Genomic DNA, 144,179 nt, shown 5'->3' on the forward strand with positions numbered 1-144,179 from the left:
CTTTGCAGATATTGCTTCTCATGATGTATCGTGTCTCCTTTAACACGGGTCCTGCGCAGTTAATGCTTCTAACCAAATGCTTCTTTGCAGTTATTGCTTCTCACGATGTATCGTGTCTCCTGTAACACTGCTCGCTCCTGTGCAGTTAATGCTTCTAACCAAATGCTTCTTTGCACATATTGCTTCTCATGATGTATTGTGTCTCCTGTAACACTGGTCCTGTGCAGTTAATGCTTCTAACCAAATGCTTCTTTGCAGATATTGCTTTTCACGATGTATCGTGTCTCCTGTAACACTGGTCCTGCGCATTTAATGCTTCTAACCAAATGCTTCTTTGCAGATATTGCTTCTCATGATGTATCGTGTCTCCTGTAACACGGGTCCTACGCAGTTAATGCTTCTAACCAAATGCTTCTTTGCAGATATTGCTTCTCATGATGTATCGTGTCTCCTGTAACACTTGTCCTGCGCAGTTATTGCTTCTAACCAAAGGCTTCTTTGTAGTTATTGCTTCTCATGATGTATCGTATCTCCTGTAACACGGCTCCTGCGCAGTTAATGCTTCTAACCAAATGCTTCTTTGCAGTTATTGCTTCTCATGATGTATCGTGTCTCCTGTAACACGGGTCCTGCGCAGTTAATGCTTCTAACCAAATGCTTCTTTGCAGATATTGCTTCTCGTAATGTATCGTGTCTCCTGTAACACGGGTCCTGCGCAGTTAATGCTTCTAACCAAATGCTTCTTTGCAGTTATTGCTTCATACGATGTATCGTGTCTCCTGTAACACTGCTCGCTCCTGTGCAGTTAATGCTTCTAACCAAATGCTTCTTTGCAGATATTGCTTCTCATGATGTATCGTGTCTCCTGTAACACGGGTCCTGCGCAGTTAATGCTTCTAACCAAATGCTTCTTTGCAGTTATTGCTTCTCATGCTGTATTGTGTCTCCTGTTACACGGGTCCTGAGCAGTTAATGCTTCTAACCAAATGCTTCTTTGCAGATATTGCTTCTCATGATGTATCGTGTCTCCTGTAACACGGGTCCTGAGCAGTTAATGCTTCTAACCATATGCTTCTTTGCAGTTATTGCTTCTCACGATGTATCGTGTCTCCTGTAACACTGCTCGCTCCTGTGCAGTTAATGCTTCTAACCAAATGCTTCTTTGCAGTTATTGCTTCTCATGATGTATTGTGTCTCCTGTAACACTGGTCCTGCGCAGTTAATGCTTCTAACCAAATGCTTCTTTGCAGATATTGCTTCTCATGGTGTATCGTGTCTCCTGTAACACTGGTCCTGTGCAGTTAATGCTTCTAACCAAATGCTTCTTTGCAGATATTGCTTTTCACGATGTATTATGTCTCCTGTAACACTGCTCGCTCCTGCGCAGTTAATTCTACTAACCAAATACTTCTCTACAGATATTGCTTCTCAGGGGATGTATTGTGTCTCCTGGAATACTGCACCTTCACAGTTAATGCTTCTAAAGTAATGCATTTTCACAGATGATTCATCTCCTAATATAGTGTCTCCAGGAATGCTGCTTTTCTGCTTCTGTGCAGCAACTGCCTCTCCTCAACAATGCTCGGCCTTAGGTAGCATCTTTCCTTAGCGTCTGGCTTTGGGTCCCAGAGCCGTCCTTCAGATTCGGATTTGGGTTTCAGAACCCGCCATAAGAACCAGAATTTGGGACCCAGAACTTCTCATTCATTTCTGGGGTGAGCCTTACAGTCGTTTGGCCCACAACGCCTTTGGGTTTCACAGCCCCTTATGTCTGGCTCCCAGAATCTTTCACCTTTCTGTCTATTTCTGGGTTACTGATTTTTTAGCACCCTCTGCCACTTCTCTCTAGATGTTTTCACCCCACTTTGGAAAAATGTTCTCCACAATCTGAATGGGGACTTCAGAACATTGTGCCACATTCTGGCTCCAGATTAGTTCATAGCACTAAGTCCCCTTATTCCTAATGTGTTTACCACATAACTAGGGTGACCAGATTTTGAGGAGCAAAAACCAGGACAGGTCAGACATCAAAGAAGGACTAAAGCTTTTAGTCTTACTTTTATATCTGGCCTGTCCTGTTTTTTGCGTAGCCTTGTAAATGTGTGCCTATAATTGTGTGTGAGTGTATACACACACACACACACACACACACTTACAAGACTACATATACATAGCATTAGTTATGGCTTGACCTCCACCCTGAGCCCCCGCCTGACCCCCACCACCTCCCTACTCTGTCCCTCTGCTGGGAGCAGACAGTGGGCAGAACAAAAAAAACAATTATTTCAGACTTTGTAGGTGCCTGTGAAAGGAGAGCACACCTTTCACTTAATATTGGCTAGAAGATCTGATTCTTGCCCTAAAAACTGAGACATCTATTTAAAATTAAGAAAAGCATTGAGATACCGGAATAGTCCTCTGAAACTTTCTGGGAAATCCGGGACATCTGGTCAACCTACACATAACCTATCACCTCGCTCTGGGTTGTGGCCTCAAACTCTGCAACCATCTCTGAAGCTGGGTCTAAAAACTTTTCTGTAAACTTTCCATACTTTGTCCAAGCTCCATCACCCATTGACCGTGCTCCTCCTCTGGGTCCTTCCACCACTCCTGGGTGGCAGAAGAGTTTTCTTACAGTTTGGCCGAGAATTAGAAAATCTTTTGCCACAACTTGTTAAGAGTGTTAGAATCTTTCACCTTGTATGCCCCAGAGGCCAGCAATCATCGCCTCTCTCTCTTGCACAGCCGATCATTGTGTCACTTCCCTTTCAATCGATGACTCCGTCATTCTGAGACTCAATCACTGTGTCACTCACAAACACAAGGGCGCTTTGTATTGCTCCCAGAGAACCTATTCATTCATTAGTCATAGAAGCAACATGAGTATATAACTTTCTATACAATCTCTGTACCTCCAGAAAACAATATGATAAAAGATGAAAAAAAACTTTAAAATGATACAAAATGTAATTATTATTATAAAAGAAATATATATATATATGTATATGTTGGACATCACCTTCTGAGGGGAAATTACCCAAAAACTTTTGCTTTTTCCTCCTAGTCTTTGCTGACTCTATCTGCATAACCTTAGGAATCTGGGCACTTTCCTCCTATTCTGCAGAGGGAAGTTGTGCATTGGGTATGTACCCCTGCATTGGGCTAGGGTTACCTACCCAGTGGGTTTAGGTGCTGTACCTCCGTGTGCCCTGTAAATAGGTACACCACCTACCTGGGGCAGATATGGCACTGGCTAATAGTAGAATGTAGCACTGAGTGTGCCACCCGCCAGATAGCTGTTAACCCTATATCGAGGCTGCCATGACAGGCCTGTGGGGTGCAGTGGCGCCCCTGCCTGAGTTGCCATCACATACTCCTCAGCCAATTTTGAGTGGGTCGTCCCATATCCTGAGGGCACCCCCCCCTTGGAATGCCCTGACGGACGCCAGGTGTGACGGGGTGGGTGTAGGCTGAGGGCCGGGCGGGTACATATGGATGTTCTCTGCCTAGGTAGTGAGGAACTGCCCAAAATGGGGCTTCCCGTGCCTTGGTGTTCGGCTTTTCACATGGATACTCCTGGGGGGTGCCGATTCCCTGGAGTGGCCTAATGGCCCTGCACACGTCCTCACTGTCAAAGCTGTGTGGAAGTACATGCGCCTTCATACCCGGATTAGGAATAGGCAGTGACACTCTGTTCTGGAACATGGACTGGTCTACCAACGCAGACTAGAGAGTGCGCACAGGCCCTGGGGCAGATTTGAATACATGTCCTGTCTGCCCTGGTAGGCTGGAGGATGCGCACTGGCAGCTATGGAACTTTGGATAGGTATATCTTGTTTTGAGAAAACGGAAACCACCAGTGGAGAAATGCATACGAACTGAGACCTTGTCAGGTTAATCGGCTTTATGCATGTGTAAGTACAAATGAAGACACTGTTCTTCATCAAAGAGAATAGGGGCCGTGGGCACATCCCCTAGGGGACCAATTTGAAGGTGAGCACCAGATCCAGCATCAAGAAAGGCTAGGATTTTGTCAGAACTGCTCCCAGATCTGCAGATAGGTAATCTCCAGTGTTTAATTTGAGCCAGTGGTTGCCGGTGCTAGGCACCAGCACTTAACTGTCAACACGGCACTTATCACAGCTGCTACATGGTGGCGCTGTTTGTGTAATTTAGAGATGAACAGCACAACAGTTGTTAAAGTACTAACAAGAACTAATACTTGGGTGTCTAATACTTGTCGTCTATGCCATTCTTATAGCTTTTGGGACCACAAACAGTCTGAATTGTCACGCCACAAACAGCCTGAGTTGTCACACTGATGGTTAGTAGTTGTGTAGGCACCATCATTGCTATGTTTTGTTATGTTAATATAACTTTATAAAGTGCAACGAATCATACCCAAAGGTATATCTCTGCGCTCAACCAACACATAACCCACATCAGAGACTAAAACAGCCATGTTTTCTTTTTTTTTTTTTTTTTATTTAGAAATTTTTATTGGTATACAAAAGAAGGTCGTACAAAAATATATATATACAGATATAGGTACACAGATGGCGGTCATATCTATTGTTCTCCCTCCACTGGAGAAGAAAAGAGAAAAGAAGAAAGAAGGGGGGGGGGTACGCACGTAGTTGTCCTTGATTGTCCTTTATTGGGTCGTCCTCAGGAGCTCATCGAGCGGGTCCCACATGTGCAGCTTGGCTTTGTGTTCTTTCGAGAAGGTGCCTGTAATGTTGTCGGCCCCCCTCAGAAAGGTAATCCAGTTGATCCATGTTTTAAAGCTTGCTTTGGCTGTGTTTTTCCAGTTCGTTAGGATCATTTTGAGGGCTGCTGTGAGAAGTAGGTCTAGGAGTTCTCTCTCTTCTTTACTTTTTAGGTTCGCTGTTAGGTGCTCAGTCGCCAGGCTGACGAAGCTGATCTCCAGATGTGTTTTGAGCATATCGTTCAGGAAAGTGTTGATTTGTGCCCAGAACTTCCTGACTTTCACGCAGGTGAAGATAAGGTGTTCGAGGGTCCCTTCCTCTTTCAGACAGTTCCAGCATTTGTCTGAGTCTGCTATGCCGACCTTGTGGAGTTTGGATGGCGTCCAGTATGCGTTGTGGAGCAGCCAGTATTTTGTTTGCGCTAGTTGTGGGGTGATTTTGTTTGTTGTCGCTGAGCTCCACATTATCGCTCGCTCCGTTTCATTTAGTTGCCTGCCCAGGCGCGTCTCCCATGTGTTGGTTGCTTTTTTGTTCTGCGCCATCTTGGATGGGCTGAGGAGTTTATAGATTTTTGCCGTTTGGTGACCTGCTGAGTTGATGAGCTGCAGATACTTGATGATCCCCGGCTCTCCTCCGCACAGGTTGGCCTTTGTTATTGCTGTCTTAATTTTTAGGAAGTTATAGAACTCTTGGTTCGGGAGGTCATGTAGCTGCTGTAGGTTCTGGAACGTCAGCGGTTTTTTCTTTGTTTCCATTTGACTGGGCGTACTGATGCCTTCTCCAATCCACGTGTCATTGTGCAGTGTCGCCCCTTGGTAGGTCACTTTAGTGTTGAACCAGATGGATTCCCAAGCCGTGCCTTTCAGTTTCTGCGCCATGTGCCTGTCCACTTTCAGCAGGGCGTCTCTCGTGTGTTTTAGTATGGCGCTCGCTTTCAGTGGGTGCCGGTTCGCTGTTAGGAGTGCTATTGGCTTGAGTCCTCCTAGGATGTCTTGTTCGACCTCCAGCCATACTGGCATGTACGTTTGTGTGGCATCTACCCAGGCGATACCCTGTCTCGCCAGACATGCCGTCTGGTATGTCTTGAAGTTCGCCAGGTTAAGGCCTCCGAGGTCTCTTGACAGTCTTAGTTTTTGTAGGCTTATCCTTGGCTTCTTGTTTTTCCACAGGAAGATGTTTATGAGCTGGTCCAATTTTTTGTGAAATGTCTCTGTCATTGGGAGTGGTAGCATTGATAGCGTGTAGTTTATTACCGGTGTTATCATCATTTTGATCGTTTCAATGCGTCCCCACCAGCTGATGAACTTTGGTGACCATAACTCCAGTCTCTCCTTTATCTTCTTCAGCGTGAGGTCCTCGTTGTGTTGCAGCGTTGACGTGAGGTCTCTCCCAAAGTGGAGCCCTAGGTATTTCAGAGGTTTCGTCTGCCATGCTAGGCCGGAATCGCCTAGGACTTCTCTTGTGGTGTGGACATTCATTGGCTTACACTCCGATTTCTCCTTATTGAGTTTGTAGCCTGAGGCTTCTGCGTATTCACCTATTGTGGCCATCAGAGCTTTTATCGACGTGGAGGGGTTCGCTGTTGTGATTAGGATGTCGTCGGCGTATGCTGCTAGTTTGACGGTCTTCCTCTTGAGCTTTACGCCTGTTATCTCAGTGTTGTCCCTGATCCTGGCTAGCAGGGGCTCTAGAGCGAGCAGGAATAGTCCGGGGGAGAGAGGGCATCCTTGTCTGGTGCCTCTGCCCAGCGTGAGCGTTTCGGATGCGCTCCCATTTACCACTATTTTCGCCTTCGGTTTGTTGTAGAGGGCCATGACCATCGCCGTGTACTTCCTGCCTAGGCCAAAGGCTCCCAGACAGTTACCCAGGAAGGGCCACGAGACTCTGTCGAAAGCCTTCTCCGCATCCAGCGCTATCATGACTGCCTGCTCGTTGCTGCTTGCTGTGTGGTTGATCAGGTGGCACAGTAACCTTGTGTTGTCCTGCGACAGTCTGTTCTTTATATATCCCACTTGTGAGGGGTGGATGATGTTCGGCAGGATCCTGTTTAGTCTGTTGGCTAAGACTTTTGCGTAGATCTTGCAGTCGACGTTTATTAGCGATATTGGTCTGTAGTTCTGGGGATATTGTGGGTCTTTCCCCTCCTTGGGAATTATGGTGATGTTGGCCTCGCACATGGACTCCGTCATCCTCCCTTTCTGGATGCATGTGGAGTATGTTTGTGCCATCAGTGTCTTGATGTGTTCGCTGAAGGTTTTATAGAATGTCGCCGAGTAGCCATCTGGTCCTGGCGCCTTGTTCCGTTTCAGTTGGCTTATGGCAGTTCCAATCTCTTCCTCCGAGATGTCAGCTTCGAGCGACTCCCTTTCCGCCTCGTCTAGCTTCGGCAGATTGGTTTTACTGAGTAGGTCACGTCCTGCATCTTTGCTCAGGTTTTGATCCTCAGTGTACAGTTCTTGGTAAAATTGTCTGAAAACATCTAGTATTCCTTTGTTCGTTGTTTGGGATTTGTTCGTGCGGTCAGTTATCGCTGCTATTGTGTGTTGCCTTTGTTTTGCCTTTAAGTAGGACGCCAGCTGTTTCCCTGCCTTGTTTGCTGCACATAGGTTGACTGACTTGAACTTCGTCAACCAGGAGCCCGCTCTTTCGCTTAGGATCCTATTCAGCTCGTATTTCTTTTTTGTGAGCAAAGTGAGCGTGTTTTTGTCCGTTATGTTAGCACAGTGACCTCTCTCCAGTGCTGTTATTTCCTCCTCGAGCTCACGGAGTTTCTTGTTCCGTCCTCTGTTCATCCTGGCCTTGATGTTTATCAAATTCCCCCTTATTGTCGCTTTGAGGGCATCCCATACGGTGTCTTTCCCTACCTCGCCATTGTCGTTGTGTTCGAGGTACTCTTTGATTGTAGCTTCAATTTCTTTGACGTTCTCTCTGTTCTGGAGGATGTCATCGTTCAGTCTCCACCTCCTCGTTGGGTTTTCATTGTGTTTCCCACTTAGAGTGAGTGTTATGTGAGCATGGTCTGAGACGGTGATTGTGGCTATCTCCGTGTCTTCTATGAGGTGCGTGTGTGTGTTGGACATCAGTATGTAGTTGATCCTGCTGTAGGAGTTATGTGGGTGTGAGTAGAAGGTGTATTCTCGCGCTGTCGGGTGTTGGAGCCTCCACGGGTCTGCCAGTTGATGTTTGGTGCATAAGTCTTTCAGGGTGTTGTTGTTGTTGTTGGAGTTGTGACTTGGTCTGTTTGGGTGTCTGTCTGTTGCCTGGTCCATCGTCTTTTTCATATCCCCGGCTGTGATCAGGAGGTCCTCTTGGGGGAGATCTGATAGCTTGCTGTCCACTCCCAGCCAGAATTGCTTGTCTTCCGAGTTCGGACCATAGATATTGACCATGTGGATTGTGTCGCCTCCTCTCTGGACGCTTGCTATGAGCATGCGGCCATCTTCATCAGTGTCCACTGCTAGTGTTGTCATGTTGGCCTTCTTGCTCAGGATGGTTATTACTCCTCTTTTTTTCCCTTTTGCCGGTGAGCAGAGTACCTCCCCTATCCATCTGGCTTTGAGTAGTTTCGCCTCCTCTTTGGAGAGCTTGGTCTCTTGGAGCATGTACACATCTCCCTTTAGTTTGGACAAGTAGTCCAGGATTTTCCTGCGTTTGACTGGGTGGTTCAGTCCTTTAACATTCATGGACACTACCTTCAAATCAGTGGACAGGCCCGCTCTTGTTGGGTTTGTCATGGTGGTTTCGCTTCGTCGCTTGTGCTTTGCGTTCTGCAGCCCCCCCCCGGGGTGCTGGATGGGAAAAAAGAAATAGGAAAAGTATAGGGTGCCTGTGGAGAAAGGCAAGATTCTAGGCCCTTTGTTCATGACGCAACCGGCGGCTCTGCCATGTACTGTCATATCCGCCGACTTCACTCCCCCCCCTGGCCCGACCCCCTCCCCCCCCCCCCCCTCCCCCCCGTCAGTAGTAAACCGGGTGTGCGACAGCAAGGGTCCTCACACTCCCCCCCCCCAAGTTCTTCCTGAGTCTTTTAGTCCTTAGCGTGTTAGCCAAAAAACCCCCCGCCCCTCATGGTCAATTTCAAGAGAAAAGGATATGGTCAGCGGTTGCCCGCCCGTTCTTCCCGTGGCCACCGTGGCCTTGCTGAGGTAGGTATGGTTGTTCTTGCTGTTTGGTGGCTCACGGCATGTTCTGTATCCCGGTGGCTGTGGCCAATCTTGTTCTGTGGCCATCTGAGGTAGTATGTTGTTGTTGTGTGAGGTAGATTCCCTTTTTTGAGGTAGGTTGTTGTTAATGTCAGAGTTTCCTTGCATGGTTGCGCATGCTTGTTACTCCAGGCTATTGTTCGTAGCAGTCAAGAGTCTCGGTGGTTGCTGTTGCTCCTGTACATGGGTGTCTGCGACATGCGTCTTCCTTAAAAGCACTCCTTCTTATTCACCTCCTTCGTGTGTTTCGTCAGAGGATGCCCTTCTCTTTGCCCCTGGGCTCGGCAGCTCCATCTCCTCTGGTTCCGGGTCTCGTAGGTATCGGTGCAGGTCGTTGGGGTCATCGAAGATTCTGCTTCCGTGTCTGTCTGTCACTCTCATCCTGGACGGGCCTGCAAATGTAAAAGCAATGTTCTTTTTCCGCAAATGTTCCCTTTGGGCTAGGAAGCCTTTCCTCACCTCGACTGTTAGTTTGGAGAAGTCCTGGGTGATGGTTACTTTGCTCCCGTTTATCATCATCGGGCGGCCCTTCCTGGCTACCGCAAATATCGCCTCTGTTTGATTTTCTCTTAGTGGTCTGCATATTATGGGTCTGGGGGCGTTGCTGTTCATTTGCTTCCTGGCTGGTATGCGGTACGCTTTGGTGATCTCCAGCGGTTTGTCGAAAGTAAGTCCCGTTATTTTAGGTATTAGGGCCTCCAGCATGAGGGCACATGCTCCTGGTGTGTCTTCTTCCTCCTCAGGTACTCCCAAGAGTCTTATGTTCCCCTTGCGACTCCTGTCCTCCTGCTCCGCTACGGCCTTCTGTAGTGCCGTTGTTCTCTTTATCACAAGCCCCATGTCCTTATGTGTTATATTTGCGTTGTCTTCTAGCGCACCTATTCGCTTCTCTGCCTCGTCAATTCTTCCATTGGCTCTGCTTTGCTCGGCTCTGATTGCTATTAGCTCCATCTGGATGCTGTCTACTGTTTTTTTCGTGGCTTTTGCCAGCTCGTTCCCCTCCGTTATTTTCTTCAGGAGCATGTCCAGCGTTATGGTGCCATCCCCCTGATTGTTTCGTTCTTTGCCCGGTGAGGGCGGTGTCTCATTCTTGCTTTTCTTCAAGTCGTTGGCCCCTTGTTTCCCGTCCCTGCCTGCCATGGCTTCTGTTCCTCTTTTGGCCTGGTTGAGACTGAGCCTCCCTTCTGTTAGTGGCTGTCTTTTTGCGGCTTTGTCTCCTCTTTCTCCCTCCTTGCCCCTCGAGGTGCAAATCGGCGTTATAGGGTCGTCTCTGAACCTGGGTGGCCACCTGACCACTCTGGTTTTAGTCCTAAGCTCCGCCAGCCTTCTGCGCTGTTCTCTGCTTTGGCCGTGTCCCCTCTACTATTATTATGCTCCAGCTCTCGTCGCCGTCTGCTCAGGCTTGTTTGTCACAGCGTCAGTGGCCTTATCGATGGCTCTCTGCCTCCTCCCCTGTTGTGTACGTGCCTGGTGCGTGACTGATTGCCCCTCAGTTCCCTGCTTCGTTGGAGAAGTGCGGGCTTACCGCTCTGACCTGCTTGCCCTGTGTTGTCGACTTGTGGCTGTAGCAAGATGGCCGCCCCTGCTCTTTCCCCCTCTACCAAGATGGCCGCCTTGTTGTTGTTGTTGTCTTCCCTGCTACCGAAACGGCTGTCGACCCCTCTGCCGCGGTGTGTTACTGCCGCCTCATCAGCATTCAGACTTGTGAGGGCGTGGGGGGGAGCTGCCAGTTCGTTCCTTGCGCTGACCTGCGCGCGCTGCTCCGTTGAGCCGGTGCTCACTTGCGTGACTGATTGCTCCTCAGTTCTCTGCTGCGTTGGAGAAACGCGGGTTTACCGCTCTGACCCGCTTGCACTGTGTTGTCGGGTCGTGTAATGCCAGGAGAATTTTCCGCCGTGAGGTGCTTTGGCTCTAGCAAGATGGCCGCCCCCGCTCACTCCCTCTCTACCAAGATGGCCGCCTTGTTTTTGTCTTTTCAGCTGCTGTTGCAGCTGCGGCCTGGCCCCCCGATAGGATTGTGTGGCTGAGACTGGTCGCCTCTTGGTTCTCCGCTGCGTCGGAGAGAGTGCAAGTTTGCCGCTCTGACCCACTCGCGCTGTGTTGTCGGGCCGTTTTTTCGCCGTTTGTCGCCGTAATGTACTTGTGGCTTTAGCAAGATGGCCGCCCCTGCTCCTTCCCCCTCTACCAAGATGGCCGCCTTGTCGTTGTTGTTGTTTTTCCCTGCTACCGAAGCGGCTGTCGGCCCCTCTGCCGCGGTATGTTAGTGCCGCCTCGTCAGGATTCAGAATTGTAAGGGCGTGGGGGGGCTGCCAGTTCGTTCCTTGCGCCGACCGGCGCACGCTGCTCCGCTGAGCCGGTACTCACTTGCTCGGTCCCCGCACGCCGTGACTGCCTCTCTCTCCCTTCTTCCTGAGGCAGGGGGGGGGGAGCGGGGGTGTTGGGCGGTCGGTGTTGCGCTCTAGGTGGATCGGCTCACCTGTCTTTGTGTGGCTCGCTGTCTTCCCGGTCTTCCGACTCAAGCCGCCATCTTGGGGTCGCTCCTCTTCCCCCCTGGTCGCTCACCTTCTCCCCCGCCGCCGCCTTATTCTTGGCTCTTTTTGGTCGCGGAGCCTCTCGTAGGGTGCCCGTTTGGTTCCCTCACACTTTTTCCGGGGTTTGGCTCAGTTTCTCTCCGTTGGGCTGTAGTGCGCGCCGCTCGTTTGAACTTGGGGTCGGGAGCTCCGGACTTAGGTCTCCTGCCTCCTTGCCATCCAAGCCACGCCCCCCAAAAAAACAGCCATGTTTTCAACATTTTCTTGAATTTACTGAAATCTGTCCTGCAGCAAAGATGGAACATTGGCAGCGCTGGCAGTGACAATTGTTGGTCCAAGCTGCGTTGGTCTCCTGCTACTATTATTATTTTTATTTATTTATTACAAATTAAGCACTCGTACTCTCACTGTACAACGAACATCGATCCAGAGAGCAGGAATTGACTTCATGGCGCCCACACTTGGTACTTTGAGGCAGCTGTATGCTCGTGCAGTATTACGTCATCCCGTACGCCGTTGTAGAACAACACTTCAAATGTGCGCAAAGAAGTATTACGTCATCACGTACGCTGGTGTAGAATAACACTTCAAATGTGCGCAAAGAAGTATTACATCATCACGCACGCTGTTGTAAGAACAACACTTCAAATGTGCGCAATGGGAGAAACGTGCGGAAAATGCTCTCAGAATCCGGCTTCTCCCAGGGTGCATTGCGCAGCTGGAGCCTGGCTGGCGCTGACGTCACCGTGTTTACTCTGACGCACTCGGTGTTGGTGCCATTAGCTTGTCAGAGAGATTGATAGATGGCGCGGGACTGTGAGCCGTTATAGCAATGACAACATAATAATGACAGTGTGTTTTCACGTCCCTCGTGCTCGCCGCCTCGAGGCGTTCCGGAGTCCCTGTGCGTCCTACGTGCTACTGTTCCCCAGCTCGGTGCACCTAATTACTGTGTCACTCCAAGAGACTGGGTGTCAAATCACTCCTTCCCGCCCACAGACAATACATCTCGGTGTCAGCCTCTGAGGCGGTGGACACGACGAGGGTACACCCGCGGAGCGGGCCCGGCCAGCCGGCCCAGTGCTAACAAGCTTTCCATGCCTCACAAGCCCTCGCAGGGCCTGCCCATGGGCCCGCAGCGCCTGGAGGGTTGAAACTCCCTGCACTCTGCCCATGTGTCACAAGCTTCTCACAGTGCCCATGTGCACCAAGCTTCTCTCATTGCCTGTTTGTGCACAACAAGAATCTCACAGACTTGGCGTAATTAAAGCTTGTTTTACAATACTACATGTGCACCAAGCTCCTCACACTGCCCATTGCACCAAGTTCCTCACACACTGCCCATGTGCACCAAGCTCCTCACACTGGCTTTGTGCACTAACCTCCTTGCACTGTCCTATGTGGACCAAGCTCCTCACACACTGCCCAGATTGCACCAAGCTCCGAGCACTGTCCTATGTGAACCAATCTCCTCGCACTGGCCACGTGCGCCAAGCTCCTCACACTGGTCGCGTGCACCAAGCTTCTCACACTGGCCACTTGCACCAAGCTCCTCACACCGGACCACGTGCTCCAAGTTCCTCACACATTATCCATTGGCACCAATCTTCTTGCACTGCCCATGTGCACCAAGCTCCTCACACTGGTCGCGTGCACCAAGCTTCTCACACTGGCCACTTGCACCAAGCTCCTCACACCTGACCATTTGCACCAAGCTCCTCACACATTATCCATATGCACCAAGCTTCTCACACTGTCCATGTGCACCATGCTACTCACATACTATCCATGTACACCAAGCTCCTCACACACTGCCCATGTGCACCAAGCTCCTCACACTGTCCTATGAGCACCAAGCTCCTTCCACACTGCTCATTTGCACCAAGCACCTCACACTGGCCATGTGCACCAAGCTCTCACACACTGCCCATTGCACCAAGCTCATCACACTGTCCTATGAGAACCAAGTTCCTCACACTGGCCACGTGCACCAAACTCATCACACTGTCCTATGAGAACCAAGCCCCTCACACTGGCCATGTGCACCAAACTCATCACACTGTCCTATGAGAACCAAGCTCCTCACACTGGCCATGTGCACCAAACTCATCACACTGTCCTATGAGAACCAAGCTCCTCACACTGGCCACGTGCACCAAACTCATCACACTGTCCTATGAGAACCAAGCCCCTCACACTGGCCATGTGCACCAAACTCATCACACTGTCCTATGAGAACCAAGCTCCTCACACTGGCCATGTGCACCAAACTCATCACACTGTCCTATGAGAACCAAGCTCCTCACACTGCTCATGCTCACCAAGCTCCTCAAACTTCCCATGTGCTCCAAGCTCCTCACACGCTGCCCATGTGCACCAAGCTTCTCACACGCTGCCCATGTGCACCAAGCTTCCACACGCTGCCCATGTGCACCAAGCTCCTCACACGCTGCCCATGTGCACCAAGCTCCTCACACGCTGCCCATGTGCACCCAGCTCCTCACACACTGTCCATGTGCACCAAGCTCCTCACACGCTGCCCATGTGCACCAAGCTTCTCACACGCTGCCCATGTGCACCAAGCTCCTCACACGCTGTCCATGTGCACCAAGCTTCCACACGCTGCCCATGAGCACCAAGTTCCTCACACGGCCCATGTGCACCAAGCTCCTCACACACTGTCCATGTGCATCAAGCTCCTCACCACACTGCCCATTTGCACCAAGTTCCTCACACTGCCCATGTGTACCAAACTTTTCATATGCTGCCCATGTGCACTAAGCTCCTCACACATTTCCCATGTGCACCAAGTTCCTCACACTGCCGATGTGCACCAAGCTTCTCACACTGGCTATGTGCACCTAGCTCGTGAAATGCCGCCCATTGCCCGATGCCCCTCACACACTGCCCATGTGCCCAAGCTCTAACACTCTGTCTATGTACCCTAGATCTCCCACTCTGTCCATCTGCCTCAGGTCCCACACTCTGTCCATGTGCAGCAAATATAACACTCTGTTCAGATGTCTTACAATCCAAACTCTCTCCATGTGCCTCAGATCTACTACCCTGTCCATGTGTCTCCAATCTCATACTCAGTCCATGTGATCAGGCTCGAACTCTTTGTCCATTGCCTCAGACTCCACACTCTCTGTCCATGTGCCTCAGACTCCACACTCTGTCCATGTGCCTCAGACTCCACACTCTGTCCATGTGCCTCAAACTCTACACGCTGTCCATGTGCCTCAGACTCCACACTCTGTCCATGTGCCTCAGACTCCACACTCTGTCCATGTGCTTCAGGCTCCACACTCTGTCCATGTGCCTCAGACTCCACACGCTGTCCATGTGCCTCAGGCTCCACACTCTGTCCATGTGCCTCAGGCTCCACACTCTGTCCATGTGCCTCAGGCTCCACACTCTGTCTATGTGCCTCAGACTCCACACGCTGTCCATGTGCCTCAGACTCCACACTCTGTCCATGTGCCCCATCCTCAAATCTACTACCCTGTCCATGTGTCTCCAATATCATACTGTCCATGTGCCTCAGACTCCACACTCTGTCCATGTGCCTCAGACTCCACACTCTGTCCATGTGCCCCGAGCCCCATCCTCAAATCTACTACCCTGTCCATGTGTCTCCAATCTCATACTCTGTCCATGTGATCAGGCTCAAACTCTTTGTCTATGTGCCTCAGTCCCACACTCTGTGGCTTCCGATCTAACACTCTGTCCATGTGCCTCCGACTCCACGGTCTGTCCATGTGCCCCAGGCGTACACCCAGGGCTTTAAGTGGGCCGGGTCTCAAGGGGTCTGAGCACCGGCAGTTTTTTTAAGAGGGGCTCGAAACGGGTCTCTATCGGGCTCTGTTTTGAGCCCTGGCACAGGTGGTCCGTTTTTTCCCCCGACTGCAGTGACAGCAGTTTGCGGTCACTGCAGTCCGGAAAAAAGCGCCATGGCACAAAACAGAGCCGATTGAGACCTGTTTCGAGACAGCAGGCACATCGATGTGCGCTGCTCACACTGCTCACTTCACACTAGAAGAAGTTACGGCATGACGTCATGGCAGCTGAGAGTTTTGGGAGAAGGGAAATCCTTTAAAGAGTCATTTTCTTTCTGGATTTCCCTTCTCTTTCTGAAACGCAAGAGCAGCAATATTGTGGTAGGGTCACCAGGGCTTTAATTGGAAGCTTTTTAAATATTATTTGTAACTAGGCAAGCTATAGTTGCAGCTTATTTATTTTATGCAACTAATAACCATTGACAAAGCCAATAGTCCTGCCTTGTTGTAGGTATGATGTTACTTGTTGTATCACATATCTGGATGCAATGACAAAACAGCAAAATACAAGTCGGGCGGCGCACTATGCTAAACACAGATTTTTACCGTAAGATTTGTAAAGCCACGCCCCTAATTACACTGGCCACGCCCCTTTGAGAGACCCCCCAGTTTTTTCATCCCACTTAAAGCCCTGCGTACACCTGTCCATGGCATCAGACCCCACACCTGTCCATGGCATCAGACCCCACACCTGTCCATGGCATCAGACCCCACACCTGTCCATGGCCTCAGATCTAAAACTCTGCCCAGGTGCCCCAGGTATAGCACTGTGTCCAGGTTCGCTAGTTCCCACGCGCTGTCCTTCTGCCCGGAGAGAAGAATGTACTTTGGAATAGTATCTTAGTGTTAAGATTTGAGGAACAATAGCAAGCAAAATGAGTGTACTGTAAGAATAATATGTATTAGAAGTAGAACGCAGACCCTATAACGTAGTATAAACTGCAAACTTGCAAGCCATGTGTGAAAGTCGGAGTGCGCCCCGCCTCCCAAGTCCTTTAAATGTTTTGTGGGCCTCCTTGCCGCGAAGCCTTTACATCATTAGGACCAATTACAGCGCTTCGAAGAAGCCCACCTATGCACTCAGCACTATTTTAGCACACGCCTGATTTGCGCGGGGGAAGGTCTGGTGCTTCTCGCTGCATCGTCTGCTCTGGGTAGTGCCATCTCCCCACACCAGCCTTACAGACTGTGAATATTTACTAGCAGGAGGCGGTGGTGTCGCCCACCCTCACCGTGCTCCCCTCCACCCACATCTCCCACCCTCAGCCGCCCACGCCGTTCCCGCTCAGTGCATAAAGAGCGGAAATGGGGCGAGGAGCCTTCAAAAGGCGGCAGAAGGGGAGCCAGGCAGCGGGAGCCCGTGCGCGCGCCCGTGCGCGGGTGCGCGCGCGCGCACCGCTCACCGGCCCCCTGCTCTCCCCCCATTGGCTGAGCTCAGCCTATGCTGAGCGGGCGCTGAATTACAAGAGGTGATAAAAAGAGGAGAGAGGACGGCTCTGCCAGAAAACCCCCAACTTGTGGCACCGCAGTGCCCCTGACAGGAGGAGAGACCGAGAGGAGGAGCAAAGTCCAGGGTGCTGACCCCTGCCTAGGAGAGCAAGCATCCCTGGGACCCCCAAGCCTAAGACACCCTACATCCTCGGTTACCCCTCTCTAGGGATATACATTCCTCTCTGTGCCCCCTGTGTAGGAGGAGAGCTCCCCTTGATGCAACCTGTGTAGCATAGCCTCCGCACTGAGTGCCCCAAAGTCAAGACCCCCTGGGGAACCCCAAGATTACTGGCACCCCTAGGTAGTAGCTCCGTGTAATAACCCCTGCGCCACCTACCACCCCTGTTTAGGACTACCCGCAGCTGTCTCTGTAGTGTGGACATCCAGCGCCCAGAGAACCATCAAGCGCTATCTGTGAGGCGAAGAACTTAGAAGAATCCCACACTGACCCGGAGCAGCGACTGGAGGTACGTTTTCGACACCTTATCCCGAATTTTGTAAACTTTTTGTTCTCCAAGTTCATACTTGTGCAGGCCAGAATCAAATTGTAGTTTAATGCAAAAGGCGTTTTTGCTATCTTTGCTTCTAGGCGCTTGAAGATCAGTATTTATTTGAAAAGCACAGTTTACCTCGGCCGTGTGCCTGCTGCAGAGATTTGTTTTCAATTTCCAAGTTATTAATTGTGTTTTCTGTAGGGTGGACTCGCCTTTGCGATGTCCAGGAGAATTAATGAGCTGGTTAAAGGCTGCGATGTAGGTGATAAAGCGTCTCTCTTAATACATAAATAAATATGAGATGAGATGAGATAGCCCCGGGAGTTCAGCGCCTGCAGCAGAGGCATAAACCTCAGAACTGGTCACACAGGTTGAAACAATGACAAAAGTAAACATCATCTTTCCGAGATAATTAAAGGATGAATATTGTGAAAAAGTATAATTTACAGCACTACAAAACAGCTCAGCAGTCTGAGTTTAGATGTAAGAACGTCCACCCCCCACCAAGCAGGCAACAGAAAATGGGACGTGAATGGACAAATGGGCTGAAAAAAACAGGGAGGCCTTAGAAGTAATGAATACTGGAGGACTTGCTCCCTCTAATACCCGGATTACATACATCTCACCTAAATTTTGCTCCTACATTTCCAAGTGGTATAGATTCCATTGGGACATCGTGCGATTTTGCGCCAACATTTTCGAGTCGCGTAGATTCTACGCACACGGGTTCAGTTTTGCACCTACATGTCCGAAGAAGATTGATTGCGTCCATATGTGCGATTCACACAGATTGCTCCTAAACCGAGCGAGTTTACATAATTTTCGGATTCCACAGATTCCACTCACGACGTTGCAATGTTGCATCAACATTTCTGTATTATGGATTTGCACCCATAGCGGTCCAAATTTGCACCAACGTTTTTGTTGTACATTGTACCCAGAGCAATTGCATTTTTCACGACAATCGGTGCATGATATATTCGTGCTTCCAAGTGCAAATATTCGTGCAACATTGCCAATGCAATCTATGTGATAGGCATTGTTCTGTCCATCTGTACCGCAATCATTCTGGCGTAGAGGCGATGCATCGGGATCGGACATTCCCAAATTCCTCAAGCACAGCCTGCGAAACTCAGGCACTGACAGTGTTCGACATCGAAGCTGGTAAACCGCGTTCCAGTCTCGCGCCTAACCAAATGAATGTGTCCTTCTGTAGCACTACTGGTGCTCATGTATAGCGCTCTGACACCTTCGGGTCTCGTTCGCGCTATATAAAACTTTTATTTTTTTTAAAAACAGTAATTTGTACTGCCTAGAAGAAATTTCAAAAGAAATGCCAAAGAGCGGTAAAAGTAACGGCCTTGATTGACAGCACTACATCAGACACCGCACTTCGTGACAGTTGCGTTTTCTCTCTCTAGCTGGGTGAGGAAATGGTTTTGATGAACTTTGTACGCCTCGCAATGCGGCACATATACACTATACAGCAGCCGGAAGAAGCGCTTCGTTTAAAATATGTGTCTTCCAGGCGCCTGTAGCAGTGCGGGGACGCGCGGAAGATCAAGAATCTTATGCAACCTGAACGGGGTTCTTGAGATGGTTCGGAATGGGGTCTGGAGCCTCTAGAAGTGGAACGCCGGAAAGGACATTTCCGGCTGAACCCACTGAGCTATCTTGGCATCGAGGGACTCGTGAAAACTGGCCGTGCGCACTGGTTTTCGCATGATCAAGTCACACAATGAGAGAGTGACAAAGGCACCTCGGCATCGTGGGTCAGCCCCCATACCGGTCCTAATAGTTCAGCATGTACTCTGGACTGGTGCTCAGTCAAGCGCCCTGAAGCTGCAGTGCACGGCGCTGTACAAAACCGTCTAAACGCAAAGCACAGGACCGCAGACAGTTACAGTTGTCGGTCACCATTACTGGTTTCCATTACTGGCTTCTCGATACCTCCAAGAGCGCTTAGAGAGGAGTTGAAACGCAGCACAAAGCGCTTGAAAAATACATGAAATATGTAACTGTATTAAACTCTGCTGAGCGACACCCACAGTGTGAGGCTTTAATATCAGAATTCCTTTGCTCTACAGTACTACACCATCCAATCCCGCCTCAGGGCTGTAGCCTTGAAATGCTGGAAACAACAGGGTCTTCTCACTCACAACAATACATCGATTTTATGAACGTGGAAATGACGAAAACCTCGCCTTCTTTGGCGCTAGAGTCCTAGACATCCAAGCGCTATTTGATAGCGTTGCTAAGGAATAGCAGTCATTGCGCTTGGTGGCAAGGGGTGTATATTTTATTTCTTTACACATGTAACAGCCCTGCCTGGATTTGTATCCAGTCTTCCCCAGGACACCCTGAGGAGTGAGCAGAGGAGCTATAACCCACCGAGCTATCCCCGATGTATTGCCCGCACCAAAACCGGATCAACGTCCGAGGACGCGGACGCCCAGAAGCGAATCGTTGAACCCCGTCTTCAAGGCGCTATAGCTTCTGACCTACTCTGTTTAGGAAAACCATCAGGTGCGGACTGGAAGCAGCAGGCGGCTCTGAGTGAGTGCCCCTGTCCTGGTATTTACCCGAATTCACTGGGATTCGATTCCGTCTCACAGCTGGTGAGACCCCAACCTCAGGGGGCGAGGGCGAGACCACAACTCCTGGGAGGAGAGACGATGTATCGTAGGGTGAGAGGGGGAGACCTCCGCCGGTGGAAATGTGTGGTAGCCGCTGCCCAACACTTGGAAGCAGGGTGACAGAAGTAGGGTGAGACCCCAATCTCTGGGGATGTGGGTACAATCATGGCCGCGGGGGTGAGAGCGAGACCTAAACTACTCGCAACGAGGTGAGCTCCATCCTCTGGGGAGGAGGGTGAGACCCTAACTACTGGGAATGAGGGTGAGATCCATCCTGGGGAGGAGGGTGAGACCCTAACTGCTGGGAATGAGGGTGAGATCCATCCTCTGGGGAGGAGGGCGAGACCCTAACTACTGGGAATGAGGGTGAGATCCATCCTGGGGAGGAGGGTGAGACCCTAACTACTGGGAATGAGGGTGAGATCCATCCTGGGGAGGAGGGTGAGACCCTAACTACTGGGAATGAGGGTGAGATCCATCCTGGGGAGGAGGGTGAGACCCTAACTGCTGGGAATGAGGGTGAGATCCATCCTCTGGGGAGGAAGGTGAGACCCTAACTACTGGGAATGAGGGTGAGATCCATCCTGGGGAGGAGGGTGAGACCCTAACTGCTGGGAATGAGGGTGAGATCCATCCTCTGGGGAGGAAGGTGAGACCCTAACTACTGGGAATGAGGGTGAGATCCATCCTCTGGGGAGGAGGGTGAGACCCTAACTGCTGGGAATGAGGGTGAGATCCATCATCTGGGGAGGAAGGTGAGACCCTAACTACTGGAATGAGGGTGATATGATATCCATCCTCTGGGGAGGAGGGTGAGACCCTAACTACTGGGAATGAGGGTGAGATCCATCCTGGGGAGGAGGGTGAGACCCTAACTACTGAGAATGAGGGTGAGATCCATCCTCTGGGGAGGAGGGTGAGACCCTAACTACTGGGAATGAGGGTGAGATCCATCCTCTGGGGAGGAAGGTGAGACCCTAACTACTGAGAATGAGGGCGATATCCATCCTCTGGGGAGGAGGGTGAGATCCATCCTGGGGAGGAGGGTGAGACCCTAACTGCTGGGAATGAGGGTGAGATCCATCCTCTGGGGAGGAGGGCGAGACCCTAACTACTGGGAATGAGGGTGAGATCCATCCTCTGGGGAGGAGGGTGAGACCCTAACTACTGGGAATGAGGGTGAGATCCATCCTCTGGGGAGGAGGGTGAGATCCTAACTGCTGGAATGAGGGTGATATGATATCCATCCTCTGGGGAGGAGGGTGAGACCCTAACTACTGGGAATGAGGGTGAGATCCATCCTGGGGAGGAGGGTGAGACCCTAACTACTGAGAATGAGGGCGATATCCATCCTCTGGGGAGGAGGGTGAGACCCTAACTACTGAGAATGAGGGCGATATCCATCCTCTGGGGAGGAGGGTGAGACCCTAACTACTGGGAATGAGGGTGATATGATATCCATCCTCTGGGGAGGGGGGTGAGACCCTAACTGCTTGGAATGAGGGTGAGATCCATCCTCTGGGGAGGAGGGTGAGATCCTAACTGCTGGAATGAGGGTGATATGATATCCATCCTCTGGGGAGGGGGGTGAGACCCTAACTGCTTGGAATGAGGGTGATATGATATCCATCCTCTGGGGAGGAGGGTGAGACCCTAACTGCTGGGAATGAGGGTGAGATCCATCCTCTGGGGAGGAGGGTGAGACCCTAACTGCTGGAATGAGGGTGATATGATATCCATCCTCTGGGGAGGAGGGTGAGACCCTAACTACTGGGAATGAGGGTGAGATCCATCCTGGGGAGGAGGGTGAGACCCTAACTACTGAGAATGAGGGCGATATCCATCCTCTGGGGAGGAGGGTGAGACCCTAACTACTGAGAATGAGGGCGATATCCATCCTCTGGGGAGGAGGGTGAGACCCTAACTACTGGGAATGAGGGTGATATGATATCCATCCTCTGGGGAGGGGGGTGAGACCCTAACTGCTTGGAATGAGGGTGAGATCCATCCTCTGGGGAGGAGGGTGAGATCCTAACTGCTGGAATGAGGGTGATATGATATCCATCCTCTGGGGAGGGGGGTGAGACCCTAACTGCTTGGAATGAGGGTGATATGATATCCATCCTCTGGGGAGGAGGGTGAGACCCTAACTGCTGGGAATGAGGGTGAGATCCATCCTCTGGGGGGGAGGGTGAGACCCTAAGTACTGGGAATGAGGGTGAGATCCATCCCCTGGAGAGGAGGGTGAGACCCTAACTACTGAGAATGAGGGCGATATCCATCCTCTGGGGAGGAGGGTGAGACCCTAACTACTGGGAATGAGGGTGAGATCCATCCTCTGGGGAGGATGGCGAGACCCTAACTACTGGGAATGAGGGTGAGATCCATCTTCTGCGGAGGATGGCGAGACCCTAACTACTGAGAATGAGGGTGAGATCCATCCTCTGGGGAGGATGGCGATACCCTAACTACTGGGAATGAGGGTGAGATCCATCCCCTGGAGAGGAGGATGAGACCTTAACTACCGGGAATGAGGGTGAGATCCATCCTCTGGGGATGAGGGTGAGACCTTAACTACCGGGAATGAGGGTGAGATCCATCCTCTGGAGAGAAGGGTGAGACCCTAACTACTGGGAATGAGGGTGAGATCCATCCTCTGGGGAGGAGGGTGAGATCCTAACTGCTGGAATGAGGGTGATATGATATCCATCCTCTGGGGAGGAGGGTGAGACCCTAACTGCTTGGAATGAGGGTGATATGATATCCATCCTCTGGGGAGGAGGGTGAGACCCTAACTGCTGGGAATGAGGGTGATCTGATATCCATCCTCTGGGGAGGGGGGTGAGACCCTAACTGCTGGGAATGAGGGTGATATGATATCCATCCTCTGGGGAGGAGGGTGAGACCCTAACTGCTGGGAATGAGGGTGATATGATATCCATCCTCTGGGGAGGAGGGTGAGACCCTAACTGCTGGGAATGAGGGTGATATGATATCCGTCTTCTGGGGAGGGGGGTGAGACCGTAACTGCTTGGAATGAGGGTGGTGATATCGATCCTGGGGAGGAGGGCGAGGTAATATCTGCTGACAATGAAGGTGATATGATATCCATCCTCTGGGGAGGAGGGTGAGACCCTAACTGCTTGGAATGAGGGTGATATGATATCCATCCTCTGGGGAGGAGGGTGAGACCCTAACTGCTTGGAATGAAGGTGATATGATATCCATCCTCTGGGGAGGAGGGTGAGACCCTAACTGCTTGGAATGAGGGTGATATGATATCCATCCTCTGGGGAGGAGGGTGAGACCCTAACTGCTGGGAATGAGGGTGATATGATATCCATCCTCTGGGGAGGAGGGCGAGACCCTAACTGCTGGGAATGAGGGTGATATGATATCCGTCTTCTGGGGAGGGGGGTGAGACCGTAACTGCTTGGAATGAGGGTGGTGATATCGATCCTGGGGAGGAGGGCGAGGTAATATCTGCTGACAATGAAGGTGATATGATATCCATCCTCTGGGGAGGAGGGTGAGACCCTAACTGCTTGGAATGAGGGTGATATGATATCCATCCTCTGGGGAGGAGGGTGAGACCCTAACTGCTTGGAATGAAGGTGATATGATATCCATCCTCTGGGGAGGAGGGTGAGACCCTAACTGCTGGAATGAGGGTGATATGATATCCATCCTCTGGGGAGGAGGGTGAGACCCTAACTGCTGGGAATGAGGGTGATATGATATCCGTCTTCTGGGGAGGGGGGTGAGACCGTAACTGCTTGGAATGAGGGTGGTGATATCGATCCTGGGGAGGAGGACGAGGTAATATCTGCTGACAATGAAGGTGATATGATATCCATCCTCTGGGGAGGAGGGTGAGACCCTAACTGCTTGGAATGAGGGTGATATGATATCCATCCTCTGGGGAGGAGGGTGAGACCCTAACTGCTTGGAATGAAGGTGATATGATATCCATCCTCTGGGGAGGAGGGTGAGACCCTAACTGCTTGGAATGAGGGTGATATGATATCCATCCTCTGGGGAGGAGGGTGAGACCCTAACTGCTTGGAATGAGGGTGATATGATATCCATCCTCTGGGGAGGAGGGCGAGACCCTAACTGCTGGGAATGAGGGTGGTGATATCGATCCTGGGGAGGAGGGCGAGGCTATAACTGCTGACAATGAGGGTGAGACCCCATGAGGGTGAGGCTCCTCTACTGGGGAGGAGGGCGAGACCATAACTACTGGTAACGAGGATGGGATTGGGGAGGAGGACGACACGTTAACTACGGGCAATGAGGGTGAGGCCCCTATCACTGGGGAGGATAGGGGTGGAGGGTGAGATACTAGGGAGAAGGATGACACTAGGGAGCAGGGGAGACCCCGTAACCTCTGGACATTGGGTGAGAACCCCCATCTCTGTGCTTAAGGCGAGGGCATTGTCCCTTCTACTGGAGGGGGCGATCCCTGACCTCTGAGGTGGGGGTGAGACCTCAATTCATAGGAATGTGAGACAATTCACCGACCCTAAGTGCGGGCTGCACTTCAACCACTTGGGTGGGGGGTGAGACCCCAGCCCTTAGAGATGTAGCAGAGATCCCACCCCCCGGGGGATGCGGTGAAGGGTGAAGTGGTTTATAAGGAAAAACCTTGGGGTACAAAAAAATAGGAAGGGCGAACTGGAGCCCAAAACACTGCAGGAAATAAACTCGTGCATAGCAGGGGTACTTATAAAAGCGGGGATTACATTAAAACTAAAGACAAGGGTGAACTTTGAGGGTAAGTAGGGTTTGGGCAACAGAAGGGAGGTGGGGCGTAGAAAAAATGAACAGTGGGTTTAATAATGTTGTGGGGGGGGGGGGGCAGATGGCGAGGCAAAGAGTCACAGTTTGCGAAATAGGTTGCCCTGTAGGAATAGCGCCAGGATCAGAGGTCTTCTGAAATATAGGGTTAGGTAAGGTATGTGGGGTACGGGTACGGATGTCTCCCCTCGGGAATAGAATACAAATCAAATCAAAAGTAACTTTATTCGGTTGAATTTACAACCATAAAAGTACAGGTGAAAATCATACAGTACATATACAATTATTTGCAACATTTTGTTTTTCATATAAAAATTAGTTGCTATGTGCAGTAATGCATCAGTTTAAGCATGTAATCAGTTTGCTCTGTATTGATACCTAAAATAACAGCAGTATAAGAATAGATATTTACTGCGCAGGGGCCGCAAGTTGAGAACGGATTTTTATACAAGCTTTTAAATAATAAGCAACTGTTTTTGCAACAAAAGGAGAATCTAGACATTGTAATGCCAGAAGGGCAGGTCTGCATCTTCTCAGTCTTAATAATCTAAGCAGAGGAACCAACCAACGTTTACGAGGATTTTCATAAAAGGTACAAAATAAAGTTACATGTAATGTTGACTGGGGAGTACAATCGTCACAGGGAATACAAAAAGGAATATCAAAGTTATCTGTTAGATTTATCCGAAAACAATGGTCATAGATTATTGAAAAAATCCATATATCAAACGGGAGATTCGTCACGCCAAGATGAATGGCCGGTGATTAATCTCAAACTGATTAAAACAGCCACAAAATGCAGGGATCCGCATCTGATGGCCCCCGGACCAGCCTTTCCGCATCGATTCCTGTGCCCAGCCCCCACCCGCTTCTCCTGGCATGCACGTCTCACTCTCACACACGTGGCGCGATGAGCGACATCCCAGGGAGATATGGGCCTCGCGCGCTCCCTCGGGTATGGGGTCTCACCCACATTACACCGGGCTCGGTGCCCGACATCCTCGGGTGCGATGTCACCTCGCGGCATTCCTGAGGGTTGGGGTCTCACATATTTAGGAGACGTGGATCTCACGCCACGCCCTCACGCCCTCCCCCTTGGAGTTGCAGTCTCACTCATCTACACAGGGCTGGGTGTCTGACATATGTAGGAGCTGTGGATCTCACGCCATCTCTGGGGGTAGGTGTCTCACTCACTTACCCAGGGCTGGATGTCTGGCATGTGTAGGAGCTGTGGATCTCACGCCATCTCTGGGGGTAGGTAAATGTAAATGTAGTATACTTGTAAAGCGCACAGCTGCCCCAGCAACGGGGCGTCCCGGCGCTGTATAACTCTGGGGAACCCGTCCTGGCTTTCCCTGTGGAATGGTCCCTGCTGGGAGTCCCCAAGGTGGAGCCAGGCATCCCCGGAATTGTTGGGGCCGTTTTGGAGATTAGGCAAGCTAATGCCCAGAGTTGCCGAGTGTGATCTCTGATTAGAGTAAGCACCGAAGCGAGAATTATCGAGTCCGCTGACCAAGGTCCACGACCCTGCCGCGTCGGGAATCGAACCCTGGTCCCGGGCCGACTTCTGCTCTCGGGTCTGCCGCCTCTAACCAGTGAGCCACACTACTCCACAGGTGTCTCACTCACTTACCCAGGGCTGGATGTCAGGCATGTGTAGGAGGTGTGGATCTCACGCCACCCCTGGAGTTGCAATCTCACCCACCTCACATACACAGGGTTCCATAGCTGACATGCTCAGGACCTACAGACCGTGCGTCATCACTGGGGGCTGGAGCTTCACATACCTGGGGCTGGATGTCTGACATACGTGGTAGACGTGTATCTCACGCCACCTCTGTGGGTAGAGGTCTCACTCACATACCCAGGGCCGGATGTCTGATATTTATCGATGTGGGTCTCGCACCATCCATGGGGAGTGCGAGGGTTCACTCACATACATAGAGTGGGCGGGCAGGTGGGAGGGGCTGCTCTGCTCTCGGAGCAGGGCAGGTGAGGAGTGGTTTGTCCACTCCTCGGTGTGCAATGGCTGTTTGGTCGGCCCTCTCGAGCCGCCCCACCCAGTTATGTGCACTTTCCCCGTCCTCCAAGCAGGTTGCATTACAGCCTGCGTGGAGAACAAGCCCAGGCCCCCATTCACTGGCTGAGTCTCAAACCAGGACGCTCAAAACCAATCACAACGCTGCATTGGTCAGGGGAGCCTAAACTATGCTTCCTGTGCCTCGGTCTGACGAGGATAGCAGGAGCAGAGGCGGGACCGGCGCACAAGGTAAGTTTTGCTTTTATTCATTTATTTATTTAGTTATTACCGTCCCCCCCTCGCGCCCTCCCACCCGGCATGCCCGCCTCATCACCTGTGAATAATACCGGCCGCCACTGTCTATACTACTCACAGGTTCCATTCGACTCAGATGTCCACCCCTCCCAGGTCGATAAAATGAGTACAGTTCGGTGTCAGTTACCTGGTTTAAAGGCCCAAGACACCATCCTGTATATTGTGTGTTTTATATTTGTGAGCCATGTTATGCCAGGATCCCTGCTGGGTCGTTCTTTTTAAGAAAAATTATAAATTTCTAATTTTCTTCTCAGCACCTACATTCAAAGTTACATTTCCTTTTACAACGGTTGCATGCATTGGGTTCCCACCCTGGTACAAAAATCATGCTATCGATGCGTTTATTTGTATAGTGGACACGTTGTCCAGACCACTGAAAACACACACGACATATGCCATATCTTTGGGTATCAACTTGCTTAAGGCAATAATTCCCACTAAGAAATACATCTACCCAGTGCTTAATTTGAGCCGGTGTTTGCTGTGTCTGTTACTGAGGTGAGCCCATTAACAGAGTGTTTAATGCCTCAATATACAATACACATTAATAATACCTGTTGCTCACGCCAGTCTTATAGCTATAGGTGGCTGTGAATAGTATGAATTCCCCTCCCCCTCCTCATTATCGGGTGTGATGGTTGGTGGTTGTATTGGCACTGGCAGGGCCAATGGGTGATACAAGCTTCAACGGGCTCCTGAGCAAGGCCCCGGTGCCTATTTTGTCACAAATTAAGCACTGCACTTAACACAATATTAGTGCACCTCAGAACATCCCTGACTGCACAGGAATGTCACAAAGATGTACATGACGCTGTTCATACAAACACATCCCCCAATACCATACTGCACATTTCAAACTAACAACAGAACATGTTAAACAACTGCCTACTTTCACCCAACACACCCCAGGTAAGCCAGACGAAGGACCACGGGGCCCCCCACCATCACAGCTAGCTAGTTAATATACCCACACGACAACGAGCTAACTAAACAAACAGCAACAAAATGTCTGGGCAAGACCCCCAGCAATGTACACCCACTACAGCCTCGTTGCCTGGACCACTGTACTTATGGGGCGATGGAGGAGGAGATGACGTGACTGGTTGCCTAAATTATGTGGCAAATAAAGGTCGCCTATGCAGCACGACGCCTCGTCAAGGGTAGTAAGAGCTATATAAATGCAATTACAATTACAAGAATAGAGAACATTCTGAGGCAGCGTTTCATTACTTTGTCATTTAGAGACACATTAATAGGATATTGACAACTGTTTCACCCCAGTGCTAGTTTACGCATGAATCCAGCAACGAGCAAATGAAAGGTAACCAGCTCACCTTTCTGATGGGTTGCCACCGCGTAGCACCAAAGTTGTGCTTTGATGTGTAACTTTTGTTCTCTTTGATCCAGCAACAACATATTTTGTTGAAATCTTTGGCACCTGCAATTTTTGCAGCAGATGGTGGGTTGTGTGGCACGTGTGGTGAAGCCATTATTATGCAGCAATCACGTCACCTGTCAACTGTTAAACACACCTAAGTCACTACGGATGCCGTTGATAAAACCAGCCAGACTGCAGTATATGTCAGAAGTCTCACAGTCTGATGATGCTGCCAGGGTATAGCAATGGCACTATGTGGGGGCTTTAAATACATCTCACATAACTTAGTGCCAGCATGCCACATTCAGGGGCGCGGCTGGTGTTAGACGGGGAAGAGGGGAGTGGGTAAAGAGGGCTCAGCAGAGAATGAAACAAGCCTGGCTGGGAGTGGAGGTCGGAGCCCTGTAGAAAGAGTCACCTAGGGTGGTGAGAGTAAAGATAATAATAATAATAATAATCCACATTTGTAAAGCGCACAATCACCCGTAAGGGTCTCTAGGCGCTGGGGGCCGTCGGGAAGATTAAGCAAGCTATTGCCCAGAGTCACATGGTGCTGGGCTACCCTGCCGCCGGAGCCGGGGATCGAACCGTGGTCCCCAGATTCCAGCGTCAGGCGCCCTGGCCGCGGCGCCACAAGATGGCGCACCTCTAAAGGGGCATGGAGGAGGAGGCAGGAGTAAAGAGGGCGGCAACTTACAAGGGGAGAAATAGTGCTCACTGCACAGCTCGGGGAAGAAGGAAGGGGAGGGATAGGCCTAAAGACCGGGAACACATAAGAGGGGGGCGACCTAATATTAGTGCTTGGAGGTCACAGGTTTGGAACTCTAGGCGCAGCCCTACGGAGGAGACATCTTTATGCGCATCCATAGCGAGGAGGTGTGAGAGCAAGCTGTGTGGTGGGGGGGGGGGGGGAGAGTTCAGGAGGGACAGTGAACGGAAACGTGAAGCACGAATGTATTTCTAACCCTAGAGCTATAGAAGAGTTATCTATGTACCATAATTGATATATAATGCGTTATGCATGTGCTCGGTGCTGTACCCACGCACTGCACCACCATACAGCGGTAAACTTGGCGCTACACCGAACGCCAGCATTACTGAAAGCTGCCTCTTTTTCCAATGTTCCCATCAGCTCATTCCGGTATTATCCAGCTCGAGAAAACGTCGTTGTGCTCCCCGGTGCTGTGGGAGAAAATTACAGACATATCCAAATTAAGTGCATAAATATTGTTTAAAGAAAACAGTAAACACTCGGCATTCGGCGGCAGAAATTTATTGGGCGCGTGAATTGCCGCAGCGCGGGAACCAGCGACGCCTCGTGATGAGGGAAGGATTTTCATAAAGGCGGCGCGTGGGGCTGCAGAACAACTGTTCGATTCCAACGGTTTTTAAACGAGTCTAAAATTCAAGGGTACATCATACGTCAGACGGGAGTAAGAGCTGTCAGTGCTTAATTTGTTACATAAAAATGATATGTTCCAGGACCCAAATATTTCTGAGGTGGCCGCTGCAGCTTCCAGCCCCCACTGGCCCACAGCAGCGCTGCCAAATGCGACTACAAACACTACCTACTAACACCACACTCCGAAACATGTGACAATTTGGACTATCCCAGACCGCACAAAGAAGTAAGAATGGCCTGGAATGTGCTAGTATTATTGTCTTTTGAAAGTTGGATTGAAGTTTTAAACAATCTTCATGTGTTCTCGGCTCAAAAATAGGCAGAAAGCATAAATAAATGCAGATGAAGAGTACCTTCACACGCCGGCACAAATTAAGCAGTATGCTCCCAACAGAAAAATCTTTAATATCCAGGATCAAGTTTTTTTTTTTTACCAAAGGGGTACTCATATGAGAGAAACTGGGTGGATAGATATTATGTATAAGATGTCATTGTCAGGGGCATTGTCTTTTATAAGCAAAAGTCCTAGAACCCGAGTCCCCGAAACCCCCCAGGACTATTGGATCTGTAAGGGTGCTTATAAGGGACCTTATTCTTACAGGCGAGCTATACCTCAATACTCAAGCCTGCCACGCCTGTCTCACAGAGGCACATCAAATGCTTCACTTGTTAAAAAAACAAATTAAAAAATCAACAACAAAAAAGGCACGGGTTTAAAGCAGACGCCTGCTGCCTGTGCTGGCATATGCTACAGTTACTGAAAACCAAAACTGCCTAGTAATAAATGCCTTTTTCTTCCAACACCCCACACTTCCAGTCTCTTTCTCTCACTCTTACATTTTCTTTCCTTGTGTTGCCTCTAATTTCCAATCTATATTTCTCTCTCTTTCCCGTCAGTCTTCTATTTTCCTCTCTCTTGCTCTGTGCCAAAGTCTGGTGATGATAAGTCATGGTCACACGCACGAGTCTCACTGCCAACCACTGCACCCAGTGGCACAAATTAAGCACTGGCACATTCCTTCTCCTGGATGACAGCAAATCTCTACAAACCTAAATCAAGCTTGACTAGTTAAATAAAAATAATTGCACAATATTACCCTAATCTCCTGTCTTGGAGTACCCTGAAGACTGGGATGTATTCCACTGGAAAGGAAACACAGCAACTTTGGAAATCATTTTTAATCAAGACAGCGTTATTGTAGAAAGGAATGACTTCCTGTTGGATGGACTGACTCCGGTTGCAGAAAGATGGCCTGATTCATGTGAACTGTGATGAATGGGTGAATGAGTGCCCTCCAGCCATCAACCTGTGGCTGAAAGACGACCTGATCCATGGAACTGTGATGGATGGGTGAGCAAGTGCCCACCGGCCACCCACCCATGGCCGAAAGATGGTGTGATCCGTGGAACCATGGTGGATAGGTGAACAAGTGCCCATGGATGGGTGAACAAGTTCCCATCGGCCACCCACTCATGGCCAAAATATGGCCTGATCCAAGTAACTGTGTTGGATGGGTGAACCAGTGCCCATGGATGTGTGAACGAGTGTCCACCAGCCACCCACCTGTGGCCAAAAGATGGCCTGATCCATGGAACTGTGATGGATGGGTGAACAAGTGCCCACTGGCCCCCCACCCATGGCTGAAAGATGATGTGATCCATGGAACCATGGTGGATAAGTGAACAAGTCCCCATGGATGGGTGAATGAGTTCCCATCGGCCACCCACTCATGGCCAAAATATGGCCTGATCCATGGAACTGTGATGGATGGGTGAACGAGTGCCCACCAGTCACCCACCCATGGCCGATAGATGGCCTGATCCAAGTATCTGTGATGGATGAGTGAACGAGTGCCCACAGACCACTCACCCGTGGCCGAAAGATGGCCTCATCCATGGAACTGTGATGGATGGGTGAACGAGTGCCATCCGGCCACCCACAGGCAGCGTTCTTGTAAAATGGAATGACTTCCTGTGGGTTGGACTGACTCCAATTGCAGAAAGATGGCCTGATCCATGGAACTGTGATGGATGGGTGAACAAATGCCCATCAATCACCCACCTGTGGCTGAAAGATTGCCTGATCCATGGAACTGTGCTGGATGGGTGAACGAGTGCCCACGACCACTCACACATGCCGGAAGATGGCCTGATCCATGCAACTGTGATGGATAGGTGAACGAGTGCCCAATGCGGAGTTGGCCAGCTTCCTTCCCCATGTTAAAGATATCGAATTAGTAGGCTTCAAACTGTTAAAATACTCCAGAATTATTGAAAAATGTAAGGATTCGAGGATGAATGACACCGAACAGCTACATTATTTAACTGACAACACCATGAGGAGTGCAGCAATCAGGCAACATTACTTAAACCAGCACACTGCCTAGTGCAGTGTCCCATCACACGACAACCGCAACACAATGATCTTCACACACGACATGAAGTCACCTCCCACATAGTGCTATCCATGTATGTTAGTGTTTTATCGCCCACAGAGAGGGAGCACGTACCATACAAATAATACAATTCAATAGAATACAATACCTGGATTCTTAAGAGTGGACAGGGCTTCATGAGCCCCAATGGCAGAGGGCAAGACATTTGCACAATTCAATCCCCACCAATTTACACATCATATAAAAGAGCATTGAGGGTGATGCTGTTTACTTCTGCAAAATGGCAGTTGGTGTCACCACCAAAACAAACTGGTTCTGTCTAACTTTTAGCACAGAAGTCTGATCTTAGGCCCACATGCATCAAAGCAAAAACCTGTCGCAAACGGGCAGATTCTCAGAATCTGCCCCTTTGCCACCGGTATTTTTGTATTTGGGATGCATCATCCCAAATGCAAAAATCACAATTTAAGTAATCTCTAAATTGTGATTACTTAAATTGCCATTGCATTTAAGGAATGAATGGGGAGGTATTCCTTAATAGCGACTCGCAATTTGCGCGTCGCAATTAAGGAATGTTTAGAAATCGCTATTTTTTAAGCGATTTCTACATGCATAACCTTTTGCTATTCCTTATTAGCGAATCCTTATTTTTCGCTAATAAGGAATCGCATATGGCATTGTTGATGCATGTGCCAGTTAGAGTACAACAGAGTGTTCTGCTCCCCAGTCTTAAAACATGCACCAACCCCGCATCACTTGGAAGTCAAAAATCCAATGAATTCAAATTGAATATCAGGGACTCATATGTATTTTTGAGTTGTACCCAAGTATTTCAGGGACAGGGGTCATTCATATCACTCTCAGTTTCAAAGTTCTCATAATATCATGCAAGGGTGAGAACGTTTTTGCACGGAGTGTTTGTAGATTATCACATAAAACATGTATTCTCATATTTTAAGAGCATCAAATTATACTAGCAAATGTCCTACCATCTGGAAATACCATAAATCTCCCAGGAGATGTAAGTAGACCTGTCGTGTGTGATGAAGGACCAAAGCTGCGACCATGTGAAGTATAATTAAGAAAATTCCCATGGTTGATGTCTGCAGTATTTGGGCTCTCGGTGATCCATCACCCAAGGAACCCTCCCAACCCCTCACATGTACGAAAACTCAACACTTGCAAAGATTTTTCTGACTTCCACGCTTTCTCCAGGTGTCCAGATGCCTTTTCATTTCATCTGCTAGCACATGGGGGCATATTTACAGTCCCATTCGCCACCGGAGCAGCATTGTTTTTTTACACTCCGGTGGCGTAGCGTCATTTTCCATATTTACAAGGTGGCACTAAGCCACTTAACATGGCTTAACGCCACCTTGTAAGAATGCCCCTTTCCACTGCAGTCCTCTGTGGCAAAGGAGCCTGTAATGGGTATTGCTGTGGACGTTCTACCGTAACACCCATTGCTTTTTGACACTGCCCCAGATTTCAAGACTGAGGCAACACCAAAAACAGCGTCATTCTAACGTCATGGATTACCAGGTGTTAGAATGGCGATACGAGGATAAATGATTAATTTTGTCTCGTTTTTGCATTCTGCAGCACACACAGAAAGAGTAAATTGCAATGTATGATTGTTTATGTGTAGGAAGGTTTCCTTCCTGCACATAAACAAACGCCCCTGCAGCGCAGGCAACCTTGCAACATGACGGCAGGGTGCCTGTGCGGCGCTAGGCAGTTTTTTTTTGCACCAGCGCTAGGGGAAACACAGGGGTGCACCGTATTCTTGTGAATATGGTGCATCCCTGCGCTTTAAAAATGTCAAAGTCTGGCGCTGCTGAATTTGACCTGGCTCCCACATTTTTTTGTAAATATGTCCCGAGGTATGCAGGGATGTGCAGTCTTCTTTGGATGGAAGGTGTGATCAAGGTGGAGTTCAAGAGCATAGATTTAGAACAGGGGGGTGAGGGAAGCCCCTACGGGCCCTGCAGTGTAGGGTGGGCCCACCACTTAGAGGCCCCATTAAGCCTAAGGTCAATGAATATGTATGAGAAATGGGAGACTAAATAGGCCCTCATTACACTTTGTAGGGCTGCCCCATCATTTGACGTTATGCCACTGATTTAGAAGGCTCCCAGTCGCAATGCAATTCCTGGAAGTTTTTCAAAGGATTGCTCTGATCTTGAAAGGTGGTCCTTTATACAGTCTACACAATACTAAATGCACTCCTCTTCCCACTAACTTTTGATAGACACCTCTTACATCACACTGCAGACTCCTGAGAATAGCCATTTATTCTACTCCTTCCCAGCTGCCACCCCTTTTAAGTCAAGTCTGCTCAGGGCTTCTAGCATACCACGACACAACGGTGGCGTGTGCAAAAATGTGGGACTTGGTGTCTACAAATATTCATAAAGTTTATTTTAATGTCATAGTTTATTATTTACAAGTTATTGTTATTCTAAGACTCCGAAAGCAGGCTGTGCTGGAGAAAAACGCCCCAAAACCTACTTATGGCAGTAGAATTCACCTACCTTAAAGTTCTTATGTGAAAGGTCTCTCACAATAACATGTTATAGGGGAAATGTCACAACTAGGTGTAAGCTCTGTGAAATTCATAAACTTCTCAAAGAGTAAAGGTTGTAAACCTCGCATACAGAACTTAATTTATAGACATCCCTATAGACAATATAAACCTGTGAGAGTAACACTGTTCCTAGGTTACACTGATCTTAGTATTTGGAAAGACGATTATTTAGGAACAAGGGTTTTAAATAGATATGGACTGACAGCAAATGTGACTGACAACAGGGGTTACTGACTGTGGATAGACAATGCAGAGGAACATATCATCGAAAAGATATTTTATTCAAAAATATATTTATTAGGACTCTGGTTTTAAACATTTATTGCTGATCAAGCATTGATTATCATGGTGTGCATTTAATGCTTATTATGCATCACAGTACATTTCAGTATAAATATACATTTTATAAATAAATTTAGGTGAAAACAAAAGATAATATATATACAAAGGTGAATGTTATAATCACAAAAACATGGCTAAAGATATTTTGACATTGCTACACTGATCTTAGTGGTCATAATCCTGGGCGAGTAGAGCTGAGTTACACTGAGCTTACACAGGCCATCTCTGCTCAGTCCCTGACTGGCAGAACTATCCTACAATATACACAGGTCTTATCAGCTCCAGGCCTAATCTACCTGGACCTCAGGTTACTCAGCTCATATCTGCTAATGCTTTAGAGCGAAGCATTTTGCAGACAATTCCAGAAACTTCATTGGCTTTGGCCCTAGATAGCAGAGCTGACCATCAAGTTACGCTGATCTTGTCAGCTTCAGCCTTAAAACCCAGCACAGTGCCACTGGCTAATAAAATCTTATCCACAAGGGTCCTAGGCAGCAGAGCTGTATTTCAGGTCACACAGAACATGTCAACACAGGTCTCAGACAGCAGGGATATCCCAGAGAGTACAAGAATCTGAACAGGCCTTGCCTGTTAACAAGTTGATGGATGGAATGCTTGATGTTAATCTTAGCCACTGGCAATTGATCTATGCCACATTCCAGTCCATAATTTTTTGCTCACCGTACCACTCTATTAGAAGGCCTGATTTATGCAAATCAGTACTGCCCCTGTCCCTTATGGGAACAGTCCATCCGGAACTGCCAGGCAAGATACGCCCTCCAGAAGGGTCCACAAGCCACCCTGTATTGGTTTCACCCTACCCTCCTCGTCAGTAGAAATTAGCTTGTTATATGGCACAGTCAGCCTAGGACCCATGTCTGCTCATACCTGTTGCACTAAGGATCTCAACTACAACAACAACAAGGTGATGGAGGGAATGCTTGAATTAATCTCAGCGCAATTGCTTGGGGCAACACTCCAGTCCATCGTTTTCCGCCCACCAGGCCACTCTAGACAAAGACCCGCCTTATCCAAAGCAGTGCTGGTGCTCAGTGGCGTAACGAACCTTGGGGGGGCCCCCCTGCAGGGTAAGTGAAGGGGCCCCCTCCGGACTCAAGCTAGAGCTCCCCAGCAGAAGTGTGGTGCTGTCGGGGCCCCCTGGAGGGTGAGGGCCCCCCGCACCGTGGGGGCTGCAGGGGCCTGTGTTACGCCCCTGCTGGTGCTGCACCTCATGAGAACAGTCCGTCCCAAACAGCCGGGCGAGACACCCTCCTGAAGGGACCACAAGCAACCCGAGACCAGTTTCACCCTACTTGAGGCTCATTAGTAGAGTGTACCTGCAGTCCTATGGTACTGTAAACTCAGAACCCACACCCGGGGATACCCGTTGCACTTAGGGCATCAATTGTAACAACAACAAGGTGATGGATGGAATAAATGAATCTCAGCAACTGGCAATCACTCAGGCCGCGTTCTAGTCCATTTATCACCCATTATACCACTCTAGACAACGGCCTCCTTCTGCCAATCAAAAGTGACCCTTCTCCTTATGTGAATAGTCTGTCCTGAACAGCCAGGCGAGACCTCCTCCAAAAGGGACTACAAGCAACCCCAGAATGGTTTACCGTGCTTGGGGGTCATGAGCAGCCGCGGCCTGTGCAGGAAAAAGCGGTGGGGCTGGGTAGAGGGGGATTTCGACCAACAGCAACGAGGGGAAATTAATTATTTATTTAATTTTCCCTCATCATCGTCCATCAAAATACCCCACCCCACCCGGCCCCACCACTCTTACCTGCACAGGCCGCGGCTGGTCATGAGTGAGGTGTAGTTTGAGCCCTGTGACACAGTGAACATGGGACCCTTTTCTTGCCATACCTTTTGCATGTATGGCTGGGTCGAGACTGAGGTGTCACGGTGAGCGAAATAACGATGGACTGGGATGCGGCCCAAGTAACTACTAGTGGCAGCAATTAACTCAAGCATTCCTACCATCATTTTTTTGCATACTTCAGTGTGATGGCCTAAGTGCGTCGCGTATGCCCAGACGTGGGTCCCGTGCTCACTGTGCCACCAGAACCAAGCTACATCCTATTGACAAGCCCTAATTAGGTCGAAATCTGTTTTTCGGTTCAGGAAGGGCCTGGTCTGGCAATTAGGACTGAACTGTTCTATTGTAGCTGTGGCAAGGCTAATTTGCATATGGCTGGGTCTAAACTAATGTGGCACGGTCTGCAAAATAACCATGGTCTGGGAGGCTAGGCTCCCCCAGTAGTTACCTTTGGATGAGGTTAATGCAAGCATTCCATCCATCACTTTTTTGTATACTTCAGAGGTATCTTTCGAGGCACACTGCTCTCACACAGTAAATACTGGACAGCAGAGGTGGCTACCTCTGAGCCTCGCTTAGCTGCTTATGCAGAGCCCTCTCTGCGGAAGTTCACCTCGCTGCAGAGGTCAGCGCGCGCTGATGATAATCAAGGAATCAATGCAGGGTGGCGCGCGGCACTGACCCGGGACATGAGCTGCAGCGCGAGCAGCTGATGCTTCCAATTAGCCTCGGACACGGTCCCGGGCCTCGGGTCTGTCACCTTTGGCGGGACGTGGCCTGCCACCGGACCCGTGACGTGCGCTCAAGGGGGGTGGGGGCCTAAAGAACAGGGGACGTTGAAATCCTCAGGAGTGTCAACATATGTCACGTTTGCAAACGTTCCCGACTTAAACAATAGTGATTATAAAACACTTTATTCGGGTGTTTCTGTAAATTACCAGTCTTCAAAAGCATTTAATTTGCATGAAATATAAATACACATTTGGATCTAATTTTCAACGTTTGAGGGGATTCACAAAGACTGCTGTTAGTAGTCATGGATATTTGGGCCAAGCATAGATTTTCAGGAATATGCGCTACCCATACACCCTCATGAAATATGGGGAAGGTCCATTCTCTTATCCCTTAGCATGGGATTTACTCCTGCTTTTAAAGGCAGTAGTTTTCCATGTGAGGCAGCTACCTTCGAAATTCCTCATAAATAAACCAAAACCTTGAGATCTATGTATGTATGTGGTATGTAAGTAACTCTCGCCTTGGTACCGGGCCTTAGCAGCTTTACAAGCAAAGATACAGTCGATGATTGGATCTGAGCAGTGCTTAATTTGTGCCGGTGGTTTCCGGTGCTCAGTACCAGCACCTAATTGTCAGCACCAGCTCTAGTACCAGTCCACCAAATGGTGGAACTGTATTTTTAATTTTCACATGAGCACAAGAACCGTGTTTATTAGGTCAATATATACTGAAAATGAATAATACCAGCCTCTGTTGCCCATTATTATAGATGTGTGTGGCTTAAAATCGTCTAACTTGACACTTGTAAGAGCTCGATGTTAGATGTTAGGTTGGTAATGTCAATGGCCGCGCTGGCAGAGTATGGGTGGTGCAGGCTGCAGTGGCCTTCCGAAAAGGGCACCGGCACTTAATTTTTTACAAATTAAGCACTGCCTTTAGGATTTTAAATGACATTACTATAGGCCAGAAGTCTTCGACTGAAGCCCTAGTCACCACAGCTGTAGGTCAGTCTTTACAAAAGGCACACCAATAGTACCCATTGACACCGATATACAATACCAGTTTGACGATATTGGGGACCCCTGAAGGGTTGCCCACGCTGCCTCGGCTGTGGCGGGTGTCCCTCTATGAAGTTGTTGTCTGTCCGCCTTTAAACTGACAAAAAAAACGACTCAGTTTGCATGGGTGTCAAGTTTCCTAGGTTCATGCCTGACTCGTTAGGCCAGTCCGTATTTTCCTTAGAATTCTGGGAGCCTTTCTCAGCCCAGTACTAAACAAGGACTACAAGTCCCAGAATTCTAAAAACAAAGCTGGTCTGACCTAACTAGTCGCTTTGGAAACTTGGCAACTATACGTTTGAATTGTATGGTATTTAGACGGCGAGATCCCGTGACATCACACGTGTTACCTGTCGACATGCACAATAAATGGCCCACGTCAACATTGTTCTTTTCACGGTACTTTCACTACGGTTTTGTTTTCTCAAAAACTATGTTCATAGTAAGGAGTCTTCACTTCCCTTGAAAAACTTGTGCTGCAGTAGCCACATCATTGTCAAACTATGTTCGTGTTGGGGTAGTAAGTGCCAAATATATACAATTTCAATTTTCAGTGAGTTTTTATTTTTCGCGCTTCTCGCCAGTTTGTGCATCGACATACCGGTGGGTGCGATGTCAGAGTTTCAAAGGCCATGTTTAAAAAATCGGATGAAGCAGGAGCGACACCTAGTGGTTCGCACTGGAAACAATCCTTGCCGAAACCTCGGGTCGACTTTAGGTGGGGTGCAACCAGTGCCACCACACCAGTCGCCGTGCACGGAAGCGGTGTATAATGTATTTTGCTAAGTCTTAAGGTGTTAAAAGCACCTACTGCAGAGTTCCTTTTGCCCAGCAATTTTCAGGCAATAATGAAAACGTCACGATAACTCTGGTGATTAATGCACTTGCTGGAGAGAGATTTGAGTTTTGTCTAGTCAGAGTTTTGACCAGGGCAGCTTTCGGGTGGTGCCACCGCACCGGGCACGGAGATTGAAGGGTACTATGTTTTGAACTATCTTATTTGATGAAAAGCACCTGCTGCAGAGTTCCTTGTGTGTCCAGCAATTTTCAGGTAACAATAAAAATGTCAAGATAACTTTAGTGATTCATGTGCCGGCTAAAAAGGGAGATCAGAGTTTTGTCTACTGGTAATGCAGCACAGAGGGTTAATATGCCCGCTGTAAAGAACCTGTGCTATGCAGGTCACAGAATTGTATTTTAAGTAGATAGCTCATTGCTTTACTGCTTTTGTCACAGTAATACTTTTGCAACTTGGAATTCATAAATGGCAGTCCTATTACAGCACAGTGAGCTATGAACTGACATTAAAGAGCTGAATGCAAACTGCATGGTATAAGTAGGGCCACTGGAATTATGCAGAAGCAGAGAGCCTAATTATGTGGCAAGGTTGACTACATTATGTGGCACATTAAGGTAAAATATGCGGCATAAGGATTATGTGGCAAATGCAGCAAATCCATAATTAGTGGAAAAAGCTGCAGCTGCACAATCATATAATTATAGTTGTCCTGGGTATAGGTTGGCATTTTCCACTGTCTTGTATTATCCTAATGTTGTCATAAAGGGTTCATTTGGGTAGAAATACATTCTTATTAGTAAAGTCAAATCCAACCACTGTGTTACATCTTAAATTCTCAGTTCGTGCTTCTCCAGGCCAAATACTTAAAATGTACAGCCTACCAGTATGAGCGACATGTGATTCCTCCACCTTGTAAACCTCTTTGTCTTATTTAACATTTCCTATGCACTGATTTACACACGTATGATTCATTGTCTCTGTATTCTCTGTATAATATGTGTGATGCAAAGTGCTCTAACACCCTAGACTGGTGTGAGTAGCGCTATGAAACACATGTAGTACATATGAGAGAATTGCTATGGAGAGATGAGGGGCACCGTTGGAGGGTGGTAGTCAGGGAATCTGTGAGGAAGCAGGTCGCTGAGGGAAGAGGGGTGCAGATAAAAGTTGTCACACTGGGCAGCACCGACACTGAAGCCGGCTCTGTAGCGCAAAGTGTTAATGTGCCTGCTGCCAAGCACGTATAATGTGAAGATCACAGAATTGTATTTGATGTAGATAGCTCAGTGGGTTACTGCTTTTATGACAGAGATCCTTAGAAACATTAGAATCATATGTTTCCAGCCCTAGTCTTTCATTAGTCTACAGTTGCTAAAAGGGTTTCTTTGGGTAAAATTACATTTTTATTAGTAAAGCCAACACCAACAATGATGTTACATTTTTAATCCTGAGTTTGTTCAGGCAAACACTCTCAAAATATAATGCCTACCAGTATGGATGACATGTGACTCCCACACTAGTCACATGTAATTCATTGTGTGGTATTGATGTGTGTGTGTGATGTAAAATGCTCTGACACCATCATTGCTATGAGTAGCACTAGAAAAGAACTGAAATACATGTTGGAGAGGCAATGGCGAGATGAGGGGCACTGGTGGAGGGTGGTAGTGAGGGCATCCACGGAGGAGGAGGTAATTGGGGGGCACAGACAAAGACTGACATACTGGGCAACACCAGCCATGCATACACCTTTAGCACCATCACCACATATGTTTAGTGTGGTTCACCAGCCTGACACCACTCATGTAGCTATCAATAGTGCAAGAGGTGCAGTGGGGCCTAGGACGTGGGGGGAGGGGGCACAACACCCTACTTTTTGTCAACATTTCAGTAGCTAATCAGGGAAAGGGCATTGGATTGTTTCTATTAGGCCCCTGACATCCTTGTCATGTCCCTGCCTAAGGCTTCTTAGCCTGTTTTGGTTTCAGAAGTGTGCTATTGCTGCTGGGAAGACTGCTGGGTGGGTTAATGTACCCCCTGCAGATATCCGTCTGAAATAAGCTTCCCGGGAAATGCGAGCCACACAAGGAATGAATGACCTTACTAACAAATTAACATGAGATCTATTTAAAGTGCCATTGAGATACCATACTTTTGCTCTGTGTTTTTTGCCATGCTTTCTCAAAAGGTAATTTGATTATGCCGTACCAAATGAACCTTATGTCATTGTTCCTTCTGAATGTATTTATTCCTAAGAAAAAGAAGGAACTTCTAAGGGCTCACTTACAAGGAGAACTTACAGAATGGTTTAATTGTTGCATCTTCATCACCTGCTCAAACACCTTTGCATTCTGTGCCCAGAAAGACCAAGCTTTTCGACTTTATATTGATTAGAGGGGTTTAAACCAGATCACAGTCAAGTGCAGCTATCCTTTAAGTTTCACAAAAGGCATTTTGGAGTCCAGCTATGGAGCACAAGCCTTAACTAAACGCGACTTACGCAGGGCTTATCAACTACTGCATATCAAGGAAGGCGCAGAATGGAAGACACACAACTTATTCCTCATTGTGAAGGAATTATTAATGTTATTTTATATTCATGTTTACCTTTGAGGAATGTAATTTTAATTTTGCTTTGTGATATATGCATTTTTATTTGTATTATGAAATATATAATAAATTTAAGTAATTAATTGGAAACTGTTCATTTTTAGTCTTTGTCCTGTTACCATTGTGTAGGCAATCCACTGCTTCCGCCTAGGTTGTTCCTTTCACTGTGCAGAATGGAAGAAGGCCATTCACACTGCTTGTGGGAATTTGGAACATAACCGGATACATTTTCTGACATCTTTCAGGATTTCATGGACTCAGTATTCTCTGATATCTTGAATCAATTTGTCTTGCTCTTTTTGTTTCATATTTTGATGTTTTTAAAGCTAATACTAGAAGGATTCGCCCTTTCCTCCAGCAATTAAGAAGGAAACTTGACAGACCTTCACAGCACCTAGCATTTAACAAAAGCACAGAAGTGGGGTTACTGTGACATGTACAATGGGTTGAGAATTGCCTCTCATACAATGGCTCATCTGGGGGGGGGCGGGGTCCCAAACTTAAATAAAGGGAATAGTGCCTCAAAGCTGGATTACCCTGGGCCAGGGTTAATGAACCTCCAAGCAAGACTCCAAGGTTGGCAAATAATTATGTTGGGTCCTCTTTCCAGGCTGGACCGCAAAGCTCCAGGAGGCCCAACAAGGACCCCGAGTCCTTAAGGGTTTGCAACAGCCCAAAAATAAATATTAACAACAGAAATAAAACAACAACAACACTAATAATGAGAATAAGAATAATAATATTAATAGCAATAGTATGCAATGTACGTAGAGTTTCACTTTGCCCTCTTTGTATTGAAATCTGAGATCTTTGCACCCGGTTAGACGTGCTATGAGTCTGTGGAACTTGATGCAAAGTCCATGAAATAGTGCCAAAGCTATTAACGCTTTTCACCCACCTTTCCTTTGCCTCTCCTCGACAGATTTGCATGCAACCCATTTTGCAGAAAGCTAACCTTGCTCAGCGTTTGTCAAGTTTCATTTAGATCAATAAAACTCCACCCAAGGTATCAGCAAATCAAAGAATTTTAGACTCCCGCCCTTTTTCAGATCCAATGAATCCTGACATACATGCGCGGGGTTTAACTTTCTAACAGACTTTCAGATGACAAGCATATTCGTTAGGCTGTGTCGAAGTTATTAGCGCACCCTCCCTTTAATTTGCGCCTCCCTCTGTGGATCTGTGCAAAACTTTAAAACAAACAGAAAACTAAACATGTTAAAAGACTGCCAAATGTGTGTTTAGTCAAATCATGCTTCAGTAATCAGTAAATAAACACTTTCTTGATCCTCCGACTTAACTGTGCACCCTGAGGATCTGTAACATTTAATAACACAAACAGTAAACTGAGCATGCTAAGTGTTTGCCACATATTTCCTGCAAATTTCGTCAAACTGCACTAAGGGTATAGGCGAATCAAAACACCCCAACACCTTTTCTAATTAAATATCTATCTTTATAGCTATATAAATTGCTATTTATATATCTAACTGGGCTCACACACACACACACACACATATATTGTGTTGATTCCAAGAATGGTACTGCAATGAGAACATAAAACTTTTTTAAAAAATGGACAGGGAATCATATAGAAGAAAATATGTACCACTGCCGTTTCACATACTGCCTGTAACAAAGACACTACAAGATGAACGTGTTCAGAGATTCTCCAATGTGATAATTATTAAATGAAGACATTAATGTATCACTGATGCAGTCAAAATTGTATCAGCGAGATAAATTCTGTATGTATATTTGTCATAATCACCCGAGCCTAAAAGCCACTTTGTCAACTACTTCTGCTTATTATGAACTTTTTTCATGTGAGCGAAAGATTTGAAAGAACAATTATATAAATGAAAAAAACTACAAATATGCACTGAAAAAAAGAATTTACACAAATAGGCATTTTCAATCCGGTAGGGTTTACACTGAGGAATGAATTAACTCGAAAATATAGGAAGTCGCTTAAGATAACCACAACGCGAAAATACAGGATTTTGCATAATTAACACGGGCTTGTTCGTATTTAAGCATCAATTCACCACCGTGCCTCCTTTATATTGGTACAAAAGGGGGTGGTGATGGACGGAGCATCTGAACCAATCAAACATTCACACCCAGTCAACAGATCTGGGTTTAATCCATCACAGTTCTTTATCCCACTCTGCCACCCCAGTTCAGACATGGCCATATGCAAATCAGTCTGACCCTGTGCCTCATTGGAACAGTCCAGCCCGAACTGCCAAGCCATGCCTTCCCTGGACCGTCCATCACCACCCCCTTTTGTACCGCTTTGTTCGCCATAAGTTGGCAGGGTATGCTCAGACGTGAGTCCCTTGCTCACTTTGCGACTAGATTCAAGCAAGCCTGGCTGAAGACGGCTGGAATGCCAGAAACCGGTCCTAGGAAGCTTGATTCCGGTCCAGGGAAGGCATGGCTTGGCAGTTCGGGCTGGACTGTTCCCAGAGGCACAGGGTCAGACTGATTTGCATATGGCCATGTCTGAACTGGGGTGGCAGAGTGGGCTAAAGAAAGGTGATGGATTAAACCCCGATCTGTTGACTGGGTGTGAGTCTTTGATTGGTTCAGATGCTCCGTCCATCACCACCCCCTTCTGTGCCTCCTTTATATAGCACAGATGTGGTGGTAAAGCATGGAAAGCGGTAGCTTCGCCGGACTGAACTCCTGCCTTTCTGCAGAAGCAATACTGAACGAAAGTCAGATGGTGCTATTAGACGGCACCACTAGAGTGCGCCAAACTGCACAAAATAGCCCCATTACATGGACTTGATGCTCAAATAGCGAATGTACGATGATACCACGCATACAAGAACAATGCAGTATTTTACAACGCGTTTTTGACAACACAAGTCGTTACATCGATTTGCGTTGGAGTGCGCTGGATTTAGGAATAGTGTGAATTGCTATTCCAACTCCAGTCTACATACAGTAGAAAGGTGTTGGAATAGTAAAGCACACTATTCCTTAGTCTAGAGCGCCATCCAGTGCAAGACGACGTAATGACTTGCGGTGTTAAAACCACGATGTAACCATTACGCGTTGTAATGGTTGTGTGGAAAAGGATGTTTCCCCAAATAGCAAACGGTTATTTTGCCTGGGACTCTGTAAATGCTTGCATCGGATCTGCCTCTATTTGGTACCTGGAAAGGGGATTATCTGCAGGCTCTGTCAGAGACAGCTCTGTCATGTTCCTATAGGACTGTTAAACTGTATAAAAGGCACAGTACTACTGGTGTCTGTACTGCAGACACTTGTGTCTGCTTCTGACAGGTATCTGAACTGCTGGCAGGTGTCTGTATAGCTAGCAGGTGTCTATGCTGATGATAGATGTCTCAGCCACTGGCAGGTGTCTGTACTGCTGGTACGTGTCTGGGCAGCTGCGAGACGTGTGGAAAGCTAGCAGATATCTGTCCAGCAGACAGGTGTCTATGCTGCTGGCGGGTGCCTATACTACGAGTAGATGTCTCAGCTGCTGGCCAGGGGTTAATTTGAGCCGGTGGTTTCCGGTGCTCAGCACCAGCACTTACTTGTCAACACCTGCGCTTGTTAAAGTCTACCATAAAGTGGTGCTGTCTGGATAATTTAAAGATGACCACGACAACAGTTAATTATGAATTCAATATACATTAAAAATGACTATTACGATGCCGCAAAAGCCATTCTTAGGACGTTGGGGGCCTGAAATAGTCCGAATTTTCATACTTGTAGATGTGTGATGGTTAGTATTTGTGTTGTTACTGTCATTGGGGCAATGTGTGGTGCAAACTGCAGTGGCTTCCTGCCGAGAGTGGCTGTTTTACAAATTGGGTACTGCTGCAGGCTGTTGTCTGTGCTGCTGGCAGATGTCTCCGTTGCTGCCAGGTGTCTGTGCTGCTGGCAAGTGTTTGTACCGCTGACAGATGTCTCAGCTGCTGGTAGATGTTTTTGCTGCTGGCAGGTGTTTGTACTGCCAGTAGATGTATTTTCTGTCGGCAGGTGTCTGCTGCTGGCAGGTGGCTGTACTGCTAGTAGATGTCTTTGCTGCTGGCAGGTGTCTGTACTGCTAGTAGATGTCTCAGCTGTCGGCAAGTGTCTGTACTGCTGACAGATGTCTCAGTTGCTGGTAGGTGTTTTTGCTGCTGGTAGGTGTCTGTGCTGCTGGCAGGTGTCTGTACTGCTAGTAGATGTCTTTGCTGCTGGCAGGTGTCTGTACTGCTAGTAGATGTATTTGCTGTTGGTAGGTGTCTGTGCTGTTGGCAGGTGTCTGTACGGCTAGTAGATGTCTGTGCTGCTGGCAGGTGTCTGTGCTGCTGGCAGGTGTCTGTGCTGCTGGCAGGTGTCTATACTTCTGGTAAATGTCTCAGCTGCAGGTAGGTGTCTGTGCTGCTGGCAGGTGTCTGTGATGCTAGTAGATGTCTTTGCTGCTGGAAGGTGTCAGTACTGCTAGTAGATGTCTTTGCTGCTGGCAGGTGTCTGTACTGCTAGTAGATGTATTTGCTGTTGGTAGGTGTCTGTGCTGTTGGCAGGTGTCTGTACGGCTAGTAGATGTCTGTGCTGCTGGCAGGTGTCTGTGCTGCTGGCAGGTGTCTGTGCTGCTGGCAGGTGTCTGTGCTGCTGGCAGGTGTCTATACTTCTGGTAAATGTCTCAGCTGCAGGTAGGTGTCTGTGCTGCTGGCAGGTGTCTGTGATGTTAGTAGATGTCTTTGCTGCTGGCAGGTATCTGTACTGCTAGTAGATGTCTTTGCTGCTGGCAGGTGTCTGTGCTGCTGGCAGGTGTCTGTGCTGCTGGCAGGTGTCTGTGCTGCTGGCAGGTGTCTATACTTCTGGTAAATGTCTCAGCTGCAGGTAGGTGTCTGTGCTGCTGGCAGGTGTCTGTGTTACTAGTAGATGTCTTTGCTGCTGGCAGGTGTCTTTACTGCTACTAGATGTCTCAGCTGCTGGCAGGTGTCTGTGCTGCTTGAAAATATCTCGGAGGCTGGAAAGTATCTTACAGCTGGCAGGTCTTGATAATGCTGGCAGATGTCTCAGCCACTGGCTGATGTCTACTCTGCTGTCAGGTGTCTGAACAGCGGGCGTGTGTCTGCACTCTTAGCACTTGTCTGGACAGTACCAGGTTTCTGTGACGCTTGAAGGTGACTGCCCAGCAGGCAAGCGTCAATAGCACTGGCAGGTACCTATACTGCAGGCAGGCAAACCCTTAAGTGGGAGGAAAAAGTCGGAAAGTGGACTAAGGCTAAAAGGTGCAAAGCCAAAGAAGAGCCATTAGGGATTCCTTTCAGACGCTGTGGTCTATGCAACTAACAGAGTGTCTTAAAATATATGAACTCAAATCCAGTGCTGCACACAGCGTGTCCTCTGACCAGTCTTTGGGTGACTCTTTGTGAGTTTTCTTATTGCATCCAGACTTATCATACAACAACGAATATATGCCTATAGCAAGACATATCTATTGACCGTGCCAGTGCTTGTTAGTAGTATCAGATAAACGAGTAACAGCTATGATTTTGCTGTGAATAATTACAATTGAAAATGTTTCAATTCTGAAAATATGAGACTGTGAATCAAACATTACTAAGTTCTGCAGAAAGGATAGTGGTCTTGCAGTATTTTAATCTCTCCCGCTCTCACATTCACACCACTTTCTCTGTTAGATAATTAAGCATTTTCTCCTAAGACCTTTCTGCATCTACTGTTTGCGTATCTCACACAATTCTTCTTCCTCTTCATCTCTTTTCACTCTGTTTTTCTGTATTTACTCCCTTGTGACACCCCTTATTTACAATTCTCTCTCGCTCTCTCTCTCTCTCTCTCTCTCTCTCTCTCTCTCTCTCTCTCTCTCTCTCTCTCTCTCTCTCTCTCTCTCTCTCTCTCTCTATCTATCTCTATCTCCCCCTCTCCCTCTCCCCTCTCTCTCTCTCTCCCTCTCCCTATCCCCTCATATGTACACACAGTATTTTCTTTTCATTTGGCAACACTGTCAATATTTCAACAGCTATGTATACCTCCTTCATACACTTTCAGATACATTGGTAGTTACAGTTGACACATATGTGACCATTGCTGTATGCGATCTGCAGAGGCCAATGGTTGGCTGAGCATGTGACTACATCTTTATGACTCACTGAGAAACTGAACCCACCTTCAGGCTCAGCTCCAGAGCCCTGATCGTGCCCAATCATGAACCCCCACCTACACACTGAACTCACTTAGACACTTAAAGAGACTCATTTTATAATAAACACACATCTGGAAAAAGCAAATGCTCCTAGGGAATGCAAGATGAAGTTAAACAGGTGAAATGTAAATGGACACCTCATCGCTGATATGGATTATCGTCAGGATTTTTACAATCATTGCTGAGAAAGTGATGTCTTTTTGCCTGTAAATTTAAGGATGGAAATATAGAGACCGCTAGGGTCCAGTTGGTTTTCAATCACTGCTGGGTCTCAGACGTGCCTCACTTAAAGACCTGCTGGCAGGTGTCGATACCACTGCCAGGTGTCGATACCACTGCCAGGTGTCGATACTACTGGCAGGTGTCGATACCACTGCCAGGTGTCGATACCACTGCCAGGTGTCGATACCACTACCAGGTGTCGATACTACTACCAGGTGTCAATACCACTGCCAGGTGTCTATACCACTGCCAGGTGTCAATACTACTACCAGGTGTCTATACCATTGCCAGGTGTCAATACCACTGCCAGGTGTCTATACCACTGCCAGGTGTCAATACCGCTGGCAGGTGTCTATACGACTGCCATGGGCTATACTACTGCCAGGTGTCGATACCACTGCAAGGTGTCGATACCACTGCCAGGTGTTGATACCACTGCCAGGTGTTGATACCAATGCCAGGTGTCTATACCACTGCCAGGTGTCTTTACTGCTGCCAGGTGTCGATACCACTGCCAGGTGTCGATACCACTGCCAGGTGTTGATACCACTCCCAGGTGTCGATACCACTGCCAGGTGTCGATACCATTGTCAGGTGTCAATACCACTGCCAGGTGTCTATACCACTGCCAAGTGTCAATACCGCTGGCAGGTGTCTATACGACTGCCATGGGCTATACTACTGCCAGGTGTCGATACCACTGCAAGGTGTCGATACCACTGCCAGGTGTTGATACCAATGCCAGGTGTCTATACCACTGCCAGGTGTCTTTACTGCTTCCAGGTGTCGATACCACTGCCAGGTGTTGATAACACTGTCAGTTGTCGATACCACTGCCAGGTGTCTATACCACTGCCAGGTGTCGATACTACTACCAGGTGTTGATACCACTGCCAGGTGTCGAAACCACTGCCAGGTGTCAATACCACTGGCAGGTGTCTATACGACTGCCATGGGCTATACTACTGCCAGGTGTCGATACCACTGCAAGGTGTCGATACCACTGCCAGGTGTTGATACCAATGCCAGATGTCTATACCACTGCCAAGTGTCTTTACTGCTACCAGGTGTTGATACCAGTGCCAGATGTTGATAACACTGCCAGTTGTCGATACCACTGCCAGTTGTCGATACCACTGCCAGGTGTCTATACCACTGCCAGGTGTCGATACCACTGCCAGGTGTTGATACCACTGCCAGGTGTCGAAACCACTGCCAGGTGTCGAAACCACTGCCAGGTGTCGAAACCACTGCCAGGTGTCTTTACTGCTGCCAGGAGTCGATACCACTGCCAGGTGTTGATACCACTGCCAGGTGTCAATACCACTGCCAGGTGTTTTTACTGCTGGCAGGTATCTGTATTGATCGTATGCACATTCACAGCTGGCAGGTGTCTGTACTGCTGACTGATGTCTGTGCTGCTTGCAGGTACTGCTGTCATGTGTCTTTACATGTGGCACATGCTGTACTGCTGGTAGGTGTGTGGATCCAGTTAGCTATTCTACTTGGATCTGACTGGGGTTTTTTCAGATATCTGTACTGCTGCCAGCTGTCTGTATGGCTTGCAGGTGTCTACACTAATGACCGTGGCGTTTATGGTGGACGGGGTGCCTATACGTCTGCAGGTGTCTGTCCTGCTGGCAAGTGTTCGTATGGCTGTGTCTTAATGGCTGACCGGTATCTATACTACCGGCATGCCAAGTCGGCCTGGTAACAGCTCTCTCTACTAAAAAAGGTAAAATTATTCCTCCCTGAAAAGGACTTCAAAACTGCAGCTCAATCCCATAAAACTCTTGTATCTGGATGGTGGCAGTGCCTTTCTTCAGGGCCAGAGGAAGCTCCTCCGCTATGGCTGAGGAGCATCACTCCCCCTGCCAGCCTCACATTTTGAAAAATAAAATGATGATAAAACTCATTCATTATTTTTTTCTTTCATTTAATGAGGCTTGGGGACAAGTTAGGAGGGCGAGTGGTGGGTTTGGCTGGCCATCTCAGGTGAGGCGTAACAAGGAGAAACATATTTATTTCCCCTAGTTTTTTTCTCTTTCTAAGCATGAAGCATTTTGCAGATTTCAGAGAAAGAGGGAAACAAATCTATGGATTGTTTTTGTGCTTGAAGGTGTACCCTTCCTGCACAAAAAGCAATCCTGCCTGTAATGCATGCAGGATGTGTTGGCACTAGGCTGCATAAATGGCACCAGTGCAGGGGTAAAGGATAGGAATTAACTGTTTTGGATTAATACCGTGCATTTCTGCCCTTTTTCCTGTGACCAAGGCAGAGCAGCAAGGTAACTTGCTGAGCTGCCCTGCGCCACAATTCCAGAAAATATGCCCCAATGTGGTTATCTCCTCAAGTCTCCAGCTCATCCTGCTCAACTACTTGCATATGACCTACAAAACACCAGAGAGGCTTTGGCGCGCAGCATGCTGGCACGGCTCAGGGTCTCCTGCTCACTTCTATCATATGGTGTGGGAATGTCCAATGATTGCGAGATTCCAGGGTAGGATCACTGAAGTCCTATCTAGGGTACTCGAAAAGGCCTATTCGCACCTCTCTGCTGCTCATTCTACTCTAAGTCCTGGAGGGGTTGTGTGAAGCCAGTGGGGATGGGATTTTGGTGGAGATTGGTGTGACACTGGACACAAGAGTTATTGCTAAATGGTGGAGGCTGTCCTCCTCTGATAGCTCCTTGGAACTAGACAATGGAACGGTGCGCAGCCCAAGTGAAGGTTGAGTACGTGGCTAGGGAGTGCCCTAAAAAGCATGTAAAGGTGTGGGGAAAGTGGATGGTGTATGGTAAATTGCTTTGAAATGGATACTCGGCGGGATGTTGAGGTGTACAACTGATGGTATTATTTTACTGTATTTCTGGGTCCGTGGAATTGTTGTGGATTGCTGCTTGCTTTAAATATCAGTAAATTCAGTTTTAAAATAAAGAGCAAGGGCGGTTTCTCTTCGTGGGCAGAAGAGTGTCGCCCAACTTGCTGCGAGCGCAGCGGTAAACACAGAATAATACAATTATTTCCGTTTTGTTATTCTGAGTGCCGCCAGCTCTAGAGAGTGGATGCGGGGCAGATTCAGGGGCGGGGCGTTTTAGGTGTTCAAGTACGCATGTCAGATTGGCCGACTGCCTCCTGCGGCCAATCTGTCATGCGCACTTCAAGACCAGCAATCCCAGTACTTTAAACCAGCCGAAGGATTTGAAGAACCGGGTTATTTAATACCCAGCGGCGCCAGGGGCACGCCCAAAGTCTTCAGATTCCACCTGTCTTAGAATACAGAGACACGGAAACTTCTTGGTGGCGTCAAAGATCAAATTTATTGGCTGCAGCCAGTAACAGAAGTCCTAGAAATCATCACTGTATGAGTTCTCAGGAGACTGCTCAATTTTACACAGCAAGTCGTCTCTTTTTATGCCAAAAATCACATTCCAGACAAATACCTAATATTTACAAACTGTCCAATCACATGTATTCACACCAAAGGTATCGCATGACAGTAAAACCCACTTTTCAGTTGCCCAGCCCATGATCAATCATCGGTCAAACCCAACATTCTTCTTTAGACAGGTCGAACGAACCCATAATAAAAAAGGCCACAACCCAATCATAAATAGACCATAAAGAAAGGAGCAGAAACAGGTGAGAGTAGGATAAGGCATATTTGTGTTCAATAAAACTTTACGATGCCCTGTGCTCTGATCCTTAATCTTGATCAGCTAAAGGGCAGGAACTGGTTTAACAAGGTCAGCTTCAGGCAACGGGGTCAATTCACTCAGGTCAAACAGAAGTCAGCATGAACTGGAGCTAAGGTGTACGTGTACTTAAAAAGACTAGTTCAGCCACAGTCATCGGCCTATGTGAGGGCAACCACAAAATGGCTGCCATACACAAAATGGAACCCAAGGGTTCAGAACGAAATCCCTAAATACGTAGTGAATCCATCGGTCTAACATGACGAAAACACTCATACTTGCCGTACTAACTAGTTATGGTTCGCTAATATCAAATTCGTAACGAAACCATGACCTTTATGAAACGGGTTCAGAATTCACGGAACCTCAGACCCTCCTTTTGCCCTTACATAGGCAATAACCTAAATTCACGTCAATCTGAGTCCAGGTCTATATTCATCAGATCATCAAGATGTTGCTGGAGCATTATCCTATTACTTAGTACCTCTCTTGGGACAGGTCTCCTTGCACACGTAGTAGCACAGAGGCTACATATAGCAGGAGCGCACTGCACACAAAGACAGAACAGGAAAAGAATCGCTAAAGCCATCCCAATGATCATCAGAATCTTCCATCCCCAGGTCGATAACAGTTCCCAAAACCATCCAATCAACGACCAATCTCCTTTATCCACATTTATAGACTCGGAGATCTTATGTAACTTAGAAATGGCCTGGTATACTGTAGGAGCATTGTCTGGTATGAAAACGCAGCAACTCGATTGGATCACTTTACATACCCCACCTCGATCTGCAAGTATGACGTCTAAAACCATTCGTTTCTGTAATGTCATAAGGCGATCCGCTTGAAGCTCAGCGGTCAGATTACTAAGGGCACCGGCAGTTTCATTTATGGTGGATTCAACCACTCTCGTTAATTGCCGTAAGTTTCTACTGTTTGCCATAGGTCCCCAAAACGGTAGGAAACCCTTGAAAAAGTCTCCCACTTCTTTTCCCGTAGTATATTCCTCACTGAAGACACCCCTAACAACTCTCGTTCTGTGGTAATCTACGGCAGCAGTATACGTAGGAGGCAACAAATATGCAACATAACATGTTCCCGAAAAGTCAGGGGGCAACCATGTATATGCTCTATCATAGCAGACAAAATACGTGCCCTTAGCTGCTAAAAACGGAGGGGAAGTTTGAGACGCAAAGACATACGTCTGAGTACAAACACTCTTCCCTAACTGAGCTCTCGGATTCTTGCCCTTCCCTTGCAGACAAAAATGACCACGATGGGGTACAATCCAAATCGGAGGTGACCTTTTTCGTCTCTGCTTCTCACCCAGGCTATACTATATCTGGTTGCATTCCAACCAACATATGCCATTAACTCATCTCTGGGAATAGTTCTATAAGTATCGATCTCTCTACTCATGTTTAAAACTCCTTTCACCAAAGCTTGGTTACTTGTGTTCTCTCTTCCAAAACGCGGAGGATAAACCTCAAGGGCATAAAGGAACATAGTCTGAAAAGCCCACAAAGACCCGTTCTGACTAAACGGTAAAATCAAATAGGGAACACCTCTATCCGTAGTATGCGGCATAAGACCACACACCCAGCAATTAGTGATGTTCACCACCAACTGATGTTGATGCAGTAACTGTATGAACGAGTTGTTTACAAATTCTGACCTTCTAATCTGTTCGTGTTCAGGTAAGACATGAAAGGAATGCAGTCACTACCAAAAAGCAAGGGTAAAAATAACCATAGGATCACCCCCACTTCCCCCTGGTATACTGATCAACTAAAGATTTTAAAAACAGGATGCAAGGCGCTAGAGCGAGTATGGAGAAAGAACTATTGTCCCACTGCTAAAACTGAACTTCGCGCAGCTCAAAAAAATTACTACGCAGCAATAAAAACCGCTAAAGGGGAATTCTATGCTTCTAGAATTCTTAAAGCCAAAAACAACAGCCGAGAAATCTTCTCCATAGTTAAAAGCTTTACTGCCCGATAGCAGAGAAGACAGCTATTCCACCCTCCACAGACTGGTGCGAACAACTCTCTACTTTCTTCATCGAAAAAATCCAAAAAATTCAAGACAGTCTGGGTATCCCTGTCCTCACACTTGCCCTACAATCAGACTTAGCCTTAACTGGCCAACCCCCCTCTCCTTTACGTCCCCTACTATCAAGAGCTAAAGCAGAACTGACCAAATTTACTCACGTAGAAAGTACAGATGTAATGACCATATTAAAAACTCTGAAATCTGGGTCACCTATAGATCCTTGCCCTGCAAGGGTCCTGAATGGAATAGCTGAAATAATCACCCCCATGGTCACCACACTGGTTAATGAATCCCTATCCTCAGGAACTGTGCCCACCAAGTGGAAACAAGCCAAACTTCTCCCTTTAATAAAAAAACCTACCGCAGATCCGTCGATCACCTCTAACTACAGACCCATATCACTCCTACCAGCCCTTGCCAAAGTCTGTGAAAAGGCAGCATTCAGGCAATTAGAGAGATTTGTTGAATCCTCTGAAGCTCTCCATCCTGCCCAATCAGGGTTCCGCACCTCTTTCAGCACGGAAACTGCATTGGTGGAAGTGGCTGAGGCCATCAGGGAATGCCTTGACGAGGGCGGCAGAGCGGCCCTTATTCTTTTGGACCTCTCTGCCGCATTCGACACGGTGCCCCACATCCAGCTCTTAGCGAAACTGGAGGACATAGGCATCTCCGGCACGGTCCTGGATTGGATTAGGTCTTTTCTATCGGACCGTACCCAACAGATTTGGCTTCCCCCTTATCATTCCTCTAACAGAAGGGTGGAAACTGGCGTACCACAGGGATCGACCCTAAGTCCCCTTTTATTTAATATTTATCTAACTCCTCTTGTTCGGCTAGCAGAGAGCTGGGGTGCCAAGATAATGGCTTACGCCGACGACACCCAGCTTCTCTTCACCTGGCCAAAGGAGAACTTATGCACCTCAGGAGTTCGCCAATGCCTCTCCTCCGTATTCACCTGGCTAGCCAAATCATCCCTCAAATGCAACGAGGATAAAACAGAAATCCTGCTCTACGGCCAATTCCCCAGTGACTTTAAGGAGTCCATCTGGCCCGGTGAATCAACATGCCCCAAGGGAGAGAACGGGATTGCCAAGAATCTGGGAATTTGGTTCGGAGCCGACTTATATTTCCGCGACCAGATTTCTCGCTTGGCGGGAACATGCTTTGGAACTCTGACCACTCTTCGCAAGTTCTTTCCCCTCCTTCCTCAATCGGCGAAAGAAACGGTTGCCAGGGCTCTGGTACTCGCCCGGCTGGACTACTCAAACGCCCTCTATTTAGGGGCTCCTGACTATATGATCAAAAAACTACAGGTTGTCCAGAATGCCACGGTGAGACTCATTTTTAATATCCCCAGGAGACTCAGCGTGCGCAAACAGCTGAAGAATCTTCACTGGCTCCCTGTGGCTCAACGAGTGCGCTTTAAAACTTTGGTCATCGTCTACAAGGCCCTCAATGGACCTTGCCCCTCTTACCTAGCCAAAAGGTTCACACCCTACCTCCCATCCCGTCAGCTGCGCTCCGCCTCCAAAAAGCAGGTGATCATCCCCAGATTTAGAAGAGTCCGCCTGGGCGGACAATCCCTCATGGTAAAGGGAGCTCAAATGTGGAACGCCCTGCCAGACGCTCTTAGACACGCTCCCAATCTGACCAATTTTAAAAAACTGCTCAAAACTCACCTCTTTCAAACTCATGATTAGCATACCTCCTTCCCACTCTGTCTCAGTTTCATTCCCGCGCCAGGACAGTCTTGACTATCGGAGCGCGCTACAAAACCTCATATAACATAACATAACATAACAAAGAAGTAGTAGCCGGTAAAGTCGTAGGTTGGGAAATAGGTGCAGAAATAAGTTGAAGAGAAAATACAAACCAACCCACCAAAGCTAACGTCATGCTAAAAAACATCAAAAGACATGTGATCAGAAAACATTTGCTATGCATAATTTTACACAGTTTCTTCTTAAAGTTCATTTTCTCAACGGCCTCTCAATCTAAAAAAACTCCATCCTCTAACCGATGCTGTTCACGGCGGTTGGTTTTCTTCTGCTAAGGAATGCTTCTGTCAGCCCAGGGAACTCCCTTAGACCAACCAGAACCGTCGACCTTGCATCTTCGGCTTGCACTCTCTAGTCTTTACACCGTGACCCTACAGCTGAACCCGGATGGTGGTTCACAAAAATATACCAAAAAAGTTTCTTGGCTGAGAGAGTTCAATTCCTGAGAGAGTTCAGTTCCAAAAATCAAAAAAAAGAAATTCATTTATTTTATTAGTCCATTGTTTCTAGGACGTAGATTATAACGCTCTTTTCCAGGCCTCGTTTGAGGCTGAAACAACAGTTCAGGTTCAGTAGTGTCTAATCTTTGAGACACAGGCACTGCTTCTTGAAGGACATCATCATCTTCTTTCTCGGAGCCTCTCCACACCAACTCAGCGTCGCTAAACGGTGCAAACTTCGGCACCCTTTCAGTCTCTGAATCTGCAATACCTTCACGGACCCACTGGTCGTACGGCAGAGGCAACGGCGCCCTCTTACAATGTACGCCGTGGATCCAGTTTTTCTTCCCGAAAACCTTTACTGAAGTCCTCGTAGATAGCAGGATTTGGTACGGTCCATTCCAGCGGGGCTGATCATTCTTAGTCCGCTGAAAATTTTTCACCAGGACCCAGTCACCTGGATTGAGGATGTGACCTGGGTCTGCAGAAGCTGGCGGCAATTTATCATGAACCTGTTGATGTAAGACACGCAATTTAGTCGTCAAATCATACAAGTAGTCCACTAGCATAGGGTATTCGATGTCACTAAACTTCGTTGGCCTCGGCACTCCCCAAACGTTTGCCGGACGGCCAAAGACAATCTCATACGGACTAAGGCCTATCCGGGAATGTACTGTAGGTCTAGTCGACAAAAGTGCCAACAGTAAAGCATCAGGCCATTGAAGACCAGTGCTCGCTTGAATCTTAGCCAGCTTTAACTTTAACGTGCCATTATAGCACTCAACTAAACCAGCTGATTGGGGATGATTCGCAGCGTGGAATTTCTGGTGAATTCCCAACCCTTCACACACTCTCTTCATCACCTTCCCCATGAATTCACTTCCGTTATCACTCCATACCATCCTTGGCAACCCAAACGTAGGGAAATATCTTTGACCAGGACTTTAGCAGTGGATGAGGCAGTATTATCTTTTAGGGGGTATGCTTCTACCATCTAGAAAAGGCGCAAACAACTACAAGGACATACTTTAAATTATTGCACCTTTCCATGTGGATGAAATCCAATTGCAAAACCTCGAACGGATACGTCGGAGGAGCAAAGTGACCAGCTGGAGTTGGGGTTCCCTTGCCAGGATTATACATTAAACACACCATGCAATTCTTGACCACATTCTCCGCACACTTGGGAATTCCAGCATTCTGCCATACTGGAGCCAACAACTTACAAATCCCTTTCACACTGATGTGAGACAAACCATGTGCCATAGTAACCACTGCAAGCACGTACGCATCTGGCAACATCCATCTTTGGTGTTCTGACAATTCAACCCAACAACCAGTCGAATCCAATCTACCCGTAGTTTCTCTCCAAACATTCTTCTCACTTTCAGTAGCTTCAGCCTGTATCGATTTCACACTCTCAATCGTATCTTCGCACATTCCCACATCACCAATCCATCTCGCAGGGCCTGCCACATACATTCGACTCATCATATCCTTCGCTGTTTCCTTCGCAACTTCATCCGCAAACGCATTCCCTCGACCAACATCGTCCACAACTCTCTTATGCGCATGATTCTCATAACGAATCTTTGCCCACAAAGGCTGCGGAACTACATTACCCAACAGCATATCTATATCTGCCAAATTCATGATGCATGCGTCAACTGTCTGGGACAATTCTTTGTAATAGCCAGCAGGATTCTTACGGGGATCAGGTAAGGCCTGCTTAAGAGCCAAGACCTCTGCTCTCTTCCATGGCACATGTACCCATACTCGCTGAAAATTAGGCAGAATAGCTGGATTAGCGTTTGGGTCCCCTTCCTTCCAAACTGGGGGAACGTCTCTCATGGGATACTGTCTCGCTTTTCTTCTAACAGAGGAATCAGGTTTGTACAATGTCTGAGGCGGAAGGCTAGATCTAAAAGCCAGTATCGTCTCTACGGCATCTGTAATATCAGATTCCACTATCCTCCCTTTAGCAAAATCCGACTGAACATCAAGTAGTTCCTGCGGGATTAAACCCAAATCATTATCTTCCCATTCCTGACGCGGAAACATACACATTACATTAAAAACATACCTTTGCTTAGGCGGTTCCCACTGAAAGAAAACATCCATAACCGCTGGCAAACTATACCTTGAGGCATTTATAATCCATTTACGAGCCAACAAATTCAACACAGCCCGTTCCTCGGAACCAGGAAGCTGACTACGACTCTGCTTACGTTCCGAAACAGGGGTCATATTCAGTGACCCAAACAATGGAGACAATAAACTAGAAACAGTTTCTGTCATTCGTTTTCGAACAGAAGGAGAAGAAGCAGTCATAAGAACAGGAGAATAAGTGTTTTGAGGCAAAGAAGGTGTAGGAATAAGAACAGTAGGAGTCTCAGATGCAGAAGCGGAAGGCAAAGGAGTTTGAGGCAAAGCTGATAGCAAAGCTGGCAACCCTAGAGCGGGTTGCGCAGGAGGAGGTAAAACCATCTGTGGAGTACCAGGTGGCTGAACAACAGCAGGAGGTTGAACAACAAAGGGTGGAACAACCGGTGGTAATGGAGGCGCAGTAGCACCCTGCACATAAGGAGGTGGCAATCTCAGTAAATGAGAGATCAAAGAATCTTTTTCAAGATCTTTAATCGCTTTCGGAGGAGAAGACGGCAAGGCCGGATAACATTTATCTATGGCCCGGCAACATTGCCTATCTGACACCTCAATTGCTTTATCTTCTTTGTTTTCTTTAAACTGCCTAGCAGCTTGCATTATTGATACATCCTTTTCTCTTTTATCTCTTTTAGCTTGTTTAATTTCTCGTTGTCCGGCTTCTTTACGCCAAAGGCGAAAGGAGTCAAACATTGCCGGCCGGGCTTTCTTCCTAAATAATTTAGTTTCTAAATTATCTAAAATCTCTGTATTAAAGCTACCATGTTGGGGCCATTGTAAGACACCATCTTTTCTAGTGTAGTGGACCCATACTTCATTGAATGCAATGGGGCCCACGCCGTGTTTAGAATAGAGCTCATAAGTCGGAGTTCCAACCGGAGGTATCGGACACGAATCCTCCAATCGGGAATCCCTGTTGCAACCACAACCAAACCAAGTACCAAATTTTCTACGATTAGGCATCTTCGCTCACTAATCGAGCTTCAACCTTCAAGGGATTATCTCTACCGATACACTCGTAAATATACAAGACCCTCGGCTTTGGAAATTGCAATTTTCAAATCAAAACTAAGGACCAAACAAACTAAGAACCAAAGGACCAAAAACTAAGGACTGGGAGCGACCCACTTATACTTAACTGAGGTATCAGTCACGCCACCAGAAGACCCGTCTATCGTCTCGCCGTACAAAGCATCACAAATGGGTCCAAGACAGGGCGACAGTCAGGGCAGCAGTCCTTCGTAGCCGTCAGGAAAACGGGAAGCCTCGCAGAAAAGACCTTCAGTCCACATTCGACATGCCGGGGTCGATGAAGTGGTGGCCGTCCTCCAGAATTTCCTCACGAAGCTCCTCACAATCTTCAGGCTTGGACCGGTACGCTGAAGTCGCCCCACGTTGGAAGCGCCAACTGAAGAACTGGGTTATTTAATACCCAGCGGCGCCAGGGGCACGCCCAAAGTCTTCGGGTTCCACCTGTCTTAGAATACAGAGACACGGAAACTTCTTGGTGGCGTCAAAGATTCAATTTATTGGCTGCAGCCAGTAACAGAAGTCCTAGAAATCATCACGGTATGAGTTCTCAGGAGACTGCTCAATTTTACACAGCAAGTCGTCCCTTTTTATGCCAAAAATCACATTCCAGACAAATACCTAATATTTACAAACTGTCCAATCACATGTATTCACACCAAAGGTATCGCATGACAGTAAAACCCACTTTTCAGTTGCCCAGCCCATGATCAATCATCGGTCAAACCCAACATTCTTCATTAGACAGGTCGAACGAACCCATAATAAAAAAGGCCACAACCCAATCATAAATAGACCATAAAGAAAGGAGCAGAAACAGGTGAGAGTAGGATAAGGCATATTTGTGTGCAATAAAACTTTATGATGTCCTGTGCTCTGATCCTTAATCTTGATCAGCTAAAGGGCAGGAACTGGTTTAACAAGGTCAGCTTCAGGCAACAGGGTCAGTTCACGCAGGTCAAACAGAAGTCAGCATGAACTGGAGCTAAGGTGTACGTGTACTTAAAAAGACTAGTTCAGCCACAGTCATCGGCTTATGTGAGGGCAACCACAAAATGGCTGCCATACACAAAATGGAACCCAAGGGTTCAGAACGAAATCCCTAAATACGTAGTGAATCCATCGGTCTAACATGACGAAAACACTCATACTTGCTGCACTAACTAGTTACGGTTCGCTAATATCAAATTCGTAACGAAACCATGACCTTTATGAAACGGGTTCAGAATTCACGGAACCTCAGATTGCGGGAACAGGCCCCAGCCTCAAAATGAGCTCTAGGGTTGCCTGCTTCAACCAATCCTGGAGCTGCTCTGCAACTCCAGGATTGGTTGGACTCACATGGCAGAAAGTCACTCCCTTTCCTTCCTGCTCATAGTCACTCCCAGGATCAGCAAGGGGACTTAGCATCTGTTTGGAGTGACTGGAGGCCGGCAGCATTTATGGTGAGTGCCTCACCATTAATTAATGTTGCCAGCCACTACTCAAAAAAAACAAGGAACAATGTAAGGGAAGCAGGAGAAACCAGGAATGTAGCATAGAGTAGAAAATAGGGCTTCCAATTTAATGTTTTTGCTGACTTTTACAGATAAAGAAAGAAAACTGTCTATTTTCCTGTCTTTATTTATTTTTTAAATAAAGAAAAACACTGCAGGTAGGTCGTCTTTGGATAATTATCAGTACTGTCAATGAAGAGTGCCAGGTACGTAAGTGTGCAAATTGGCAGGTAGGGGAGTTAAAAAAAGAATACGGGCCCGATTCACAGAACTAACTTAAGACAAAATCCTATACTTACTACCATTTTGGAATTCACAAAAGGCACTTACTCATTTTGGTATTCACAGAAGGCACTTACTCATTTCGGTATTCACAGAAGTTAGGAGTCCTAACTTTAGGACTCCTAAATGCCTTCTGTAAATACCGAAAGTCTTAAAGTTAGGATTTTTCTCAGTTTAGGAGTAGTAAAGTTAGGACTCCTAACTTTAGGACTCCTAAACTGAGAAAAATCCTAACTTTAAGACTTTCGGTATTCACACAAGGCATTTAGGAGTCCTAAAGTTAGGAGTCCTAACTTTACGACTCCTAAACTGAGAAAAATCCTAACTTTAAGACGTTCAGTATTCACAGATGGCATTTAGGAGTCCTAAAGTTAGGAGTCCTAACTTTACTACTCCTAAACTGAGAAAAATCCTAACTTTATTACATTCGGTATTCACAGAAGGCATTTAGGAGTCCTAAAGTTAGGACTCCTAACTTCTGTGAATACTGAAATGAGTAAGTGCCTTCTGTGAATACCAAAATGAGTAAGTGCCTTCTGTGAATACCAAAATGGTAGTAAGTTTAGGATTTTGTCTTAAGTTAGTTCTGTGAATCGGGCCCTACATTTTTTCCTATGAAGCTTAAATAAGGCAGCTATTCGGCTGCTTACGCTCTACACTGTAAATGTTTTCAGGTGACTATACTGTACTGTAATGCATGTTGCTAAAACCTGATGGGCCTTCAAATGTGAGTATACATGTTTCCAGGTAAATTAATGTGGAAATATACCAACTGAAACTTCATTTATTCAATACACCTAAAATTAAAATTGATAAATATGGAGACAAATATGCAAACAAAGAAATATGGATAACTACAGATGGAAATGTTAAAAAAATAAACATAATTAAACCGGAACCCTAAGTTTAATAAACTGAGTATGGTCATTACTCTACAAATAGCAAGCAGGTAGTAAAGAAGGCACCCACCACCACCCGGGCCTGGGGTCCGCTGACCCTAAGCGAGAGATGGAGACGGGTTCCACTTGGGAATCCTAAGAGGTCTTGTCTTCAAATCACAGAAGTACAAGGAACACATAGGAGCAAAACAGCAAGGGCTATTAACACATGTAGCTCATACCTAGAGGAAATGGGCATAAACACATAAAAAGATTTAGTGAGGGAGGGGCAGGGTGCAGACTTGTGCAAGGTTCAAAGAAATGTGCAATATTGGCCAACAATCAATTGCATCTGCCTACTTTTCTATCCTACCATGTAGAAGGAGAGTGCCTTCAGGATCCTCTTTTGACACAGCATCTTGCATCACGTCCAAAATAAGAGATACGTGCCTGAATATAATAAATAATTTGTCCTCACAAGATTTTAAGGATCTAGTTAGACCCCTGGTGGGATCCACCTCCAGATTTCTCAAAGAAAACTCTGATGGGACCTATTTCATAGGGGATACCAACTTTGCATCCAAAGTCCCTCCAAGAACAATCCACTTACAGAGAATTGAATCCAAGTCTCATTGTCACATATTCAGAGACTAGCCAAGTAGGCACAAGACCTATGATATGGGATGATGCATTCATGTCAGATTAAATATCAAATCACAACGAAGGGCCCTAAATGAATAAGCATCTTTAATATGAAAGCCTTCTATGTTTTTTTAACTGATCCAACATTAACTGTGACCGGCCATCCTAATTCAAATCAGGATGCAAATGATTATTAGTCTAAGATAGGTCAGAGACATCAACCTAGCTCCTTTTTTAATTTATTTTTTTACCACAAATTGGTCTATGTCCAGAAGCTGCAACTGATGCCTCTCTTTTTGAGGGAGAAGAGGCTTTGATTGTAAACTTCACCTTTTTACCGCATTTTGTCTTAAGCAGATAATCTTTTAATCCTACCAGAAGCTTCAGCTTACGAGAGGCTTTAATGCCTTGCTTTCAATTACACACCTTGACCTCAGGGAATTCACATCCATCTGAGGAAGGCCAAAGGCAATCATCCTCTTCAGGAGTATCCTTCTGCAGTCTTGTGGTGCTGATCCTGTTTTTAAAAACTCCTGCCATTAGATGTTCGATTGGCGATAACCACAACAGCTGTTTTACTGAAACATCTGTATGATCCAAAATCATGTTTTAAATACTCTTTTCACAGAAAATGAATATCATGAACTGAGTCAACTGTTTCATAATCTGAAATACCTCCCGCAGAACACACCTCGCCACACCAATAGGACAAACACGTTCCTGAGAAGCACATTGTAATCACAGAAAGATGTTAAACTCAATAAAAAAATCTAACTAACAAAGTTCATCAGAGCTGAACACTTAACAGTCCTGTTAAAGATGTTAAAAAGCCTTGATTTTACTATTTACAGCCATTGTGTGCTTTTGCGCCAAGTACAAGTTGGCCAATAGACAGTTATACAGGTGGGTATGTCTGCCTGTATGTGAGTTGACTTTGCTTGTATATGTGCACTTGAGTGTTAAGCGTGAACATTGGTGCCTGTATGCGTGTTACCTTAGTGCATGGGGCAAAATAGGGCATGTCTATAGAATAGAAGGATTATCTTGTTTTACGCAAATGACAGTAATTCTTTTATTTCTATATCACTATAAGAATAAAAGAATGACTATCTAAGTTACTACGAAAGATAAATGTTTTGTAAGTTTGCCCGCATGATGAGGTTGGCTGGACCAGTGTCAAGGCGGTCATGAGTGGTCTTGAGTGGAGGGGCAAAAAGGAGAGGCTATACACAGCCCTAAAAAGTCCTGCCCTCCACCAGGGCACTTAAGGAACAATATGTGAGACGTTAAACATTTTTGGGTGCAATGTCGTTCAATGATTTGGTCACATTAAAGGGTACATTTGAAAAATGGCCAGATGCAAGCGATGTTTTACTCAGTGGAGCAACGTAGGGTTTATCTTACCTGTTTCAGATTAGGCACCGTCCACTTTATGGTAGCCTACCCCTGCAGGGTTCACGGTTTCATAGCTTACCCCTTTGTCCACGTGATGGCATCGCAAACATTTTTTTGTCCATTTAATGTTTTCTGCAGGTTTTATTCCCAACCTAGAAGGATTTTTATACAATCTATCCTGCTGTTATTCGGGGTTAAAAGTCATGATGCGAGTTTATCCCGTCTTTTAGAGTTTATCCCGTCTTTTACGAATAGAAACCAAAGTTTGTTGTTTTGCCATTACCAGCTTTATCGGAGGGGCTTTGAAAATTTGAAACTCTCAGAAACAAAATCAGCTCAACTCAACTGCACTTCTCTTAACATTAGGTATCCTTGCACTGCTTTTATATATTGATCCTTTTTAATCTCATTAGGTATTTTTTTTATAACTGTTCCGTCTACAGTTTATGAATGCAGCCTATCATATCATATGTTTTGTTCAAGTGACTTGCTGTTTGCCATTTCGGTTTTACGTACCTCCAAGTAAAACCAATTGCTAACTTTGTCTGACTTTTATTCGGACTGACATCCCCAGTAACTTGTGACCTTTTACGGAGATTTAGATGTTTTAGTTTTCTCAGGTTTGTCTTAATCAAATGGTATTTTAGTGCAATGAAATGCTGTAAAACTTATTTAAATGTGTCTTATGCCTTTGCAATGTGACCTGTATTTTAACCGTGTTTTTATTAGTTATCGTGCTCACTTTTATGGTTCTTTGAACCGAATAAAGATGTTTGACCGACTGACTGACATTCAGTGGACTAGATCTCGTCCGAATCTTGTGAAAGAAAATGGCTTTTCCTGAAGGAATATTTTTTAAACACTTGTTTAGAAATGAGGAATCATCCAATAATAATAAGAATAATAATATTTGTCTTATGGATGTACTTGTTCTATATGAATTATTTGGGTTTATCCAGGATATCTTAAATGAGACATTTTGATGGTATAGTTAGCTTCCTGAAATCCAGTTCTTAGGGCTGGGAAAAGAAGCACTCGTTGGACCAGAGAGGATAAAATGCTGTCCTTCATTCATCTGTTTGTTTTTTGTGTTTCTCCATACAGGGAGTGTCCTGTTGTCTACAATGGCGTGGCCAGTCCTAGTTATGGTTCTGTGCCTGGGTTGGATCCACACCTCACGGGCAGATTGTGCAGCTCAGTGCTCTGTATGCACCATACAAGGACCTGATGTGGACATTCAAGTCAACCCATTGGTACGTGTTGCAAGTTAAAAGAAATAAAATATGCTGAATGAAAGAAGACAATAGCCTTGAGGGATTACTAGGGCGAGGCGGTGGAGAAAGTTCCTTCCACCGAGGGGGGGCAGTGGGAATGCTCGTTGCAGTTTACTTCCCAGATCCTTAAGTCGTAAGTAGGAACTAGGAGCTTGTAAGGTGAGAGTATATGTGTTTCCTAATAAACACAAGGCTGGATAACTTTATCTTACTTACAGAGTTGGTCTTACAAAGCTTCATTTACTGTCCAGGGAAGCCAGATTGGGGAAGAAAAGCCTAGCTCATGGGGTGCGATGTGTTGGTTGAGTCAGGCAGACTATACCACAATCCTCATGCATGATGAAGGCTAGTGCCCTGCTTCAGGGTTCAAGGGCAGCTCAGGTTCCTGCTCCACGGGACACTATGGTGGAAGCCCTCTCTTTGGAAACAATGGCCTAATGTTAACCTTGCTTGGGTGCTGTCCAGAGTGCTGAAGGCCTTTAACTTTGTTGCTCTTGTTGGTAATCCACATATGGAGTGGCAAGAAAGCATAGAGATCAAAGTCTACTGGCACCCTTGGTATATCATTCTCTTTTCAACGCAATCAAAATATTCCAGTCCCACTGGATTCTAGGCTAACCTACTGTGAGGGTTCATTGTGCCCCCAAATTAACAAGCCCTGGTAAAGCCAATAGGTCTGGCTTTGGCAAGTCTGTAGTTTGCTTGCAAATATATGCAAAAGACATAAAACGTCTAACAGTAATAACATGTAAAAATGCTGCCATCTAAAAGTGGTTTGCATATGTTTGCAAAAAACGACCCGTTGCTAAATATAATTATATAATAAAAAAATGAATTCAAAAATAAATTCAGGGATCCACCAGCCAGCTCTTAAATTGAAGTGGTCTACTTTCACGGTGGATGTACACCTGTGCAAGAGCAAACGAGCAAAAAATACCATGACTCACAGTGAAAAAGTCTAATGGCTGAAGATGGGTGACCTATTGTGCCATGCTGTAAGCAGTGGTGGACAGAAGCAAAATGTGAATGACACTTGAACTAGGGCTAGCAAAAGCCTAATTTGTATGTATATGCATGCATTTCTATTATGATTCTTTTCGAAAGGAATGGAGATTTCTCTTGGGCAAGGTCTAGAATGTCCAGCGGATCCACTTTATTTAAATATTTGTTTGTTTATTTACTTGTTATAGCACCTTTTCCAGCTGGGTGGTACAAGAAGTGCAAAAGAGAGAAAGATAGGATTGAGGAGGATAAAGCCACTTTCCTGGAAACAAAGAAGGAAAGCTCAGAGGGATAAGATTAAAACCTTTTAAGAACAGTACCAGAAATCCCAATTTTTTAGAAAGAATAAGAATAGAACAACCAATGAATCAAAACCCACAGAAAGATCTAAAAAAAATAAGAACAGAAGACTGTTTATTGTGGTGAGCGAAAAATGTAATGATTGAAACAGAATGAAGTGCAGACTCAGTTGAGTAGTCAGGACAAAAACCAGATTGAATTAACGAATTAGAGAATTGGCCAGAAGCAAAGAGTAGAGCAGAAGAAAGACAACATGTTCCAGTATTTCAGAAAGGATCAGCGGCAGAGAAATGTGCGAACGGTAGAAATATCACTTGTGCCAAAAGTCGATTTGTTCAGTAATTTAAGGACCATAGAAGCTTTGAAACAAGAGGGAATGAACTTAGAGGAGCGAAAGAAAGATTAAAAAAGAGGCCACATTAGGCAGGGTAGGTAAAAGATCAAAGCGGGTGCAGTAAATTTTGCTCCAGATAGGCGAAAATGAATGCCCAAATCCAAGTTAGCCTGGAACTCCGAATGACTACAGCACAAGGAGGGTGAAGAAGATGCATGGGGAGGAGAAAATAAATCAGGAGAAAGGGAAAGGATAGCTGGTTGTGCTGAGGCAGAAAGAGTACGAATGTTAGGGATTTTAGTTTTTTTGAAGGAGTTTAGAGGTATAATACTTAGCTAACTCATCTGGAATGTGGTTATATCGAGATGAGAGGTCAGGATGAGGAGGATGTATAAGCAGATGATTAGGGTTTCCAGTTTTCCATTTTTACTGATTTTACAGATAAATATAGACAGCAAACTATTTATTTTCCTGTCTGTATTTATTTTTAAATAAATAAAAATAAAAAAAATAGGTCTTCTTCGTATGATCTTTTTCTACTGTCAATCATGAGTGCCAGGTCAGTAGTTGTACAGATTGAGAGGTAGGGGAGATTAGAAAAGACAACAGATTTCATCATTAAGAAGCTTAATTAAGTGCAGCTCTACAGTTATTTTTGCTATTCCACAAGGCAAGTGTTTTAAGATAATGCTTTCGCACTGTATACTGCTGAAACCTTTGGACATTCGATTGCAAGTATACATTTATCAGTCAAACAAATGTGGAAAAATACCCATTGCAGCTTCATTTATACAGAAAATAAAAAAAAATTTGATAAATACAGAAAAAATGAGCAAAAAATAAATATGTATTAATACAGACGGAAATGCCGAAAAAATAAATACCATAAAACCGGGAGCCCTACATATAATTTATCATGGTAAATAGCTGTCGAGGATCATGAGATTGTTTGGTAACAAGTTACTAAGAAAAGTTTTTATTGGCATCATTACCTTAAGATGTTTAAGCCATAGACATCCAAAGTGGCACTTCATTTTACAGAGAACAGCAATTTCAGGAGTTAGCCAGGATGAGGAGGGTTTGTTGTAAGTTTGAAAGGTTTAAGAGGAGCGTGAATATTAGGACAGTCAGAGAGAGAGCAGAGATCAGGTAAGAAGTAGCTTGGTCAAGAGATAATGATTAGATATGGTCTAAGATGGCAAGTAATTATGGATCTAGGCTTCCAACAGGCCAGGTCCGGAAAGAGATTGCCCAGGTTACACCCAAAAACTGTTGCCGATATAAGTGCAGTGCAGCACAGGGTTAGTGCCCCCAAAAAAGGCAACTAACATGAACTTATCAGAAGGAAAAATAGAAATAAAGAAGATGGGAACAAGAAAGAGAGCACGTGACAGAGGATAAAGATGTCTCTCTGTTGGGCTATGGCCTCTTTTGACTTTAGGATTTTGTAGATACTCTTGGTCTATGTTCGCAGGTTCAGTGGGAGTCAGTCTTGGCGATCAACTTAAAAGAAGAAGTTGATGATTTAGTCTCAGATGTGAAAAATTCCACCTATTTGCAAAAAATATATAAGGAAAGTGGCTTTGCTGGGAAGTTTATAGCCTGGCAGGACCGGGCGTGGATTTCAAATAGCAGCAGGAGCACTTTGAAATGTCCGAGGACAGGGATTTGTTGGGCCTCAGAGGAAGAAATTAATTTGACTTCCTTATATTATTCTAGCAAAATATATCATAACTCCACTAATGTCAATATGAATGAATTACAGTATTTATAGATCAAATCCGGATTCCAGAAATTTCAGAGGAAGATAGTAGGTTTATGGATAAGCCCTTCTCTTTGCCTGAGCTTGAGGAGGTGGTGGGCAATTTACCAGGAGGTAAACAATGTGGCCCAGATGGGTTTCCATCCAAATTTTATAAAGTATTTACAAATCTGTTGGACCCACACTTACCCAAGGTAGCTTACTGTATTTTAAAGGGAGGCGTGCACTGCCCGTCCTTAGCGACAGGAAATGTGGTAATCCTTTTAAAAGAGGGAAAAATCCATCAGACCCGAATTAATATCACCCTATTATGCTTTTAAATTCTGACTATAAAATCATTATAAAGTTAGTAGCGAACACGTTCAATAAAGTAGCTTCGAAATTAATTCACGCAGAACAGAATGGTTTTATAGCGGGTTGGCAGCTTTGAACGAATACCAGTTCTTTAATAGAAGCCCTAGATCTATTCGCTACCAACCAAATTCCTGCAGTGATGTTTTTTATAGGCTGCCGATAGAGCCTTTGACCGCTTGGTCTGGGAAACTCATATATGCACTTTAGAAAAATTTGGAATCTTCAGCTAGTTCACAGGGTTTACAAAGAGTATGTATATAATGGTGAGGACAAAATGATTTTAAATTCATCCGAAATTGGAGCATTTAAGGTTCAGAGTGAAACAAGTCAAGGCTGTCCTCTTTCACCTGTTCTTTTCGCCTATTTAATCAAAGCATTTGTTTTAGTCATCCGCAGCGATACAATAATTCAGGCCGTCATCTCCCAAATGTCCAAGATTAAGTGCATACTTGCGGTTTTATTTATTTTTTCGTTCACCATTTGGAATACACTTATGCATGAGCACACGGGGCACTACACAGTCTAATGTTTACACATGTTGCCTTTGGGGGCTATAAGGACACATAGAATAGGAATATAAATGTACTGCACTGTGGTTTTGATATAAGACACTAGGATGTATTAAAAACTTGTGCTATGATTTCATGTTTTAGAGATGCTCCCTGAAGAAGGGCTTTCTGCCCGAAATGCATAGGAGCCATCTAAGCATATGTGGAAAATATATTGGTTTCGAAAAAGCATGCAAAATGAAAAGATGTAAATTTCTGACACGCATCAAAGAACATTGAAATAATGAAAAATTCAAATATTGCTTAAAAAGCGCAAAAACTCAGTGGAGTCCATTCTATATAGGAACCTAAGGTGTGCCCAAGGGGATGCAACCAAACTAGTTCGCAAATCCATCCTGAATTTTAAACTGAATGTAACAGCCATCCGTAGCCTTCCTTAAGCCCCAGATTCACACAGTTACAGCTAAAATAATCCTAATATATGACATAAATCTGAGAGTAACACTACTCTTCCATAGCCCATAAACTCATCCCATTCACAGCAACAACAAAAAAATACCCCAGAATCAAGCACACGTCTGAGAGAAACATCACAATTCCACAGAAGGTTCAAATAATTCACAGCTCAAAATTCCCTCAAAATGGAACCTAACCAAACACCCATTCACAGTCCGCCACCCTCAAACTACTCCAGCAAAATCACAGAAAGAAAATTAAGGAAACATCTTAGAACAACCTATACCTTTCCACATGCCTCGGAAATGATAGAATGGCCACAAAATTAGGGATAATCTGGGAATGGCTCTCGTTCTCAGCTTCTTTGTTCACAGGCAAGAGTTATTTTCGTGTTCTTTGTTTTGTACACCGCGATTGCTGGGACTGTGTGATGCGTACTCTAAAATTATTGCATGAAACAAATTAGTGAAGTCATTGCTAACTCTTTACCTCCTCCACTTCTTAGATTTGTTCCCTGGAGTGTGAGGGTGCCCTGCGGTCCTCTGCTGAGTGGGTGAAATGCCAAGCTGTCCTGTCTTCCTTCATGCCACCCCTGATAGAGACCAACAAACAGATTCGGACCACTGCTGATGTCAGCCCGGATGGTGAAGAGGTGCCTGGAGATGAGCCGGGTGGCATGGCCAAGCGCTACGGAGGCTTCATGAAGAAATTGGAGAAGAGCAAAGCCTTTGCCAATTCCCTCCTGCGTGAAAATGGCGTCACTGGCAAGGGTGGGTCTGCCAAAAAGTATGGCGGCTTTACACGCAAATTTGGAGAGAGAGAAGTGGCTAGTCTTGAACCCGTGGCAACTGAGAGTGAAGAAATGGCTAATTATGCTGACAGCACAGAGATGGGCTTTCTCAAGGATGAGAGAAAACGCTATGGGGGCTTCCTGCGCAAATACCCAAAGCGCAGCACTGATCCAGTGGAAGGGACGGACCACCTGCACAAGCGTTACGGGGGCTTCATGCGCAGAATCCGGCCCAAGCTCAAGTGGGACAATGAGAAGCGCTATGGTGGTTTCCTGCGCCGCCAGTTTAAGGTGACGACCCGATCTGATGAGGACCCCCGCGCCTTCTCCGGGGAGACAGCAGACCTATAGTTATAGCTTATAGGGCCTGCCAGTAAAAGTCCATTAAAGACTGTGTGACTCATCCATGATATCGCCCACCTTCACTGCTCAGCCAAACAAATAGAAATCTATGAGTGCAAGCACCGTACAAATCAACAAAAAAATTAAAAAAATACATTACTGTAAAATGAATGTACAAATTCAGTGTTCCCTCCACAAAGCCCTCCCCAAATAAAATAACCTCTTCATCCCTCATTTAGTCTCAACCTGTCTAGCCTTTGCATATTTTTGAACCATGTTATATACTCCCATTGTTTAGTTTATTTATACTGTTGGATTTAAAGTGCATCCTTTTTATTGTGAACACAATATTTATGTTACAGAACTTCCACGTCTAAGATGTCTCAACATGTAGTCATAAGCTCCAATATTTGATGGCACCGTACAGTAGCACTTGATTTTGTTAGACAAGTAAAGCTTCAACTATATTCCCACCGAGAATGCATTTTTTAATCTCAAGAAGTTACTTTGAAATGCTTATGTGATTTAGATACATTTCTAGAGTTGCACTGTTATTTTTCTATGCTTCTTTCTTCCATCAATATTGTAATGACATCACATGCTGCTGGTTCCACTATGGTGGCTTTCTCCTTCAGTAGACTTTCTAATTAAATTTGTTGCTGGTACATTCAACGCCACATGGTCTGCAGCTCCTTGCCTTCCTCAGCCTCCTTCCCATGGCATCACACATCTCCCCTCTAATGTGTACTTCTGCGGCTTCCCACTGCTCCAGAGCAAGGAATTGCCACATATTATGTCAGTACTGTGTGTGAAATACTTAACCTGGATGGATGTCCCAGGCTGAAGCTGTCACAAAGTAAGAGAACAAGCGATGCATGGAAAACGAGGCCATAACCTTTAGAAATAAGTTATGTGAGGCATGGTTGCATAGGACTTTCCACTCTGTTTGCATCATAATATTTAGAGGGTAGAAGTTCACAAATATTTTTTCAAATCATGTGTCTTAGGTGTCACACCTAGATGTTCCCCATCGTTTTTACCATATCTGCCCTAGATTTTACGTCTTTTGTGGGAACGTCTTATATTTGTAACTCGTTCATTGTTTCCCTTCTGCATCATCAAAATGTTGACCTGTATTCTCCATGCATCATTGAACTCCGTAACTGTTTTCCTTCTGTAACATACAAATCTTGTCTTGTATTGATCTTGTATCAAATGAATCATAACTTGTTTTCTGTGTTTCAAAATATTCTTGTCTTGAGTTCCTGTAGTATCATTCCATACATCCTGAATCAAAATAATCTTGTCTTGTGTTCCTCCTATCCCATACTATTCATCCTCTCACAAATGAATCTTGTGTCCCTTGGTTATCGTGTGCCTCCTCAATCAACCGACTCTTGCCTCATGTTCATCTTGCATCACTTGGATCCTGAATCGTGTGCCTCCATTGTCCTCTCAATCAAGTCATGAGTTTCTCTCACAAATATTGCCTCCAAGCTGTATATATTGGATCATTCTCATTCTTACCCTTGTACGTGTTAAATATTTGCTGATTTTCTGCCCACATATTCCAATTGCTTCCAGGTTTCAGTGGAAGATTATCTGCCCTGGACCTTCTTGTGTCTCTGCCCTAAACATTATTGCTTTCTTATCGACCTGCTTTACAAATTGGTGTGTCAATATAGTTTCAAATGTATTGGATTAGACAATATAATTCCAGTGCTATTCAGCTATTTAAACATTAGAATTGAATCTAAACTTGATGTGTGCAATGTTGCAATGTATTTTCTTCTGCAACTTAATTAAGTTTTCTGAAAACATTGCACTCTTCATGAACGTTACACAGTCTGTAAAGTTTGAAAAAAGTATATAGTGTTGAAAAACATTGGTTAACACCTTGGGTGCTTGAGAAGATCCTCTGAGGTGCTGGGCCATAATGAAAATGGGTGTGGTCATGACGAGCTCAGCTCGCCATGAGCACACGAGAGGTATACCTCATGACGAGCTCAACTCGTCATGAGCATCGAAGGGGTTAAAGTTCCACAAACGCAAATTGCAATGTTTGCTACCTTAATCCAACTTTGAGGGTGAAGTTTGAAACTTCTCAGTCCAATTGTGGGCACAATTAACAAATTGTACATTTGTTTTTTTTTGTTCACGTTCTCATTTTCCACACTCCCTTCTGACTGACCGCTTAGCTCTCAGTTTAACCATCTATCCTGCCACCAGAAAGAGCTGGGCTTGTCAGCTAAGACTTTAATGGGCTAGACTTTGCCCAACACCTTATCTGAAAAGCCATTCGGCCTAATCATCGGACCAAGGGGGGAGTAGGGTGTCACACATGCCCATTTATCGGGAAACAGCGTTTACATTACATGCGCTACAACGCATACATTTACAACGCAAGCCATCGTTTCTACGACTTGCTGTAGGGGGCGCGCTAAACTAAGGAATAGTATAATTTACTATTTTGCCACGTTCCCTACTGTTGCACATGCTGGAGTTGGAAGAGTAAATTATACTATTCCTAAGTCCAGCGGGCCCTCTAAAGCAAGTCATAGAAACGTCTTGCGATGTAATAGTTTGCATTGTAACAACGCAGTCTTTACAACTACCGCGTTGTAATTACATGCGTTGTCGCGAATGCGAAGTGACATCACAAATTGCTGTTGGGCTGCTTTCCCCACATACTTCTCCTAGCCATGTTACCAAGGTTTTTTATGAGCACGGCTTGTTTCCGTTTTGCATAAATATCCAGCTGAGCTCAGCCATTCAGCCTTAGATGGGCAAGAGGTAGATATACACTATTTACAGATTTCTCTTCTGCCCAGTAAGATTAGAAAGAACAAGTTGCTGCGGTTTCCCAGGAGTAATCCGTGCCCTGGCGAGCATCCAAAGACAATCGTCTAAGGACTAACCTCAAAGCTGCATCAAAATATGCCGTTGAGGACCTTACCAACTTCGTCCCAAAATTGCTGAATATTGAGATAGGTCACGAACATGTGAAAATCACCGGGCTCAGGCAGCACAAACCTCCTTCAGCAGGCCTCTTCATTTTGTGTAAATTTATAAATGTTATACAAATAGTTCCTCACTAATGTAGTTATACTTGTGTTTTTTAGGCCCCCTCAAGATCAAATATAGTTTTTTCCCTCATTTGTTTTTTACTTGTAAAGATTTAACTATGTACAAGTACATCCAAAAATCAAAAAAAAATAACCCAGGTACTACTGTATCTTGAAGCCCTTTAACTTTCACATTTGATGTGTATAACAAACACACAGCTCTGTAACTGATACATCACAAACATACACCATCAAAACAATCACTATCATTCCCTAGCAGTCCATTAAATTATATTTCTGATACTTTAACAAAAATGTAAACAACATTTATTCAAACTTAGTGTCATTGTACATAGACCATTAAAAAGATGGATGCAATCCTTTCTTAAAACAGAAAACTACAGTGTGTTAATATAATGCATAGCATACTTCTGAGCATGAAGAGATCAACCTATTTTAGTAATGATGCTGGTTAGCAGCAAAGCTTTAAGGACATCACAAATGAATCATGAGGTTCATCTCCATAGGATTCAGCAGGGGATTCTAATATGCACTGTAAATCATTCTCCTACTAAGATAAAATAAAAACAACAAACTAAATACAAAATGAGATGAATGCACATATGATAGTTCTAGGTCCAATAACAAAGTTAATTTATTTCAACAGGAGTATCGAGCAGTGCATCCTGCAATTATCAGTTCAAAGAGATCATCAAATTCATCTAGGTATTTCACTATGTACACGAATAACAAGTCCGGTCAAATCAAAGTCAAGTCAAGTCAAAATTACTGCAGTTATTAAACATTAACAAAACAATAGTGAAATTAAAATAAAAAAACGAGAGTTCAGAAAATAAAACCCGGAATCATAAAATTTGGTGCACCATATATAGATTACCGAACTATCTTAATTGACCCCAATCATAACAACTGGAAAGTGCTTTAAGATGTACTCATCACATCCTCTGCATCAATACTCTGCTGAGAAATTGAGCTATGTGACTGTTCAGACATTGCAATGAGTTTCAAAGAGTTCTCCCATATCTTTTTCTCTCATCTTTGAGAAAACAAATCTCTGTGCCGTCAGTGTAATTAGCTTCTAAGTTCAGATGAGATGGGGGCATTTAGGGTGATATCAAATCAAACAAGCATTTGCAATGCAATAGGTCTCACATTTGTAAGAGTTTGAGCTATTGGCATTGTAAATGACAATGCCTTTTATTTATGTGTATTGAAAAGTTGCAAGCAGTGTGTAAACACGCACTTTGGACTTCTAATCCTTGCTTACAAGAAACAAGGCTGGCAGTAAAAGAGGCGCAGTTATTGCTAGCTTTGCATCTCGTAAGCAAGGCCTACAAGTACAAAGTGCGCCCTCGCAGGTTTTCAAAACACACAGATAAAATGTAATGTCATTCGCAAAGCCAATAGCTCAAACTCTCGTAAATGCGAGATCTAGTGCATTGCAAATGCTTGTTTTTCTATGACGCTGCCACGGTTTACGCTTCCACGGTGTACGCTTCTTTGTCCGTTAATCTCGTCTCCTATTTAAGAGTAACTCCATTGCTCTTAAGCTGTTCTCTGTAAAGCGCCCTAACAACCATTAGTACAGGCACAATATGTAAAACGTATATAATTAAGAAATACAAGCATTTGCAATGCAATAGGTCTCACATTTACGTGAGATTGACCTATTGGCATTGTAAATGACAATGGCTTTTATTTATGTTTTAAAAACCAAAACATAAATAAAAGGCAATGTCATTACAATACCAATAGCTCAAACCAGCGTCTTGCAAATGCTTGTTTTATATAGCATCTTAACCCTTGTATCAATATGCTTTAATGGGGCAAAAGAGTTTTATAACACCACAGAATGAAGTGTGTAATGTGCTTTTCCTTGGCACACAAGTTAGTCAACCCTGCTGCATAATGTGTCCTACCAGGAAAAACACAACAACAAAAAAAAACAGCATTGATTGTAGCATCATAAAATTCCTTAAAAACAAGTGTCATCATTACTTTAACTACAAATATAAATGTGGCCAGAGGAATGCAACATACTACATCGAATGGCAATGAACAATTCAAACAGTTGCCAGGTCATAACTTTTGCTTCAAATCAATATTTTTCGCTGGCCAGTATATTGTGAAATCATTTATCAGTATCATATGGTGTCAGTTGCATGCTATTATCTGTATAGGATACTCATTTCAGAATTGGGTCCTAGCAACAGGGCACAAAAGGACCTTTATGATATAGTAATTAGGTGGCAAAATCATAAGCCTAAAATGTGAATGATAAAAATCCCAGTAAAACTTACACAAGTCTGTACATAAACCTATATAAAGCCTGAAGATCTAGAAGGACATGCTGTATTTGCCAGAGTACACAAAGATGCACCCAAGACGTCCGAAGGAACTTACACACGGACCAAAATAGATTAGTAATATTTTGATAAAAGTGGGGGGAAACAAACATTGTGGTAGAACTATATACGGACTGAATATACTTAATACAGAGGATCAAAAATCGGTATAAGGTCAATTCAAACTGAGCAATTTTCAAATGATGGGAGGGCGCATTGAAGTGTCTCTTGCGGTTCCTGCTGTGGTCAGAGGTTACAAAGGGACTGAACTTCATGATGGCTGCATAAAATAGGATTGCAAAATGGTAACTTTCTAACAAAAAAATAAATTAACCCATGAACTTCAGACATCTTTCAGTGATTCATGCACTCTTAATCATATTTAGTTCAAATACATTCAATCCCTTTCAAATAGTAGAAAACAAACGAAAAATAACGGTACAAAACGTTTGGCAAAAATGTGCTGTAACACAAACCACATATTTGAATTAATTTTAACAAAATCTCTCGTGTATTGGTTTAACGGTCGTCGTTAACCTTTGACAGAGTTCAAAAAGGTATTTACTCAAGCTAATCAGGTGGGCCGTTTTCCAACTGGTGGGAGGGCAGAATCATGCAGCATCTTGAAATGCTATCTCGCTAAGTCATTCATTGTTCTAAAAGCTTCCAATAATCCTTGCAAAACGTGGAGTTAAAATAGGTTCATGGTGATGCAAAAAAATAAAAGAGGGACAGAGACAAACTCAAACTCGGGGGCAAACCACCAATTTAGAAACCAGTAAGACCACATCCCAAAAAATGGTAAACATAGATAATTACATTAATAAAGCGGCAGCGAGAAAACTCCAGTGTCAAACCAAAACATAAAGAAAAATCTGCAGTTTAGTTACCCAGTGGCGATATGCAGGCCATAATAGTTGTTAAAGCAACAGGAGAACCAAATTCATCAAACTGTCAATATCACAACATACAAGGCATCAGTCTTTAGCACTATTTCCCCCAACTAAGAGGCAAAGGGCTGCTTTAACACACAGATCTGCAAGTGAAGCATTTATACGCACCAACGGGAACATCCACCACTTCACCTAGTTAATAGGAAAACAATAGGATAGGCAGCGAAAAGGGTCGGGTAGCAGCGCTCGGAAAAACAAGGGCCACCTCACAAAGCACAGGAAGCTACGCAATACACAAAAGGTGGAGGGGGCTAGGAAATGGTCTTCAGAAAACACGCTGTTTCTGGAAATGGCTTGTTAAAGTAAAACAAAACACCACTGGGGTAAAGGAAATATTATGTTAAAACGTTAGGTCTTTTAGCTCTCAAAATGAAAAGATCAGTAAACCACATCTAGAGTCCGGGTTTTTCTGGAAAACATGCACTCGTTTCAATTCAGTATCGAGAAGCTCCGGGGGAATGGCAAGATGGCTTACATATACAGTCGACTTCGATAAATAAAAAAATACATTAAAACACAAGCGTACCACTACTATGAGGAAAAAACGTGCTCTGAAGGTCTAGTCTAGATGACAAGATGTGTCACCACTCATGCCTTCCAAAAACTACTTAAACAAGTACTTAAAAAAAAAAATGGCCAGGTGCGCGCAACTGTTTCCAAACGCCTGAGCTGGCTAGACACAAGCGCGCGCGTGAAAGTTCAATAAACAAGCCCGGGAGTGGTGCATGCGTGCGCGCGCAGACTTCACTTTTCATGCACTGCACTCGTGCTTGTGGCTCGCCGCTGCTCGCTCCCACAAGGTGGATGCTACCACAAGCACGAGTGTGTGCTTGAAAATGAGCAGAGCGACGGCCAATGGCCCTCCTATGCAGCGCATGTGTGCTACGTAGGTGAGACCTAAAAACATAAAACGGTACTGAGATGCTGGGTTAGATGAAAAGCCAGGTGTTGAGCTTCTTCCTGAAGTCCGTCAGCAAGGAAGATGTTCGGAGGAGGAGGGGAATAGCGTTCTGGCACTCGGCGGCCAGATAGGAGAAGGGGAGTCCTCCATGGTGGCTATGGCGGATGTGCGGTGTCTGTGCCAGGGCGAGGGTGGTGGAGCAAAGGTTTTTTTGGGATGGTTGGTGGAAGTTCAGGCAGTGTTTCATGTATACTGGTCCTTGGTTGTGGAGGTCTTCGTAGGCATGTGTCAGTAGTTTGAAATGGCATATTGTCTGGATGGGGAGCCAGTGGAGGTCTCTCAGATGCTGGGTGATGTTGGTCCTTTTGGGAAGGTTGAGGATCAGTCCATATGCATGATTCTCAAAGAGATGGTTGTACTTCTTTGCATGACAATATCAAATGTTTCTGTCCTTTTCCATCTAGCTTCCGTACAGTTGGGACAAAATGTGAAACTATCTAAACACACCCTCCCCTTAAAAGCTTGAGCTAAAGCTAGCTTATATAGATGGGATTAATTTACAAAATATATGATTAATGGCTCCAGGAGTATTTTAATAAAATTAGTTGTCGCTTGGAGATAAAGGCAGACCTAATAAGAAGCATAGGCCCATAATAACGTATTTTGTCTTGATAAACTAAGGACCTACACATAATGTCAGGGTCATCCAGAGGGAGGCAAAGTCGAGAACATACATCTGAGAAGTTTTATCAAACACCAGCCAAGGATGCAGTCAGGAGTTGGATTTTGAAAGAGCTCACTCAGAGCAGCTTTATAGAGAGGCAGTTGTGGGTTAAGTCACAATCTGGCCCAAAACAGTAGAGGTCTGAATTTCAGCTTGATTCAGACATGGAAAAAGTTCAGTTTTTGCCAACATTTAAAACAAAAGTGCTTGTATGCATGGGAATGCATTCTCTATTGTAGCCAGAGAACCCATAGATTCCTGCAGGCCCAAAGCCGCAAACCAGTGCACCAGTATGGGCCTGGTAAATCTCAAGAGTCTCATTTAATACACAGCCCTTATAACACCTGTTAAGCCTGATTACTCCTTTAGCTGACTGGTTCCAGACATTCTTCTATAATTGCTGGGCTCATCAGCAGAGCAGAACAATTCTCACATAAGGATGTCATAAAATGGTACAACCTGCAAGTGTCTGTCAGGAAAAACAAGGTGCAAATCTATCCTAGATACAAGTCCACCCTACAGTACCTTGGCTTTACATATATTTATGGCTGTCTTTCTAGCAGTACAGAATTTATCAAAGGTACCTCGTCAGCTCTACCCATAAGCAATGAACCATCTATAAAACACAGAACAGGAATCTGCTGTCCCCTAAGTATCTGGGGCTGCACACTAAGAAGATCTACTAGCCCATTCACACATAAATTACAAAGGAGCTCAACACCCAACCCCCATTCCCCCTCGAATGGGAGAGTTCAAATGCCCATCTGCCCCGTGCCGTAGAGCCAAAGTTAGCATGATGCAGAAAAGCTATTGCATCCACCAGATTTGGGTCAGGTCTTAACATAAGCAGATTTTCCCAGATTATTCCTCATTCAATTGAGTCTAACAAATGCATCTGATCAGTAAACAACAAAAATAAAGAGCCTTCTTTCACTTTAATATATATGCTCGTGATCAGATACAATAACAGGCTTTGCTACAAAGTCCAAATCCCTTCTCAAAACCCTGTCTAGGCTCAGATCAAATATTCCCTTCTTTCTATTGCCCCTCCACTCCTGAATATGCTGCCAGTGTCAATTGCAGAATGGAAATTCAGAAAAGAAATTTGGAAATCACTCCAACTCCTTATTGGCTTTTTACTTACAATTTACTTACTGCTCGCTTAAGATACACCCCCTTCAGCCCCTGGCTTTTTTGACCAGTTTTTTTCAGATATTTGTTTGGGACTTTGTCAATCACATCTTGGTTCACCCTACAGGAATACTTAACTCTGACCTGATGCTTTTGGCTGTTGGGGGACATCTTTCCACCTCCAATGTAGTGCTTGCATTGAACTGCATCGGGTGCAAGAATATAATTACAGGCCTCATGCTGGCTATCTCCTGTCCCTCTCTTTGCCTTGTGTTTTACTCTTCTATTCTCCCAGCGCCACCATCTCTCAGTTCTCATTTTCACCCTTCCATCTTTCACATGTGTGCATTTCAGTCCTCCACTTTCCAACTCCTCTCATTGCTCCCTCCAACAACTGTCTCTTTCACCTTTGCGCTCCTCCTTCCCCTCGCCCACGTCCTTCTCATTCCTCCCGCCTTATTTCTTTGCTTCATTGAAACATAAGCAAAAGCAACAAATGATGGAAGGAACTCTGAACAATGCAAACATTGATCCCCAGTCACAAGGATCTGGGTTTAATCCATCGTTCTTTTGCTCAACACGCCACCCCAGTTTGGACCCAGCCGTATGCAAATCAGTCTTGACACTACCCCTCATGGGAAAGGTCTAGCCCGACCTGCCAAGCCAGGCCTCCCTCGACCAGAAACCAGAAACAAACATCCTGGGACCAGTTTTAGAGCATCACCCTTCATCACCCAGGCTAGCTTGAATCCTGTGGCGCAGTGAGCACCGGACCCACGTCTGGGCATACCCTTCCCACTTAAAGCAACAAAAGCAAAAGGAACAAAGGATGGACAGAAACTGGCTTGCCAGTTTGAGCTGGACTGTTCCCATGAGGAACAGGGTCAAGACTGCTTTGCATATGGCTAGGTCCAAACTGGTATGGCGTGGTGAACAAAAGAACATTGGATTGAACCCAGATCTTTGTGACTGGCTGTGAATGTTTGCATTGTTCAGCATTGCGTCCATCATTTGTTCCTTTTATCATTGAAACAAAAGGCTGCCTTTATTGAAGGCTCCCCACCTTCAACTCTATCATCTTTTCATTTGTCTGCATAATGAGGATCAGATAGCAATTCAGCCTTCATTATAGGCTGGAAGTTGATCAAATGGCCATAATTTTATACTTGAATGGCAGCAATTGAAAACTAAGGAATAACACTATCTTGCATATCCCATTGCTTCTTAAAAGTGGAACTTGCAGACCCTTGAGGTGCAAATTGTAGAAGAGAGTCTTCCCCTTTATCACATGCCTTGTATTGCATGGCATTAATATCACATCTACTACATCAACTTAATTACTACATCGCAAGGTAAGTATAGGTGAGCATATTAGGGGAATATAAGAGTTAATAGGGCTAGGTTGACAAAGGTAGAGGTACAAATAATAATATTGCGCTTACCTGTATGAACTGGTAGGTGATGGACTGATGCGCTTTTTTTGTTTGTCAATATTATTGATCTCAATATAGTGTCATAACACTAGAAAGCAGTCGTGAGGCGTCCATATCATTTGAGGTGATCATCACCCAGGCTTTTGTGCCTTCTCGTCTGTTAGTGGTATATTGTGAATATGTTAATACCCACCTTTCATGTAGTTGGAAATTCTCACTCTTTGTATATATATGAAATATGCTGATTCTTTTGGAATAAAGGTGAAACTATGCTATATATTAACAATTTTCACCTTTCTACATTACCCACAAAAAGTGAAAACGTTCTTCAACGTCTATTAATGTCTGTTACTCAATACCATAACCTGGTAAGACAGTTTGTACGAAACAATAACTGGGTTCAACTATACACAATGGATCAGCTTTAGAGGCACGTGATCTGAGTAAAGAGTGATGTCTCATTTACTGTGTAGATGAGTCAGTGACATCAAGGAAGCTACCGAGGCAGCTTCTGTTTCAAGCGCTTGTGGTGTCCTGTGTTGCCGTCAGGATTTTGTGGTTACTGGTTAACCTTTGATTGGACAGTAGGCTGCCCACGTTTTCTTCTAACATGTTTGTGACAATCCATTTTTGTTTTTTTGGGACTATGGATGAGGCTTTCCTAGCTATCTCTCCTTTGTGCTCTAGATTTGCTAAGGTGTGGCAGGGCGAGGGACTTATTCTTCAATAAAATACACATTTGGTGAGAGGAAGAAATGTATACAACATGCAATATATGATTTTTGGTCCAGTATGACACATCGCTACTGTAGAGTCGGGACTCAGGGGCTGTGGGAAGCGCCTAGGCCGCAGAGTGGGGCCTTATCTATATGGTTGCACAAAGATACTCCAGACACTGACTATGGCTATGGGCCGAAGACCCCGAGCGGTCTCGCGCCCTTTTATTTATACCCCGGGGCTAGCCCGCCCTCGGGGTGTAGAGATGCGTGCGTGCGTGTGTACGTGTGTGCGTGACTGTGGGTATGAGCGGGCCGGGTGGCTCCGTTAGTACATCCCTCCAAACTCACAGATGCATAGTTCATTTCATGGGGGCGAATGTCGCGGGCCCACTGTCCAGGCATAGTCCTTTAGCCGTTGGCTTGGGGTGGGGTTTGGCCTGAGGTTGTATCTCAGACTCCGCTGACTCTCTCCACTCTCCCTCGCCTCTGGTGTTGGATCCTGGTGTGGGCTTGCTGTTCTTTCGCCACTCTCGGTTGCTTCCTGCTCCGGTCTTGCATGAGGGCTATCCTCCCTCGGCGGTGCTTCGCAGGGGGCCTGACCTCCGATCATGCTATCTCCCTCCACTGATGCTGATTCCTCATATTCCTTGCTCCCTGTGGCACGCTTGAACCAGGATATATTTCGCGTCACCGCTCTGTTGCCTCTGGCTGCGGATACCATGGTGCCCCTCACGTTGACCACTTCCCACACTTCTGGTTCGTACGCAGTGAGGTACTTCCAATTGTGGTGTCGGTGCTTCAGGATTACGCGATCTCCGACCACCAGGGTCCTCGAGGCAGCTCTCCTCGACCGGCTGGCTCGTTCGTTTGTCCGTTGTCTCCGCAGCTGTGTTGCGTTTTGGTCCAAGTTTGGCGGGCGCCAGGAGGGAACTGTCGGCACACAGTCTCTCGAGACCTTCTTAAACATCAGGTGCGCTGGTGCACATTTTGTGGTGCAGTGTGGCGTTTGGCGGTACGCGCTCAGGAATTGCGACAGACATTCCTCTGCAGGTTCTCCTCTTTGCACTCCGATTTGAAGGGCCCGGTTTAGCGTTCGCATGAATCTCTCGACCTCTCCATTCGCCTGCGGCCACTGTGGCGTGAACTTTCTGTGGTGAATGCCTCTTGTTTCCAGGTATGTCTGGAATTCTTTACCCTGAAACGGCGGTCCGTTGTCTGACCTTATCTCGGAGGGCAGGCCCATCAGGGCGAATGTTCGGTCCAGGGCTGTTCTGACATGTGAGAATGCCGTTGACGGAACTATCTCGACCACCGGGAAGCGGGAGTGAGAGTCAATCAGTACCAGGGTATGCCTTCCATCTGGAAACGACCCGAAGTCGATGCTCAGTTTTGTCCATGGTTCAGTGCAGGGTTCCTCGGTGATGACCGGGTGAGGGGCCGGGTCCTGGCCTGTGATGTTGCAGGAATGACAGTTGCGCACCTCCTCCTCGACGGCCAGGTCCATGCCGGGGAACCACACTTTGCTACGCAGGCGAGCTTTCGTCTTGGATATCCCTTGGTGGCCTTGATGTGCGAGTCGCACTACTTCACTCTGCAGACTAGAGGGGATCACAATGACAGTGCCTCTCAGTATTATTCCGTGGGGGCCCTCGCTGAGTTCACTCTGCGCATTCCAAATCTGTTGACGAAATGTTTTCTCGGCTGGTGAGAGGGCGCTAGCTCCATCCAGGAAGTGCTTCCAGCTGCGATCCTCTAGTGTTGCTTTCACTCGGCGCAGGCATTCGTCCTCCTCCGTTGCCTTCCCGATGTCCTCTAGCGTGAGGGCTTCTGGACAGGCCTCCTGTGACAGCATGCGCACGAACTCTTCCACATCCTCGGTGTCTTCTTGATCCGCCACAGGAGTGGCGTCTTTCGGGTGCCGGGACAGGAAGTCCGCAGGGTTGTCGGCCCCCAGCCGGAAGATGACTTCAAACCGATATATTTGCAGCTGGACCGCCCATCTTTCTATCCTCGGGGGCGCCAGACGGTTCGTCCCTGCGAACAAAGGCACCAATGGCTTGTGGTCTGTGACGACTTTGAATTCGTGCCGTACAGGTATAAATGAAAGTGATGACAGGCCCATTTGATGCCAGGGCCTCGCGTTCAATCTGTGCATAGCGCATTTCCGTGGCCGTGAGAGCACGGCTGGCATACGCGGTGGGAACCCATTCGTGCGCTTCGGTCTCCTGCATGAGCACTGCCCCCAATCCGACAGGGCTGGCGTCGACCACGACTTCCGTGCGCCGGTGCGGGCGGAAGTACGCCATGACTTTGTCATCAATCAGGGCATCCTTGACTGCAGAGAACGCACCGTCTTCCTTCGCAGACCACGACCCAGGGAGCAAGGAATATGAGGAATCAGCATCAGTGGAGGGAGAAAGCATGATCGGAGGTCAGGCCCCCTGCGAAGCACTGCCGAGGGAGGATAGCCCTCATGCAAGACCGGAGCAGGAAGCAACCGAGAGTGGCGAAAGAACAGCAAGCCCACACCAGGATCCAACACCAGAGGCGAGGGAGAGTGGAGAGAGTCAGCGGAGTCTGAGATACAACCTCAGGCCAAATCCCACCCTCGTCGCCAATGTAGAGTTGGCACTCAGGGGCTGTGGGAAGCGCCTAGGCCGCAGAGTGGGGCCTTATCTATATGGTTGCACAAAGATACTCCAGACACTGACTATGGCTATGGGCCGAAGACCCCGAGCGGTCTCGCGCCCTTTTATTTATACCCCGGGGCTAGCCCACCCTCGGGGTGTAGGGATGCGTGCGTGCGTGTGTACGTGTGTGCGTGACTGCGGGTATGAACGGGCCGGGTGGCTCCGTTAGTACAGCTACGAAGTGACAAGCATTATATTAAGTTAATTTATGAGCTCATGGAGACACTTACTGAAAGACAAGTATTTCGGCATGGCGGACATCAAGAACAAAAGGGAACAAGTCCATCATCCCTCACTGCACTTTCTCTGTCCAAAGGAAAAGAGAAAGTAGAGTTTTAGGGGCCGATTATGATGGCGGACAGACTTGAGTACATCCGCCACCATAGAGTAGGAGGGACCGTCCGCAGGGGCAGCGGCAGTCCCTCCATACAGATTATGATGTGACCGCCAGGGTGGCGGTCACATCCTCTATTTTTAACATTGCGGCGGGTGGAGCTTCAAGCTGCACCCGCCGCAATGTTAAAAATGCATGCACAGCATTTGCGTGCACAAAGCGGCAGGCACCGCATGGTGCCTGCCGCTTTGTTCACGCGAATGCAGAAGGGTACCATAGGTACCCCCCATGTGCACCCCCCCTTCACCCAGGGGGCCTGCAACGGGCCCCCGAAGGCAATCTCCGTATGCTTTTCCACGGCGGAAAAGCCGCCGTGGAAAAGCATACTTTCTACGCGATCATAATATGGCTGGCGGTGTCTGATAGACACCGCCAGCCATGTTATTGCTTTTCCGCCGGGGTCGGAAGGCGACCGCGGCGGAAAAGCTGCGGACTGAAAAACGATCCCCCAGCCATCCTAATCTGGCGGGGGTCTTTTTCAGTCCGCAGCGGATTTCCCGCATCCTCCGGGCCGGCGGTGGCTTCCGCCAGCCCGGAGGATGCGGGAAATCCGCAATCCTAATGAGCCCCTAAATGTGGAAGTGAAGTTAAAATTGTGCACTATGGCATTGAGAAAGGCGGAAATCACCATAACGCGTTGGCCAAAATAAATAGAAGTTTATTTAACGGAAGAGTTCTCCGGGAAATCCCTGGTGAATACATTTGGTAGTTAATAATAGTCGGGACGGCCACAGTCATAACAATAGCACCCGCCCGCAAGTTTGTTTGGCAGAAGTGGCAATTTGGTGTGGAATATATATGTATATATATATACATATATATATATATATATATATATATATATATACATACACACACACACACACACACACATACATATATATATAAATATTTATCCACCAATTTGTTCACTCGAAGGTGCACGCTTTTGCACGGCCGGTGCAGAACAGCGGAGATGAACGTCCCCACACTTTTAATTTTTCACCAAGAAAGGATTAATGTCCGCACTCGCTCAAAACAATACAATAAATTGGGTTTATTTAGCAAGAGACTACAAAGCAATCCCCTTCACCTACGCGTTTCGACCGCAGGTCTTGATCACAGTGTTACCACTAGTCCATCATTTCTTTCTACTTTTTATACCTTCCTGTCCATTTGCATGTAATGGTGCATTCTGGGTGAGGTAGTTTATAATAACATTTGGAAATTTAAACGTTTGTTTCACAGAATAATTAATGCTCAGTTTATAATCATTGCTATCACCATGTGAATAGTTCATGATTCCCAATTGTAAAAATGTTATCCCCGTTGTTAATCTTAGTCGCTTATAACAATAGGAATTTCCTATTTGACCATTGCATAAGTCAAAAAACGACTTATATTCAAAAGATAATACATTTATCAGTTATAATGCATTTCTTATTCATTATACTATAATCTTTACTATAGGCTAAGTGCCTAGGGATTCATATTTAATACCAATTGGTTCAAATTTCTTAGTAATGGCTTAGTGCCTTTAAGATTCATGGTTGTGACATTTTTGCAACAGTTCTGGCTTCAATGGTTTTATAAGCAATATATTACAGTATTTAATCATGTCCCTTTCATATAGAGTTCACAGGTGGACGTGCATTTCTTCGTCCATATTTAGTCCCCTTTAGTTCTGACGCCTCCGTAAAGTCCGTAGTACATAAAAATGCATAAATAAATAAATAAAGTAATTGGTAAACATGCGCATTCTTCCAGCTTGTATCTCACTCCTACCATTGTACTTCTCTGTATCGATAAAGACACACGCGTGCGCGCTACAGCAAGGCGTGTCATTTCGAAGCCCGTAATTGCTAAACACACGCGCGCCCGCTACAGCAAGGCGTGTCATTTCTCTTACCATGCCCGTAGCTCTGTTGCTCCTCCTACGGCCTATTGGTGTCAGTTACGAGCTTCATGCGCGTAATAGACACCATTAGGCCATGGGAGGAGCAATGCTCGCGGAAAAAGCCAATAGATTTAAGTCTTTCATTATGGAAACAACGCCAAGGCCAATGAAGTAACAGTAAACAAAAAAGGACACGCACGAGCATTTTACTGTGAAAAGTGGCTCTGAAAACCCCTTTTTTTGTTTACGCAGTGCAACGCTAGGCGCGAGACCTAAAAAACAACTACTGTATGTGCTACCAAGCTTTGCTGTAGATATATCAGTAATTCTTCAAGTGCCTCTCTACAAACACACCTTAGAATCAATTGCTTACTTTGGCATAAAGTATAACCAGGTGGAATTCTGACCAAATCAAAATAATTATTTATTTTCTTCGTTAACCTATAGGAGAATTTCATTCAATTTAAATAGGATAATTTTGATAACTTATTGCCCTCAAAGCTTTTTAACCAATAAAAAAGTTTATCAGACACTTTAATATTAGTAGATCCCAACTGCATAAGGATAATTCTACTTTTGCCTCCTTCAACATAGAAAACTTTGGGAGTAGGAGAACTAGCATTATATATACCGAATTTTACATCTTGACAAATCAAAATAATTATTTATTTTCTTTGTTAACATATAGGAGAATTTCATTCAATTTAAATAGGATGATTTTGATAACTTATTGCCCTCAAAGCTTTTTAACCAATAAAAAAGTTTATCAGACACTTTAATATTAGTAGATCCCAACTGCATAAGGATAATTCTACTTTTGCCTCCTTCAACATAGAAAACTTTGGGAGAAGGAGAACTAGCATTATATATACCGAATTTTACATTTTGACAAAAAATAGATGTATATTCACAAATAACAAACTTTATGATTTGTATTTATAAAGTAAAAAATAAAATGAATACAGAAAACTATTACAAATATAAATATACACTACTGGATTACATTACCATTTCAGATCAACTAATTGTTGGACAGAAATGTATATAGCTCTGATAAAGAGGAGATTCTTCAAAACACGTGTTGGCTGTCTTTGGTGTTTTGAGAAGAATAATCAATAAAGATGTTTTTCCAATATTCTGGAGTTCAAGATGCCTATATCTTTTATATATTAATCAAATACTATTACGAAAAATTCATCTCAGTTGAATTTAGGGTCAAAAAACTACCCTCCTACCCAAACACTGGTCTGCAACTGATCCCCCCCCCCCACTGATTTTAATAGCATCATCTTTTCACAAACCTTTATTACAATTCCAACAATGATTTACCTTCATTTCATGCTACTGTGTAGGGCATTACTGTTTGTGCTAGACCATTAAATTGGTAACTGTGCGGGGACAGTAAAGCTTCCTGCTGGGTGGGACCATTAAAGATCATTATTGCGAGGGGATATTAAAGATCATAAAAGAGAGAGGGCTTTAATGTATTTTACCCTGTGGTATGAACACACATTCATTGCCTACTGATGCATTTACTGCCTGGTGCCACTCAGATATATAATACACGGAGAAACTAATGCATATAATTTCTTGGGAAGAGGAATTCAACATGATTCACAAAAGCAGAATTTGTGTCAGATTTTCAGAATATCAATATAAAATGTATCTGTAAACAATGTAACTCAATGGACCTAATTTACATAGTCTGAGATTATCCTGAAAAGGTAACATGCTACCAACATTCCTGAAACTAAGTTAAATAACTATGAACTTGGACAACTGATGCACATAGTGCTTGGGACCACTGATGAATGGTTTTGCCTATCCTATACATGCATGGTGCTGTAAGAGGGCATGGACATATTGCTCTCTTGGAAACCTGATGCATGTTACACTGTCTAGTCATGGGCACATTCTGCCTATTCACCAACTCCTCTTGTCTTCACGTTCGGCTGAGAAGTGTACCGATTCAGAGAAGTGCAGCACTAATGCAGGTGAAGATACGTAATGCGTTTTCATTAATGCACTTGCTTAACCACCCCTCGCACTATAGTCAAAGAGAATACGTCTTTGATATGGCTAGTTTTTGGAGAGAGGGCTGGAGAAGGTTAAACATATTGCATTTGGATATGTTTGGAATTTTTTATTTTCCACAGATGCCACTATGGAAAAATAATAATAACAAGAAGCTTAAAATGAGAGTAGGGAAAGGAGCGGATGAGGAAAGAAATGCAATGGAAGGGGAGCGCGAATGCGACTACCAGCCAGGGGCACCTGCTTGTCACGGTCGTGTGGTACAAAATACGAGAAAAAAAACGCCATGATGAAATCAAATCACTCAGTCTGAACTAAGGTTTTTGCTTCACCAAAATATGTAACAATCAATCAAAGCGTGAAAGTTTATTATTTGGTTTTCACACTTTTTACCATTCAAATACGCTAAGGCGTTAACATGACAGGGAAAATACATACAGAATTGTATTATCAAAAGATTCCGTTAGTACGATTCACGGGCAGCAACTAAAATGCTGGATTGCTCCAATACAAACAATCATGCGGAAGCTTTAGGAGCAAGAAGTTAACAGCCAATTGGACAGCTACGCTCAATGACCAATGGGAAGCTTCGACGTATCACCGCATCGGGAAGTAAGTTTCACGTCTGCAACGGGGAGACGTTCGTTATTAATGGAGCCAGAATTACAAAATGATGGTTTCAAATTAGACAAAGCAGCTCCGCATCACATGAATAATTCTGAAGGTAAGCTTGGGCAATCCTGGCGCCCCTGTAGCTGCAGAAATAATTGCACGTTCCGGTTTTTAGTGCTTCCTTTACAGTGTTGTGAGTGCTTACGCTTCTACCGGTGACTTTGGGGGGGGATGTGTGTGCGTGCGTCTGTCTGTGTGTGTGTGTGTGTGTGTGTGTGTGTGTGTTGTGTGTGCCTGCGTGTGTGCTTGCCTGTGCCTGCGTGTGTGCCTGCCTGTGCCTGCGTGTGTGCCTGCGTGTGCCTGCCTGCGTGTGCATGTGTTGTGAACAGCCGGCCGGGATCGGAGCGCGTGACCTGATCCGATTCCGGACGGCTGCGTGCGCGTGACAGTCTGTTGTCTCCTCTGCCTAGTCCTTGAAAGGGAAAAGGACTGAAATGATTACAAAAGATCGCTTTGCGACAGCAGGGGCTTTCGCCCCTGCAATCGCAGGCGCGACCTAAAAAGGCCTTCTGCATCAGAAGTGTCCAATACTGTAGAATGATGTCTCCTACAGAAATTCCCAGTACTATAGAATGTCATCTACCAACAAAGTGAAATACTACAGAATACCCTTTGCTTCCAAAGGGTCTAATACTACAGCATGCCCTATGCCACAAAAATGCCCAAAACTGAAAATTGTCCTCTACTGCAGAAGTGTTGTACACTGCACAATGCCCTCACTGCAGAAGGGTCCTGCACTACTAAAGTCCCTCTACTTAAGGAGTTCCCAATACAGCAGAACACCCTCCGCTTCAGAAGTGTAAAGGACTACCAAATCCCATCTACCGCAGAAGTGTCCAAAACTGCAAAATGCCCTCAGCTGCAGGAGTGTCCGGTTCTACAGAGGGCCCTCTACTTCAGAAGTGTCCATTATTAGTGAATGCCCTTTACTTTAGAAGCGTCCAGTAGAGCAGAAAGCCCCCTACTTCAGAAGTGTCCAATAGTGCACCATGCCCTCCACCACAGAAGTGTCCAATACTTCAGAATGCTCTCTGATTCAGAAGTGTCTAATAGTGCACCATGCCCTCCACCACAGGAGTGTCCAAAAGAACAGAATGCCCTCTGATTCAGAAGTGTCCAATAGTGCGCCATGCCCTCCACCGCAGAAGTGTCCAATACTACAGAATTCCCTCTGCTTTAGAAGTGTCCAATGGTGCGACATGCCCTCCACCACAGAAGTGTCCAATACTACAGAATGCCCTCTGCTTCAGAAGTATCCAATAGTGTGCCATGCCCTCCACCACAGAAGTGTCCAATAGTGCACCAGGCCCTCCACCACAAAAGTGTTCAATACTACAGAATGCCCTCTGCTTCAGAAGCGTCCAATACTGCCTAATGCCGTCTGCTGCAGAAGCATCAAGTAATGTAGAATGCCCTGCACAGAAGTGTCCAATCCTGCAGAATGCACTCTGCTACAGAGAAGTGTCCAGTACTGGCAAATGCCCTCCACGTTACAAGTGTCCAGTACAGAATTCCCTCTACCACAAAAATGCCCGATACTACAGAATGTCCTCTACTATAGAAGTGTCCAGTACTGCAGAATGACTGTACCACAGAAATGCCCAATACTACATAATGGCCTCTACTTCTGAAGTGTCCAATACTGCAGAATTCTCCCTAATTCAGAAGTATGCAATAGTACAGAATGCCCTCTCCCTCAGAAGTGCCCAATACTACAGAAGGTCCTCTACTACAGAAGTGTCCAATAGTGTAGAATGCCTTGTACTGCAGCAGCAACCAGTAGAACTCAATGTCCTCTACTGAATGTTCCATGGGAAACAGCTGGAAGGAATGGAAATTACCAAATAGATCAGACCCAGAATTAGCATTAATTAATCCATTAATTTCCGAGTGGACTTGTTACATAAAGGAAGACAAAGTGCGGTAAGTGAAGAAGTAAGTATAAGTAAATTTTATTATGCTTGTTTAATTAAAACCATTGCATACATTAATACATTTTAAATAAAATATCTAGCTCTTATGCAATAAAAAACACTATTAAAAGGACCCAACATTTTTACAATAGTAAATAAATAAGAATAAAAAGTAATTAAAAGAAGGACTCAAGTTATTAATAACTTCTGCTCCATCCTCTTTTAAATCTGTTGATGTTATTCCAAACAGTGGCTATTCTGATGAAAGTTAGTTCTTAGCCAATGCGGGCAAGTTTTTCAATCTTTTTGCGGTTATATCAAGAAATTTCGTTAGCCGGCAGTTTAGATGTGTTACCTCTGAATTAAAACACATCATTAACGCTTGTCGGCAGGACCTAACTCCATGCTGTCAGAATGTTGGTTTTACAAAGGTTATCCTTATATCTCTTAGGCTGTTACAGATACATATAATGTGGATAACATCCTCGATTCCACAGCCACATAAACGGCGGAGCTGGTCTCCTCTACTTTTCTCCCAAGGAGGTAAGAATTGATTGAAGGGTCCAACTCCCAACCGGAGTTTTAGTAATTTTTCCTTGGTGGTTGATTTTTATTCCCGTTGTCAAGTAGGATTGGGGTTTAGTGCTTTGTATGTGTTCAATACTACCCAGCCATGAGCTTGTTTGGCTAGTAAATTTTTGTCCTCTATCACAGATAATAATCAAGTAACCTTTGTTACAGCTTGTTTAAAAGCAAAGTGATTCGTTGAGATGTTCCACAAGTCTGTTAAGCCTAAAACTTTGATGGATTCCTGCAGATATTCTCTTGCTGGAGATTTTTCTGGGCAAGACAGTTCTTTCCAGAGTTGGTTGTTCAGGGATCCTTCTTCATCGCTTTTAATTTTATGCCAGCATTTGACATATTCTCCCTTCTTTCCATTGACTGTTTTAGAAGCCCAAATTCCAACTGGATTTGAGCTGGGGAAACATTTCTAGGAAGTTGGAAGATCGCTCGGTAAGAGTTGGATATTATGTTATCAAGAATAGTTGTGTCTTTTCCTTTCATCGATTCACTCTCGTAGGTTATTGTGGGCTGAAGTTTAGCTCGCAGGACCCTTAGCAAAGGGTCAAGCGTCTGGTCCGGTAGCAACTTCTTCTTCAGTGATTTTAAGACTAGGTAGGTCATTACCCAATTTTTCCGCAGAGATTCCATTTGTGGTTTAAATGAGTTGTTCTGGTCTAGTGTTATCGGCAGGTATTTGTAGCTTGTTGCTTGGTCTAAGCGGTGCCGTCCAGGAACCAATTGAGGTGTTTCTTCTAGTGGTAGTTACGACCATAGTTTTTGTTTTATTAAAGTTTATTTTGATAGCGTTTTGTATTGAAAAACTGTGAGTCGCGTTCAAGAGATGCTGAAGTCCAATAGCGGTCCAACTTATCAAAACTAGGTCATCAGCATATAACAAGTTTGACAGTGTCATGTTCCCTAGTTTTGGTGTATGGGCTGTACATCTGTTCAGCTCCCCTGGGTGATCTGCTAAAAAAAGGTTTAAAAGCAATGGGGCTAGTACGCACCCTTGTTTTAGCCCTTTTGAGGTAGGTATTGTTTTTTTATATATGAGAACCAGCGCCTAGCTTTATCCTGACTCATGGGAAACAGCTGAAAGGAATGGGAATTACCAGATAGATCAAACCCAGAATTACCAATTAGTCCATTAATTTCCCAGTGGAATTGTTACATAAAGGAAGAAAAAGCGCAGTAAGTGAGGAGTCTTCTTTATTCGTTCCTTTCACCATCATAGGTTCCAGTCAGCTGGAGTCAGCTGTGGAATGTTCATCACACTACAGATAGGCCTATACCAAGTGGAGGGGGAGGGAGGGGTCGCGGGGCATACCAAGTACAGATTATAACACATCTCCTTACATAGGGAAAGAAGGGAAAGGAAGGGGAGGAAGGGGTGAGCCAGGGAATGCAAAGCTGTAAAAATTCAACTCGCTAACAGTGGAAGTGTATGAATTACCCATGTGTGGAGTACATCCTAAAGAAGGAAAACACAGTGGATACAGGAAAACAATGGAAGACAGAATATAAGTCTTATGTAGTACAATAGTATTTTGTCCTCTTAGGCGTGGACCTGGTTCTTTGGGATCTCCTAGGAGCAACACTATCCCTCTCGTCCCCTTGGGCATCATCATGGGGAACAATTCCTTGCCTATGAGGTACAATTCTGTCCATGCTCCAAGTTTGCCCATTGGCAAGTTGAACTACATTTCTGATCACTTTAGTTACTTTTATGGGTTCTGAGAATCTTGTAGCCTCCCTTCTTCGTGGTTTTGGAAGGTCTATGCATGTACAAGATCTAAAATGTTTTGTTGCGTCATACCTGTTTTTGTGCTTGGATTGATGATCAACTACTCTTTTGTTAATCTCGTCAAGATTTACTACAAAGGTGTTCTGTCTTCTCCAAGGAGGTGGGAGTCTGGTTTTGGGGGCTCTACCCTTCGAGGAGCTTAAAGGGGAGACCACGGCGACTAAATTAGGGGCTGAGCGATAGGCCCAAAATGTATCTTGCAAGGCATCTTTTGCCGAGATTCCTAAGATCTCTGCTCGCTGAAGATACTCTTTCACTAAAAGGTTCATACGTTCGACCAACCCGTTGGCACGGGGACAATATAGAGCCGTTTTGTGATGAGTAATGCCCATTTCGGATAGGAAGTCTGTCATGTTTTCCGATGTAAATTGTACCCCGTTATCAGTTACCAGGAAGTCTGGGATACCTTTGTCGAAGAACGCATTCCTCAGAAAGCTGATGAGTACCTTTGTGTTTATCTGGTGCACACACTTGTAAACCACCCAGCAAGTATGATAGTCCACCATAACGAGTATGAAAAGTTCATTTAAGGTTTTTAGTTTGAGGGGACCAATGATGTTGAGGGCTAGTGTGGACCACGGACGATCAGGCACCACCACCGGAGACAGAGAATTTCCAGGCTTGATGTATTTTGCCAGAGCGGCTACACTCTAGACAGTCCCTTACAGAGTGCTCAGCCATTCCGTCCATCCCCGGCCACCAGTAGTCCAGTCTGATCTTATTTTTTGTAAGGCTATGCCCCAAGTGACCAATATGGGCTAGGTCCACAATTTTTTGTCTCAATTTTACAGGTGAAACAATTTTCTCGCCCCTGTAAATCATTCCCTCTTGAATGCTTAACTCCAGTTTCACATTCCAGTAGCTACTCAATGGTGTGGCAACCTCCTTTTTCTTACTAGGCCAACCATTGTCTATGAGACTTTTAAGTGCTTTCATTTCTTCATCTGTATGTACACACTCATCCCATTCCTCTTTGTTAAGGCAAGTCAGTTTAAGTATCACTTCATCAGAGTCACCCAAAGTTGCACAATCATCATCCTCAGAAGGTGAGCGAGATAGAAAATCAGCTACCACATTTTTAGTACCTGGCATATATTTGACAGTGAAATTGTACCCCTCCAGTCCCAGGATCCATCTTGCGATCCTAGGTGTGGTTTTCACTGACCCTTTTGTGGTGAATGCATACATGAGGGGCTTGTGATCAGTCTTCACAGTGAAGGGAATACCCCATAAAAAGAAACAGAAGTGTTTAATGGCCCAGGCTCAAGCGAGTGCCTCTTTCTCCACCACAGAGTAATTAGCTTCCGCTCCTTTATGGGCGCGAGAAGCAAAGGCAACCACCTGCTCATTGCATTTGACAACTTGGGTAAGACTGGCACCCAAACCCTTATTACTTGCGTCAGTTTATAGAACAGTGGTTTTGGTGGGGTCAAATCTACCCAACGATGGGGCGGTTGCAATGCTCTCCTTCACTGTGTGGTTCTCGCTTTGAGTAACACCCTCAAAGGCTCCACAATACTAGCATAGTTACAGACAAACTTAGCATAATACTCGGATAATTCCAAGAATGATTTTAGTTCTTCAACACACAGTGAGGCCGCAGTATTCTGAATGGCATCAACCAGGTCAACCTTTGGCTTTATTCCATCTTGAGAAATAGTGTGACCTAGGTATTGTACGGATCCCACCCCTATACTTGTCCTTCTTCAAGGTCAGGCCTGCTACCTCAAGTTTGGCCAACACACTCCTCAGAATGGTATTATGCTCTTCCAAATCCTTCCCATATATGAGAATATCGTCCTGAAAGCATAGGGTGCAAGGAAGATCCTTAAGTACATGTTGCATGATCCCCTGGAAGGCAGCGGCTGCTGAAGCCAACCCAAAGGGCATGCAAATGTACTGTAACGCCCCCAGAGGAGTTATGAACAAGGTTAAGTGGCGGAATCAGGATGCAGCTCTACCTGGTGGTAGGCGGATGAGATGTCTAGCACACTGAAACAACTTGCACCTTTGATAAGGGTAAGAACGTCATGTATCCGGGGCAAGGGATGCCTGTCCACCCAGATGTTCTCATTTAAATCGCTTATGTCAACACATAATCTGATCTCCTTGCTGGATGCTTTGGTGGTAAGAACGATGGGGGCCAACCATTGTGAGCTTTCTATGGGCTCAATAACCCCTTGTGGCAAAAGTCTGTATAACTCAGCTTGTAGGTGTGTTTGCATCATGTGTGGTATTGGCCTGACTTTGTGAGCCACTGGTCGAGCATTGGTTTTAAGCTTGAGGGAGTGTTGGTAGTTTTTAAGTAGCCCTAACTTATCAGTAAAGACTTTAGGGAAGTCATTACAAACCTCTGTGGCCCCTACTGACGGATCCACTAAGAGATCTTGGTCGGGACTATTTGGGTCTAACTTACTACTGAGTTCTCTTTGGTGTTTCCACCCCAACAAGTTGGATCCCTTTTGCGTGATGTAGATTTTGCCAACAGTACTCCTCCCTTTAAATCCTATGTTCATGGTAGTCATACCTATCAAGGGTATGGGGTCACCATTATAACCACCTGGATGAATGTCGGGAGGCTGCATGTTTTGTTGCTACGAGGGGAACAGTTTTGTGAATATCTCAGCTTCCACCAAAGTATAGGGTGAGCAAGAGTCTGCAAAGACTGTGACCTCTCTCTTATCCAAAGTGATGGTACAAGAAGGAAAATCAGTAGTTTTATCAGAGTTTTGCAATTGAAATACATGTTTAGTTTCTTGGGGAGGCTCTTGTTCAATGGAAAGTGCTGCTTTGGAACGTTGATCTCTATATACCCTGGCCAAGTGACCCCTTCTTCCGCATTTATGACACGTGACTGATCTGGCTTGGCACTCTACATAGTTAGCCAAATGACTAGGGCTCCCGCATCTGTAACATTTAAGCTTGGTTCCCGCAGGAATAACACTTGGTACCTTACTCTTGCTCTCTTTACTGACCTCCTGCTTACTTATAGCATTAACCTCTGCGTGTTTGTCACCATCCTCCTTCATTGCTACCATGCAATCTGCAGTATGCTCAATTCCAACTGCTATTTCTATGGCCTGTTTAAGATCTGGGTTGGCGACCAAGAGCCTCGCCTGTATCTTAGTGTTGTTGGTGCATCTGACCAACTGATCTCTAATGAGGGAATCTTGTAAGGTTTCAAACTCACATGTGTTTGCCAAACCCTTCAAAGCCGCAATGTAAGTTTTAACTTTCTCATTCTTGCCCCGTACTGTAAAGAACTTGTGCCTTTCTAATACAACATTTATAGTTTCACCAAAATGCTTTTCTAGTCTGTTAACTGTGTCTAAGTATACATTGTCATCATCCTCGCTATCTTCATCCGCTTCTGCAGATGCCGAAATGTTATTGTAGGTTTTGCCTCCTTCTATCCCTAAGTTATGAAGTAGGGTATGTAATTTATGCAGGGATGAGAATTTCTCCCCACCAATTGCGATTAGGTATGACTCCATCAGTCCAAACCATTGTTTCCATGATAAAAAGACTCCCCCACTTCATTGAGGAAAAAAGGAGGTAGTTGGGACATATTTGTAATGGCCAAACTTAACTATGTCTTGGCAGAACTACATATGTGTTAGTACAATGTGGAAAAAACAGAAAAAATAAACCCAAAAAATCCTACACATGAACACTGGGTTGACCACTGCGGAGGTTGGCTCCCACACAGTGAAGGAATGCAAGCACAGGCTGTGCCCGTCAGCGTGAGGTGGTAGCAATACTGTGGGAAGAACACTGCAGAAAAAAACACTTCTCACGAAGCTGCGCCTGTCAGCGTGAGACAGGCTGCTAAGTGGCGGTGAAAACTGGGTTGGTAACCAGATTCAATAAAGACTCAGCTGTGCCTGTCAGCGTGTAAAATGAGGAGACAGGCGTGAGGAAATAGTTCAAACTGACAATGCTAGGCGATAAACACTTAAAGGGTTACGGTTACCTTCCAGCCGTGGCTATCAGCGTGTAAAATGGGACCACTGCGGAGGCTGGCTCTCACACAGTAATAGTATGCGAGCACAGGCTGTGTCCATCAGCGTGAGGCAGGTGGCTAAATGGCACTGAAAACTGAATTGGTAAACCGGATTGAATTAAGAGTCAGGCGTGAGGACATAGTTAAAACTGACGATGCTAGGTGATGGATACTTAAGGGTTAAGGTTACCTTCCAGGAAAGGCTACGGAGGCCGCCCCTGCTCTGCCCCGCCTCAGGAAGCTGACCCGGTGGACGACGGAAGACGGAGTAAGTGGCGCCGGAGGCGGCGATCAAAAGAAGAGGCAAAGCTACGGTGGGGACCTGTTCCTCGGCCAGCAACGGGGATCTTAGACACTGCTGCATACAGTGGTGTGGAGACCAGCACCCTCATGCTGCGAGCTAGCGCAACAATGGCCACACGAGGGGAGACTGGCTTCCGGGCCCCGCAGCAATATGCCTAAAACTGCCTCAGCAAATGTTCTCCGATGGCGGTGCACCCTCCTCTTCAACTGTGGCAGAAGGTACTGACAACTACAACCCGCAGAGCTTCAAGGGGAGACTGGCCTCAGCATACAGCAGCAGTTGCCTCAAAACTTGTCTCGGAGTGCTCCGCAACGGTGGTGCACTCTTTTTACACACACAGCGGCACAAGGCAGATAATGCACCCCGCAGACGACAGTTCCAGAATCTGTAAATATGCTGCCACTTAACTTCACTTCTGAAACATGGGATGTCCCCACAACTGCTTCGGAATTGCACTCCACACGGACCCTGTCTCACAACACCATGTACTTCAAGCACAACAGAAGAGTACCTCCTCGTAGATGAGACCGGCAAGCACCAGGACTCTCAAATCTTGTCAGCAAACTGGATACAGACGATAAGTACAAGTTTCAGCATGAACTTGAGGTAATGTATGTACTCACTATTTTCTTTATCAGGATTGAAAGTATCAGCTGTCACTGGATTGCGTATGGGGGGTGATGGTGAACCGTCCCCACACGGTTGTCCGTCGCCAGTGTTACATAAAGGAAGACAAAGCGGGGTAAGTGAAGAGTCTTCTTTATTCATACCTTTTACCATCACAGGTTCCAGTCAGCTGGAGTCAGCTGTGGAATGTTCATCACACTACAGATGGGCATATACCAAGTGGAGGGGGAAGGAGGGGTGGCGGGGCATACTAAGTACAGATTATAACAGGAATATTCAGGTGCCACTCCGACCAGGGCCGGGTTTAGTACTGGTGGCACCAGGTGCGACACTCATTTTTGGCACCCCAATAACCCATGACCGCCTCCTCGGATTCTCTCACTACCACCGGGCAAAAGTCCCCCTCATCTCTCCAATCATAAGTTATTGCTAAACCCAACACCCTCCTCCACAGGTAAGCCCCAATGCGGCTGCACTTCCCTAAAGCCGGCCCTGACTCAGTCAACCTGCTGCCTTCACACTTACAAAGTTAACATAACTCCCAAAAAATTTACATCTGGAAATGCATGCTTACGTGTTAGGCCCACATAATGATGCTAAATCGTCATGTCTATTAGTGCAAGTCAGAAAGCTGGTTTCACCCCTTGTAAATGGATTTATCGCAATAAACATTTTCATGTCAGCAGTGTAGATTTACTCCAGGTGCGGCTGGTACAGGTAAAAGCGGTGACAGGATAGGGAAAATAAAATAAATAAAACCACTTACCTTGCGCTCGTCACATAGCCGATCACTAACAATTTGGATCCTCGTACAGGGATCCGGCAACACTGGTCAACTCATAGTGAATGTCTAGGCCAGCTCTCAAAACAAACCTGTCCAAACTCATGCCTCATGACGGTCTCTGCCGCAGCCCTACTTGATTCCACAAGGCAAAGTTAGGTTTGAAAGCTCAGTCTATCCAATCACCCTGCCTTAACATGTGAATGACTCTGTTCAATGCCTTTCTTTCAGTCTATCCTGTCACTTAGCCCTATCACCCTGTTGTGCCATTTGGCTGTCTCTGCCACAAACCCACCAGCCCTTCACAGTATGGTCTGTCATAACATGTTCAATGAATCTTTGCCCTGCATCACCAGCCTTTATGCATGTTCTGGCAGGTCAATTAGCTGACTGAATTATCACTGCTGATCATTCACAGGTCCTTGCCCTTTCAAAGCTGACCATTGAGGTGTACAACCCCTCGCCAAGTGGCTGTTTCCAGAGCTACCAAGTGCCCCTCTCTTATGTGTGACAGCACTTTTAGCCAGTCCTGCCTTTTAAGTCAATGGTGCTTTGCAATCTGGTGCCTACAATATACATCTTCCCATTAAAAGTGCGGGTTTACATGTACCAGCATAAAAAGTGTTGTTAGCCAAAAGCACAAGACTGCCTCAGTGTATCACATATGACATATAAGCAATTGGCATCAATCAGTCACAGTGCCAGTGCATTTGGCCTATAGTAAGAGCAGTGGTTTAGCAAAGGTTCCATAGGCTCCAACACAATCAAGGCATATGGGCCTGATCCCCAGCACCACTGAACCTGCTGCACTATGACACACAAACCCCTGCTTACGAGGCAGCCTGTCCTAGAATCTCAACTGACTGACATACCGATCAACTCACTCTTACGTACCTGTAAAGTCCAACTCCCTCTTACATACCAGTATGTAAAGATGAGTTCTTCAACAGGAAATATATTAAGTAGCTTTATTGGTAAACAGGCAGATACATCCACAATCTGAACCTCCTCTCAACTGACTGTCTCTCATGGAATCCTGCCCAGTTGCATCATTCAATGTCATGGCAACCGAATGCATGCCACTGTAGGTAGGATACAACATCTTCTCTCTTTACAATGAATAAGAAAAATGTAACATATGAAAAACAATATAATGAATAGTAATAACAACATATACTATGAGTAGCAATATAAAATAATAGTAAGATACTACCCTGCCCCCCTTCATAAAACATTAACAAAATGACATCACATAACTTCTGTATCTGGAAGGCATTTTCACAGACTTACCAGTGCGAGTTACTCTAGATGGAGTTCAAGAAATATGATTTGAACCATTGGATGCACTGAAAGGAGTATCATTATCATGTACAAGGGAAGGAGATTTGTTCAAAACTTCATCCCACATCCAATTCATGGATGAAGATTTCTCACTAATATTAACAGTAAAATTACTGTTACATTTAGCAATCCTATTGTGATTCCACACTTTATTATCACTTAGTTTGGCAGACTTAGCACTTTCAAGGGAGCAGAATACTTGCTCTCATCTTTCCTCACTTTTGTACCCAATTTTATTTTCACCCAATCACCAATCCGAAGATCAGCTTCATTAGCGGAATGTTTTTTATCAAATTTGTCAATGTATGACTCATGTATTTTACATAATTTTGAACGTACGATAGCTGGTGACCATTTCCCACATACTTTTTTGCAATTCCATTCTACGTTATCCTTCGTAAAAGGTTCTCTTCCACGTAAAATCCTAAATGGACTATAACTAGTGCAAGTGGGAGTGATTCTGTACGCCCATATAGTGCTATGTAATTCCTTCTCCCAATTCTTCCCCACCGATTCAGCTGCTTGAATGCTGCCCATAATGACTCTATTAAACCGCTCCACAATACCGTTACCAGCTGGGTGATAGACTGGAGTTTTCTTCCCACACACAGCATTTCTCTTCAACAATTGTAAAAAGGTATCTGATCAAAACTGTGGATCATTGTCACTAAGGATATTCCTAGGAATACCCTCATGTAGAAATAATTTCTCTAGAAAATGTACAATAGCTTTTGAATCACACCTATCTGTGATTTCTATCTCTGGCCATATGGAGTAGTTATCAATAATGACTAAAATGTGTTTCATGTGATGGAGCGAGGTTCAGAATAAAATTTTGTTCTGACTCGCAAAGTTAATCTTCCATAATATCATAACCGTATTAATCAGTGTATGTTGAAAAGTTTTAGAATGCATTACACGACACAAGGGACTAATTTATGTGCTCTATGTTGCACTTGCAAGTGCGTTGAAAATAATAAACTAACCTTGTCTATTGACTTTGTCAGTATTAAATGCGGCTGTTTAATTAATGGCATGTGCTTATTTTGTGTGCTTATGTTATGTCTTTTCGTCTTTTATGTGGCATTAGCTTGTGAAGAATTCTTTGCGGTCTAAATGAAGAAGGTTGATATGAAACGCAGCTTTGTGTGCACAGCTAGGTAACATAAATTAATGGGTTAATAATTAGCAAAGGGGGTGGGTAACAAAATGGGTCTCAATTCTCTAATTAATTAATGTCTTGTGTTTGTTTGAATACTAGTTACCAAGAGAGAGGCTTAAGGCCTAGCGTTTAAAGATGGTGTTTTAGAATCCTGTCCAGAGTGGAGCCCTGCACGTATTCTGAAGTGGAAACTTTTACCACATCGACAGTTGTCAAAGAAATACTGATGAATGACTTTTGTGCAGGATGTGCTCTGAGAGTGACAAAATCAAGGACAGGATGCGGCAAATCTGCCAAGCTGAGGAACTAACGGTCTGTTACTTGAAGAATGTTGCATTTCCGAGGAAGCTTAAGACATGTATTTAGTCGGACAATGGAGCCAAAGAAAAGGCTCGGTTTTGGGTTGAAAACGTGATGAGCTGACATGGACTGACATCTGTCAGCCAATAAGAACTCTGGATGGCAAAAGAAAGAATACATTTTAGTGAGATTAGCTAGACAGAAAAGGTATAAAACTTGGCCCCGTGGGCAGGAGGGCGCTTCTCGCTTTCCGATTCCTGAAGGGCGTGTCGTGCTGGACTCTTGGCGCACGTAAGGATAATAGGCCTAAATGATTTCTTCCCTTACAGGTGGAGCAAAGAATAGTTAGGGAAATAGCTTGAGGGATTGGAAACTGTTATTTTGCCTTAAACATGCTTACTGATTTGCTTTAAAATGTCAGATTAATTGATCATTCCTCATTAAATGCTGCTTAATTGCTAATAAAATAATGATTTATTAAAGAAAATGCCTTTCCTTTGAAGAATAAAATTAATAAATTAGATTTTTGGAACGACAAGCTAGTCTTGTTTATTCATGAACATGGCCTAGATGTAGGTAAATGTGAATTACCGATTCATAAATACCGAATTTTACCGATTCGGTATTCATGAATCGGTAATTCAAATGTAGGTAGAAAATTGGTAACAAATACCGAATCGTTATGATTCGGTATTTACCGATTCTGTAATTACAGAATCGGTATTTGCCATTGATTCCTATGGGCCTTGAAGCCCATAGGATTCAATGGCAGTTACCGATTCGGTAATTACCGAATCGGTAAAAATACCGAATTTACAAGGGGGACAGGGTGTCACTTTGACACCCTGTTGCACCCCTGTAACTGGCTTGTGCGCCATGTGGCACACATACATGCCCTTAGGGCATGTCTGTGTGCCACATGGCACAGGTGTACATGCACAGATGTGCATGTACATATGAATTTGTTACATGGTAAATAACGAATTCTAAAGGCCCTGTAGCACTGTTAGAAGTGCTACCTACATAGGAAAATACAGATTCGGTAATTTTACCGATCGGTAATTTTACCGTTTTGGTAAAATTACCGATTCGGTAAAATTACCGAATCTGCATGTTTTCAGTGCCCCTACATACCAATGTCAAAATACCGGTCGGAAACAGCCGAAAATTGGTATTTTGGGCCCATTCCGACTGGTATTTTGACACCTACATCTGGCCCCTAGTTACCATAAGCTGATCGATTTACCTTAGTGACTTATTTAAAATGTTATTTGCATAAAAACCATGGTAAGAGATGATAAACTGCAGATGTATATAAATGTGTAAATAGTTTATAAATAGGTTCTGATTAATTAGGTTACATGATTCAGTTGCCCAAAATTGTCTCGTTGGTTTATGGGCCTTGTGAGTGATTTATGATTAATGGTGACTATCATGGTGTTGGGTAGCGTTGTTGAGACAGTTTTTCTATAGGGGCGGTGGATCAATTCCTTGGTAGCAGAGGATGGTTGCTATGGTAACTGTCATGCTACATGGTAATTACATAGGATCGATGTTTAACATATGTTGAGTTTGTTCAGTTGTTATATGTAGTCGAAAGGTTTTTTCCAGCAGTGTGAAAATTCCTGGTTTTGTGCCGGCATATGAGTAGTGTAACAGGTGGAGTTGCACAGTGCATTTGTTCTGTTTCAAAATAGTGGTATTGTCATATATCACTAGTGTTGTGGTCGTACAGCACAAGTTTAGGGATTCTAGGTGTGTAAGGTAAAATGTATAGTGAGGATTGTCTACGAAATTGTAGCTTTTGAGTATAGGGACTTGGAGCCTGTTTTAAAACTCACTGTGAAAAGAGTAGTAGAATTTATCCAAGCTTGAGTGAAGGGTAAGGTAGCATCACCTATTCTTAGTAGTGAGTGAGGATTTCATTGGTTGGTTAAAGTCCTACCATGATTCATGTATACATGGTTAGGGATTTTTCCGTTTGAATGTGCGTAAATGATTTTGTAATATATGATCGAGTCAAACTTTGAATTGTCACTTTATGTGCATTCAGAGGGAAACGAGTTTGTTATTACCTGCAAAAAGGGTAGAGTAGAGTAAGGCTACTTACTTTATCAACGTAACTAAATATTCTGTGAAAATAGTGTTGTCTATTTCACGCAAAAGAATACTAGAGTGATGTATAAGCTATCACTTTATTTTAGTGAAACAGACAAATGGTTTGTTTTTCTGGAGTTACTAATTGAATTTCATTGAAAAGTTTTGTTTTAAAATGGCGCTGTGAAAATATTTTGTGAAGGAGGGGTGAGCTCTAGGAGCGAGAGACAAGAAACTGCAGCGGCAGTATACGTCACAGGGTCCGCACTGTGATTGGCTAGCATACGTCACAGCAAGCGCACTGATTGGCTCACGTGACTAAGACGAGCTGACAGCTGGTTGGCTCATCCCGAAAGCAGTAATCCTATTGGTTGAGCAAGGTGGTGACGTAGCTTAACCTGATTGGCTTGTTAGTGAGTTTCGCGCACGGATTGGCTGGTGCAGCGGAATACTAACTTCCTTGTTACGATCTTTTCTGAAGCAAAGGAAACAGATTAATAACATGGATTATTATTATATTAAGCAGAAAAAGAAACTTTCATGGTTTCAGAAATTAAAAAATAAATTGAAATCTGACAAGAAAATTGAAACACGAGCTGGATAGTTACTTCATAAGTATAAAACACCTGCAGCTTATAAGGAAGGTGAATATGGTTATCATACTTGCCTATGGTTTGAAAATTGGATGGATTATACCAAAAATGATGGTGTTTTAGCATGGCCGGAAGATGGTTCCTTTAACATTAAGGTTATGAAAAATTTAAGAGACAAGATGATGACACTTGAACCAAAGCCTAGACCTACACAATTTAAGCTTTAGCTGAATGGGAGGATGAGATGTTTCAATTGGAAAGGGAGAATAAAGGTATAACAAGAGGTACCAGATTAGACATTGATCGAGAAACTCATAAGGATAGAATGTGTCGATGGAGACGTAGTGCATGTGATGGTCTGTATCCAGCAAGATTTGGTGCGGCAACTACTCAAAACAATGTCAGAAAGAAAAATAATAATGCTGAAGAAAGTGAATTAGAAGATCCAGTTGTAGAAGAAATGTATATTACTAAACAGAGACAGTCTCCTTATCAACCAGTTTCTTCATTTTCTTCCCCGAGAGTTCCTCCAGGAACTACTCCAAGTGCACTTCCTAGAGAAAATATTGATGAGGCATCACCTAGATTATACCCGAATAATGCAAAAACTCTTGAAAGAGTAGAAACAAGATCTAGCTCCAGTATATCTGGAGAAAACAGAAATTACGCTGAAACTCCAGTTCGCAGAAATGAAACCCCGAGAAATGTAATGAGAACAGAAGGATGTGGGGAAATGCCAAATACTTCAGAATATTTTTGAACAAAAGATGAATTAATACAGCAGTTGACAAAAAGCATGGAAGCAGTAACGGTACCAGTAACGATTGGACCTGTTCAACCAGTATTTGATCAAAGAGAAGTTAGACATTCAGCTTTAACTATTCCATTAAATGCAGAAATCCAGAAAGTGGCTGAAACATTTTATTCAGATTTATCAGAAATTCACAGAGAAAAAACAATGATGCCTGATTTAACTTTTAATCAAAGTCGTTTTGTAGAACACCAACTGGTGCAGAATCTGATGCTGATTCGCCAGAAAAGAGCATAAATAAAATAGATCTAACGCATACCCCAAAGACTCCAGAAATTAAATTACTTGATGTCGCAAAATTGAAAGCAGATTTGGAGGAATTGATTATTGGCACAATTGGTCCTGACAATTTAAAGCAATATCAGGATGATGAATTGTTGTTCATTTGCAAAAGCATACAATGGAAAACGAAAACAAAGTATGATCAATTAGAGGAATTAGCTGCTGAATTGGAAATTGATTTGAGTAGACAGAAAAATTTGGGAAAGAGTTACAGAGTGGATTTCTCTGAAAAAGGCATTGAAAGCATGAATACCACTTGAAGAATTATTCACATAAAAGAATTAATTGTGTTCCTAAAAAGATTAGGTGAATTAAGTAAATAGAGAGTAAAATGGACAAAGAAAAGAGAGAAAGAAAGGAGAGAAAGAGGAGAAGTAGCTGGTCAGTTTCCAATGAGAGAAATTGCTGGTGGTGGATATGTGCATGTTCCTTGGTCAAGACAGGACATTTTGCTGTTTACAAATGATTTTCCTCGGCTGAGAGAAAAGCCTGTAGAATGGTATCGACAGGTGGATAGATTTATTAAGGTTTCAAAAGTTCTGTGGATTGATCTTGATGGATTCTTTGACATTGTTGTCCCATCGGATCTTTGGACAGAATGTAAGATTTCTGTAAGTTGGCCCAAAGAAGAACCTGCTCGTGATAGAATAACAGGTGCTCCATCAGCAGATGTTATGGATCTCTTTGACAAAGTAATTGTGTGGTTGAAAAACAAGATTGCCCCAAAATAAGTTGATTGGGTTAAAATAGACAGAACAAATCAAGAGCCAAAAGAATCAGTACATTCATTTTATGAAAGGTTACTGTTGGTTTTTAAACAATACAGTGGCTATGAAAAATTAAGTGAGAAGGATATGAGCCACTTTATATACAGGTTTGTTTATGGCTTAAGACCTGAAATTGGTGAAATGATTAGGAACGGAATTGTTAGCTGGCAATCACTATCAGTTGATGACATTTTGAGAAAAGCAAAATATTGTAGTGATGAGATAGACGCAAAGCAAAAGAAGCTGAAAGAAAAGGCAATGTGGGCACAGGTGAAGGTAGCTGAACAGCAAATAGCAACATTGGAAAACAAAAATGTAAATCAGAATTAAGGAAAATTTAAGGGTAATAAGCCTAGATTGATGGGTAATATTGAAGAGTTAAAGCAAAAACTCCCATGTTTTAATTGCGGCGAAATTGGACACTGGAAGCGCGAATGTAAAAATCCGCCCAGAAATTTTAAAAATGCATCATTAAATCCGCAGATGCAGAATGAGATAAATCTGCAGCAACAGCTACAGCAACAGCTACAGCGACAGGTAGTGAATCAGCAGAGTCAGATTCCACAACCGCCACTTCCAAATTGTGTAAATGTGCAGAGATATAATACAGAAACGGGATTCTGCGGAGGAGAGCAGGTAAACAGATCGCAAAGAGTGAATGTGCAAAATGTTTCTCAACAGTATTTGTTGAATGAAAATGGAGGGAGTGATTCTGAGGATTACTTATGACAGTGCCTGAGAGAGGGGAAAGAGTGTGTGCTTGGAGCCACTCTTGAGGTAGACCAATCAGGTCAATTTGTTAATGGTAAAGTGAATGATGTAGAAATCACTTTTCTTGGGGACACAGGTGCTACCCGTTCTACTGTTAGATCAGTGGAAATAGAAAACCTGCCTCTCTCTGGTGATACCAACCAAGTAGTTGGTGTAGCTAATCAACAAATTAAAACAGATTTACCAGAACCTGTCAAAGTTGAAATTGGTCAATTTAAAGACAAACATAGATTTGTAGTTTGTAACAGCAGTCCTGTAAACTTGTTAGGGAGGGACATTTTATGCAAGATGAATTGTAAAATATATTGCTCACCAGATGGTATTGAGCTCCAAACTCAAGAGGAAGATGGGCTTTACAGGTTAACAATCTTAATGGTTGAAGCAGAGGAAAGTAAATTATTTCCTGCATTTGATAAAAACAATCTTCCTGAAGAATTAAAAGAGACAGTCAATGCTAAAATTTGGGATCTCACAGGAAGTGAAATGGGTTTGATGAAAAATGTTGACCCAGTTAAAATTACAGTGAAACAAAGAGTAGATTTTCCAAACATTCCTCAGTATAAAATGAAGGCAGAAACTATTGAAGGTGTTATACCCGTAATTGAGAAATTCATAAAACAAGGTGTTCTAAAAGAAATTGAAAGTAGTCCATGCAATTCACCGATCATGGGGATTAAAAAGCCAAACGGAACTTTGAGGATTGTTCAAGACCTGAGAAAGGTTAATCAGATAGTTGTTCCATGTTGCCCAGTTGTTCCAAACCCAGCGGTAATTCTTTATCAGATTCCGCATGATGTAGAATGGTATACAGTAATAGACCTTTGCAACGCATTCTTTACTGTTCCATTGCATCCAGAAAGCCAGCAAATTTTTGCATTCAGGTTCCAGGACCGTATCTTAGCATGGTGTCGTATCCCACAGGGGTATACAGAGAGTCCATCTATTTTTAATCAGTTGTTAAAGAAATCCTTGGAAAACTTAGATTTGCCTGGAAAATCGACATTGGTGCAATACATAGATGACCTACTTGTGGCTGCAAAAACACGAGATAACTGTGTAACAGATACCATTACTCTTTTGAATCATCCGGCAGATGAGGGACATAAAGTGTCTCCTGCAAAATTACAGTTTTGCAAACAAGAGGTGAAATATCTTGGTCACAGGATTGCAAAAGGAATCAGGCAAGTGACAATTGAGATAATTAAAATGATTCAGGGAATGCAACCTCCAAAAACACAGAGACAGATCAGAATGTTTTTGGGAATGGTTGGTTATTGTCGCCAATGGATTAATGGATTTTCAGTTATTGCAAAACCACTTTAGAGACTGACAAAAGCAGACATAAAAGACCCGATTACTCTAACAGAAACTGAGTTAGAAGCTTTTGAGCAGTTAAAAAGAAGTTTGGGTGAAGCACCAGCATTGGGAATGCCAGACTATGAGAAAGAATTTGAGCTGTATTGCAGTGAAAGGGAAGGTTGTGCATTGTCAGTTCTGATTCAAAGACATGGAAAACTGAGAAAGCCAATAGCTTATTTCTCAGCAGTTCTTGATCCTGTTGCAAAAGCATTACCAGGCTGCTTAAAAGCAGTGGCTGCAACAAGTGTAAGCCTTGAACAGAGTGAGGGAATTATAATGGGATTTCCTGTAAACGTTTATGTACCTCATTCAGTTGAGATTCTTCTTACCAGAAGTAAAACACAGCATTTGACAAGTAACAGATTAACCAAATATGAGAAAGTAATTCTGGGATCAGATAATGTCTCGATAGCAAAGTGTGTGAATTTAAATCCTTCCACATTATTGCCTGATGGTATAGTAACAGAAATCAGAAACAAGAATGACATTGATCATGAATGCCTGGATGTTTTAGAATATTGCACCAAACCCAGGCAGGACATTAAAGATGTCCCGTTAGCTGAATCAGATGTTGTTTATTTTGTTGATGGTTCATGCTTAAGAACAGATGAAGGTGTTCTGAGAGCAGCATATTCTGTCTGCACAGTTGCAGATGTAGTTGAGGCTTCCTGTCTCGAAGGAATTCGTTCAGCTCAAGTAGCAGAATTGATTGCTTTGATTCGAGCATGTGAAAGGGCAAAAGAGTTTAGAATTACCATAGTGACTGATAGTATGGATACGGTGTAGTCCATGACTATGGTCAGCTCTGGTCTCAAAGAGGTTATTTAACTTCTGCGGGAACTCCAATCAGGAATGCAGAATTGATCAAAAGATTGATCGATGGCATTCAGCTACCAGAGAAAGCTGCTGTCGTCAAATGTACAGCGCATAAAGGGGGCGATGATTATATAACTAAAGGAAATGCCTATGCAGATGAAATTGCTAAGTTCTGTGCGTAAAATAATATGTCCATCAATCGGGAAAAAAACAATGAACATGTTTTTAATTCACTTATGCTAACATCTGTAGTTGAGACATGGCAAGGAATAAAAGATTTACAAGATGAGGCAGATGATAAATAAAAAGACACATGGTTAAAAGCAGGTTGCAGACAGCGAGAAGAAGATGAGATTTGGGTTTACAAAGATGACAGACCAGTTATGCCAAATAGCATGATTGCTGACATGGCTCGAATGTATCATGGTCCAGGACATATTGGAAGGGATTCAATGATAAGATTGTTTAGGCAGACATGGTACAATCCAAAGTTCAGACTAATTGCAGAATCGTTTTGTCAGAGATGTTTGACCTGTCATCAGATCAATCCAAACAGAAAAACAGTTGTGAGCATGGGAACCATAGAACGGGAGGGTGGTCCTTTTACTAGATTGCAAATGGATTTCATTGACATGCCACCCCATAACAAGTTGAGATATGTCTTAGTGATAGTTTGTTTGTTTTCAAGATGGGTGGAAGCGTTCCCAACACGTCACAATGATTCAGTTACTGTTGCAAATTGCTTTCAAGGGAGATCATACCTAACTACGGTTTTCCAGTGACTGTTGAAACTGATCGTGGAACACATTTTGAAAACAGATTATTACAAATGATTTGTGAAGCCTTGAATTTAAAAAAAAAGTTGCATTGTGCCTACAGACCAGAAACAGCAGGTGTTGTTGAGCAAATAAATGGTACAATCAAGAATAGAATAGCTAAAATGTGTCTAGCTACAGGAATAAAGTGGACTGACGCACTTCCACTTGTTTTGATGTCTTTGAGAAGTACTCCTGATAAAAAGACAGGTTTGAGCCCCCATGAAATAGGTATGGGCAGAGTCATGAGACAAGCATTTGTTCCAGTTGGTAAATTAATGAGTATAAATGATAGCGTCATTTTGGAATACTGTAGGAACCTTTCTGACATCGTGACTTCTGTGTTCCATCAGGTGGGAACTGATGTGATAACAAGAGAGAAGGAACAAGCTCATGATCTGTTACCAGGAGACTGGGTGAGGACAAAAATACACCGGAGAAGAAATTGCCTAGTACCCAGGTGGCAAAAAGCAAGACAGGTGATACTTGTTACAACAAATGCAGTAAAGTGCAGAGGTTTGAAAAGGTGGATTCATGCTAATCACACCATTCGTGTGCCAACACCTGAAAATCCTGACGAAGGTGACACTACAACTGATTCAGATTCTGAAGAAGAACCTGAAAGAAATCCAGATCCTGAAGATCGACAGGAAGGTCGACATCTGGAAAATTCAATTGCGAATGAGGCATTGAATGAAGATACTGAAGAAATTGTGATACTTGACTCAGAAGATGATGAAAATCTGCTAGAAAAAGAAGCAGAAAAAGAGTCTGATCAAGTAGCGGTTCAAAATCAGGAGAGTATTGAAAAGCAGATTGGAAGCTCTGAAGGCAGGAACGGTAATTCTGAAACTGGAAAGTTGGAAGTTATTGCAGAAGAAGAAGAAGACGAAATTCCGAGTACCAGCTATAAGAATGATGTTCCTAACGGAGTGAAACTGCCAAGTAATGAAGAACCTAGATTTAGATTTGAAATCTCAGATACTGAATCAGATGAAAGTGATGAAGAATCCAAAGTGAAAAGTTCCAGAAAAAGAGCTTGGAGAGCAGAGTGTAACTCGACTGAACCAAAGAAGAAATTATCAAGAAAAGGAGATAATTGGCCTAAAGAGAATGAAGGTCTGAAATTCAAACTAGTCAACAGATCAAAAGAGCAAATTAATGAAATATCAAGTTAAAAAGGGATACAGATAAGAAAATTCAAGCGGGGAAAAAGATTGAAGTAATTAGCAGTAGGGCAAAAAGAGTTGTAAAACCTAACCAGAAGTACAAGTCCCCTGAGTGGACTTATATTATAATCCCACCAGTAGTGGAGGTAAATAGCAGTAGTCAGGAAGATTTAAATGACACAAGTGATAATGACTGATTTTGTTTCAATTTAACGTTAAAATCTGTTTTTCGCATAAGGCTGAAGGAATTGTGTTAGGTGACACAAGGTCGAAGAAATTGTGTTAGTTGGAAAAACACATTGATGTAAGACGTAAGGTCGAAGAAAAGCTGTTAGAAAGTAGGGTTTTTCTTTTTTTTTTAAAAAGTAAAAAAGGGGGGTAGTTTAGTAATTTTTAAATTTTTTATTTTTTTTGTAAGGCTCTTGTTACAGAGTAAAGATGCCTACTACTAACATAAATTCAAGATGTTCAATTCTAAGAAGATGTTGTAAAATGTCTTTTATTTGTGTGGTTTTAATAATCCTGGTTTGGTTAATTTTAGCTGTTATTTTCCCCTTTGGAGTTGACAAGGAGATGTACAAAGCTAATATGACAAGCACAGTTTTGGATAAACAAGATAATCATGGTACAGTGGGCAATACTAAGAGAGTTATTGATCATAAACCAGAGATCCACCAAGATAGATCTGTTGGTGATTTTTCTAGTAATACTTTTTCAAGGCTTTTATCTGAATATGTTAGGGTCATGGATGTTAAGGATTGCTACATTTGTGTGAAACTACCTGCTTCTGTTTTGGAGGGGGTAACATATAACATGCTTCCTCTAACTTATGGCATCACTTGCAGCGTAATAGCTAGTCTGTTTTATCAAACGGGTCGTTTAGAGTACTATTATTCTAACTACGACAAGATTTTTGCAAATTTAAAGGTTGATAAAAGCTTGAATAAACATAAACATGCTAAACAGATGAGGGAATTTTTCATTGTAACTAATGAACTTACCTATGAGTATGATTTTAGAAACAACTTAACTTGTAAATTGAGAGCTGAAGAGAAGTCTTTCTTAAACTTAGTTGAAGAGAGAAGAGCAATTTATAAAAGAAATGAGATGCTGAAACAAACCAAATCTAAGTTTTGGCAAATTGAGGATGAAAAGCTTAATGGTAGATCATTAGAAAATGTTGCTATTCACATAGATAAACCTGTTAGGGGAAAGCTTTGTATTAGGAGAGACAATACGCTTTTTGACAATTACTTTGTGGGTGCAAGTCAATGCGAGGATACTTATCAAATCTTGGGTGGATGGGGATTTAAAGGTGGCAAAGATCACATTTTTCCTGGAATTTATTTTGTATGTGGGGACAAAGCTTACTACAATCTCCCAGATCACTGGTAAGGCACATGCTATATTGGTTTAGTTTTTCCAAAGATTTTTCATGTAGACAGAAATTTAAAGGGTGCATTTGAAATAAGCAATCATCTGAATAGATTCAAAAGAGAAAGTTTTTCAGAAATTTTGGGAGATATTTTTGGTGCAGTAATACCTTTTGTGGGTATAACCCTGAATGCAGTCAAAATCAGAAAATTGTCCACAATTGTTGACAGATTGTCTACTGATACTGCCGGAGGTTTCCAGCTAGTGGATACTGAAATTATTGCTATGAGATCTATGGTTATGCAGAACCGTCTTGCTTTAGACATTCTGCTAGCAAAAGAGGGAGGAGTTTGTGGAATTTTACATGTCCAGCATTGCTGCACATACATTCCAGATAAGAGTCAGAATATTGAAATGTATATAAAAAAACATTACAGAGCTACATTCGGAAATTGTACCTTTAGAAGATGAAGATTTTTCAGAACGCTTGAGTAAAAGATTTGCAGCAATCAAGACCTGGTTTCAAGAGATTGGTGGTTCAATTTTAGGCAAAATATTGACTCCTTTATTAGTTATAGTTTTTGTGATACTTTTGTTGAAAATCAGTTGCATGCTACACAAAAGAAAGAAATATCTAAGGGAAAAGAAGAGGATTTATAAGCTCAGAAAGGAACAAGATAAAGAAATAGAACTAGAAGAGTTTCGTAGATCACAATATGAGAGTTACAAGCAGACAGCAGAATCAAAACTTTAGAAACACTAATACAGTGAAAGTCAAAACATGTTCAAGGGTTTAAATTTTTGCTAAAATTTTGGGTGTAGTTTGGTGATTTTGAAATCACCAGATGAGGGAGTTGATGGAGCGAGGTTCAGAATAAAATTTTGTTCTGACTCGCAAAGTTAATCTTCCATAATATCATAACTGTATTAATCAGTGTATGTTGAAAAGTACTAATCAACCTAGTTTTAAAATCCATTACACGACACAAGGGACTAATTTATGTGCTCTATGTTGCACTTGCAAGTGCGTTGAAAATAATAAACTAACCTTGTCTATTGACTTTGTCAGTATTAAATGCGGCTGTTTAATTAATGGCATGTGCTTATTTTGTGTGCTTATGTTATGTCTTTTCGTCTTTTATGTGGCATTAGCTTGTGAAGAATTCTTTGCGGTCTAAATGAAGAAGGTTGATATGAAACGCAGCTTTGTGTGCACAGCTAGGTAACATAAATTAATGGGTTAATAATTAGCAAAGGGGTGGGTAACAGAATGGGTCTCAATTCTCTAATTAATTAATGTCTTGTGTTTGTTTGAATACTAGTTACCAAGGGAGGCTTAAGGCCTAGCGTTTAAAGATGGTGTTTTAGAATCCTGTCCAGAGTGGAGCCCTGCACGTATTCTGAAGTGGAAACTTTTACCACATCGACAGTTGTCAAAGAAATACTGATGAATGACTTTTGTGCAGGATGTGCTCTGAGAGTGACAAAATCAAGGACAGGATGCGGCAAATCTGCCAAGCTGAGGAAGTAACGGTCTGTTACTTGAAGAATGTTGCATTTCCGAGGAAGCTAAAGACATGTATTTAGTCGGACAATGGAACCAAAGAATAGGCTCGGTTTTGGGTTGAAAACGTGATGAGCTGACATGGACTGACATCTGTCAGCCAATAAGAACTCTGGATGGCAAAAGAAAGAATACATTTTAGTGAGATTAGCTAGACAGTAAAGGTATAAAACTTTGCCCCATGGGCAGGAGGGTGCTTCTCACTTTCCGATTCCTGAAGGGCGTGTCGTGCTGGACTCTTGGCGCACGTAAGGATAATAGGCCTAAATGATTTCTTCCCTTACAGGTGGAGCAAAGAATAGTTAGGGAAATAGCTTGAGGGATTGGAAACTGTTATTTTGCCTTAAACATGCTTACTGATTTGCTTTAAAATGTCAGATTAATTGATCATTCCTCATTAAATGCTGCTTAATTGCTAATAAAAAAAATGATATATTAAAGAAAATGCTTTTCCTTTGAAGAATAAAATTAATAATTAGATTTTTGGAACGACAAGCTGGTCTTGTTTATTCATGATCTAGTTACCATAAGCTGATCCATTTACCTTAGTGACTTAATTAAAATGTTATTTGCATAAAAACCAGGGTAAGAGATGATAAACTGCAGATGTATATAAATGTGTAAATAGTTATAAATAGGTTCTGATTAATTAGGTCACATGATTCAGTTGCCCAAAATTGTCTCGTTGGTTTATGGGCCTTGTGAGTTATTTATGATTAATGGTGAGTATCATGGTGTTGGGTAGCGTTGTTGAGACAGTTTTTCTATAGGGGCGCTGGATCACATGCAACCAGCCTGATCTTCAATTGGACCAAGCAAATCAATACTCAGATCCTCCCAAGGATGTCCCGGAATATACCTACTACCAAGAGAAGGTTTAAACACTCTCTGAGTTTTGTCAGAATAGCACAAACAGAGCACTGTTGCACAAACTTTTCAATGTCTCTGTCTAGCCCTGGCCACCAATAAAACATCTTCACTCTACTTTTCTGTTTAACAACACCTAAATGTCCTTCATGATTGATAGCCAGAATCTTTGAACGTAACATAGAGGGTACCACAACTCTTCCACCCCTACATAAATGGTTGCAATCATCAATGCATAACTCAGCTTTAATTTCCCAAAAGGATCTTAAATCATCCTGTAGGCAAGATTTGATTGGCCAACCATCCACAACATACACAACATCACAAAGAGTTTTATCACTGTCACATTCTTTGTTCCACATTTCTTTTTAAATAGCATGTGTGATGTCAAGATTAGACTCCTGAATGACAGCAACACTGTATTCATCATAATCATTAAATACATCATCTTGATAGGGTAAAGGAGCTCTACTCAAATAATCGGCGATTTGGTTTCTTTTCCCTGGAAAATATTCTACATCATATGTGAATTCCAATAGCTTGAGACTCATTCTAGCTAATCTAGGAGTAGCTTTGAGAATACCCTCAGGTGTCAACATTTTAAGCAAGGGCTTATGATCAGTACGTAAAGTGAACCTAGTACCCCAAATAAATTGTCTACATTTTTCTATGGCCCATACTGTGGCTAACATCTCCTTCTCTATTACAGAGTAATTCTCATCAGAAGCAGTTAGAGAACGAGACGCAAATCCAATGGTAACTTCAGAACCATCGTCGCAATTTTGGGAAAGTACCGCCTCTAGACCTTGCCCACTGACGTCAATGGTAATAATACGGTGGGCCATACAGTCAAATCCTTGTAAAGGGAAAGCGGACACAGGATCATGTTTAATTTTTTCAAAATCATGTTGAAGTTCAGTATTCCAAATAAACTTGTGTTTGGTTTTAAGGAGCTGTCTGAGGTTATAAGTTTTGCTCGCAAAATTTTGCACAAATTTAGAATAGAACTCTGCAAGGCAGAGGAACGACCTGATATCATCCTTAGATTTAGGTATGGGAGCCTTCTCAATGGCATGAATTAATTTTTCCTTAGGGAAAATTCCGTTAGCACTCACCTCATGACCCAAATAGGTCACTGAATTCATTCCTTATTTACACTTCTTGAGTTCGGAAGTGAGACCATTCTTTGCAAGAATGTCCAAGACTTTAATAAGCCTTTCATCATGCTCTTCCTTGTTGCGACCAATAATTAAAATGTAATCTTAAAAATATGTGACTCCCTCCTGCTTTTTGAATAGTTTGTGCATAAACCGTTGAAAAACTGCTGCCGCAGAAGCCAATAAAAAAGGCCTTCTGACAAACTTATAACAAACAAAGGGAGTAATAACGCAGTCAAGTTCTTACTGGACTTGTGTAATGGAATCTGGTGATACGCGGAAGTCAAGTCAATGGTTGAAAACCATCTAACGTCTTTAGTACAATCAAGGAGCTCATCAATTCTGGGTAATGGAAATGTATCTACCAATATATTTTTATTCAGGTCCCTCAAGTTCACACACAGACGCAAAGGACCATCCGATTTTCATGCGACGACTAAAGGAGCCAACCACTCAGCGCATTCAATTGGCTCAATAATGCCTTTCTTCTCAAGGGCATCCATGACAGCTTCTCTCACACTGACAGGGATGTCCCTTGCTTTATGACAAATAGTACTGGCATCCTCTCTAAGTACAATCTTATGAGAAAATCCGTCTAGCTTCCCTACTTCCCCTGAAAAGACTGTGGGAAACTGTTCTACAATATGATCCATATATTGCTTATCAAATTCATCAAAAATCATTACTTGATCATCATTTTTAGGGTTGAGAATGATACCCAGGGCCTCCTGATCGATCCATCCTAACAGAGGGTCCTACTTCTGCAGCATACAATTTCGCCAAGGACTTCCAACCTTTAAATTCAAATATTTCTGCCACAAATCCTATCATGGGTATCTTTTTACCTGTAAATGTTACTGGTTGGATGTCAGAAGGTCGCAGATCTTTGTTAAGAGTATTAGCAAACAGGTAATTCCAAACATTCTGCTGAATAATTGTATAAGGGGAACCCGAATCTGGGACTATGTGTACCACCACAACACCAATATATATATCACAAGTGGGTTTTTTCTTAGACCTGGCATTAACAGAAGATACAGTATCTTCTGTGCCACAATATTCAATAATGCACAAAATACCATCATCACTAGACGAGTTTGAATCATTGTTATCTGAGCAATTGTCATCAACACATCCTACAATGTTTTTGTTTTTATTTAGTTTTATCTTGCATGCCTTAGTGAAATGCCCAACCTTACCACAGTAGGTACATTTTGACTTTAACGCTGGACATTTTGCATCCTGGCATAGTGCCCATTATAACCACACCTATAACAGCATACAGTTTTATCTGCTTTAGGTTTGTTAAAGACATCAACTTTTTTACTAACATTATGTGTGGTACGTTTCTCTTTTTTTTTATTGTGACCATGTGAGACTTTGCCCACTGTTAACCCTTCTTCACTACCTTTGAGGGCTACTATTGCACACCTTTTTGACATTTCGGCTTTCTTTACCATGGCGAAGATGTTGTTGAGGGGAGCATCTCCACAAGTCCACAATTTCTCTTGGATTGCAGAGTGGTTGGAGTGCATGACCAACTGGTCCCTTATAAAACTATCATGTAGAGTACCAAATTCGCAACTGATTGCTAATTTTTTTAAGGATGAAACATAATCCTCAACAGATTCTGTTTTACCCTGTTTTCTTTTTTAAAAAATGTATAACTACATATGCCTACGCACACTGGAGGATGATAATATGCAAATAAGGTAAAAAGGGACCCCCTGAAACTAGTAACCGTTCCAATATCTTAAGTAATAACAATTCCTAGGCAAGTGAATACCTGACAAGTATTCAGTTGCCTATGAATTGTTACTACTTAAAGGATGATAATGTGCATTCAGATCTACAAGGGTATCAAGAAAAACATTACTACTATCAGCTGCTTTAACTTTCCTTTCCATTTAATTAAATACCCTGTTACCTTTAGGACCTAAACTGTGAAGAAGCATTTTCTTCTTCCTGGATTGAGAAAATGTATCATCATTCTCTTCCTCAAGTGCATCAATATAATTTAGGAAATAGTTTTTCCAATCTAACCATTTGATTAAGGGTTCACCAGGCCGGGGTAAGAATGGAACAGGAGTGTTTAATCCCCCTTGAGATGCCATGGTGCAATAAAGTTACAATGTACCCTGCAACCTATAATACTAAAATACTAAATGTGCACAAACAAAGGTTAATAATGTGCATTTACAAAAAAAATTAAGGATATATATGTATATAACCGTCAAATAAATAAAGTTGAAAAAAAAAACTTTGTTAATCATCCACTTGTACAGGGTTTGTGCCTGTACTTATTGTGTTCAGTCGAGTAAATCTGTTGAAGGAAATCAAACCGAATAAAGTACCTTGAGTTTTTTAAATCTTGTTGGGATCTGGAAAATTAATACTGAGGTCGACCTTGAACTTACGATGAATTCCTGTATTTATTTACTTGAAGAGAAGTATTATCCAAAATGGAGGCACGCAAGGTCACGTAGCGTGCCTTCCACAATGTGACCTCTCACAATTACGAATTTGCGCAGTGACGTGTGTTGAGCAAGCAGATGAAATTGTCCAGCTACAGAACGTGCAGGGAGACTTGAAGAATGCAGGGATGGCGTCTCGCTCCGGAACATGCTAAGAGGCTTAAAAGATGCAGCTGATTGCGCAGATGTCACGTTCCGGCAAAGAGACCTCGCTGAAGTGTCTAAACAACTGATTGAACGACACGTACACCGCCGCTCGAATAATGCGGCCAAAAACAGACAACGACAATTTCCAATAAGAAACAAGGAGACGTTGCTTCAAAGTTCAATATTCACGTACTAAGGTAATGCAGAATAAAAATCTCTGTATTTGCCAACAAAGCATAAGTGAAGAAATACTTGAGCACAGTCTCTTCACTTTTGCTATTCAAATCACGATCAAACCATATGAATGTAAGTTCCACGCTGTAGTCCAATTATGGATAAATCCACACAGTTCATTTAGTACTTGAGTAGTAGAATATTGAAGTCAGCACCAAGCACAATTGTAAATGAGCATCTGGTAAAAACGTACAGATTTTAGTAATTTCAACAAGGTGATACCAGATAACCTGCGTGATGAGAGTATAAATATCTTTAAAAAGGTGCTGTTTAGTAAATCCAAGAAAGTGATACTGAATATTCAAGGTGGTGAAGATAAGAAAGTTTCCACTTCAGGAAACAGTATAAACCGTTTCAGTTTATCCAAGGTAGCCTCGTAGAAACTAAGAATTCTCTTCAACTTCTTTTTTTTTTAAAGAAAATTATAAAGTCACAGTACTCACTTTTGAATATGGGATTTCAAATCCTTGCTGAAATAAAGGTTGTGATGTTGATCCACATAATATGAAAATTCATTTCTCTAGTAATCAGGAAATGTTCTTATAAATGCATGGGTCCGTATTCTCTGCTTGCTGTAATGAATCACACATCCATCGTCGCCAAATTGTAAAGATGAGTTCTTCAATAGGAAATATATTAAGTAGCTTTATTGGTAAACAAGCAGATACATCCACAACCTGAACCTCCTCTCATCAACTGACCGTCTCTCATGGAATCCTGCTCAGAAGCATCATTCAATGCCATGGTAACTAAATGCATGCCATTGTAGCTAGAAAACCACACTGTAAAGTTGTCTGCATTTGACTGAGCCTTATTCAAGAAGTTGTCTGGCGTTCCCTCATGTCACTCTGTTCACTCATTTTCACCCTTCTGACAACACAAATGCTTACACAGACTTCGGGGGGGGTGTTATGTTGCTTTGTATTATATGTCTTTAAGACTCGTGCTTAGGTTCCCTTTAGAATGTATATGACGCTAGTTTAGAATGTTGTTCTTGCATCTTTTGTATGTTGGGGGTCAGTTATACTGGAGGAGTCTTTTGTTGCAGCTGCTCCCTGGCGCTCACCTGTATTTTACCATTTGCTTGAATAAAGCATTCTCCTATCTATGGTTTGGCTCATCTTTACAATTGGCGACGTTGGATTTGGACCCTTACTTCGAGTTTTATTCCTTTAATTGAATTTGGTGAAGATTTCTAATTACGTTTGGATTACAGTTTTTATGGCGGAATGAAAGGCATGTGTTATCGGAACATCGGCACTTCAAGAACATCGGCACCTCATTGATAAAAAAAAAAAGATCAGTGATTATTTTGGAGTTCGAGTAAAGAAATACCTCACGGCAAGAACTCGTTTGGTGGCAAGCTTTGTATCCGTTGAGTCTCCCGTTCGGCTGCATCTTTCGAGCAGCAGCAGAGATTCCACATGGAGGGTACGCTAGAGGTTTTGTAGAACTCTCGGAAGTATTCCCTTCAGAACGCCGGAAAGGTTGTGAGGTGGTGAGGTAACTAGGCAGGGTCATGCAGCGTGACCTTACGCGGCGGCCATTTTGGTTCACTAATGTAAGAATTCACCGGAACTGTACGGAGTTAAGAAGAAGGATCTTCTCTACTTAAACAAATAACGTTGGACTGGTACATGATGAATATTTAACGGAGATTATTGGAAATAAGAACACTTTGAGCAAATACAGGTGAGATTGTCGGGGGTATCATTATTTGCAAATTTAAAGTCATTTAAAAAACGAACTGTAATTTTTATTGAAGAAAGAGTATAATTATATGGAAAGAGGAGACACTACTGAAAATAAGGAGTGTGAGATGGCGCAACAAAATTTTTCTATAAGCGCTCCTGAGCCATTTTGGGCTACAGGTACACAACCAAGTATTAAGTAGATTGAGTGGAAGGAATATTTCATAAATTATATTGAAGCAATTGATGAAGGGAAGAAAATGAAACCAGAACAAAAGAAAATAATTTTGTTACATTCATTGGGACCAATTGGATTAAAAACCCATTCACGTATGAGCAAAATAGAAGATTCAAATTTGGATGTTTTTGAAAACTGCATTAAAGATATGGACAAATACTTTGCACCGAAAGTATGTATTGGAGTGACTAGGCAAAAGTTCTTTCAAAGGAAACAGACTAAGCAAGAAACTGTTGATGAGTGGATTGATGACTTAAAGAAATTAGCAATCGACTGTAATTTAAGAGATTTGCACGACGAATTGATAAGGGATCAATTAGTTATGCATAACAATAATTCTACGTTACAAGATCGTCTGTGGGTCAATGGAGATGCCCCATTGGATGACGTATTAGCCATAATGAGAAAAGCAGAAATGTCTGGTAGATGTTCCTCGGTGGTGAAAGAAACGGAACAAGAGAAAACTTCATTGGCAATTTGTAAAATTCAACCTTCAAGCCAATCACAGACCAGGTATCAACAGCCGCAAAGCCAATCACAAACCAGGTATCAACAGCATTGGCAAGGAAAAGGAACAAGTCAGCCTACTAGATACTATAATAAAGAGACAAAATGGGAGGAAAGGAGATGTTACCGTTGTGACAGTAAAGATCATTTGGCCTTCAGTAGGAATTGTCCTGCCTTAAGAAAAAAAATTGGAATCTGTGGGCTGGTGGGACATTTTAGTAAGATGTGTCGTAGACGAAGTAACGTCAAATATATTTGGGATGAAGAGGAGGAATTTGAGGAACTAGATGGAGAAAGATTTGATTGTATTAAAAATGTGAGGGGAAATTGTGTAATTAATATATCGGAAAAGTCTTTACAGGGCAAACCCTTATGTAACATTTCATTGGGTGGTGTTGTAGTGGAAGTGTATGCAGACTCAGGTTCTCCTTACACGATTGTCAATGAGGAGGTTTGGAGGAAAAGTTTTGTAGGAAAAATTGGTAATCAGTTGAATGTTTCAGATATTTCCCCTATTAGTTATACTGGCAATAGAATTGAAATGCTGGGTTATAGATGGCTTACCTTTTTATTCAAGGGAAGGAGCACAAGAGGTAAATTGTATGTGTCGAAGGTGAGACCATCGGTGTTGGGGTGGTTTGATCAGAAAAATTTGAACATCATTTTAGACTGGAACAGTGTTGAAAAAGTTTTTTGTGTTGTGCTGTTTCTTTTAGTTTCCTTTCGTTTTTTTTAATTTCTTTCAGTTTTTCTTTTATTTTCCTTGTCACCTCTTCTCATTATTCCTTGTTGGAAGAAGAGGGGATGTGTTATGTTGCTTTGTATTATATGTCTTTAAGACTCGTGCTTAGGTTCCCTTTAGAATGTATATGACGCTAGTTTAGAATGTTGTTCTTGCATCTTTTGTATGTTGGGGGTCAGTTATACTGGAGGAGTCTTTTGTTGCAGCTGCTCCCTGGCGCTCACCTGTATTTTACCATTTGCTTGAATAAAGCATTCTCCTATCTATGGTTTGGCTCATCTTTACAGGGGGGCACCCCTTTTCAGATGTATATCACCCTCCAAAAAACAGTTGATTCTCAATTCACTTTAATAGGATCGACCCTCTTAAACGTCTGATTTCCACCCTCAGTTGAGAGTCATCAAGTTGCCAGGTGTGGAGTGACCATTCATGAAACTGCAGCTCTTGGTTGCCCATTAAGATCCACCTTATTGACTAGAAGCCCCCCGAATGTTCGCCCCCCCCCCCCCCTACTCGGTGCAGAGCTGAAAGGAAGCGCGTGGTTCACTGCTCGTGGAGGCGACAGACTCCGAGCTCTGTAGGCAATGCCTCGTCCCCCCCCCGCCCCGAGTGGAGGAGGCGGAAGGCCACCTTTACCTGATCTATTTTCCCGTCTCTAGGACTCCTGCAGGAGGACGGTTGTTTTCTCGTCATGTTTCTGTCAGGTTTCCATGACTTCCTCGCTTCCGGTTCCACGTGCGGCCTTGGGCCTACATTGTGACGTAATTAGCGCGTAGGCCTTCCTCGCGCTGTCCTTCTTTCTTCACTTGATGCGTCTCGCGCTGACCCTTCGGGACACAGAGGCATGGTTTGTGTCAGACTATTCGTAGGCTTCACACATTGCATAGTGCGTTTAACTCCTTTTCCTCCCAACACCCCACCCAATCCTCTGTTGCTGCAGCTGGCTTGTGTCAAAGGAGATACAAATATTACATTTGCACCCTCATGGCACCTAAATATAGTGTAAAAAGAAAAAAAAAGCTAAGGGGGTTCATACCAGCTTCAGCAAATATGTGTATGGAAACTGCAGTATTCGTTTCTGCCCCTTTCTCCCTTCAGAAGCGTGTGGAAACTGATACTATTACATACATGCCAACATGTTAGAAGACTAAAGTTTGAGATTTTGAAAAGAAATCAGGGGGTGTATTTTCCCACTTGACTTCTATCGAAGCAGAGGTAATTTCAGGCGGGTGAAGACCAAAATTAAGCCATTTTTTGCTTCGAAAATTGGGAGTCTCCAGCCTGAATCGGGCCTATTGACATGTATTCTATTACAATTACAATGTATGCTAATGAGTTGAATAATAATTGATAATATGTAAATGCCAAGACAGAGTTCAATTGCAATCAGTTCAGGACTCCAACCAAGCTTCTCGTTCCAGGTCAGGCACCTATGTCGTTTTGGTGTCTGGATAAAGCATTTCGTGCCCGTATCATCATCCCCCGTCACCGGGGAGCCTACAGGGGCTGAGGAACTCTAGGCTTCAAGAGAGGGATTACTTGCACCATAGGAACACACTTGGCCATGTTGTGTCTGAAAGAAGCTTTTTTACCGGCAAAAGGGTGACACCTTCATATTTCTTTTTGGGGAACATCTTTTTGCCATGATAGTCATGGACCACCATGGCCCCAGGAACCAGTGCAGTGTGGGAGTTAGGAGAAGGCTAACTGTGGTTCAAAGAGTACAATGGCCATCAGTTTGCCTGTATTATATTCGGTTCTTGAGAAAAGTCCACACATTTGAGTGCTCTCCTGTTCACTATTAGGTCCCTATGAAAGTTTCTACATGTGAAAAGGAATGCACATGTGTTGGGTAGCCTTTCTTTATCAGCACTTGTTTTGTGCTCAGGCATCATTCTATCTGTGAGGTTCTTATGGCCTTTTCTGCCCTATAGGTTTCAATATTGTCCGCAAGGTCCACCCTCTATCACCTTTCCTATTTAATATCTATACCAAGCCACCAGGTCTGGGAGATCTTTCCAATGCCGAAGTGTGTTGCTGGAGCTGATGATTGGTTCTCCAGTGTCAAGGCGCTATGAAGCAATTATGATCAACAACCAACTGTCTTACCAAGTGATGCACAAAATGTGACCTTTTGTTTTTGACATTTTTTTCCCCGAAGATGTTTCCCTCCTCTTGTTTTTATTTTTTAGAAAAATTCTTAAGAAAGATGGGGTAAGAAACCTCAATACTGGGTTGCCATACAGACCCTCAAACCACAACGGTGTTGTTGCGGGACTATAACTCTGTCATTTTCTTTGTAAAGTACTCTAACACCTTCAATCCATATTCACAAAATATAAAATTACATGAAGTAATAAATACAATTGGTCAGAGCTAGGTTGGACTTAGTCAACTCAATCAAAATGGGGTTGCCTGCTTATGACATCAGTCAGCTTAAGAGGGCAAAGAATACAATTGTGGACTTATTTCAAGACTCAGAAGAGATGACCCAGCTTGAAAATGTCTAAGATCGAGTCACTGGTTGGTAGTCAACTCTCAGACGGAAATCAATGATATTTGGTTATTCCTGGAGGGCTCAGATCGTTTAACATCTATCAATGTTGAGAACAAAAGTCAAAGAGGTATTGCACTTTAATATCGACTCCAGAATATCGTGAACAAAACCTCAAAGACCAAAATGTCAACTAGATTAGTATATGTATGTAAGTACATATTTGCTTTACTTAACTCTACATGTGTGCACCTTGACGATCTTCAACGTATGTAAATGTAGAGTTAAAACTAGTAATTCCCATTTTATCCAGAGGTCAGTTTGCCTTTTCTCCTTACATCTGTTATCTTGCACCTGCGAGTCAGGCTTCCGTTTTTGCAGATGTTATTTTTTAAATAAATAAACTAACAAGGTTCCCAATCTTTATTAATTTTACAAAAACAGTTCCTCGACTTTTTGTTAAAAAACTGCCATTCCTGAATAATTAATGCAGATCTTGAAATGCTTTTTTTCTGAAAGCGAAGGTGAGGGAGTCAAGAGAGAGGCAGACAGCGAAAGAAGGAAAAAGCCTTCTCACCAGGGTGTCTACTATCTCAAGTAACTGTAAATGTGTTCAATTGGTTAATCATCAAACCTAAAAGAGACAGTATATGGCATTTTTGATGTAGTCATTTGGAACTTCACAGTGACAAAGATTTATTATTTTTTAGAGGCAATGTAAGGGTGTTACTTAAAAGCTGGCGAATGGAGAGCGTCTTTCTAAAGGAAACCTATAAATAAAGTTTGCACTAGGTAGAGTCTGACAGCGTATTAGGGAAAATATATATTTTGAAAGCACTTGTTTTACCTTAAATGCTAGATCTTCTTACACATTTTGCAGCAGCCAATCTTATAATTTGTGCAATACAATTTTAAAATAATTACTTGATTTTCACATTGCTTTCAATGGCAGGCTAGGGCTTTGTAGCAGTATAATTACACATCACTATTTCCCACTACTGTAATCACAAGGAAGGTGTGAGAGAATTTAAAGAGTACACCCGTCTTTACGTCTTTACCTGCTAAGTGACTATACTTGACCTCCCAGAAGTGACTTAGTCTGAAAATCAAAAGCATTTAAATCCCTACATGTAGAATTGAGCCTTCAGCTTGATAGGTGAAAGGCACACCTTTCATTTAAAAGGGCTCTCTCTCACCAACAGTTGTTTGGTGACATGCTTCATCATAGAGCCCCGATAATCAGGTATCGGGGATGTGGTGCGACACTTTAAGTCAAGGTAGCACAATTACAGAAGTGAGGGTCAGTGAGGGAGGGGATCACCAAGGAAAGGTTAGTGATTTTAAAATTGCCTTCACAGTACTCTGGAATTCCCTTTATTCTTAAGTCTGTTTTGGTAAGGTTAAAAACTGGTGTGTGGTTGAATGGGATGGACTGGGTCACTATTATCCTTCCATCCGCTTTTTTCTGCCTGCCTACACGTTTCAGCCAAGCCCAGCTAGCTTTCATCAGGACTTTGGATTCCTGTTCCTGCCTAGGTACAGTGGTTGCCTGTGAAAAACGTATGTACACTCTATCATGTAATTCAGTCATCTGAGAGAAGTCATACTTGCTCACTCTAGTAATTCCGGTAAGGCTTCTGTATGGCTGATAAGAGGCAGAAGTTTAGCAAATACATGAAGGAAAAACAGCAAACCCACAAGTGATTGTTTTTGTCACGAGGCCGTTGGGGACATTGTCAATATCACTAAGTTAGCATGAGCCCTGCAGCCAATATGCAGCTTTGCACACATTACTACATGGCTTTATTTTTGCAAACAACTTTGTTCGTGCCTTTCACATGAGAACTATCTTCTGTGTTCATTCTCTGCCTGTTCCTGGAGTTTAGTCTGAACATTGTGAGCAAGGTCGATAAACAATTACCCTTGTTATTCTGTTCTGGTCAGGCCCTAGCAACTAGACAAAACATACAAATGCAGCTGTTCTTGGAAAGTCATACTTTGATATTATGGGGATTCATGCATAGGGAGCCACACTTGGAGAGGGACCTTTCCAGAGAGAAGAGCAAGACAGCACCTATGATGTAGATCTACCATCTATAGGCTAAGGTATGGAGTCTTGTGACAAAGCCCAGATATCTTCTAATCTATAATAATACTTCGTCTTAGCAAGGGAAGGGAGGTTAGGCTCTATAGTCTGTACTCTAATGTCTTTTTATTATGACATCTCCCTTCATGATATATGGACTAGCTGCTATGCTGACTATATTTGTACAATGCATTTTCCTGCTTGTTGTGGCACCTATACTGCATGTTAGGGCACGTTAGTTAAAATAAATATTTTAAACTGTTTTGTGTCTCTGTCAGAAATTATTGTGGACAAGTACAAGAGTACAAGCGAAAGGGTGTGTCTTGTTACAGCGATTCCTGAGAGATCTGGGAGTGTTGTGTTCTGGGGTGTCTAATCACTTGTTTCTCTGTAGGTGAGCAGGAGAGCACGTGAGACGCAATAGCTAGTCAGTCCTGGGCTTATGGGTTCTCAGGTGGTAGGATGACTCAGCACCTACTTACTAAGGTCCCATAATTCGACGCATAGTTCTGTTCTTGGGCAGAATCCCTGCAACATGTTAAAGTTTGTATGCTAATGCTATTTTTATTACCAAAGTGAGTGAAAATCTCTGGTTAAAGTAGATCAATAGGTGACATCCCAGGGTGTGGCTCTAAAAATACACACAGTGTTTTGCATACAATAGGTCCTGGTACTGCCTGTGCAAAGTATCACTAACACATGCAGTCACACATTGTGGAGTATAATGTGGTCATAGTTACACACTCACATAGCCTTCAGTGATCGTGTTCACCCTGGGCTTGGGAGAAGAGGTGTGCCACCTACCCAAACTCTGGTAAATAGGGAGAAAATGAGAAAAAAGATCTCAGTATCCAAATTAAAGACCTCAATCACCCGTTGTCCTCCTTGTTAGGGTATACGTGACTTATTCCATCAGAGGCCCCCGTCCGCTTGGGCAACTATTCTCTGCTCCAAATTCCGGCACTGTGCATGAAACCAGCTCCCAGAGCTCAAATTAAGGAAGGGGCCGTTGCTCCACTTCTTGTTCCGTGTGGCTGGTGTGTGATGTTGGACGCAACGAGAAACAAGAGACCAGTCTGTACGCAGTAGTGCAATGTTATTACCCTGCCCAGTTCAAGTCCTGGGTAGGAAAGTTAGCCCGTGAAGTGCTACCGCCAAATATTATCAATGTTAAACCTCATCTTGGGATAAGGAGTATTATATTACCGGCTTCCAATTTAAGATGGTGTAGTGGTGGGAGAATTAGGATTGTGAATATTGGTGGCCAGTTATTATATGCCTTCACAACCCATTCAGCGATACTGTGTTCCATTTTTACTGATCTGAATAAGGGGCCTCAGAAACAGCAAGTACCTGATGCTAGGAGAGTCAATACTAGCATAACTTGCAGACACACTTATGGCCTGAATGTGTTTTAAAAAAAAGATCATTTGGGTTAAAGTGTGGCGACCTGGCTAGGTTCCAGGAATGTCTTAGTAAGACCCAGTCTGGTGCACCAGTAATGCTAGGACCTCAGAGTGCATATCTGGATGTCAATCAATGTTTGTAAAACTGTCCCGAGGGAAGCTCATCATTCAGACCCTGGATGTTGGTTCGGAGATGGTGTATCCATTGTTGTTCTTTTTCAAAAAGGAGCCTGTGAACAACTCCTGAAACTGTCATCTCCTCTAAGACAGTCCCAATCATGTCATTAGGGGTATGGTTTGAGTTAATGAAATGGCTTGCCAATTTTGTTGTGACTTTTTTGCATCGTATGTTACTTCGATGCTCGCACAAACTTGGGCATACCTTACAACTGGTCATCCCTACATATCGTAGGCCGCAGATGTAGGTCTCCCGATAAATGATCATTGTGGAGTTGCAATTGGCGATGCTGCATTGTCCTCTGGGTTTATCCAAGTGCATATCAACAGTTTTGCTGGTGGTGGTAAGATGGCATATACTGAAGTTTCCGCAAGGGTAGTGCCCTTTGGACTTTTGGGCGATTCAAGAGGGTCCTCATGCTCAAATTTTGTCTTTCTGGTCTAGGTCTTGTGTGAACCAGGGTGTCTCGAATGCTTTTACATCTCTTGTAAGAAAACATTGGTTTTTCCAAATTGAGGCCACCGGAATTGAGTGTCTGCCAGTTTCTAGTGATGATTTTTTCTATCGTGGTAGATAGAGGGTTGCGGGTGGTTACGCAAATTGGGTGTTAATTTCTGCCCTTTTGCAAGGTGTGTTTTCCAAGAGGGCATCTCAGTTAACATTGTGTGCCATTTTCTTGGTTCTGGTTATCAGCTTGTCATGGTAGTCCCTGGTTCTCAGCTTCTTACTTTTATTTTATTTTAATGTCACTCACATTGCTACAATTCCTCATATCCTGAGGAATTGTCCTACAGGTACATTCTCCGTCGTGTGTTGCAGATGGAGACTGTTAAAACACAGGAGGTTATTCCTTGATGTGGTTTTGTAATGTGTCCTTGTTCAGAGGCCAATTTATTCTTTAAAGATCTCACGGACAAGGAAGATAGTCGGGATATTGTTATAGCTGTGTGCGAACAGAAAGTAGAGATCCTGGTTGTTAAGCCACTGTATGAAGTACCCCTAGCCCCAGGGACACCACACCAGACCATCAACACATCATCAATATATCTCTTTCACAGAGCTATATTGATACAGGAGGGATTTGAGATATCAAGGATCTTTTAATTCTCCAGGTTGAAGAAGTATAGTCCCGCCAGTCTCACAAACGTTTTGCCCATGGATGTATCATGACATTGGAGGTAGATGTCACCTTAAAATTTTAAGAAATTCTGCATTAATGCCAGCTTGGCACATTTCAGGATGAAGTATCAAGGGGTTAAATAATCCCTTGGTACTTCAAAAAGTATCTCCTCAATCAACCTCAGTGTGGCCTCTTGGGGGACACTGGTGTACAGACTCTCTACAACGAGGGTGACCAGGGTATCACTAGTGGGATCGAACCCCAAATCTTGGAGTAGCCTAAGCACATATTTTGTGTCTTTAAAATAGGTTGGTGTGGACTGTACAATGGGGTTGAGGAACACATCAACAAACTTGGACACTGGTACAAATACAGACCCTATCCCCGACACGATGGGGCAACCTGGAGGTGGTGGATGCCTTAATACATCTTGGGGAGGATGTTAAAATATGCCACCCTGAGGGCCTTGCATTCAGGGAATTGTGCCTCCTTTTCGCTAATCATCAGTTGATGCTAGCCTCCTCTGGCATCATGCTGATCTCTCGTTTCAAATCGAGAGTAGGGTTGTGATTAGCCTTCTGCAATTCCTGGTATCTGAACGTAAGCATTGACACTCAGGTCTAACTGTTATACAATATAAGCATTTACTGAAGGTGAAAGCTGAACAAATAGCTGCCCAATGTTTTGTTCTTATAAGCTTGTCTCTGATTCCATCCCACGCTCACAGAATATGCCCCCATTACACTCAGGATGATAGTTCTCATGCTTTTTGTATGCCCTTCAACTGCTGTCACTGGGTTTGAGCTTATGTCACTAAGCTTTTGCCAGAGGTGTGCTCTCATATAGCCTACAGGGAAGGGAGATTGAGTGTTGAATTAAAGCATTGAGTTTTCAATTTAAACTTCTCATTCCACTAAGTCAAAAACGAGGAGCTGATGAAACAGAAGCAACAGAAAAGACAGTTCCCATTATAAAAATGTAATTAATACTATAGTTGCCATGTAGCTTCATGTTGTGTGTGATGCCTTCAATCATTCCTGCATGTTGCATTCTGGGAATTGCAGTTTTTTTCTGCTCCATTGTACAGGCTCAGAAATTGTAGCTATATAAGGAACTGCTGAGTTAAAAAAGAGGACTCACTTAACATGTTGCACATGAAAACTTGCAAAGCTGGCTGGCTACATAATCAGCAGATTTTAACAAAAAAAGTTGCTTCGAGCTCTGAAGAACCAAGCGTTTCTAAAAACACACTGACACATACTGCCTTGTAGTGGAAGACATTTTGCAAAATTCACTGGTTCCTCCCTTGCTTATTGCTGTATTTGGGTGTTAAACTGGTACTAACGAAGTAAAACCTTTGCCCAGACAGTGGGAACATGTGTAAAACTCACAAAATAATGAAGTAATGCGATCAAATATTGTGCTGCATTAGGCGGCATAATTTGCCTTTTCTTGCCACATAATTTAGTCAAGCCTGCAACATAACTTGGTCCTCCCCTGCCACATAATTCACGTGGCTCAGGTAATGGTGTGGCTGTTGCATGGGCCCATGTTGCCAGCGGCAGTCTCACAAAGACATATAGATGTCCTAATACAAAGAGAAGCAAAAACATACACTCCACCATCTTCCGTCCCTCGCCCACACCATGTAATAAATAGAAGTGCTGAAATATTTGCACTTGCGAGTAACATTCAACTTAGGCAGCCTGAAAACTCTCTTGAAAGCAGGGTTTACTGTGTTCGAGTCTGCAATTACTGTCTTGTGTTTTATAGAAACATAGCATTTCCTCTGACAGCAGTTGCCTAATTTGTTATGACAACATCGTTTTGGTTCCACAGAAAACGGCGCAATAGCTGCCAGGTAAAGACTTATGAATGCAAATGTGCACAGAAATTAGCATAAAACATGGTCAACCTCTTCTCTAGTCACGAGAAAAATCTGAGCAGGGTTGGTATTTTTGAGAGAGAAGCAGCCTCTGTTGTTACACATTCGTGGTCTAACCCTACTTGTAACTATTGAGTAGGACAAAGAAAAGGGCACATATTTGTAGATTTTCCGCTGGAATGCACACATACATGCTGGAAAACAGGAATTGTTCTTCTCTAAATTTATTTGAAAAATCAAATTAAAAAAATGGAAAATGTGGCCTGTTGCCCATCTGTCTGCCCACACTTGTGGTTGGCAGGGGATTCATGTTGGCACAGTGTCAGTGAGATGTAAGCACTCACTGCTTTCTACTGATGAATGGGGCATGAGTACTGGTGCAATAAATGTCTGCCACAATAACTGTAGTTTGGGAACTGATTATTCTCACAATAAATATTGCATGGTGATTTCAACACTGCCACAAGAAGTGCTGCATGGAGCACGTTCACTAGTGCAGGTGTTGTTGGGAGGGGCGTGTTTTCTGCTAGATGGGGCATGCTCACTGCCACAATAGTTGCTCAGTGGCAGGGTTGTTGGCACAATAAATGCAAGATTGCTGGGTGTCTACCAACATAATAACTATCCAGCATATACCTTGGAGCTCTACTGGTAAACGGGATTTCGGACAACACCTGAGCTTTTCAGATCTCTCGCCATCTTTATTCCACTAAGGGCCTTATTACGAGTTTGGCGGTCCAACCCGTGGTGGAGGTGCGGTGTCGGTCGGGGAGTGCCACGCCACTGGTCTGACTGCTGTATTACAAGTACGGCGGTCAGGCCGTTTTAGGACCACCGCAACCGCCAGAGAACCATGTTCCTTGACGGTGGTGTGGCGGTCTGGGTCAGCAATATGCTTGGCGGTGTCACTGCAGCACCGCCAAGCATATTTGCAGTTTCCCCACTGACAGCCTTTTCTTGACGGTGAGCCTGCCATGAACAGGCTGGTGGAGGGGGAACAAAGGGAGCCCTACAGGGCGCGCCTTTGCCCCTGTACACTGGGATGCATGCAGGGGGGCACAAGGTGTGCTCCCCTATGTGAATGCACGCCCAGTTCCTGCAAGGCATGGACTTAGCAATCCATGCTGTGGAGGAACTTGCTTTGATGTTCCCATTGGAGGGCCTTTTTCAAAGGCACCGCAGTGGGAAAGCCAAAGGACTGCCAGCCAGACCAGGAGAAAGCTCCTAATCTGGCGGGTGGCTTGCGGTCGACTTTGGCAGTGTGGGAGCGGGGCGGTGGCGTGCCACCCCACTCCTGCACCGCCAAAGTCGAAACCATCAGCCCCTTTAGTAGTTTTCAGAGTACAAAGGCACTTTAAATTAAATATGACTTGTTCTCAAATACAATGATTGATATTCATTTGGGTTTTAATTTTGTAGACAAGACTACTTTCAAGGGATGGGCTAATGTAATTTGTATACCAGTCTTCCAAGGTACCATATAGGGAAACTCCAAAACCTCTGATTACAAGTGCAGGGCTGAATTCTGATCCCTCCATAAACATCTGTATGCACAGGGATCTGAACTAAGAGTTGTGTGATAGCTATGACACCCTTGCAGTTTTCTCCTGATACATTCTGGACAGTCAACCCTGTCAAATATTATCAGGTGAAAAGGTCCGTAAGAAAGGCAAATATAAGCACTTGGGATTTGACATATTCTATTCGAATAATTAGTTGGTGAGTTCCTGGGCCAGGCAGTCTGCAGACCCTATGACCAGGATAGCCCTGGGAGCTCGTCCATAGAGGAAACTTTAGGTCGAATGAGAGTCTGCTACATCTGCACCTTGTCTCAAATGGGGCATAATAGGGCCGGTGAAGCAAGACTGTGTGCTATGCCCAATATGAGTGACTATATCAATGTAAATTCAGGACTGTATGAAAGAATGCCTAGATGAAGGAAGGTCTTCATTTGGTAAACGTAGGCCAATTGCCAATGGGAATGATCCCTTCATGATGCTCTCCCATGGGCCGGTAGATCGCATCTACCAAATATAGCCTCCCTCCCCTATTCACACTCCAGGACCTGGTTCTGAACTGATGTTACTAGTATTGATCCTCTTCCCCTTCCTAGTTCTTCTCCCATTCATTATCTTCACCACGCCCTGGTCATCTTCCTCCTGCTCACGGTCATTCTCAATCTTTCGTTCCTGTCCTCCTCCTTTCTACTTTTAATCCAACTGCTCACCATCCTGATCTTTCGTTTCTCCTCTTCATCCATTTCTCCTCTTTATCCATCTATCCTGGTTTAGGTCAACTTCCTGGTCCTCCTCCTCCTTCTGGTGCTCCTGCAGGTCTTAATCCACAGCCTCCTGTTCTTCCTTCTCGTGGGAAGTACTCTTCTGGGTCCTGGTCATCAACTGGTCCCCATCTTCTCTTGTTCCTCCTGGTCCTGATCCCCCAGATCCTAGGCCTCCTGGTTTGAAACTCCTGCTCTTCTTGGTCCTGGCCCTGCTAGTCTTGGCCACCTTCTGGGTCTTAGTCCTTCTCTTGACTCTCAGTCCTGCTCCTGGCTCCCTTAATTCTCCTGGTATTCCTGGTCCCCCATCCACTTGTCCTACTGGGCTTGGTCTTTGTCCTCCTCCAGGTCCTGGTCTTGTCAGCTCTAGTCTTGTCCCTCTCACTCCTGGGTCGAGTCCTATTCCTGCTCCTCCATGTCCTCATGGCCTTAATTCTCCTTATACCGGCCCCTCTGGAGCCAGCCCTTATGGCCCTGGTCCCCGTTCCAGCTTTCTGTTCTCCTGGTCTATCTTGTCCTGGTACCCCAGGTGCTGGTCCTCCTGGCTCGGACCCCTTGTCTTTGCCTTCCTAATCATGATCTTTTTGGCCTTCCTGATTCTTTCCTCCTGGTTCTTGTCCTGCTCGTTTTTGTTCTGCTTGTCATTCTGGTAAGGTGATACAGTCCCCACCGCTGTCTTCACGTCGCCATCACTGGTGGCCATGCACTTGAAACAAATATTCCTGGCTGCGGGCCTAGGAAAAAAGCGGCATAAGGGAAATGCAATACTATGCAGACTTGCTAATCGGCATTCGGCAGCTCTGGTGGTGGGCTCTTATGAAAACGTTGGTCCTCTACACACACACACACGCATATATATGATGATTGTTTATATTAATACTGGATAATCTTATATCTGATATTTATATATATATATATATATATATATATATATATATATACACACACATGTACATATACATATACTTATACACATATATATATATATATAGAGAGAGAGAGAGATATGTGCATGTATGTATATATATATATATATATATATATATATATATATATATATATATATATATATTAATTTTTTTACAACGTATTATTAAACAGGATCGACCAAGGGAGAACAAGGATATATTGGCAAAGGGAACTGACGAGACTGCAGGATGACCCAACTTCATCAATGGAGAGAGCGCACTGAAGCAAGGACAAAAGTGGTTTTTGCACTGTAAAAAAATTAATAAGAAATAAATTAGCTTTTATAAAACACAAGCTATTGTGTACAAAATAGCTGTTGTGAAGTAACATGTATTTATGTAAATAATGGAGAAAAACTCCAACGTCAATGCCAATCAGCCCAGAGTACAGATGAAGCGTCAGAAAGACAAGCCTTCCTGGTGCATGGAAGTAGGGGGCTGGTGGGGGCGCATTCAGAGTTTTTTTCGCTTTTCTTCCCACCTACTTGTTCTCTGGGGAAAGTGAAGGTTGTAGACACAGGGTCCTTTCAGATGGTTGCCAGGTAACGGTCAGATTGTTTTTTTTGTCTTTTGTACTCTAGTGATGTTATTGCATATTTACATTTTTTTTCCGAAGGTCCCGGATTTATTATTGTGTTTCTCTTGCGAGCTTTTTATTGCATCGCTTCCTGTTGAGTCAGAGCGCTGCGAGGCAAACAAAAGTAATAAAAGGAGCTAATAAGGAGCATGTTAGGTTTCATGAAGTTTCTGTGCAGCTCAAGGTCGCGAGGCATTACTCACAGGAACGGAAGAGGTCCTGCTGGGCGGGTTAAAGATGGCCCCCTGCAAGTCTGCAGCCTGGGGTGTTCATTTGAAACATTGAGAAAGGACCTTGATTGGCCCAGATGCCAGGGGTCATAGAAGCAACATTGTGCACGCCTTGAACTGTTAAATCTCTCCCCACAATCCGTTTAGTCAGACTTTTTCAAATGAAGGGAACTCTCAGGACGTGAAATCCACCCGGGTGAATGCCTTTCGTTTTATTCAGTGCTTTCCTAAAGAATTGATAAAGCGCTCTGTCACTCAAGGGGCATCCAGGCGCTGCAAGACCAGAAGAAGACACAGCAAAAATGAGATTTGTAAGAGGATCATTGAGCAGGTGACAGCAGAGCGAAGAGAGGGACTGATGGAAAAAAGAGTTTGGTTCATTCTGTGTCTACGGAGAAATGCGTTGATACATAAGGGTCAGAGTTCCATAGTTTGGCTGACGAGAGGGCCTGATGGAACAAAAAGTTTGGTTCATTTTGTGTCTACAGAGATATGCGTTGATGCATAAGGGTCAGAGTTCCATAGTTTGGCTGACGAGAGGGCCTGGTGGAACAAAGGGATTGGTCCATTCTGTGTCCACGGAGAAATGCGTTGATACATAAGGGTCAGAGTTCCATAGTTTGGCTGACGAGAGGGCCTGGTGGAACAAAGAGTTTGGTTCATTCTGTGTCCACGGAGAAATGCGTTGATACATAAATGTAAATGTAAATGTAGGTGTACTTATATAGCGCAAACCTATCACCCAAAGGGCATCCTGGCGCTTGCTTAGGGAACCCGTCCTGGTATTCCCCTGTGAGAAACCCCAGCAGGGTGTCCACAAGGTGAAAGCCAGGCATCCTGCCGCGAGGGGCCGTAGTGGAGATTAAGCAAGCTATTGCCCAGAGTTGCAGAGTGTGACCCCGTGATTCGAGTAGGCACCGGAGCGAGAATTGTCAAGTCCGTGGAATTTTTTAGCCCAAGACCCGCCGAGGCGGGGAATCGAACCCTGGTCCACGGTCGATCTCAGCTTCCGGGTCTGCCGCCTCTAACCACTGAGCCACGCTTCTCCACCTTATGATGCATAAGGGTCAGAGTTCCATAGTTTGGCTGACGAGAGGGCCTGATGGAACAAAGAGTTTGGTTCATTCTGTGTCCACGGAGAAATGCGTTGATACATAAGGGTCAGAGTTCCATAGTTTGGCTGACGGGAGGGCCTGATGGAACAAAGAGTTTGGTTCATTCTGTGTCTACGGAGATATGGATTGATGCATAAGGGTCAGGGTTCCATAGTTTGGCTGACGAGAGGGCCTGATGGAACAAAGAGTTTGGTCCATTCTGTGTCTACAGAGATATGCGTTGATGCATAAGGGTCAGATCTCCATAGTTTGGCTGACGAGAGGGCCTGATGGAACAAAGAGTTTGGTTAATTCTGTGTCTACAGAGATATGCGTTGATGCATAAGGGTCAGGGTTCCATAGTTTGGCTGACGAGAGGGCCTGATGGAACAAAGAGTTTGGTTCATTCTGTGTCTACAGAGATATGCGTTGATGCATAAGGGTCAGGGTTCCATAGTTTTGGGTGACGAGAGGGCCTGATGGAACCAAGTTTTTGGTTCATTCTGTGTCTATGGAGAAATGTGTTGATGCATAAGGGTCATGATTCTATAATTTGGCTGACGAGAGGTCCTGATGGAACAAAGAGTTTGTTAAAACAAAGGGATTGGGCTACTCTGAGTCTACGGAGAATAGCATTGATACATAAGGGTCAGAGTTTCATAGTTTGGCTGACAAGAGGGCCTTGTGGAACAACTGGCTTTGTCCATTCTGTGTCTACAGGAAAATGCGTTGATACATAAGGGTCAGAGTTACATAGTTTGGCTGACGAGAGGACCAGATGGAACAAAGAGTATGGTCCATTCTGTGTCTATGGATAAATATGTTGATGTACAAGGGTCAGAGTTCAATAGTCTAGCTGACAAGAGGGCCTGGTGGAACAAAGGGTTTGGTCCATTCCGTGTCTACGGAAAAATGCGTTGATACATAAGGGTCAGAGTTTCATAGTTTGGCTGACGAGAGGGCCTGGTGGAACAAAGGGTTTGGTGCATTCTGTGTCTATGGAGAAATGTGTTGATGCATAGACGTCAGAGTTCCATAGTTTGGCTGATGAGAGGGCCTGATGGAACAAAGAGTTTGGTTCATTCTGTGATTATGGAGAATTGTGTTGATGCATAAGAGTCAGAGTTCCAGAGTCTGTCGGACAAGAGGGCCTGGTGAACTAAAGGCTTTGACCCGTTCTGTGCCTATGGGGAAATGCATTGATACATAAAGGTCAGAGATCTATAGTTTGGCTGACGAGAGGGCCTGATGGAACAAAGGGCTTAACCCATTCTGTGGCTACAGGGAAATGCGTAGATACATAAAGGTCAGAGTTCCATAGTTTGTCTGACAACAAAAAGAAGGATTGGCCGCCCAGGTGAATGAAGCTGTCTTTGGGAAGAGCGAGCAATTGGAGGGAGTCTGAGTGCTGCAGAGTAGGGGAGTGGGAGAGCAGTAGGTGAGGGCCTGATTGAGAAAAACATGGTGAAGAAGTCACAGTGATTAATTTGTAAAAATCTAAGTGCCAGTTTCTCAGGAGGCCAATGCAGTAGTCTCTGCCCACTGTCCCTACCAGCACTGCCAAATACTGACCTACTACTACAACTACTAACAAAGAAAAGTGTGACATTTTGACTATTCCATTCTATGTAATGTTGTAAATATAGCCTGTATCCATTTCTTGATGTGCTCTGCTCAAAATCATACAGACAGCGCCATCATGTGGTAAACCGTCATAAATAGGTGCTGATGTTTACAAATAAGTGCTGGTGCTAAGCACTGGCAAACACCGACACAAACTAAGCACTGCCATCTGTGAGCAACAAAGTCCCACTGCAAGGGGCGTGGCCAAGCCACCGACCCTAATGGCCACGTAGTCTTCAGCCGCGGGCCGTGGAGCGAGTTATGGTGGGGCAGGGAGGCGGGGAGGGGGAGGGGCAGGGTGGAGAGCGCTAAAAAACGGCACCTGGATAATTACAGGTAAGTAAACAATGTAAATAATAAAACGAATTTCGTAGCGCGCGCACTGCATCGCAAAATGCGATGCAGTGCGCGCTACGAAATTCGTTTTATTAATCAAATTGTTTACTTACCTGTAATTATCCAGGTGACGTTTTTTAGCCCTCTCCACCCTGCCCCTCCCCCTCCCCGCCTCCCTGCCCCACCGTAACTCCCTCCACGGCCCGCAGCTGCCAGAGGGGCAACTAAGGGGAATGCGCATATTTATACACGTCTTAAAGCCACAACTCATTTATTTGCCACTGCTTGCCTTTGATAGTCACGATCTTGACATTGGCTTTGCTACATATTTTCCCTTTCAGTTTGTCCTCTCTCAGCAAAACGGTCCAAGTCAATCAGTAACTGTCGATTATGCTTTCTTTCTTGTAGCTCCGCCACTGACTCCCTGTAACAGCTCACCCTGGCAGCTGTAGCGGCGAAGCAGCTTCGAAATACGCTGCAGGTGATGTAGGAGGTGGTGGTGCGGCTGTAGACATGAGGATCGGCCCGATTGGAGATCACGGCGCGGATCTACGCCAAACTGCGAAGGCTGAGTGTGGTGCGGCCTGCAGCCACCTGTGAAGAGTGGGGCTCGAGTGAACAACCTAGCCTTGCAGCGGTATTCGGGGCTGTGTTGGGCCGTGTGTAGTGCCCTGGGTGTATTGGTGCAGTGCGTGTGCGCACTTGATAGCCGGGTACATTCTGCAAGTCCCTGTGGATGACACACAGGGCCTGGTGATGATTGCCAGAGGGGCCTGCTTGCTGCGGGGGAAGTGCTGGCAGTCTTCCCCTCCCACTGGCCTTTGCACATCCACTGTGCTGGTGGCAGAGCCCGCTCAGATTTGCTACACCATGGGCCAGCACTTTGCAGAACCATCGGCGGGGGCACCAGGTGCAACAGTGGTGCTATACTGTCCACGCTGCGGTGCGGAATTGGTGGAGTAGTTGGACGGCGATATTGACACACAGTGCAGCCCCCCTCACGACGAGGCTCCATTTTATAACGCCTTGCAAGTCAATTATAAGTGGGCTGTATTTACGAATTAGACCACCGTAACCCACAAGCTTGTGGTACGGGTCGTAAGGACCCTAAGCAAAGGACCTTATCCTTCAAAGCGCCTGGAACCAGTACTGCGATGCAAAGGATCAAGATGGCAGAGGACGGAGGGACGCACACCACTGAGGCAATTGGACCTGATATTATGTTGTTGGAACTGAGGGCAGGCTTCAGGGCGCTGGACACCCGTTTTGATGCCCTGGACAAGAGGTTGGAATCTATGGAGGCCTGACTGGATCAACAGGAAGGGCGTCTGACCACGGCAGAGGGTAGAATCTCAGACCTAGAGGATGGCGCTGCCCAGACCACTAAGAAGTACGAAAGAATGGAGAAGCTCCTCAAAGCTGTAGTCATTAAGAATGAGAATTTGGAGGCACATGGGTGACGAAACAACATTTGCATTATGGGGGTAACCGAATCTATCAATACTGGGCAGCTGGACCGATTTATGGAACACTTCTTACAGATCTTTTTGGTGGTGAGTCTTTTACTACAACATTTGTAATTGAACATGCACATCGTATTCTGGGACCACGACCAAATCTGGGGGGCCCACCAAGACCGATCATTGCCCGGTTGTTGAACTTCAGAGACAGGGATACTGCCTTACGAATGGCGCATGAGAGGGGCCAGCTTGAATGGCAGGGGTCAACCATATCCATGTATCCAGACTTCACTGCCATGGTACAGGAGGCACGCGGAAAGTATGCCGGGGTGGAGGCGTCCCTACGGAAGATGGGGATACGGTACGGAATGTTATATCCCGCAGAGTTAAAGGTGGACGTAGATGGACGGTCCAAAATCTTCGATTCGCCCCATGGGCCCAGGAGTTCTGCCAGAAGTACTCTAAAATGGGGAAACAGCAGGGTACAACGTCACCACAACTGTCACAGAATATACCAGACTCTGGTGCTAGTGCCAACCTCTTCTCCACCAGCTAAGTTGCATTGTGGCTACTTTTGAGAATCAGTGGGCCGGTTATGATGCGTTTTACACAACACTTCTCCTGCATCACCATGGATCTGCGCCAGTGGCACGTGGGAGTGCCGCCAGGGACGAATCTGATGCACATATGCAGGCACATGTGCCAAGATACTGGGGAAGCGGCGGGGTGGTGCCACCCCCAGAGTGCGGATGCACTTGCCTAATTCTATGCAAGTCTACAGTATTATGTTTCTTATTTACATGTATATTCAAATATGGTTATAAGGGGTGGTGTATTCCCCTGAAGTTAGGTATGGGGGATGGGTGGTGGGAGGAGGGGTACTGGGTTCGTAGGCAAATGTTATTAGTATGATTTTCTTACAGTTGCCATTCAAGTGACCAATAATGATCTGGGTGCTAGCAAGCCGGAAACACAAGACATAGATCATGGTTAACAAGGTGATGGCAGAGGCCAATGTGGTAATGATGTCCTGGAATGTTAGGGACCTTAATAATACCCGTAAATGTAAACAAGTGACCAATTACATGCAACACCATCAGTTGGACATTGCCTTTTTACAAGACACTCATTTGGCAACAAATGTCAAGATGCCGTTAGCTTCTAGCTGGGGGGCACATACATATTTTGCAGGGTATAGCTCCTATGCCAGGGGTGTTGCAGTGTTGATACATAAACGGGTGCCGTTGCGGGAGGAGGAGGTCTGTAGAGATGCAGAGGGGCATTATTTATTGGTTAAGGGTTTATGCTAGATCATTCTGTGTTGTTTGTTAATACATATGTGCCAAATGTTGATGACCACAACTTTTTTCTACACTATTCATACACACATGGAACGCATGGGGGCAGACCACATATACATGGGGGGATTTTAATTTTTTACTTGATCCAGAGCGTGATAGTACTGCACACACAATCGCCACAAAGTCCAGAGCAAGGGGTGCGCTGTTGGACACTTTAGAACAGTTTGGGCTAGTGGACGCATGGAGATACCACTGTAAAGATCGTGAGGGGGTTACACATTATCCTGCACCTCACAACACCTGGACATGCTTGGATTATTGGTGCCTGTCCGCTGGGGTGTCAATTTGGATAGACACAGTTAGCCACCTGTTGCGTATTTTATCTGATCATTCTCCTGTGTTGGTAAAGTTGAGGGTCCCTAGAGTGGGAGGGGGGGTGGAGCATCCTGGGAGACTTCCTGATATGGCCCTGAGAGATCCTGTTTTTGCAACTGAACTGGGGGAAGCGATTACCGAATACTTTGCAATAAATGTAGGATCAGTGAAATCCAAGGCCATATTATGGGAAGCTTTTAAGGCATATGCAAGGGGAGTGTGCATCTCAAAAAGTGCTGGGGTACTTAGGGATCTGCGATGCATGCTGGCACAGATAGAAGGGCAGCTAGCTGAGCTGGATTGTATGGAAGCGAACACCGCAAGTCCCACCGATCTGCAAAGACACGCAACACTGCTGGCTGAATTTCAGGACCAGCAGAGCGCGAGGCACACTTTCTAGGCCAATAAGCATTGTCTAGGTGGTATAGGGAGGGCGAGAGGCCGTGTAGAAAGCTTGGTAGATTGATGCAACAGTCTCGTAGGCTGACCTATATAGCCAAACACACTATCTTGATCGAACGACTGTCTGCGAGTGGAATCGGCGGTAGGGCACTGGACTGGATCAGAAGCTTTCTCTCCAATCGCACCCAATCTGTCACCATGGGTGATTTTAAATCGGAGGAAGTGGGCATCTCCAAGGGGGTTCCACAGGGCTCATGTTTGAGCCCAACGCTATTTAACACCTACGTGGCCCCCTTGGCAGGTGTTACTAGAGCTTTTGGTTTTCGCCCAGTGTCCTACGCAGACGACACGCAGCTGCTGTTCCCTTTTAAACATCTTACTCCGGAAATTTTACTATCTTTTTCCGAGGGGATGAAGGCAGTTGCAAGATGGATGTCTTCCAACTTTCTTCAGTGCAACGTTGGAAAGACAGAGGTGATGCTCTTTGGTGAAGCCAGGATTCAATGGTCCCCTGAATGGTGGCCTTCTGATTTGGGTCCAGTCCCTGAGCCCAAAACATTGGTCAAGAATCTGGGAGTCAGATTGG

General features: G+C 44.4%; 1 protein-coding gene across 1 annotated transcript; it reads left to right on the forward strand.

Annotated features, from left to right (window-relative positions):
* The first annotated feature begins 17,110 nt into the window (after positions 1-17,110).
* On the forward strand, positions 17,111-71,782 carry PDYN (prodynorphin). Its single transcript, XM_078650437.1, has 3 exons — positions 17,111-17,239; positions 65,530-65,678; positions 70,922-71,782. The coding sequence occupies exons 2-3, from the start codon at positions 65,550-65,552 to the stop codon at positions 71,555-71,557; spliced, it is 765 nt and encodes a 254-aa protein (XP_078506563.1). The 5' UTR covers positions 17,111-17,239; positions 65,530-65,549; the 3' UTR covers positions 71,558-71,782.
* The last annotated feature ends 72,397 nt before the right edge of the window (positions 71,783-144,179 follow it).

This window comes from Lissotriton helveticus, chromosome 7 (genome assembly GCF_964261635.1).
Source record: "Lissotriton helveticus chromosome 7, aLisHel1.1, whole genome shotgun sequence".
Classification (NCBI taxonomy): Eukaryota; Metazoa; Chordata; class Amphibia; order Caudata; family Salamandridae; genus Lissotriton; species Lissotriton helveticus.

Bases quoted from the DNA above. Each gene is read 5' to 3' on its own strand.
- PDYN (XM_078650437.1), top strand. From the start codon at position 65,550: ATGGCGTGGCCAGTCCTAGTTATGGTTCTGTGCCTGGGTTGGATCCAC. The intron at 65,679-70,921 runs GTACGTGTTGCA...TCCACTTCTTAG, and splicing joins ACATTCAAGTCAACCCATTG to ATTTGTTCCCTGGAGTGTGA.